The sequence below is a fragment of the Atractosteus spatula genome, chromosome 1, assembly GCF_055471065.1.
Source record: "Atractosteus spatula isolate fAtrSpa1 chromosome 1, fAtrSpa1.hap1, whole genome shotgun sequence".
In the NCBI taxonomy this organism is placed as follows: domain Eukaryota; kingdom Metazoa; phylum Chordata; class Actinopteri; order Semionotiformes; family Lepisosteidae; genus Atractosteus; species Atractosteus spatula.
This window is the reverse complement of record NC_142706.1, coordinates 3037684-3168734: the sequence shown is the minus strand read 5'-3', so window position 1 is coordinate 3168734 and position 131051 is coordinate 3037684. Positions and strand designations below refer to the sequence as shown.

At 40.1% G+C, this 131051-nt stretch overlaps 2 protein-coding genes and 1 long non-coding RNA gene across 4 annotated transcripts; 2 read left to right on the top strand and 1 right to left on the bottom strand.

The window, feature by feature from the left end:
- The first annotated feature begins 8408 nt into the window (after window positions 1-8408).
- tlr3 (toll-like receptor 3) lies at window positions 8409-15069 on the top strand. Its single transcript, XM_088921707.1, has 5 exons — window positions 8409-8473; window positions 9691-10158; window positions 10451-10642; window positions 11445-13285; window positions 14368-15069. Exons 2-5 carry the CDS (start codon window positions 9724-9726, stop codon window positions 14594-14596), a joined length of 2697 nt encoding a protein of 898 aa, XP_088777833.1. The 5' UTR covers window positions 8409-8473; window positions 9691-9723; the 3' UTR covers window positions 14597-15069.
- Window positions 15070-42425: 27356 nt separating this feature from the next.
- Window positions 42426-56277, top strand: cyp4v2a (cytochrome P450, family 4, subfamily V, member 2a). Of its 2 annotated transcripts, XM_088909001.1 has the most exons (11): window positions 42426-43079; window positions 43949-44061; window positions 46489-46574; window positions 47909-48099; window positions 48385-48454; window positions 49306-49432; window positions 49823-50014; window positions 51747-51849; window positions 51978-52112; window positions 53069-53248; window positions 55076-56277. In XM_088909001.1, the coding sequence occupies exons 1-11, from the start codon at window positions 42896-42898 to the stop codon at window positions 55234-55236; spliced, it is 1542 nt and encodes a 513-aa protein (XP_088765127.1). In that variant the 5' UTR covers window positions 42426-42895; the 3' UTR covers window positions 55237-56277. The 2 variants fall into 2 exon arrangements, with proteins under 2 accessions (XP_088765127.1, XP_088765193.1); XM_088909067.1 differs by lacking the exon at window positions 43949-44061 and having other exon boundaries at window positions 42989-43079.
- Window positions 56278-69658: 13381 nt separating this feature from the next.
- LOC148840402 (uncharacterized) lies at window positions 69659-129318 on the bottom strand. The gene is made up of 4 exons (XR_016090939.1): window positions 129195-129318; window positions 128789-128885; window positions 98691-101636; window positions 69659-70294 (listed from the first exon to the last, which is right to left on the bottom strand). It is a non-coding gene; the product is annotated as an uncharacterized LOC148840402 (long non-coding RNA).
- Between the last annotated feature and the right edge of the window lie 1733 nt (window positions 129319-131051).

Here is a 131051-nt window from a genome sequence, read left to right as displayed (position 1 = left end):
GCACATGCAGTCAGGCCAACCGTAAACTATGGCTGCTGCCTTTCTCAATTCTAATCACATCATATTGGTTTTGTATGAAGCAGGATAACAAGCATTAATTTATTAATTAATTACAGGTATGTTTGCACTGACAGGAAAATTACCATCTCCTGTCATTTGCAATTTCATGAGGTCTGGAGTCTTGCTCAAGGAACAGGCCTCCTTGAGAGGATGCAAATACTTCTAAAAGAGGCCTTAAATTTACTTTGATGCAAAGCTTAACGAACACCTCTTCCCATGAGGTCTGCCTAAATTCACATTTCCACCCTACTGGTTTGATATTTGCATCACTCAGTCTCCTGGAAGAATCAGTTAATAAAAAAAAAACAAACACAAAAAGAAGTTCCACAAATACTCCCAGACATATTTCTCCCCAACAGGGAAGGGATATCGATCTTTTGCTTTCTTGTTTAGTTTATTATTGGCTTATTAACCGTGATTATTTGATTTCTTTTTCTCCAGATCACGTTTAATATTGGAATAGACCGATCAAAATCGCTGGGTGCTGTGAGCTGGTGCTGTGAGATTAGTTATTGGCGTGGTGTCACATGTTCAATTGCGTTACTGACCTTTGACCTTGTCTTTGTATCAACCCAGTCCCCCATGTGGCACGTTCTACCCGATTAACAGCCGACATCGCTGGGGAGGGGCAGGAACAGTACTCAGCTTGCTTATCTTGATATGTCTGCTGGTTCTCTTCCATCGGTCCAACAGTCAGCGAAGGCAGTCCTTGTTCTAGCAAAGGAAGAAGGGAAGAAGGCAGGAGACGTGTACAGCAAGTGTCCTGTCAAATCATGAAATGTCCCCGCCTTCTATCCCTGCACAGAATCTGCACAGGGGAGAAGGTAGAACTTTCTCTCAGAAAGGTGCAATAAAAAAAAGACAAACAAGATGGTGGGGTGTATAGATAAACACATTGAAAATAAATGGAAGGGTGTCATACTGAAATTCTCTAATCCACTGGTAACACCTTATTTACTGTAGAATACTGTGTGCAATTGTGGTCACCCCGTTATTAAAAAATACCACCACTCTGGAATCAGCTCGGTGAAGAGCCGTCAGATGCAGTCTAAGGGAATGTCTAACCCTGATAGGCTCAAGGAACGGTATCTCTTCCTGCGTTTCATGTTCATGAATTCGACAACGGCTTGGACAATGTCCAGCCCCTGGACATCATCTTCAGAATCACCAGCGAGAGAGGACACATGTGGAAACCACGGAGAAGTGGACTTAAGGACATAAGAAAGATCTCAAACGAGAGGAGGATCACAGCAATTCTTCACCGTAAAGAGAGGTGGGATTATGGCCCAAGCCACCCGGCCATCTTGCCGAAGCTGATACCCAGGCTCGTTTCAATCGACAGCTGGACGAGAGCCTCACGTCAATTAGCTGCCAGCAGCCAGACTAGCCGCATGGGCTGCGTGGCCTCCTCTCGTCTGGAGCCTTCCTGCTTTTCGTACCGTTGTGCGCGCGCCACGGGCTCGGAGGCGCCTGGAGACCCACAAGGGCTGTTCTCGTGCCGCGGGCCGAGGAGAACCCCCGAACGGATCCCGGCTCACCAGAAGCTGTTACGGTAGCAGCTGGTCCTAACTAACCCCTCAATACCCAGTTTCCCCTCACACACCCCTTCCTTCACTCTTTAAACCCTCAGCTCACCCGGTAACATCGCTCGGTATTAGGAATCCATCCGCCACCTGAGCTGGCAACGTCCTCGACCCTCTGGCTACCGAAATACAGACCTTTCTAGCCTTGGACCTCGACAACCCTTTCGTCTCGCCCCTTTTTGGGATTGTTTGCCTCGCGGCTTTCTCCAGCCGGACTGCGACCTCTAGCCTGGAGCTACCGAGCGCTCTGCTGCCTCGCTCCTCTTGGGCTCGTAGCCATCGGTGTAACGAACAGTTCTTTCCGGACCCTATGCGGACGACACAATCCGGAGAAGTGGGGAAACACCAGGAAAAAGTCATGCAGGAATACGGGGCTGAAAACAGGGGGGGGGGGCGTGTCCAAAGTGCGCTGGTGCACGGGGGAGGTGTGGCCGAGGCAAACAATCCAAAAGTAATCCATAGAGAGAATCCAAAAACGCAAGAAAGTCCATAGCCAGGAGATCCATCCAAACAAGGAATTAAAAACACGAACCGGGTCGGAACCGGCGGACAGGGAACGGGACCAGGCGCTTCCAGGTCCCGGACTCGCACGGTGCGGAAACCAGATGCAGAGCCCGGATGAACGTCAGCGCCTGGCTTTTAAGGTGGGCTGGGAAAAGGGGTCAGGTGCACAGAATTAAGTCTGAAGTGAAAGGGCTGGAGCACCCTTAAGGAGGAGGGACTATGCTCGTGACAATCGGACTCTCTCAGCAACCTGCACACGGTTCAGACCTACTCGTTCGCTTACAGAAGCCCGATGGTGCAGGACTTGGACAGTAGCGCACTGGCCCCTGGGGAGCCCCTGGCATGGCTGGCACAAACCCAGGGGCTGCAGACAATGGCGCCCAGCCTGCCCTCTGGATGAAACCGCCGGGGAGCCCCTCCTGGTCCACATCAAACTGAGAGTCTCTTCTCCTACTGTCGCTGAACCAGGACCTATAAATTGTTGTATTTTGAAACCAGGGCACAGAGGAGTTTCCCGAACTTTGTGTTCTTCTCTTTCTCATGGACTCTGTGAGCTGGAAGTCTGTCTGGGGGGGAAGAGTTCTCTTCAGAGGATTTCGTGAGATTACAGGCACTTTTTTAGTGGTTATTTAATTTCCTATTTTGTAATTCCAACTCAGTAGTCAGTTTTTTTTTCAGTATATATTATAGTAGTTTTTCAGAGTGCAGAAAAGGCCATCTACAGTATAATGATATCCATAACAACGATGTTTAAATACACATTCAGTATAGAAGAGAGAAAAACAGAGATTGTGGCACGCTTGGATATCATATTGCATCTTGGTACATGAAACACCGCCGTGTATGTTTTCCCAACCGTTTCCGGTAAACCGAAAGCCTACTTAGTTCGCAACTACGGATATTGGAGAGATTAATCCCATCAAAACTAAAAAAAAAATGCTAGGTACTTTTACACAATACTTGATGTCCAAAATGTCGTATTAGAAACATAAATTGTGTCTCAGGGGGTGGTTTATTTTAGAATTTGAAAAAAAACTCAACATTATTATACCATATACCATATTATACCAAATTTATCTAGGTTTTGGATTATTTTATACCTTTTCACTTCAGGTTTTGAATTGTTTTATTAATAGGACTCGGGCTCCATCTGCTGGGGCTACTTGTGCACTACAGGTAGTAGACAATATTCCATTTAGTTTTCCTTTTTGTATTGCGCAGTATTTACTCCTCTGAATGAAAACCAGCAGTTTGTTCATTTTACATATCTCTTACGGGAAGTGATCTCATTGCGTACACTGTAATGGAGTCGAATAAACATTGTGAAGTGTACGACTTTAACAAATAGCCGCTGACACACAGTGCAAATCCCACTTTGTCCGAGAAGCCCTGCTGCAATAGCGCCACCTGCCGGTAAGGAAAATCTCCCAGCCTGCACCGCAGCTTCCAAAGCACGCTCACGCGAGAACTTGTCATAGGGCGATAAGACGCAAAAAAGGCACGAGACCTTCCATTCTCACAATAAACATGACACAAATGTTTGTGTAAGCATCTTTTTGCAAAAAATAAACAAAGGCACTCAATTCTTGATTTTTAGAAAAAAAAGGTGTTTGCAGTCAATAGGTGTACAACGGACTTCTACTGTATCTTCATGTTCTGCTTGAGCATCGTAAAATTTTTAATTCATGAGAATATTTTCTTTGTGGAAAAAAGTCAAAACTCCTGCTCATTTTGATTGTTATGAGTAGACACTATTATGTACAGTAGTTCAGGTGGGGAGCTGCGTCAGCATGCGTAGGCTGCAAAGGAACAAGTAATAACAAGTAATTGCTCACACCTGAAGAAGGCTCCACGGCCGAAACGTTGTGTTTTCTTTCTTCTTCTTTTTTTCAGCATGGAATAAACCTATTGTTCCTTTGACACTATTATGTGTGCATTTAAAAACGCTGATATTCCCATACAATCTGCTCTTTACACTGACGCTGCAGGAGGTTCTGTGGGATTTGACAGTACGATTGTTTCCCGTGTCATGACATGCACATGCACAGACACAATTTCCTTTAGGGATATATGTGATACTGTGTGAGTTGGATAGTTCCAAATGAGCAGCATTTTAAGCTAATCTGTTATTCATCGCGGGGCTCTTTTAAATCGTTCCCCGGACATTCACAGATAACCTTAAATTAATTCATGTTCACATTCAAAGAGCTTCCTGTTAGTTTAAAAATGCCAGTGTACCAGTGAAGGTAGCAGCCAAGAAACTCAAGGCCAGGCATTCCTGAATCTGAAAGGACAATCTCACAAAATTCCAGAAGAAAGGACACAATCCAATGTTCTTTAGTGGATGACTCAACAGGAAGATTTATACATTAAAAATTAGGGCACCTCATCTAACATTTCCATAAAACGCCACTTGCAAACAGAAAGGTCTTTTTTCTCTCTAAGGCCCCTGTCCTATTGTCTGACAGCCCGGAGATTTTTCTAGAAATCTAGACATGTGGTCAATCAGTAAAGAGGAGCAGCCTGTCTCAACAATGGAAGTGTTTATATTGAACACTCACCCTGGGATTCAAAGAGGATGCGGAAGCACGTTTTTCTGCAGTTTCTACTTGCATTTAAAAATACCACTCGCTCTCACTCGACCAAGAAATGAAACTTTTCAAGTACAGATGGGTGAAGAATGTAGAAGTAAAACTTCTGTTGTGCTGTAGAAATTTCCTCAAGTCCACCCTTGAAAAAACAATTGATGGATACAGTGCAGTAAGACAGGTAACCTTTTTGATTCTGACTACACATCCCTACAGAGACTACTGCGAGCAGTACCCTGCAGTAATGTACCAGCTGCTGCTACATGTACTGCAAGTGGGCACTTTCAGCTGACTCAGCTTACACACATTTTTACACATCTGTCACATATTTCTGAGTTAAGAGGATCAGAGCTTAGTAGTGGAGCTGAACAAATTTTTGATTCATTTTGCATTTAGCATAAGGAAACTACTGATAACCCAGTAATAATGATATAATTAATTTGACATACTGTATATTACAGTGGGCTTACTCCAAAGTACTCCATGCATTCCAAATTTGTGACACACCCTCTTTCCTGTGCAATTTGCATTATGCACATCTGAGAGATGCCTCTGTACCCCAGGCTGAAACAGTAATAGATCTAGGAAATTGTTTATCCCCCTCTGTAATTTCACTTTTGAGCAATGTAAAATAATTATCTCTTTTATTATAGGTGTCATAGGGTGTGCTCCAGAAATTGTATTTGCCCTGACCTCTTTGTTGGTGATGGTTGTTGTGTTGTATGGTTGCTGCAAAACAGACTTCCCCTGCGGGGTGATGATAAAGTTTGAATTTGCAATTTGCAATTAAAGTCTTATTAAGTCACTGGAGACCACTTGTTTATTCTGACGTTTACACTGGAATGAGTAGAGATACAGTATAGATACTGATGGAAAAAAGAAGCGCAACACCTCCTCCTCCACACTCTGGCCCCCCCGTCTGCGTGGAACAGGCTGAAGAGAGACTCATCCACGAAGAGGACCTGATGCCACTGCTGACGAGTCCATCGCAGCCTCTGTCTGACCATAGCCAGTCGCGTGTGACGTCTAGGAGCTGTGAGCAGAGGGCCTCTGACAGGTCGCCCTGCTCTAAGGCCAGCAGCATGGAGCCTCACTGTCCTGTCACTGATGCGAGCATTGTGTCTGCCGGCAGGTTCAGCAGCAGTACGGGTGGCAGATCTGAAACGATCTCTCAGATGGACCAGTCTGATGTGTCGGTCCTGCTCTGGTGTGGTCACTCGAGGGCAACCAGATCTTGGACGGTCATCTGTCCTGCTGGTCTGCTGAAACCTTCTCTGCAGTCGGGACACAGTGGAGCAGCTTACTCCATAGTGTCCGGCAACACTGGCACATGACAGGCCTGCCTGCAGCATGCCAATGGCCCTCTCCCTTGCTTCTGGTGACATTCGAAGCATTATGGAATGCACAGAAAACTGACTAAGTGAGGCCTTTTTCTTGCAGTGACCTAAGCTTTGAATTAAGGCCTTTTTAAAGGTGACCTGATCAGGCATTGTTCCACCTGGACCTCGTGGGGTAAAAGTGCACCGAACGAGCTTTCCCGTGATTGGCAAATTGCCATGCCTCACTGCACAAACTGTATTGCTAGTCAGAGGGCTAAAAACAACTTGACAACTTTTTGTGAAAGTACTTAAGCTACAACTACAGCCTTCTCATTCCAGAAAATGTTGCGTTTCTTTTTTTCCATCAGTATACAGTACATAGTTTGTGTTGCCACTATTTGCTTTAGACACAAACGCCGTCGTGCTGACCCTGATCGTGGAAATTGTCTTGCTGTGGCGAGATGAGTGCAGCTCTCCCCCTGCTCCTGCCGGGCTCCCAGCATGCACAGAGCCACTCTCTAGACAGCGCCAGCGCCAGCGCGTACTGTAACTCCTGTCACACCCACAGAGCCTATGAAAATACGTACTTTATATATCCGACTAAAGCGCTGATTCCGCTTTCACTTTTACAGCGGCGGGCTTAGATATGGCAAATGTTCAGTTCCTGTGCAGACAGTCAGGATCTTCTTGGTCACTGACCCTCTTTCATCCCACATCGGATCAGCAGGGATCTGGCACTACTAACGATCCTGTGATCATTATTAATAACAGCTTTGCGTGTTTTATATCCGCATGCACTGGACAGTGAGAACTTTGAGCTCTACTCCTGTAAGAGCAGTTCTTCTTATCTCGGGTCCCCTTTGTCATATCATTGTGTGCCAGAATGAGGAACTGTGGCTTGCTTGCTGGTGAGATCAGAGGTTGGCCCTAGTTCCTGCTGGCCCTGGTTATTTGCGACGCCGGACTCGGCTTGGCTTGGCTGGAGAGTTTCCCGAGTGGGAGTGGGTTAAAAGGAAGCTTAATGTACTGTACACTGATAAGCAACACATACGATGGAGATAACGAGCCTTAACAACATCCTCAGAACACTAACATATCGACAACACCTGTGGTTCTGAAAACGTTTGATGGTTTATCGCGGTTTTTAGCACTAAGCGGAAAAAAATAAAGCTTAGTTGAGAAGACAAGGATACAGTAAATGACAGTTATTTCGCTCGCCATATTTTGTTAGCCCTTGAAATCCCCAGAAAAAGGTGAAGGCGGAATCAGCAGACAGGACTGGAGACACGACTAATGCCGGCCTACGGCCCTTACAGTATAACAAGGGCAAAGGGAATGTCACGAATTTTAGATGGATGCGTTAGAAGGTGTTGATGTGCTTATGGTTACGAGAATTTAACTTCTGAACAATTGCAGATGCGGCTTGATCTCGCCTTTACTGAAGCCCGTGCGGTTCCGCAAAACGGACGTAGAAAGGGGAAATTTAAAAAAACGCACGGGACAATTGGGATTAGACTGTTTTCTAATGTACAGCTAAAATGTTTAATCATGTCTCTTAACTTTTATCCTAAGGTTGGGTATCGGGGTTCTTCAGCACTGCCATTTAATTAGAATTTTAATTAGACTGTATTTTGGTTTTCAAAAAAGAGGACGGGGGGGATAATCGTCACTCGACACATGCCTCCAAAGTAATGAATCTTTATTACTTTTTCTAATAAAAAATCAATTAAAATTGCTATTTCTCTTCCATAACGGCAAACAAGGAAAAAACCAAGAATATAGCCCTATGTTAAACTTGTTTTTTTTCATTTTAACACAACAAAAGTATTAACATCTGAGGAAACAATGAAGCCATCATAGCTTAGGAGAAGTCCTCATTGCTTGCAAAAATTAACAATTTTAAATAAACATTCTGAAATATAATGAAACAAGTTAAACATTGTTATTTCTCATGGCCATAAAAACGGCCACACACACACACAGTTTTCAAGCTACTGTACTCTGTGTGTAAATTCTGAGTAACGAGCAAAACAAAATCCAGGACAATTTTATGAATTTTATAAATCCCGGTCGGACCGATATTTTTGGTCCCAAAAAGAGTACATGTGCGGGGGAAAAGAGGACGTCTGGTTCATCTTGTTTAATACAATATTTTAGACAATTTGTAGCGAAGCCACGGTACTCCGGTACTTCACAGGACCTGCGTAACTGGAAGCGCATCCGAGATCGGGTACGACTACAGCAACGCCGTGAAGTTTTTTAACTTTGGATATTTTATACTACATCATAGAAGCAGGGATCTCTGGTGCCCAAAAGTGCCAAGTCCGGCTCCGCCCGCTTTCTAAATACTGAGTCACAGGCGGTTGAAAGCTTGAAGCTAATGCCACTCGCAGGAGAAGCGTGATTCTCGTTTCCAGAGGTAAGTGCAGAGCCTCCTGTTTATTGCTTTGGCATTCCAGAACAAGAGCCGAAAAACGTGGAGGCGATGGGTCGTGTTTGTTTTAATAGGAAAATTGTTTTAGGCCTCGACTGGGATAATGAAAACGAATGTTTGTCGGCATACAGTAGCCTGCTCAGTTTGCATTTGTTACCCCAGACTAACAAGTTTCAGTGCGCCGCAGCTAAAGATATTAAAATGAGAGTTGTTTTTTTTTACTTTCTCAGAATGGGGTGGGGACGCTTAAAAATGTCAAAAGAACCTATTTCGATTGCATTTGTTTTCAATAAAAAACGAAAATACTCAGCTTCGTAGGGTCATTTTGAACCGAGCTGAACTAGTTGTGTTGCTGTCGTTTTTTTTGTGTGCAGTAGTACTGTATTAATACTGATTTTAGACGTTTTGTGTTGATGGGGGATTAACGATGTCTATTTTATTGTTTCTTTAAAACCCCAGACATTACGGCGCTGCGTCTGTTACAAAGTGTTTGGTCTGTTGCTTGCCGGGCAACAGAAAAATATTATGATGAAAACAAAAGCGTCCGGAAGCAATATTAGTGCTTTTGGATTCCGATGACGTACAGTATAATGAAGAATTGTTAAAAGCAGTCCTTTCTTGTACTAATTATTGTAAAGATTTACAGGAGGTTATTTATGCCCTGGTGTCATTAACGTTGACTATATTCGTAAAGTTTTTATTTTATATCATTGATTAGGTGCTACTCTGAAAATTACGAAACTTAACAGCAGCTGTACACAGCGGTTAGCTCTGCTGCCACCTCACAGCTCCTGAGTTCTGCGTTTGACTGTGGTTTAGGAAACCTTGGGTTGAGCTCGCATGTTCTCTCGTGTACAGTATGTGTGAGTCTGGTTTCTTCCCTCCTCTCAAAGGCAGGTGGTGTTTCTAAAGTGTGCTTTGCAAAACACCGCTGTCACAATCCTGGCAGCAGTCCTGCCTTGCACTATAGGCTTCTGGGATAGAGTCTGGGACCCCGCAACTCTGACCAGGAAGATACTGCATTCTGATCATAGGTGGACGCAAAGCAGATGAGCATCCCCTAACTTTGTAGCACCTGAAGTGGAACGACTGTCAATTTAAAAATGACTCTTGTGCGCGGTATCCTGCACAGCATTACGTTTTTTACCGCTACTAGTTCATTTGAGATGCATAATATTCGTGCTCTTACTGATATCTTTCAGGGTGAGCCTTTCGGAGATCACGGGAGAAGGAAGATGATTCTGTTTCTCGTGATTGTTGAGGTGGCGTTTTTCACACCAAAGGTTTGCCACGCAGACCAGAAAAAGACCCACTGCGAGATTAAAAATCGAAAGGCTGACTGCACTCATCTGAAACTTCAGAACGTCCCCTCTTATCTACCAGAGAACATCACGGCTCTCGACCTCTCTCACAACCAGCTGAAAACACTGCCCTCTTCGGCCCTGTCCCGGTACCACCAGTTGTATTATCTCGATGCCGGTTTTAACAGTATCCAGGCAATCGATCCCCAGCTGTGCCTTACACTTCCTCAACTGCAGGTCCTGAAGTTGTACCACAATGAAGTGCACGTCCTGACGGAGGCCATGCTGCAGAACTGCACCCACCTCACTGAACTGCACTTGGCGAGCAACAGGTTAAAACCGAAAGGCGAACCTTTTAAAAGTCTCCAGGTAGGAGACTCCATTATGGTTTTTTTTTGCTTGGCAAGAATTAAAACAGTACATTGTTTTTCCCAAAAGGAGGGACCTAAGAAATTCTGATTCTCTGAACATATTTTTAATATCCACAGTTTCACAAATCCAGGTTCACAAACATTTCTTAAGCAAAACAGGTCACTTAAGTTTCATAATGGATTAAAAAGAATTGTTGTATTGAAAGTAACAAATATTGCCAAGGTAAAATCATACCCAAATTCACCAGCTGCATTTCACACTGTGTATTGTGATTCTCTTCTTCTGTTAGAATTTGAAAAGGCTTGACGTGTCTCGCAATGACCTGACCTCTGCAAAGCTTGGCACACATCCTCAGCTCCTGAACCTTGAAGAGCTCATACTGTCTGGGAACAAAATCTCCATTCTCAAGGCCGATGACTTCTCTTACCTCAGCAACGCCTCACTGAAGATCCTGAAATTATCTGATCTCCCTCTTAAAAAGGTAGTGCTTTCTATCCTGTTGTGGGGTTAATATTTAAGAAGATTGCAGTTAAGGTAGCTGTAAAAAGTAGAATTTTTTGTGAAAGTGAGGGTTTTATGCAGTAATTGTGTTTGTGCATGTTCTGAATATGCATTGTATTACAGCAACAGTGTATAGAGATAGCCTGCAAGAAATAAGTTGCAACTTTTTACAGTATATTAATTTTATTTGGCTTAGTATACCAGCCTGCAGCCTTTCAAATGCACTATAGTGGATACTGATGCACCACACCTCTCTTGCATGGCCAGACAACTTTGTAGAACTGAAGGCTTCTCTGGGTTAGAATATACAGTACATGTAAACATTAACAGATTATTCAAGAAAAAGCAAGTGGAATTTTACCAGGCAGGTATTTAAATGTACCTTCAATGTGATGTGCTGTTACCACTCATCTCCGGCAAGTGTTTTAAGTCAATTTTATCCATTCAGGTCAAACTCACTCTTCTTAGCCACTTCAAGGCATTTACCTTCAAAGGTCAAAAAGATTATGAACAGGTTAGATTTTAAGAGTCAAGCAGGTGCTAATCCATTGCTAATCAGCTGGTCTCATGAACACCCTCATGAACACAAGTGAATATAATCATAAAATAATTTGTAGAGTACAGTATGTGCAAATGCAATGGAACCCAAGTCTGGTTTGGTCAGACGATTCTATGACGTTTATCATGCAGGACGGACTGCGTACGTGTTCCTTATTAGATATAATATCCCTTGTCGGATTAAGATCATTGTTTTTCTAACTACCGTGTTCTTCTTTTCTCAGTTTGAGCCGGGCTGCTTCAAGTGCATTGGAAGAATCAGTGTCCTTGTTATGGATGGCAGTAAACTGGGTCATCCCCTGACGGCCAAGCTGTGCTCTGAATTGTCGGAAACCAAGATTCGTAGCCTTTCGCTGCAGGACACCTCGCTATTGACCTTGCTGAACACCACATTTAAAGGACTGCAGTCTACTAACCTTACGTCTATGGACCTCTCTAAAAACGAAATACCTGCAGTGCAGCGTTCTTCTTTTCAGTGGCTTCACAGTCTAGAAAATCTATCCCTTGCAGAGAATAACTTTAAATGTTTTACTAAGGACATGTTTATTGGTTTGGGTAGCCTAAAATTTTTAAATCTCACCAAGTCCCTTAAAAAGCACAAGTCGTCTTCTTATCCGGTGATTGATGACTTTGCTTTTCAGAATCTGTTGAACCTGGAGTTTCTAGCTATGGAAAGCAATGCATTCAGAGAAATCACAAGTAACACTTTCACAGGGTTAAAAAGCCTAAAGTATCTGAGTTTGAGCCGCAGTTATTTTAACTTGAGAACTGTGACTAATGTGACGTTTTCATCTCTGGCCCAGTCTCCCCTCAAGATCCTTGACCTAACGAAAACAGGAATCTCGTACCTGGATGCTGGAGCTTTCTTTTGGCTTCGAAATTTAAGTAAATTGTACATGGGTCAAAACAAAATTTCACAGGTCTTAGAAGGAAGGGAATTTGAAGGACTTAACAACATAGAAGAAATTTTCTTGTCTTACAACCAAAAAATCACTTTGACCCCTTCGTCTTTCAACTACACCCGCACTCTGAGAACCCTGATGCTTGGAAGCAATCTGATTGACAGTCTGGACCTGCATCCTTGTCCATTTCAGCCTTTAGGGAATCTCACTGTATTGGATCTCAGTAATAACAATTTAGCTAACATAAATGCTGGTCTGTTTAGTGGCCTTCATGATCTAAAGATTCTGAAGTTACAGCATAATAATTTAGCTCGCCTGTGGAAAAAGGCCAATCCTGGGGGACCTGTACTCTTTCTCAAGGACTTGCCTCAGCTTGAAGTACTTCAGCTGGACTCGAATGGATTTGATGAAATCCCCGTTGATGGCTTCAAAGGATTATTTCACCTTCTGGAGCTCGACCTGGGTTTGAATTACCTGAATGTACTTCCGGACAACGTTTTTAATGACCTCACGTCCGTGAGAGTGCTGAAGCTGCAGAAGAATTTCATCACGTCTGTGAAAGAGACCGTGTTTGGGCCAGTCTTCCGCAATCTGAGCGTGCTGCATATAGAGAAGAATCCTTTCGATTGCACTTGCGATAGTGTCCTGTGGTTTGTCAACTGGCTCAATGTGACCAATGCCAGTGTTCCTCAGTTAAGCTCCCAATACGTTTGCAACACACCTCCTAAATACTACAACAGCTCACTTGTCCTGTTTGACACATCGCCCTGTCAGGACCAGGCCCCATTCAAACCCATGTTCGTTACCACCAGTAGCTTTTTGCTCACATTCATGGCAATGGCCATTCTCATCCACTTCCAAGGGTGGAGAATCCAGTTTTTCTGGAATGTCCTGGGTAATCGGATTCTTGGGTACAGGGAAGTTGACTTGGGGGAAAACAGGTTTGAATATGATGCTTATATAGTCCACGCCCAAGAAGACTGGGAATGGGTGGAAAGGAATCTTACTCCCTTAGAAGAAAATCCTTTTACATTTTGCTTTGAGGATCGGGACTTTCTGCCTGGTACACCACACTTAGAAAATATCGTTGAGACAATTCGCCAGTGCAGAAAAATAGTATTTGTTGTAACTGAAGCTCTTTTAAAGGACCCTTTATGCAGAAGGTAAGTGACACCATGAATGTATTACTTCTGATCATTGACCACTGATATATAATTGTAAACAACAGCCTATAGGAGTGGCTCATGCCAATCATCTGAACTACACTAACATCAGTCAGGGTGGCTGACACTAAACATCTGGACCACACTAACATCAGTCAGGGTGGCTGACACTAAACATCAGGACCACACTAACATCAGTCAGGGTGGTTAGTAAAAACTACTTGAACCACTATCACATGAATCAGGATGGTTGACATAAAACATTGATTTGCTGTAAAAACAGGGCTCCACTTGCTGCAGGGTCCCTAGAGGTTCTGCTCCAGTGTAGCAAAGGAACAGAGGTGCTGCTCTCTTGATAAGTGGGGTATATTGGTTCCTTTCTAGGTCTTTCTTGCTTGAATTTCACCAGACTTGACATTTAACAGATCACCTGTTCCCAATGAAATCTCACACAGATGTGGGAACTTTCTGCTTGTTCAATGGTAAAAGCTGCTGGAGTGTATTACAGGCAGTCATGAATAATAATAATAATAATAATAATAATAATAATAATAATAATAATAATAATAATAATAATTGCTTACACTTATATAGCGGTTTTCTGGACACTCCACTCAAAGCGCTTTACAGGTAATGGGGATCCCCTCCACCACCACCAGTGTGTAGCCCCACCTGGATGATGCAACGGCAGCCATAGTGTGCCACACACCAGCTCTCAGTGGGGAGGAGAGCAGAGTAATGAAGCCAGTTCAGAGATGGATAGATGAATAATCAACTCATCAGAATGTCTCGGAAAACATTTTGGCTGTGACTGTTGAAACTGGTGCTACTGTTTTTCTGCTTGATGTTTGTTGACTGTTGGGTATACTTTTTCAATTTAGAAAACATGCTCACAAAGGTGAAGTTTCCAATGGAACCGTAATGAGACTTAAAAACTAAATAATTTAAAGGGCAGCATAAGATGAAGTTACACAGTGAAAAAAGGTAGTCAAAAAGATCATTATGACCCAGATTTGAAGCGTCTCTGTCTCTTAAGAAAACAGCCCTTGTCAGTGACGTCTGCCTGTGGTTTTTCTCCACAGGTTTACGGTTCATCATGCTTTACATCAGGTAGTCGAGGAGAGCCGCGACTCGATTGTTTTGATCTTTCTGGACGACATCCCGGACTACAAATTAAATCAGTGTCTGTATATCCGGCGGGGCATGCTGAAGTCGCGCTGCATTTTAAACTGGCCCCTACAGAGGACACGCATTCCAGCGTTTCACCAGCATCTGAAGGTGGCACTGGGTTTGAGTAACAGAGTGCATTAACCCTTTTGTTTTCTGTGTTGTTGTGCTTCTCTTCATTTGGTCAAGAAGCTGGTGTTCTTGAGTTCACAAAGAGGGAAAGTCAGCACACACCTGCTTTACACAAAGCTTGTACTGTACATGTTGTTCAAGTGCACTTCCGTCTCAAGAACACGCCAAGCGTCAGGCTGCAGCCTGTTACAGAGCAAAGCTGAATAACATGTTTGAGGGTATTCTGCTGTGGCCAGAAAATCATTTCTGGGGAACTGTTTTAAAGTCCTGAACAGAAGTAATAAAGAAATAGAGATCCTTGCACCACGGGGCTGTTCTGCATTAATGGGACTAATAATTATGTCTGAGAGCATTGTTCTAACAGTAACCCTGCTTAGGATTTGCTCCTGTGTCAAGTGGTCGTTTTCCTCAATATAGGACAATACCATTTGTGTTCTCAGTGTCAAAGAGATTGCAGTGCAGAATAAAATATGATGGAATGATAATCTAAGACTGATTTCCTTTTTTTCCCTTCATGGTTCTGTGGCTGAGACCAGTATTGGGACTGGGAAAGGAAGCTGAAACCTCACAGTCACAGCTTTTTGCTGGCATATTGAAGCTGCAGGATCTTGCTTGGAATGTACTGTGTGTGGATAAACCTACAGCAGGATGCTGTACTGTATGGACGTGTGGTTGATGGTTCAAGCAGCTGATACGGCTGTCGCCTCTGGGCAGCTGTGAGGTTCATGCCATTGAGGCTCGAGGTGAAAGCAAATGAAATGCAAGCCTATGGAAGCCCGTTAAAAGGTGATATTGAAGTGCATATGAATTAGAAACACTCTTATACCTGAAAATGAGTCTTTTAACACGACCCCTTGACCTATTAAGTGTGTTCAGCAGTTGGAGCTGCATCATTTGGATGCAAATAAGCTCAGTATTTAAAAACCCTTTCTAAAATGCAGCAGCAGAGAAGAATGCAGCAATCGCTGTGCCATGATCAATCAGCCTGTGATGATAAAATTATGAATAAACTGTATATTTGTGAACAGACTCAACATATTGTAGGTTAGGCTTTCACTGGTATAATTGGTTGTAGCTGTCTGGACGGTTTATTTAAAATGGGAGGTTAAGTTTACAGCTATGCTGATAACTGAAGATGTTAACCTGGTGAAAACATGATCTGTACAGAAAGGCTTGCTTATCGGGTTTCCGGCTCCCTTTGTTTCCAGGTGACAGTTTTCTGTTCTATTTTAATACCAGGAAAGCCGAGACGGGCGACTGTTGCAAACTAGACATCAGTAGAAAAGACTGCAAATTGCAAACAGAGCTATTTAAAGGTCACTGTTCACTCCTATACTGTCTATACTGTATAACACGTGGACAGCTAACGTAATGGGGATATCTGCAGGGGTTACAATTACAGAAGGGAAAATAAAAATCAATATAGATTTAGTTGGACTTACTGTATATTAATCTTTTTCAAAGACTTTGATTTTGTTGCCATTTAACTGCGGACTTTTTCGTGATCCATTTTGTGCCTGCCAGAGGGTTCTGTAATACAAATTGAGCCATTCACGTCATCATCCATTCGAGTACCCGCTATGGTCGGAGACTTCTGCTCTGTGTTTTGACTTAAGGTACGTGAGTAATTCTTGAAATGTGTTTAGAGTTATTATTGTGCTGGAAAACAATTTTCTCAGAAGCAAAAGAAGTCCTTCCTTTTGTAACGTGCTTTCTGTTTTCTCCTACAGTGTCATCTCCTGTTTGCGCACTTGTCAAATAGGCTCACACCTTCCCCTTAGCGGTTCTCCGGTGTTTAATTCTTGATCTTGATAATCTTAAACTTATAGATGCACAGTATATATGATTTAGCTGCGTCAGCATGCGTAGGCTGCAAAGGAACAAGTAAAGGTTTATTCCCTGCTGAAAAGAGAAGAAAAAACAGAACATTTCGGCCGTGGAGCCTTCCTCAGGTGTGCGAGGAGAAGCACGTTAGAAAAGGAAGGACTTCTTTTGCTTCTGAGAAAATTGTTTTCCAGCACAATAGTAAAACACCCGAAGAAGGCTCCACGCCCGAAACGTTGCGTTTCCTTTCTTCTCTTTTCAGCAGGGAATAAACCTATTACTCGTTCCTATATAATGTAAATATTAATACATCACATAGAGTACATTACTGATTTTGTTTACTTACTTTAGACCAATATGCAATACTAACTGTGATGGTTTATATATTACTGATCCATTTTTAGCGGTGTATGAAGTACGGACTCACTATCGCCGGAATATGTCTGTGCTTCCCGACACTTTTTCGCGCGGATGAAGGGAAAAGAGCACTAAGACGCGAGAAGGTCTAATCGGGACTTCAGCTTTTGTTGTGCATAGCAACGGGTCCTGCTCCTGCCACTGGAGTATGATGGCAAGCTCCTGTTCCTTCAAGACAGTTATTGCTTTGCTGTATAGACTGACAGACAGCTACAATTTCCTTATCAGATATAAATCGGTAATAGTATATGAGCGGCAAACCTGGAGCGGTGCGCGCAGTATCAGGTTAACACCTGGATACCCACAAGCTGTGAGGTTTGTAGCTGAAATACAACTACCGGGAGGTTTTTCTTTTTTGAGATGTTCCCTAGACAGAAACAAAAATAAATCGAAAAAGATACGATATTGGTGGGTGCTTAAGGTTATTTTCTACTATTACCACCATCATTTTTTTTTAAATCACCGCTTTGGTTTTCGGTTCAAGTATGAAGATTGCAGTACTGGACCTGGGTACCATATTTGAAAAGATCTTCAAAACTTCACCACCGCCCGGCGCTTCAGAAACACCCAACGCCGCAAGACACTCGGTCCTCTCAGCAGTTTCTAAGGGGATGTCGCTGACTTCTTCGGTGTCCGCCGTGACAGTGAGGACGTCTCCCGTGTCTAGCCCGAGTCACACGTCGGGGGGCAGCCCAGCCGTGTCTGTGAGGAGCCGGGCTCTCCCTCCTGCACAGCCCGGTGGGTCGAGCTCGGGCGCTTTCACGCAGATCCCAGCCCACGTCCACCCACTCCAGAGTCTGAAATCCTTGCATTTCAGTTCAGCCAAACGCAGCTCCGCAGTTTCCAGCGGGACTGTCGGCACAACGAGACCCACACCTACAGGTATCTTACCCGATTCATCGTCCTGGAAAGCTTCTAGCAAATTACAAGCGCTGATACAGCGGGACACCGGAGGACCAGAGCCCGAGGCCAGTCACAGTCAGACGTAAGTTGTTCCTCTTTCAGGTTGTTTTCTGATGCGGCTGCAGCAGTGATAGGAGTAGTAATAGTAATTGTTAAGAGGACAGTTCAAAGTAATTCTCCACGATTTTGCACATCTGTTTCAAATCTTACAATGTCACAGCCATTTAAAAGAAACAAAGCTGATAAAAGCCTACGGATAGCTATTTATAAGCACGTCTTTCTTCAAAAGATACCTTTAATCACCTACGCGTTAAATACTGTAGAAGTCTTACGGTCCAAGCAACTGTGTACGCGCCTGTGCCCGAGGTCAAACGCAAAACCGGGTTTCTACGAAGGACTGTGGTAGAAAAGAAACTGAACATCTAATGAGGTTTGTCTGTGTTTAATGATTGCATGACGCCTGGGCGGGTATTCATCGTAACGCATTTTGATTAAAGAGGATTTTAATAATAAAAAAAGTTGCTCAAAGAACCTCTACGAAACACGTCTTCAAACCTAAGATTCAAGAATGTACAGTACTGATGCCGTGCAGTGAGAGAAGCTATTTTCTGCGGTGTTTTGTAATTTTCTTTTCGTAAGATGGATGGGGGCCGCTGACAGGGACCCGTTTCACATCCCGTTTTCAACAATGGACTCCTGCTTGGGACCACACCACCCTCCCGAAGCGAGGTCCTAGATTTCTTCTGGCTACACAATCAGTACGCCCAACAACATTTGCTCAGGTCTCCAACCTCCTGTATATTTTATATTGTCTGGGCAGTTCCTTCCTTTAACACAGCTGACATTTGTACAGTATGCGAAATGACATTAAATTCTACACAGGCACTCGAGATTTAGCTTACAACTGTACTGTTGGTTTATTCAAATATGTCCTTTACTTGATCTTGGCACTGTGACCGTGGACTTCAATATTTAATTACATAATCCCCACAAAAGCCAGACTCAAGATAACTAATTAATAAAATGCTTATGTCGAAGAATCGGAGTGTATAGTCTTTCCTTGGGTACAAGCAGTATCTAATTGCTCCTTCTACACCTCCAATTTAATTATAACCTTTGTCAATTTTGAGTATTTTTTTTGTTTATTGAACAGGAGCTGTAGTGCAAAACCGTTTTATCTTAATATTTTAACATTTTAAAAGATTTAAGTCACATATATAAGTATTTGGAAAATCCATTTTAAAACCTTCTTAATTCTTGAAAAAATATTGTGGACTAAAATATACTTATTTGACAAAATAGGTTATCGGTTTATTGAACACTCATGACTAGAGTTTACTCGTGTTACGTTTCTGAGGTTGAACATCCACGCCCAAGACAAGATTATCCACTTCGCATGTAAACAATGCTTTCATGTCAGAATAACCCTAGATGTTGCATTTCGACGACTAAAATATTTGAAAGAAATAAAGATTTTTATTGTAAACTAATCACAAAAAAGAAAATGCCATGCATTGACAAATGATAATGAAAATATTATAATTTAATGTGTGTGATTAGATGTTCCTTGTACATTTCTCCTAGTACATTTTCTAAGGTTTTTCGTATTAATCTTTTTTTATTTATAACTTTAGTCTGGCACCTAACATTTGAATATTTCCTCAACACATTCATGTGTATACAGTGTACGCTCTGTACGAACCTCATAACTGAGTTTTTGTATAATTTTAAATTTAGGATGATAGAAACGAAAATAGAGAGACATTATTTAGCTGCTCAAAAACAAGTGAGCGATGTCATGGCACAATTTGCTCACGGTTGAGAGCTGCGCGTTTCAGAGTGGTGCCAGACTGACACCTGGTGGTTGCGTCTGCAGATGACAGGATGCGGGCATTTGTCCTTTCTCAAAGATCCTCTTTCTTTTGCCTTTCCCTCCCGGAGATCAGTACCCCATTCTTAACAAAGTCATCATATACCCAACTGTAAGACAAAATGCCACGCAGGTGGGTGTGCTGGGACATGTTGTCAGAATTGTCTTTTTATTTGCATTTAGCTTGTACTGTATTTTGACCAGACGGAGGTAATTGTCTCAAAGAAGCAGGTTGGTTTGGACCACCTAGATGCACCTTAAGCTTTGGGAAATGTGCACTCAAACTATTTGTTTTATGGAAGTTTCACCAGCACTGCTCTGCCTTCAAATTAGAGTTCTCTGCAGTTGAGTACGGAAGACAGCCTGTGCTCCAGCAGTCTCAGTGATTTAACAATACCATACCCACATTCAGAGAAGCTATAGTATTTATCTAAATAATGAAACATCATTTACCATGGTTCAGAACCTAAAAGTGTGATATTTCCAGACACACATTCACACGTATACAGCACATTCTATATGGACTTAATCATTGAAAGCAAATAGCATGATTTTTGTTGTACCAAAAGTAGTCTGAAGTTCATTATGTAAATATGTACATTTTGTTGCTGTTGCAAATAAAATAAATGTTAAGGCTGTAATACATGTACTGTATGTCAGGCTACAATGGAGATTAGCTGGCCGCAGCTCCAGACAGAAGTTTCCTCATTGCTCTTTGGATAATAGCAGTCACCTAAATTCCAGGGAGAAGATTTTTAATCTTAAAGTTGTTATCTTTTTATCTCTTTTCCTGCCAAGATGTAGACTGCAAGGCACTTCAGTTGCTTTCCAGGTTCACTGATACACAGCTCAAGCTCTTATTTTAAACATGGGCTTTGCTCATCTTGAACTCAGACCCCAGGATCTCAAGGACTGTGGGTTGTTCTGTCTTATGTCTTATCGGTCTCATTTAAAACCACTAACGTGCGAATACCTATAAAAAAGACACATTTCCAGTCAAGCAAACGTTTCATTCAATTTAGAAGTTACGAGCTTTCTTAAAATAGATGCTTAGAGGCTTGTAGATTATTTCGGTTTAAATGTGTGAAGAATTACTGTAAGTCTGCCACTGTAGTTTCTGACAAGTGTCTGTGCCTCCTACAGCCTGAGTATGTTTTTCGCCATGCTTGTTAGTTGGTCGTTACATTGCGCTGTACCCTAAAAGCTATCCTTACATCTCCATAACACAGGTCCTGTCATGTACACCGGAGCTCAAGGGTATGCTTGACAACATTGCACCCTGTTGGGGCTGTTGCCTAATGAAAGGAACAGAAAACTAGGATGCATGGTGTACAGGAGCCCAAACCATATTTCTGAAGCTAACAAGCACTCTCCCTGTTTTTTTATGATGGCTTTGTTTTGCTTTGACTCAAATGACAAACGCCTCCATCTCCAGCTTCTGATGCTTTGTTTCTAATTGCTTTTCGCAAGGTAATACGAAGGCACAGAGTGGAAAAATGCCAGTCTGTTTTGTATGTCTGTGTTCGTCCAGGCAACGCAATCTAAGCAGCATTTGGTTGCTGAAAAAAATTGGAAGATGGCATAAAGGTAACAAGATTTTGAGGATCATGTAATTAAAGAATGCCAGACATGAAGGAAAAGTTGTGTGTATGCTCATACCGTGAAATCACTGTCCCATTGTTTTCAGCATAAATGCCCATAGAAAAGTAGATCCATTTCAGTAGTGTGGGCCTTTCTTTATCCTTGCTGTCAATATATTTTTTATGAGGCCCTGGATGCAATCCAGCAAATTTATTTGGTGTTCGCTCTTTCAGAGACACATGATCCCCCTTGTGTGCTGGGCTTCCTCATTAACTTCACAGGCCATTGAAACCTTCACTCAGATCCTAATTAGTTTTTTCTTCCTCCTGAAAACCAGTTGATTAAAGCATTTTGCATTCGATCAGGCTTATTCAATATTTAATGCAAAAAAAAGCACTAAAATGTATTTTGTTTATGACCATTTATGCTATGGAAGGCTGTCGTCATGGATATCTGCTGTATGTATTTCATATCTCTCGCTTGGCAGGAGATACTGTATGTTTACTCATACAACACAGTAACCATTTGTTTTGAGTTCAAGTACATAACTGCGATACAAAATCTGTTATATTTGCAAAGCGTGTGTTCATTGATAAAGTAAGATGGTTTTGTTACTCTCAATGCCTGTTTCCTGTTATAGTTTTTTTTCCAGGGCCTTCAATCTGTTTACATGTACTGGATGTTTTCCATGCTTAGTTGCACTTTTATTTTTCCCATTTCTTTTGCTCTTGTGGGGCATGCTCCTAGCACTGCTGTCTCCCAGCGCTGGGGTCCTCGGTTCCGTTCCAGATCTGGGGTACTCTCTGTGTGGAACTCGCTTGTTCTCCCTGTGTTTGTGTGGGTTTCCTCCGGGTGCTCCGGTTTCCACCCACAGTCCAAATACCCTGGCGTGTGTGTCTGTGTGTTGGATAAAGTGGTCAGAAAATGGGTGGATAATGTATGATGGACAGATTTGTCTCATTTATGCCACAACCCTGATTGGGAATCCCCAGCTGTTCGTTCATACTCCTCTCCAAAGCAAGCTCCCCTCAGGCTAGCGTGTGGGGATGAGGGCTGTGCTTCGTGATGTCAGGCTAGAGCCAGGTGCCTTTTCGTTTTGTGCTGTTTAAGACTCTGGCGAAAATGAGAGTTGTATTAGTTTGTGAGTGTGGTGCGGCTCTTGCTGACAGCGCTGCAAGATTGCAGGCACCCAGCAAAACCACGGTGGGGCGCTGTTGAGCTAAAACCACAGACACCATGGCAAAGTCGCGAGAGAAGCAATCTATCAGGTGTTCACCATTCTTCTGAGAATCCTGCTCAAGGTGAGCTTAGGACATGGCCCAGATCACGACAGGCATGGGCTGGACTGAAGGGCTACAAAGGGCCTCTTTTGCTTAAGCCACAAGCTGGGTTTGCTCTGGATTTCATTTCAAATGTAAGTTCAAATCTGACCTCACTGATCGCTGTCACTTTGTCTCTCTTAATGGCTATAGGTCTGAAATTGGACTTGTTAAGTCTGGTGTTCCTCAGGGCTCAATACTGGGCCCCTTGCTCTTCAGCTTTTCTGAGTTCTATGTTAGAAAAGCAAAGAAAAACACTAGCTTTAAGATGCATTAGTCTTCCTATAAAAACAAACATGCAACTAACTTAGAGACAGTGAAGCTTTTTGATATTCATGGTTAGAGATGTACAGAGGTACAAAGATAAAACTGTGCTGGTGTCTATTTTTTAACAGTAATGAAAAGCCTTTTAAAAACAGTGACTTTATGAAGTCATAAAAATCAACTGGCCCACTTGTGGAGACTCGCAGATAACAACTAGCTGGTGACAGATTAACTGGCCCTGAGATATCTTTATACTCTACAGTACTGTATATATTCCCTGGCCGATAGTATAGTTATGTTGTTGTTTTGACATTACCAGTGCTGTGCCTGAGGATGATAAGTAGGTCAGGACAATGAGACTGGAAATGAAAAGCATTAAAATGATTAGAAAATACGGAAATATCATTTGCATCTGTATTGATATAGAATGTCATCTGTGCTAGACTTTTGTGGTTTTAATTGATTGTGTGACTTTTTCATCATTGCTTTAAATCATAATATCACAGTGATTAGATGAGGTACAATTTGCATCCTTTGTCAATGATTACTGACCACTAGTTTTGATATGTTATATTCTAACCAATATAACTCCGTTTTATTTTTTATTATAAATTTCAACTTTATTTTAAATGTTGAAGAAGCTGTTCATTTTCACCGTTGTTCGGGGGCTATTTTATTGTTATATTGCGGAGATATTCAAACAGATCTTTTGCTCTGTCAAAGGTAGTTTACTGTCCTTACAGAGCAAAGTCATAATGATCAGAGAAAATGTTTTTAATTCTCTATGCTGCTATTAAGTGCCTTGAAAAGCTTAGCAGATCTGTGAAACTCATTATATGGGCTTTGGAGAAGGGACGAGTTGTCAATTCGCCTGGCTCAGTAGCCTCTAATCGTGATATTCTCAGTTGGTAGCCACTCAGTAGCTTCTTTTCTATAGGGCTGATATATAGATATAAAGAGAAAAACAAGGTATTGACCCCCAGTGGATTTCTGTTCCCTTGAGACTGACATCATTCCTACGGCAGAGAGACGATCTTTCTCAGCTTCCCTGGACTAGATTATATGCAAACATTGTTTATAAATATAGAGGGCTATTACAGTTCTTATTTGGTTGTTAAAAAAGGAAAAATAAAAGGAATGCTCAAAAAATGTGCATTTAAATAGGCGTACACATTTTGATGTAGTTTAATTAACTACATGAACACCATTTGTTTTTAATATTTATATTTTATTGACATCTAAAAGAGCAAGGGTTTTGAATAATATATTCTACTCATTGCAGGAAAATTAACTTGTAAATCAATATCTTTTACAATCGTGACCCGAGAGAGAGGAAACGCTTCACATAGATGCTGTAGGAAAAACACTGGAAGCACCACACACACACAGGTGCACAGTGTTGTGAGTACTGCCACACAGACACTCCTGATGCACAGATGCCCACAGGAGACGTCCACTCACGAGGGAGAAAAGGAGATACAGCAATTGGTACAAGCCCACAATTGCAAACAGCAACCAGAACTCCAAAATCCTCACAATCGTATTTTCCTTTTCAGCTGTTCACTGCATGTAATGAGCAGAGCCTGAGGCTGAATTCGAGTCCAGTGTTTCCCTACGGGCATCCAAAGAGCCGTCTGCAATATAATTACTGTAGCGAAAAACAACACTCCTTGCTGCCCTTTGATTGTTACCTGAGGAGAAAAGCAGATCAAACATGGACATAAGCTAATTGGATCTTACACCGAGAGAAGGGTTGTTTTTTCATGCTTTTTCAGTTCAACCTGTAATTGCTTCCTGATCTGTGGCGCTGAGAGTCCCTTCCTGCTTCTGCTGTTCAGCATTCCGCTTTCACAGATGAGCAGGTCAGAGCAGCTTCTGCCAGCTCAGCTGTTGCTTTGGTGTGGACATTTTAGGTTGGTGGGTGGAGACAGGCTCCCAGGATGGTAATGAAACCCTACCTCATGCGCTGTGGCGTAGTCCAAGCACCAGTCCAGTGAGTCACAGTGGGCTGGTTCCCAGCTGCAGATGCTGGAGCGCAGCGGGGCCGCTCTCAGGAGCTAACGCAGACCACAGTCGCAGGGATCTCCGAAAACTGGAGGTGATGAGCTGTCCGCTGCTGGCTCCCCCCCCCGCAGCCGCTCCGTGTCTTCAGGTCTCTCAGAGGGAATCCACAAGCCAATCCTGCAGGGACTCTGCTCAGGACAGCTGGTTGCTGGCGAGTGTGGAATGGCAGTGGTGTGTAGGGCGCTGCGGTGCCAGGCAGCGGGGGGAATGACAGAGAGGGGCCCCTAGCCTCTCCTGGACAGGCCGCCTGTGCCCTCTGCCCCGATGCGTCTCGCTGCCACCAGCCTGGTGTCCTGCCTCGGTCCTCAGGTCCGGCTGCCTCACAGCGACGGTACCGGGGCAGGGGAGGGGCACACGGACCTTGGGCTCGTTGTCATCGGGTAAGTGGCTTTGATTCTGGGACAGCAGGACTGGCTCCTTGTACCGCAGACTTACATGACTGAAGATCGTATTCGTCTCTTTCTTCCCAGTTAATATTATTTGCTCTGAGGTTCTCTGTGGAAGATTTTTCTTGAATTTTAAACGTATCACGCAAGTATTACTCCTTTGACTTTTAATCACCTTAATGTGGCATCTGTTGCACATTCATCAATGTGATTATTGACAGTAGGCTTTTACTTACTGAAGCTTTTATTCAAGGGATCTTATATCTGTACCTATTTATACAGGTGGGCATTTTACTGGACCAGTTCGAGATAATTTCTCCACTCAGAGGTGAATGAATTGCACTTTGAGTTTCTTTTCAACAAGTCTTTGTAGTTTATCCCTGGTTATTTCTTTTAAAGTTATTTTTTTTAACATTTTTAAAAAATATTTTAAAAAATGATCTGAAAACTCCTAACGTATTCTTACCAGGCTGTGATTAATTTTCAAATACTTTATGTATGCATTGGCTGACAAATAGGCGCCGTCCTTCGGATGAGACGTAAAACCGAGGTCCTGACTCTCTGTGGTCATTAAAAATCCCAGGGCGGTTCTTGAAAAGAGTAGGGGTGTTACCCCAGCATCCTGGCCAAATTTTCCATTGGCCCTTACCAATCATGGCCTCCTAATAAACCCCATCTATGAACTGGCTTCATTACTCTGCTCTCCTCCCCACTGAGAGCTGATGTGTGGGGAGCGTTCTGGCGCACTATGGCTGCCGTCGCATCATCCAGGTGGGGCTGCACACTGGTGGTGGTGGAGGGGATCCCCATTACCTGTAAAGTGCTTTGAATGAAGTGTCCAGAAAAGCGCTATATAAGTGTAAGCAATTATTATTATTATAATTATCATTATTATCTAAATGCCCAAAAATAGGTGCATAGGTCCAGAAAACACTGGCTGCTTCCCAGAACTTTTCAACAGTCGCAGGTGTTGTGATTTACATTATTCATCATCTGCACTTAATTGTGCTCCTGCCTTGTAATGTTTGAATTATTCATGGCGTAAGAGCCAGGCGGAGCATTTTCATTGAGCGAGTGAAAATCGACATTTGGCAGGAATAACAGTTTGTGCGCTTAGGCAGTTCATTGTGTAAATTTCCAGTTAAATATCACGTTTTGCTTAAAGAGCATTTAGCCTGTAGAGGGGTAATGGGAGCCTGGCTAAATGAGCAGCACAGCGTTCTGCTGGTGTTAATCTCAGCAGTTCCCTTTAGCTTCTGTTGTTAGATAAACAAACACATTGCCAGGTTTAACAGAAAGTCCTACACTGACAGACTTCAGAAGGGGAACATTTTAGTCTTCAGTCTTTAACCTTTCAGTGATCAGAGAAGACTGAAAGGAGACCTGCTTGACGTTTTCAAAGGCACTGATGAAGTCCACCCAGATTCAACAGTGAAACGCCGGAACCAGAGGACACAGCTGGAAATGATGGAGGATTTAAGACGGAGAGCAGGGGCCACTTTTTTACCCACAAGTGGTAGAAATATGGAAGCTGCCCAGTCATGTTGTTGAACCTGATACCCAGGCTTCTTTCAGAAACAAAGCTTTATACTTTCAAAGCAAATGGGCTGAATTGTTTGCAGTCTTTATTATGTTGTGCCTAAGATGAATTTCTGTCCCTCAGGCACTATTGCTGTTTGGGATTTGCTATTATTTTTGTGTTTCTATACCAGTAGCACTATAATTGTGTCACACAAGATATTTGTAAAACAGTATTAACAGAGATAAAAAGGGTGTGTTCATACAGTATTACAGAATGTTTTCGTTTAACTAGAAGAAGAATCCTTGTCTGAAGCACCTTGACAGACAAACACAGCAACACAGGAGATCATCCCAATTTTAACCTCTTCATTTTTTTCAGCCTTGTAAGAACTTCATGGTACTTTCACTTTTGGGAAAGAATCTTTCGAGCCTAAAAAAAGTTAACTCGTATTAACACACATTTCACTATCCAATTTTATTAGAATGTAATGTCCAGCTTTAAAAATCTGAATTTTAATCATGACCATAATTTCTATTGCATGTGGTTTTTTAAAACCCTAATACCACCTGTATGTTGCTTTCACAGCATTTTACCCGAGCGTGAAATGTACTGCTGGTTTCTATAACTAAATATAAAAGTTTAAAGGCACAAATGTAGCAAGAGAGCAAGGGATAACATAGCAGTGGAAAGGTACAAAAGTGCATGCCTTTTATTAATGTAAAAAAGCTTGCAACATGCTGATATACACCATACTGTATGTACATGTTTCTGTGTAATCTTTTTTTAATCTGTAGTTGAATCAGTGTGACGTTTCATCAGTCATCGATCTGAGATTTGTAGGATGTAATTGAATGTAAATGAATAGTGTAAATGGCAAATGAAGAACTGAAAAGGACTACACAAGTGGGTTAGGCTGTTTGAATTGATGTGCAGCCTTTTTCAGGAAAGATAAACACAGCTGTGTTTCACAGGGTTAACCAGCTATTGAAATCCAAGCTACACTGTTTACTTTGCTCCTTTCTGAGACTTCAACCACTTGCAAACCTTTACTTACAGCATTTTCTGAAGTGCAGTAGTTAGTATTTCAGAATAGGTTAGGTATATTAAACACTGTACAATGAGCAATCTTTAGACAAGTATTTATATATACTGCAGCTCCACACATGAGGTCCATGATTTTAAGAAAGAGGTTTTTAATGGTTGTGAGTGAGTGTGTGTTTGTGCTCTGTTGTGGACTGGCGTCCTGTCCAGGGTGTATCCTGCCTTGCACCCGTTCTTGCTGGGATAAGCTCTGGCTTCCCCACAACCCTGTATGTGGATAGAAGTGGTTAGGAGACTGAGGGGTTTTCATTGGTGTGCCATTCATGCGATGGGTAAACAAAGACTACAGTACAGTACATTGCATGCAAGTACAGTGCAAAAAAGATTAATTAGATAAAAAAGGTACAATAAAGCAACTGAAAGTGCAACCTTCTCGCATGAGGTATTTGAAAAAGGTTTTTGAAGAATTTAATACCAGTATATTTGTATGCCTGTTTGCTTCAACACAAATTCCTTGCATTTATATAGCACATTTCACCACAAAGGATTCCAGAGTCCTTTATACTGCATACAGGAAGGGTCCCACATCACCAGTTGAATTAAGGTGGAAATTTACATGATTAGAATGGTGTCATTAGGCTCGTATGACATTTCAGCCCAACCCATTTCAGTGCTGAGGCTTGTACAATAGCCTATCCTGATCAAAAGCTGAGACTCGTATGATAACCAATCCCTATCGAATACCGAGGCTTGAAAGGTGGACTAGCCTGACCTATTGCTGAGATTTGTACAATGAGTTATCCCACCTGAATGCTGAGGCTTGTACAATAGTCTGTTCCGACTGAACTCTGAGGCTTGTACGATGGCCTATCCTGACCAAACACTGAGGCTTGTACGATAGTCTATCCGAAATGAATGCTGAGGCTTGTACCTGATGGAACACTGGAATCACTACACCTCTTAACACTGAGAATTAAATCTGAAAAAAAAAAACCTAGTCTAACAAATCTTGTGTCTCTGCTATTTGTATTCTTATTTCAGAAAAAAACTGTCAAAGGAAGTTCCTGGGCCAAGTTATCCTGAGAAGAACATTAGCTGTCTCCCCGTTCACATCACCAAGAGTGTCGTCGGAGCAATCGAGAGTCACCACAGGTATTCACGCCTACTTTGGCAAATCTCTTAAGATGTGGTGGTAATAAAAATGCTGCATAAGAATGTTTAGTTTTAAGTGTAGAAAAACATGCAGTGCAAAGAGGTCAAGAGTGAACAAATGTTTCAGAGGGATAATGACAACCGATTCATGTTCACCCTTGCAATTATACATCATAAGTCTTCCTGATGTTATTTCTTGACAACTATATATATAACATACATAAACCTCTCTCTTCACGTTCATCTTATGGGTGGACCCTGTTCCCAGCAATTTTATTCTTACCTGCTTTTTACTGCTGCTGAGCCACAGCTCCTGACTCATCACTTCCACTGCTGCCCTTTCTGTTCTCGGAGACTAGCTAAACCGCAACGGACTCTTCGCAAGCAACGGAATAAATGAACAGGTTTGCAGAAATGTACGTAGATCACTTAACCTTGGGCTGAAGGAGGAGCTCAAAACAAAACATTTAACACCCTAGTTGAAGCACTCTGCTGGATCCTTTTAAATAATTCTGAACCCCTCTTTCTCCTTCATCTTCCTGAGGATTTGCCCAGCACACCCCCCCGAGAGCATCGCTCACTTTGATCTCCGTTTTCAAAGCCTGGGTGGTGCTTCTTGCCACGGTCAAGGCACCCGTCGTCACTACATTCCTCGGGATTATTCTCAGTTCCGAAGATTTTTCTGAATCCTTGCCTCGTGATGATCGGTTACCTTTTCTGCCTTCCAGGTTCGCGGCCAAGCACTCGTCGTTGCCCGATTACCTCAGCTATGCTAATATGAATCATCCCACAAGGTCGGGCATTCGTCTCAGGTCTTATCTTACCTCGGCTGATCAGTCTACTCCTTCCATTACCGTGTGACCCTCACTGCATGGCAGATCCTCGGCTGGGGCTGCCCCCTCTGTTATGATGAGTTCCTGTCGTCTCCCAAAAGCCTTCAGCCATTGTAGGCACAGACCCTCCCACTGGCTTTGGAGGCTGTTATCATGTTATCAAGGTCATTGGCTCGTAGCACTCTGGCATTCCTCTGTCTCATCTTCTGAGTATTGCTCAACATATTCAAATTCTACACAACTGCCATGGCTCTCTTTGGGGCTACAATTGGCAACAAATATCCATTCCCATTTATTCAGACAGCTCTGCGGACATCCATATCACCAAACAAGGTACAGTATTGTTCTCCAAAATCCGCATTCTCCGCACAACAATTCTCTGGCCAGTCATTTAGGATCGACGAAGCAACTTTGTTTCGGGTCATCGGTGGCATTAATGTGTACTGTACATCAGAACCAATTCCGATAGCCTAAAATGAGAATTGACTTTCTATCTAACCCTCCACAGGAGTACAACCAGTCAGACCATGTAACCCAAGGCCATAAGGTTTCCTCATCTTTCCATTTCTGAATTGATGAATTTGGCGTCCTGCTTGGTTCGTTTGCGAATCCTGGCTTCCCTGTCGTATGGACTGATGCTCAGCCACATCTCACTATACCTATTAATTAAGCCAAATCTCACTATACATAAGCACTCAAATCAACATCCCCCAGTGCATCTAATTCTTGGGTGTTGTTATTCTTCATGCAGTAAGGATAGTCAAGTGTGTGTGAAATTGTGAAATCACGTTATTTAATCATGTCCAGGAAGCTAGAGGTAGATGTGTTAAAATCTGAAGTGTGAGTTACTTAATGTTAGGTAATTTGAATGCAAATGACTTTGTTCATATCATGAGAAGACATTAGCTAGGACATCTGTTCTTTAAATAAATTTCTCCTGTGCTTGTTCTGTCAGTATCCGTACTTTGTCCCAGTCATCCAGTGGTCAGACAACACCGACGAATCCCCATAACTCGTGGTCAGGGATCCAGAGCTATGCAACAGGACTCTCTACAGAACAGAGCTCGGTCTTCTCTTGGAGAGATGATGTATGTGCAGCGAGCGAACAATTCAAACAGTCTTGTTTACACCGATGCTCTCCTCGGCTCGGCTTTTACTGGAGCTCGTGTCTTCCAGGAGTTTGACAGAGTCAACACCCAGCGGGTCTGTCAGCTGTTCTGGGACATTGATGAGATGCTGTACGAAGGCAAGGTCAACGCCAGAACGCGGGGCTTGCGAGCCGAGTGCGAGGAGTGGAACCAAAACTCACCCCATCTTAGGTACGGTGTGAAACCCGTTCAGGGACTCCTGTGGCTGCTTGTTCTTGCGTGGTGTGTGCTGTCAGGCCTGGGATTTGAAACGTGGTCCCTCGCAAGCAGCGGGCAAGTCCGCAACACCAAACTCTTGGCCCTCATGGCCCCCCATCCTGTGTGTATCGAAACTGAACTTCTTAACACTGTCATGTATAGTCAATGACATTTTTAGCAGAACACAATTAACTGAAAAATCAAGATTAAATTAAAAACTAACGAGTTTGGTCAACCATTGCGTATTTAGTACTGTGATACTTTCATAAGAACAGCGTTTTATTTCATTCGACAGTCTTTAAGAACTTTGATAACACTTCCAAGTCCATCTAAAGTCCATTTTTTTTATTTCTAGGGACTTATTGACATGCAGAGTGTCAGTCTGTCTCATGCTGTAACTCAGAAACATACAACAGAAGAGCAATTTGTTTTTAACACCTTGCTTTCATGCCTCTTTTTGCTGGCTGCATACAGGATATTGGGAAGTCAGATAGCAGAGCCCAAAGATGAAGGATTTCGGCTCTTTCAGAGAAGAGCTTCTATTCCTGACAGTGCACTCTTGCACCCTTGCCAGGACACCATGGCAGAAAACAAAGAGTAAGGCCCTGTGTTTTGTTACCGTTGCTGAAAATGCATTTGATGCTTATTCACAGATCGCTTAAAGTAAAAGAAAGTAGTGTTTCTTGCCTTATTGAAGTCAATTGTTTTACTCGGCTGCACTGTTTTATCCTGCAGTCTAAGCGTCCTTCTCGCCTCTATATGCACTGGTTACACGTATGCGGAGAGGTAGCAGAGCGGTTCTGTCAGAGGAAGATCCAGGGCGAGTGCTGGGGTCAGCGAGAGGTTAAAAACCACCAGGCCTTTCCTTGGGGAACTGCAAGGGCGATGGCTTACGATAATTTACAAAGAGGCCTTATATTTTTAAAGGCTTCATGTGTTGTGAACAGATTGCTTCTATAGTATGTCCTGCTGCTGGAGTTGTGTTACAAAATATCAAATTTCATATTATTCATATGATATAATATTATGTAGTATGGTGTGTATGCTGCTGGCTTTTATGGAGGATGTGAGAGATAAAGTTATACAATATTTATCAGTATTACCTTGCCTATAAATAACGTTGAAATATTCATACAGTATCATCTCTAACAATTAGTATTGAATATAGTGTTTGCTTGAGCTGAGCTGGCTGAAGGCTCAGTGCCTGTTCTGTAGCAGAACTAGGGACCGATTTGCTAGAGTGGACAGGAAGAGTCCTGCGGCAAACCCACTGCTACAGTTCCTAGTGATCCCATGACTATATCCCAGTTTTTTTCCAGTAACTCAGATATGTTTAGGAAATACACTTGCTCAGGAGAAAATCCTCTTTTCTGTCTTTTCTCCCTAGTATGTCTGTTGTGGGGAGGAAGCTGGTTCCTGTTACTTCACCCCTACATGGTACACTGGGCTGCAGACGGAGTCCTTCAGAGCCTTCTCCTTACACCTTCCTTGAGGAAGAGACTTATGAAGCAGAAGGACAAATAGAGGAGTTCTTCGCCTATGACTTGAAAGAAGTGTAAGATAGTTGTTTGTAGCTTCATACTCATGGATTTCCCATTAGGCACTGTAGGCACAGTCCCTAGGGCCTAGAGAAATTTTTAGGGCCTATGAAGGAGGAAAACGCTAATGACTAACAAAAAACAAGCTGAAACAACATGCTTGCGATCGACTCTAGGTGCTCCAAATCAATAATCATGCGCTATCTAGCGGCTGTTCTAGAAACTAGAAGTATCGAAGTGATGGTTGCTCGACTCGCTCCACCAATCACGTGCTTTAGCAACTGAATAGTTTAAATTGCATCATGTCCATCGCCGTCATTCAATTGGCGTTTCCCCCTCTTTTTGCACATTTCGGAATAAAAGTGCCTAGGGCCTACGAACACCAAAATCCGGCCCTGATGAAGTCACAAAAAACAGTGGGTGCGGACTTGTGCAGTGGGGAACCTCTCACTTGGTTCACTTGCACCGTGCAAGTTTGCGTATATACGGCAGGAATCAGAAGTGGTGCCGACGATGATGTATCTAACCCAACCAGCTAATTGTGCCCTGGCTCTTGGGGATCCTGGTGACCAATGGCTAATGACCAGCTTAGTCTGGTGCTTTCTGGACCATAGAGCTAATCTTGTGCTTTGTGCATGTTTATTAGTCAAACCACACTGGGAGCATCTTACATCACATTTTCCCCAAGTATTGTGTTACAATTAATTTTGCATTCCGCAATGCACAGGCACATACTGTACACACATACTCTATATATGTACAATATCATACTAAATATGTTTGCAATATCAGTCACTATTGTATTTACAGCACTATGAACTGTTTTCCCATCTTGCTATGAACCATTAGAAACATATGCGATTTTGACCAGATACCATCAAATTGCTCTTTACTTCTAGGGAAGAAGATGGTTGGGAATTCAGGAAAGCTTTGAAGATTAACAGTGGTGTCCCTCCAGTTTCTCCCCATGCTTGCATTAAGGATGGAGTGATTGGAGAGTTGTTTGATGAAGTCTGGAAAGATGTTGTGCACTTTGTAATGGAGCTCATACAGAAACATTGGGAGAGTGATCTCACAGGTATTTATCTGGACATAGACTTACAGCTTAAAGAATGATTAATGGAATTTTAGGATGTAGTTTCCTGTATGTCTGATAAATTATGTATACAGTAATACATAAGGAAGAGGACAAGTTAAGAAATATGTGTAATACAAATAATAGCAAGGCATGCTTTACAAGAGCATCCAGTTTTGATTAATCTACTTTCATGGCCAACCTATATGAATATACGAACAATAGGTTTATTCCATGCTGAAAAAAAGAAGAAAGAGAACACAACGTTTCGGCCGTGGAGCCTTCTTCAGGTGTGAGACCTCCATGCCATCCTGTTCAGGTGCTATTATCCTGTATGGTTACGGCTTTTCTACCTTCTCCTCATTTCCACTGTACAGCCCTTGCAGGGAAGGTCATGGAGACAGCCAGCTCGCAGCACTGTGGCAGAGACTTCTCTGAGTCTGTGTCCCACACTCCGGTGAAGGCTTTCAGTGTTTCTCCCTCCAGAGGCTCAGAGACAAGGAGTATGCACACCTGCTCAGCGCAGGTAAGGATTCTTAAAAAGAAGAACCTAAAGAAATAGCTAAACAACTGAAACAATATACAGTAAGAGTCTTTTAGCTTATTCTTTGTCACAACTGATCTAAAAAAACGCCTGCTTTGCTGCAGTCTCACCAGCCTTTAACATCAATATCCCTCTTTTATTTTGAAGAAACCTCTTTCATCTTTGCTCTGTTTCTGCTCTTATAGGCCCCTCGCATCCCAAGTGCCTTAAAAAGGAATTTGAATGGAGTCATGACCATTCAAGCCAAACCTCTCCAACACAGGCACTGTGGATTGGTGGAGAAGACACAGTAAGTTGGGTCACTAGAAAATAACAATTTAACAGTATGATCCTTTTAGAGTATGAAGATTTTGCAGTAGAAAAACATTTCCATTGTTGGTGGCTCTTCAGATCAATGCACAATCCAAAAAGTAAAAATAGAAAAAATTATAGTATGTATAAAAATAAAATACCTCGCCTGCTGCCACTTCCTTCTTTAATTAACAGGTACTTAAATCAATACCCCCTTCCGGTAGCTAATCTGTCCAACTCTACGGGCTCTGAGGCAAAACTGGAAATACAATAAAATACTGTAGTAAAGATTATCACAATTAAATTATAAAGATAATGTCAATTCCACTCTTCAGCAAGTAGCATCCCAGAGTTACAGAGTTACAACTAAAAAGGTAAAAATGATTGCAAAAGTGTAATAAATGATAGTGATAATAATAGTTATGTGGCTGCATACTCTAACACTGGTATACAGAAACAAGACAATGATGGTGGCAGAGGAATTATGCTGTCAGAGAAAGTCAAAGGAACCGATCTTTATCAAGCAGCACGGCCCCTCACGAACTGTGCGTCTCGGCAGGTGTGAGCACCGTGACCAAGCCAGCACAGGCCAGGCAGGAGCGACCGGGCACGCCATCCCCTCCCCCTCCAGAGCGCCGTGCGTGGGCTCGCGGAGGCCGGCAGCCCAGCGCAGACTGCCTAGACCCCCGCCAGACACGGTGGGCTTCCGCAGGAGCGCGGTCCTCAAGGGCACTAAGCTGTAAGCAGGTTCTTCAACAAACCCCTCACAGTCCTCGCACCCTTTTCACTTCTTCCCAGAATTTTGCTTAGTGCACGTCTTGAGCTGCTCCAGAAACCGCCCGTGACAGGACTAATAAGTGTTCCTGATCTCGACCTCACCGTTCCAGGTGCACCCTCCCGGAGGGGTTGTCCTTGTCACCCGAATGTGCCAGGCGGAACAGGAAATTTCCACCCATTCATTCCGAAGTGCCAGAGCAGAGTCCTTCAGTGCCTGCTTCCAGACACCTGCAGGTTGGACTAATAAATGTGTGTGTATGTAGATACTGTATGCACACTGCTGTACAGTGTATGTACACGTGGCTGTGTGTAAAAACAAAGCTTTTCTTCACTGACACGAGATTAAGAGTAATCCTGAAGATACCGGTACCTGTTCCTGCTCCAGCTGGAGCGCTAATCTTGTCTTGTCCACTCTAGAGGAGAGGGAGGGACCTGTCCAGCAGGGTGTCCAGTGCAGTGCAGGGAGACTCAGGCCCTCGTGCTCCCAGGGGGCAGGCCCTGCCTCTCGAACCCCTCTCCAGACCCAGAACGAGCTACACATTCAGGGTAGGCACGTGCAGTCTGCGCTGCAGACAAACATGTTCCTTCAATGAGACTTCCCTTTTACTGAGTCAATATCGGTCAATTTTGTTAAGTCAAATTGATTGCATTAACAATAACGTTTAATGAGAAAGTGCCTTTCCAAACCCAAGGATGCTGTGCATAGTGATAACAAAAAAGAAAAAAATGTACAAAATAAAAATATACAAGAGCATAGAGGTTTATATAGATGGAATGCATGGCAATCTGACATAGACGCTGGCAAAAACAAAAGTTTGAAGTTTGAAGTTTGCCTTAGAGAGAGAGAAAAGCATCTTAGAGCTGATAGCTAGTACAGTACTGGGCCAGATGAACAGAACTGGCAGACATGAAGGAGGGTGAGAAATGGGGAAGTTGTCACTTGCATGAAACCTGAGTATTAAGGTTTTACAATGCCTAAATATGTATTTTAGGGTCTTTCTGTTTTCTGGCATACAGCATGTGTTATGTCGAACACTGCGCACACGATGTAATGGTGAATAAACCATATCATCATAAAAACAAATGTCTCTCTTTCCCTTACAGTCAGACGCATCCTTTAAAAGACTGTTTACTCCTGTGGATTTTGTTTGTCAAACTCGGATTGGAAGAGGACCTTTTGCAGGTGACAGTTAAATTCACATTCCCTATCGGCTGTGAACTGTAGAAATGATCATTTAGTAGGTCTGAAAAAAAGAAGCAATTTGGAGTGAGTCTTCTCAGATTGCTTTATAATTGACCTCTCCTTACCCCTTTTGGAATTTGTACATTTCTGTCAATAGATGTAAAGTATATAAATCTCTTAAAGATATGAAAAGCAAAGTATTCTTCATTTAGAATTAAAAAATGTTTAAGTTGTTTAGGGTACAATTGGTATCAGTCTCCTTTATGGAGTGACTGTATTAAAATCAGAAACTGAATATTAATTTTACAGATTGCACAGTGAACAGTGAACTTTCCAAGAGGTGTGCCCAAAGTTTGCGGCTGTGTTTATAGTGGTCTCTTTGCCATCGCATGGGATAAGCGGTACCTGTCATAAATTTGCCAAACTGTGTGATCAGGAAATCAGTCTTGATCAAAATTTGCACATCCCTTCAGGGCAGTATCTTTTGCAGCTCTGACATACTCTGATACCACAGGACTTTGCATTGTAAAAACACCAGTGTGAGAGTATAAATTAACACAGTTATAAGCAGCAATCTTCAGTGTAACCTGTTTAACCTTAAATATTGTTTACAAACCGTTCATATATTTCTCCCTTTGAGCTGATTTTCCTGCTGGCAACTGCCTCACTTCTCCTATCTGAAATCTTAACGGGAATTAAAAGGTCAAAGTTTCCTAGTGTGAGTTCACACTCCCCCCCCCCCCAACCCACACCCCTTCACCAGAAAAAGGGCAAAACATCCTCCACACGACCAAAGGGCAGTCGCCTGTGGTGTGCTTCCCACAATTCACGACTCGATCAGCCGATTAAGGGGCATCGTCGAAGGTCGTTTCTTAGAGCGATCGCGTTTTTTTTTTTGTTTTGGACTACGGTACAAATGAAAGGTGTGTTGCAAGACGTCACCTCTACACGCTTAGCATGACAGACACATCAAGCATCAGAGTCAGGGACCGTCACAGATACATGACGAGGGACTGCCCTCTGCCCCTGTGTACAGTACAGTACAAAATGCGATAACATGCTGTGTATGCTGTAGCTCTGGGACGTTTTCTAAGCCATTGTCCTCTGCTTCTTACTGTACGTGCCCCCGCCGGCCCTGCTTGTGAACCTGCAGCAGGGGGCTCCCGCATTGGCGTGACTGGGGTCAGCGTGGGCATCTCCTGCTCCACGGCCAGCAGCCTCTCCGACTGCGCCGCCCCCCACAAGGGGCACTGCAGCCACCCCCCCGGTGAGGGAGCGGCAGAGGAGTGCCAGCCGTCCTGGGGTAATCACCTTTACAATCTCCGCGCTCCTATCACAGGGGTCGCTCCCAAACAGCCTCTTTACAAGTCCAAGTCCCGCACAGCCAATCTGCTGCAACTTCAATAACCTGCCGCTTTCTGATGCAAGGTGGGCGAAAAACAAACTGCGCCACTGTCACCTGTGACTTCATCGGAAAGGCTGTACGGAAACCATTCCGCGCGAAGGGTTGTGGCCACATTTTAAATGGTAAATTTGCTGAATTGTAGCTCTGTAGCGACTGTCCATGAAAAACGTTCTCGCTGTCTCAGTGGATGTGGGTCATTCGTCCAAAAACAGCAAATAAAAAAAACATCAATATAGAAATCATAAAAATCGCCTTCTAAGAGTCCTTTATAAAATTTTAAAAGCTGTGATGTGCATTAAAAGTTACAGTTTCCAAAACAAATGCAGGGCCTGTGACTCTCTTACAGGCTTTATTATGATATTTATCAGTATTGGTTAGTTACACCATCTGATGGACTGCCTTATTCTGCTGCTTGAATTATGTCTGACTGTGCCACTGTGCAGACCTTGCTTGTTGAGTCATTAAGAGCTTTTCACACTCCCCTGTCAATGGAACAGAAACCCTGCTGAGGGTTTTAACTTTGTATTGTATAGTTCAGGTTTGCTGGCCACATGGACTTTGCTGGGAACAGGCAAAGTAGTTTAGGGTCATTACCCTCTGAAACATCCACCCCTGCATGCAGAGCCTCTTATCTAATGCTGTAAAATATGCAATAGGAGCCCAACACAAGTAGAAATGTTCAATGCCATTAATAAAAGGATTGATCTTTAGTAGAATTGCAACCCCATAGCAAAATGTGAAATGTCTTAAATGTTCATGCGGCACAGTATTCGTTTCCAGCTTTCACCTTATAGGTAGTTCCATTATCGAAATTAAATAATGTTTATTGCATTGCTAGGGACCTAGTTTACACATGTATTGACCACAGTGTCACATGCTTCAGGCCCGTTGTTCAGTACATAGGAACTGAAGAACAGGTACAAGCAAGAGGAGGCCCTTCAGCCCCTGTAACCAGTTCGCCAAGTAGTAAGTAATTGATGTGAGCATCCCAGGGTCAGGGCTTCACTTACAGTACATGACTGAGCAGCTTGTTCCAGACTCCCACGACCCTCTGGGTAACGAACGAGGGAGAAGAGGAGCCCTCCAGTTCTTGGTTTTAAATACACTTCCATGGCGTTTCCACCTGTGTCCTGTGCTTCACGTCACACTGCTCATTCTGAGGAAATCCACTGGGTTTACTTTGTCCCTGCCTCTGAGGATTGTGAATGCTTGTATCAGGTGCCCTTGCCATCCCAAGTGTCCGAGACTCAAGAGATTCAGTTCTTTCAGCCCATCAGCGTCGGGCATTCTCTGAAAGTCCCAGAACGCATCTGGTGGCTCTTCTCTGAACTGATTCCACAGCAGCAACATCTTCTCTGTAACAGTGACCAAATCTGTACACAATATGTACAGATGAGGCCTTCCTCAACAGTCTCTTAAACAACTGCTATAAAGTAGTGTGGTAACTGTAATTCGGATCATCTTGTTGTGTTTTTCAAGTCTATTGTGTCACTCATGGTTTGGGGTCTGACATGTCTTTAAAATCCTTAAAGGATTTACAGCAGCACGAAGCACGCTAAAACGTTTTTACAGGGGACTACGGTTTCAAAGCAGAGAAGCAGTCCTCCAGATCCGTTATAATTACAACTTTAGAAAAAAAAATCCAAGTTATGATGGCGACAGTATATTTTTACCGTAGTGATACTTTTTTTCCCCTTCCAGGTCCTCATCTTCAGCCTAGAGCTTTCAGTAGGAAACCAGCGACCAACAGAAAGAAATTCCAGATGGGATCCTCATAAGAAATATTCATCTTAGGACACAGTAAGCAAGATGAACACTATTGCGGAGCACAGGGTTTGAGAAACACCGGATCATTGTAGGGAAACCCCTCAGCTGTGCTGGTGATTACAAGGCAGGACTAACTTTTCAGTTACAGCTGTGTCAGAAGGTCTTGAAAAATTTAATTCCAAATATGACCCCTTCCTGTTGGTTGTTTTTTTTCTCTGATGGACACTTCCTGCAAATCCTCGAGAACCAGGATTCATCCACCTGGTGGTGGAGGGGATCCCCATTACCTGTAAAGCACTTTGAGTGGAGTGTCCAGAAAAGGGCTGTATAAGTGTAAGCAGCTAATTAATTATAATTATTATTATTATTATTAACGTCTGGAATCAGACGTTAGTCAGATCAGCTGTGGTCACCAGGCCTGCGCCAGCCATCGTGCCTCCTGGGCCCTCACTCACAGTGCCACTGCTGTCTTTACCACCCCAGCACGCTGAGAGGAGGCCCAGTCACAGGGCGTACTGTCCAGCGCAGCACTTCGAACAGACTGGGTCACTGCTATGGGACCTACCATTCGCTAATGTTTTGTTAAGAGCAGTGTGTATTTGATAAATCAGTTTGTCTTATACTGTTTGATTGGGTGAAAACTATGCAAGCAATCAAATTTACCTCATAGTTTATGTGCAGCTGGGTAAAAAAAAAATTACAGAGTAAAGTAGAAACATGATGTTTGGAACCTGTGAATGCTACATCCTGTATTAACTACAGGATTTCCTGATATGATATGATTCGTTTGGCAGAATGAGAGTCAGTCACAAACACTGTGTATTTAATATAAACGTGATCAGCATGCGGTGGTTTAATTATGGATTACAGATTTTCTTTGTGAATACTTTGTGTATTTACAGGGAGACAAAAGTGTATCTGTCTGATATATACTTTTGATACACGTACTGGGAGTTTGTACCAGTATTATGATTCACATCAGCTCAGATATTTGTTCCTTGAGGGTTTTTATTAATTGGAATGGCTGCTTAGCATAAAATCTGCCTAATTAGTTGCACAACAATGGATAAGGGTTTGTCTAATTGGTTGAGAGCAAAAGTGTGAAAAGATTAACAAGAGTGCAGTTCAACCAGACCACTTTTTGTTTAGGTACTGGGGCACCTGATTGATTTTTTTACAGTGCGCTCAGTAATACACAAGGGAACAAGGACAGAGGCCTTTCGAAAAGAGAAGTGTGTGGGACTGGACATACTGTACGTTTTGCTTTACACAACGAGTGGTGGGTGTCTGATCAGGCTAGTGAATCTGGAGCACCAGGATCGTTCCACATAAGTTTGGCCTCTTTAAATACTTTTGCTGTGTGAGCCAATCTAATTAAAACCTAGACACCTGCAGCATGGTGTCAGGGTACCTTAATGTAAAGTCCATCTTTGATTGGACCTGAAGCAGTATGGAATAGCCACACTAATCTATCAGTTTATCTCGTCAGTTTCAATTTAGCAATTTTTTTAAATGTTGAAGTTCAAGACGTCTTTATACTCTGTTATCATGGATTTCTCAAATTCTTAATCTTGCATGTTTTGTTTTTGGTGAAATTTCCCATCCAACCAGTGCTGTGCAGAATCACACAGGGCTGTGTTTCAGGAAACCAGCAGTTGTCCAAAATTCCCAACCAAACTTGAGCCTGAAGCAATTTTATCAAACTGGAGTACTGAGGTAAATAAGTTGATTCACTCTCCTGAAATGGTTAGATTTACAATGACCTGGTGAAATCTCTGAGATTCGTTGTTCTTTTCCTCAGTGAAGAAACAGAACTGCCCAAAAGAGAATACTGCTTTGAAGCCTTTGTAGTGTCTATGCATTTATAAACTGATGTGTGCTGTAATGCCTTTCTTGTAATTATTACTGGGGGACTGTTTTAGCTGTGACTTTAGTGGATGAAGTGAGGTGTAATTGTTAAGTATGATGACCTACTATTGGGAAAACGACAGTTATACAGTAGCACTCCTTTGTTTTTACAAAATGAGAGTAATTTAGTTCCATGTGAATTGCCAAATGTCTTTTGTATTACATGTATGATCGGCATTTCTTATGTTCAAATATTTTGTATGTTTTGTATTTATCATAAGCCATAAAAGCAGTTTTGTATTATAATAATAAATAAAAGTCTGTTGAATATACAGTATTTAATCCACATAACACTATTTACCTGGATGATGTACTACTTTCGTTGCTGTTTATTAACACCACTACAGACAATATCAGCCTAATATCATTCACAGCACACGTCTCTTGAGGGATCTGACGGTGCTGTAAACGTGTAAATCAGAAATTACACTGAAGTATACAAATATTAATATATGTGCTAATGACAGTAATTATATTCTGAACTGTTTGTGATAGCTGATTGATACGTGGATCGAATAACTATCAAAATATCCTGTAAAACATTAGAAATTCAAACCACTGTAGCTCCAGTAGGGAAGGCTGATTGTAGATTCGCTATTGAGCAGCCCACCAAATCCCAACTAACGTGGAATTGGTTTTAAACGACAGGTGTTTTCGTATTACTAAAGACACGCATGTATTAAGAACACGGTACACGTGGGTTGCTACAGTATAATAAACCCAGAGGGTATGAAAGTGCGCCGCAACAGAAAAGATATATATCCCTGAATCATTGCTCCGACCAGCGCGTCTGGTTCACAAGTCCAAAACCCACCCTCTTCGCTTGGGAGCACAGACGCCCCGGCGCTTCGGGTGCGCTTTCGCACATGGCACAGGCGAGAGCTCGGAAACTTGGCCAGCCCACACAGGGCAGAGCTGCGAGCAGCCAATCGGATACAGCTCTGGCTCTTGTGGCTGGGGGCACCGGTGCCCCCTGCACAACAACTCGGGTTTCGAAAAGAAACCCAAAACGGGGCTTCTAAGCTGATACGGTCGGCGGCAAGCTTTGCGCAGGGTAAACCGCTTTAGCCGAGTGCGCTGACGGATTCGATTGCAGCGTAGCTGTACCGTAGCTCTGCCCCCGGCGTCGTACACAAAAAAGGGGCTAAGAACACGCAGATAAATGTCCGCATAGCTTCCTTACCCACGAAACAGTTACTGTATAAAGCCCAGAGATTTCGGTCGTGGCCTCTCCCACATTTGCGTCGTGTGCAGAAACAGTTCCTGTAACTGTTCGTGGGGCGTCCAGCACCAGAACGGAGATGGCCGTCGAGATCAGCGGGCTGCTGCTCGGCTCCGCAGTGGTTACCCTCTTCCTAACCCTTTTAACTTATAAGTTACTCGGCAGCTACGTGAGAAAATGGAGGCAGATGAAACCCATTCCTGGGTTTAGCCCTACTTACCCCATCGTAGGCAACGCACTTCATTTAAAAAGAAACGGAGGAGGTAAGGGTACTGTAATTATACTAATTTTATTACTGGACAATACGAGCATCGCGTGATACGAAACAAATGTTCAGGAAAAACGTGCTTTTTATTGGTTTGCTACATTAGCTTCTTGAGGTCATGGACGAATGTGCATAGATCGTTAAAAGGCTAGCGTCTCTTTACTCGGTGTACGTTTATTTTCTTAGACTTTATTGGCAAACTATTTTATCATCACACTATTCTCGTACTGCAACCAAACAGTCTCCAAGACAACTCTGATGTAATTTAATTTCAGTCACATTACAATAGGTTCACTTTTTTTTCACAGCTGTTTAGGGAATTGCTTGATTTGGAGTCTTATACTTGAACTTCACAACAGAAGCAGAGTCCCAACAAAGATACTGCATTTTTAAAAGTTTTCTTTTTTATCTGAGGAAAAAAGACCACTGGGCATGCATGCGTCTTGTTAATAATCACATCATGAACACAGTCTTTCAGAGCATCATGCTTCAGTGAAACCTGTCTGATCCTTTGAACCTTTGTTCTTCAACGGAGGAGACGTGCAAATATTCAAAATTCTCAAAAATTGAACATTTTTTGCAGAAACTGTTCGTAGAAAGTGTTGAACTGGAGGCACTTCTTTACACAAAGCGTTGTGGGAGTGTGGAACAAGCTGCCTGGCCATGCTGTAAAAACAGCTGGATAAGATTCTGGGATCAATTAGTTACTAACAGACAGACAGACTAGATGGGGTGAAAGGTTTCCTCTCATATATACTGTACAGTAACATTTCTTACAGTGTGTTATTTAACAAAGTTGTTTATGAAATGCTTAAATGTTCACCACTAAGTTGCCATTAAATTTGAGCAATTCTTATTGTTCTTTAGATTTCTTTAGCCAGCTGATTGAATTTACAGCTGAACGCAGAAATGAACCCTTGCTGAAACTATGGATTGGGCCAGTACCTTTTGTCATTCTGTACCACGCAGAAAATATAGAGGTACTGTAACAACTGTTTCCTTACAAATTGTTATGCAGAAGAACTGATTGCTATTTGACTTACAGTAAATTTTTATTTTCTGGATTTATTCTTCGCTAATAGAAAATAATCTGTACTGAAGTGCAATAAAAGCACAGTTGCCTGAGTTTGTACTCCAGATTGCCGTGACTTGTTATGACCCAGTGAAGGTTCGCATGGCTAGTTCATTGCTTGGTTCAGTTTATGAATGTAATAATCAGAGAAACCACAGCTCCTACTGTATGGACGGGCTGTTGCTGCCTAGTATCGGGTGTGACCTGACGCATACTGTACTGTACATAAAATCAATGAGGCATTGAGTGACAGACCTCTCATATGTGTTTTTTGAAAAACCTTTTAATAGTTCTGCAACAGTTCGGGGTGCGTCTGTAGTGGATGATATTGCTGTCAAACAAAATACATTAAAAAATCAACAAAACTGATCAATAATTGCATGATGTCCCTTAAGATGTTATCATTGCATTTTTATTGCCTCTCAGTATGCTGTACAATGATTTATAGACTGTGTTAAACTTCAGTGTAATTATTAATAGACTGTAAAAAGCTTTAATGTGCTAAATAGTTTCCAGATTATGGAAGACTGAATTGTCACTAAGTGTGGTAAAAACAGATCAAAGATGACCCACTTTCAGGGTGAACCTTTACGCTTAGGAGGAGATGAAAATATGATATCCAATGAAGATAAGAGTATAATGATAATTATGTTTACAAGGGGCAAATTATGAACAGCTAATTACATACAAAGGGCGATACATGTGGTTTTTATCCAGTAATAAGAACAAAAAAGCATCTATTCGTTAAGTCTTTTCAATGTGAACCTGTGTTTCTGCTGCTGGTGCATGAAAAAAACATATCAGTGGTTAGCACCGGTGCCTTGCAGCACTGGCACACTGAGTTCAATTACTGGGGTGCTGTTGGTGTGGAGTTTATATGATCACACCATGTTTGTGTGGGTTTCCTCCCGCAGTCCAAAGATTAACTGGATTCAGGGAAAATAAGCTCTGGTGTGTGTGTCTGTGTGTGTGCGTGCCCTGCAATGGACTGGCATTCCCTCCAGGGTGCCTGTTGGGTTAGGCTCTGGTGTGCCCTGCACCGTGGATGAAGTGGTTGAGAAAATTGATGGGTGGATAGTACAGTATGTTTTGGATAATGATATAAACCCTCATTGCAACTCAGCAAGCAATCAAGTGCATCACTTCCGCTGGAGAGCCCGAGTCAAGAAGGTTCTGAAGTTCAGCATTAAATCATCGGTTTCTCTGCATTATAGTTGGAAGCAATTGCAGATGTGTGCTTTAAATCATTGAGATATCATATGGAAAACAAAATCATCAGGCCTTAAGAACCACAGCTGCCTCAATTAGAAAAAAAAAATGTTTGGGCAATTGATTGTCAAGTTACAAACATTACTAATCTTCTGAAACAGCTCACTTATGGTGACCATTCAGAGGGAAATAAAGTACAGGTGTGCAGTGAAGTGACATTAAAAAAGAAATCCATTACTGATACAATTTACTTGCACGAGGGATTGCTTTCTGAAACTAAGAAAAGGTTGAGGGAGAATTATTTTAAAAAGTCAAAAGCCCTCCCCACACTGAGAGTTTTGATTTCAAAACTGGCCAGAAACTGCTGGGATTTGGAAGCAATTGGCTAGCGAACCTTCAGGTTTCTAGGGAAACCCTTCGCAGGTGAGAGTGTTTTTAGAGGGGAGCGTTGTCTCTCCGCCGGAGCTCTGCCAGAATTGCTCCAGGATGCTGAACCTCCGCCAAGAGCAGGCAAAATTAAAATATACGCAGCAGCAGCAAAAACAATAATACTACATACTGTTTCAACTGACTTTTAAGTTACTCCATTGTTCAAAATATCATGTTTTCCTAGGCCACAATGGGTTGCTTACTAAAGAACAGTTTACAGGTTTCACACTTAATTGGCATTCCAATTCATTTAACCATCCAATCTGAGTCTGTCTGCCTGCTGAGGAGTGTGGAGTTGTGGTCAGGGATCAACAGCTTTTCCTGACCATACTGACACGTCATTACCAGACATGACACGGCACCGGCAAGCAAAAGGTTATGTTGTTTGATAAAGAGTGACGTTTAATTTTCATTCAAGTAGACAAGTACACCTCGCTTTGAAGAGTCCAATTCCATTTAAATAAAACAAGTAGGTTTCTTTTTTACTGAAATCGAGAATAACAAATTATTGTAACGTTGTACACCTGATTATTAAAAGATATTCTTATTGAAATAAAATTACCCAGTTGATTTAATAAAGAGCTAGTTGCCCTGCCCCGGTGTATAGTGTACCTCTGTCCTGATGAGCCTTATTTCTAAGTCAGGAACAGTTTGTGTCTGTACTTACTTTTAGTCCCTTCTCTGCTTCTCTTTTCAGATGATACTGAGCAGTTCAAGGCACATAGATAAAGCCTATGCTTACAAATTTTTACACCCCTGGCTTGGTACAGGCTTGTTAACGAGGTAAGTTGACAAAAACGTGATTGCACGTAACAATGAGAGCAGTTGTGTAAAATGTTTGTTTTTATCATAAGTAGAAACTATTTTATCACCTTGGCACCGACAGTACACACATTGTAAGCCACAAAAGAAATACAGTATACAATATATACTATATAATGACTTAGGTCTGGTGCTTCTTCCAGGGATGTGTGCCAGACATATTTTAAGAGTGAGAAATAAAAAATTGAAAGTCGTTCGTGTGCCAGCACCTTCAGTTTATAATGCACGATATGTTTACGAGGGCAGTCAATTCTCTGGAGTCACCTGGACAATCTTGCTGAAGTAATACTGTGTCTGGATAGATCCCAACTAGCGACTGATTTGTGAGTGTGGGAGCTGCCTGAAAAGAAAATGCAACACCGTTCCTGTTTTCCCTCCATCAGCCAGTCTGTTTCCCATCCACTGGTCCTGGTGAGAGTCACAGCTAGTTTTGCTCTCCCTGCTGGGCTCCATTCTTCCTTTTCAGTGTCTCTTAAAGCTCTTGACATAATGGACAGTGAACTACAGTATAAAAGCTGATATCAAGATATCAAGTTCTGTAGACTCAAGGAACAACGAAGCTTTCAGTATTAAAGTAAACAGTAAGGTAAAGGAAAAACCTTTAATGAAATTAATATAACACATACTGCAGGTTGCATAATGAAGCCTTCATACACAATAAGATACAGTAAGAGAACAATGTTAGTCCACTCTCCTGTGCAATAAAGGATGAAGTGTTTGCTTTTGGCTCAGAACAGTTTGAATCTTACTGCTGAAAGGAAGGATAAAGACAACAGGGCTACCAAAGTAGCTGTTCATCTTTGAGGTCATCATTGATGAGGTCATCATTGACCTCGACAGCATTGAACACCTGCAGGATGAGATTTATCTGGCCTCAACACCGCTGAACATCCACGGATGAGATTCATCTGACCTCATTGGTATTGCACACCTGCAGGATGAGATTCATCTGACTTCAACAGCACTGAAGAGGCAGGAAGAGCCAGACTGATCAGTGTTTTAAAAGAGCACATCCAGATACTGTCTAGCAAATTGTTACCACTTAATATAAAACAATGCTTAGAGCTTAACATGTGTGACTAGAATACCTAGAGTGTGCAGGAGAACAACCACAAAACATGTCCTCTGTTGCACTTTCATGGAGAAAGTAAAGTATTTTTCATATAAATTGTTTTAAGTGTTTCCCTTCTTAGTTGTATTCCAGATTGTGCGAGTACTCTCAAAGCTGTAATGCTTATGTCGAAGTATCAATCCACATATCTGTCAGTAGATGTTTATCTGCACTCTGTTTATAGCACTGGAGATAAATGGCGTTCAAGGAGAAAGTTGTTAACTCCAACATTTCACTTCTCAATCTTGACGGAGTTTCTAGAAGTGATGAATGAGCAGTCAGTTGTGTTGGTTAAGAAACTGGAGAAGCATGCTGGCCAGGGATATTTTAACTGCTTTAATCACATCACTCTCTGTGCATTGGATATTATATGTGGTAAGTTATAAATTATTTATGCTTTTTTCTTTAATCCAGCCTGACCTGCACAGGTCAGAGATACCTTTATTTTTTTTACCTTTTGAAATATTTTAACATAAACATTATTACCCATTTATTTAGCGGGGTTTGCTTGAGCAATCTGGGTATTCAGTTGTGTCCATTCACCACATTGCTTCTTTTCAAACCTCACTGATATAAAATGCCAAAAGCTATTGTGCAAGCTACTGTAAAACTAGCTCCCTATTCATTGTGTTTCTTTGAATTCATATTGGTTTCTTTCAGAAACTGCAATGGGCAAGACAGTCTGTGCACAGAGTAACTCTGACTCTGAGTACGTCCGAAGTGTTTACAAGTAAGTGCGATTAATGCTTAACGGAATAAAAGTTGATCAGATTTTTCAGGTTTATCGGACAGGAATGGTGTGCTGAGGACATTGATCGTGTTTACAGGTTCATGCTTTGGCTTTTTCATGCAGGCACGTTGAGTAAATAAGAGTACTGTAGCTATCAATGTATGTTTAGTGAGCTGGAATCGTGTTTACTTTCAAAGTCCCCGCATTTATTTATTAAGACTGAAGATTTTTAGTTTTTCAATTTTAGTCTTTCAGTTTTAGTTTTTCAAAAATTTAGTCTATCAAACTGGATTTATTTTGATGATTTATATTATACAGTGTACAGTAAGTCATGCTGCAGCAGTATGATGCATTTTCTTTTTTAAATGTTTTTTTTTAATTCCGAGTTGTGGTAGTTCTTGTTGTGCGCTCATGCTTTCTGATGAGCTCCAAGATTAATGTGGGAGCAGTATCTTGATTTGTTGGGTAAGCTCAGATGTATTAGGCAGTGTTCAGAGTCCAGATTCCATCTAAAAGCAAGAGAAAGCCTTAAAAATCGAGATAAATAAAAGCAGACGTCGCACATAACCATTTAAATCACCGTCACACGGTTAACTCATGTCAAAACAAAGCTTTGTTTTCTTCCACAACACTTTTTCAAGTTATTTAGTTGTTGGTCACTTTTTTTTATTTGCTAAACAGCGCAGGATGAGCAGCTGCTCCCTTAATGTACTGTAACATTGACATTCAATTTTTACAGTATTAACAGTGTGTTTCACGTACAAATGATTCGAATGCGTGCATGTTTTTGTAAAGCCTCAGCTTCTGTTTGGCACGTCAGGAACTAACCCAAGGACACTCTGTTCGCGCAGGATGAGCGACATCATCCACCGCAGACAGAAGATGCCATGGTTATGGTTAGATTTCGTCTATTACATGTTTGGTGAAGGAAAGGAGCATGACAGGAATCTGGAAATTTTACATTCCTTCACAAATAGTGTAAGTGAAAGCCTTCTAATGCCTTAATTCGGGGAGTTTATCATGCATCACACTGCTTTGCATGCACTCTCTATTATTACCCTTAACCATAAGATAGAACAGTTTCATTTTACATGTATTCAAGACCTGCCCCTATGTACAGTGTGATGCACACCTCCTAGGTACTGTGCATGCTTTTTTGTGGACAGTTATTTAATGTTTAATTTTTTGTACAGGTGTACTTAGATTATTTTCCAACATATTTTAAAATGCATAGTTGCCCTAGCCCATTGTATGCAGGGTAACATTGTTAAACCAAGGGGAATTGCCAAGCAGCAGGCAAACGTGCACCAACCTATTAGAGTGCTGCAATGAATGCATGTCAGCACTTTTGGATTGTTCACTCTACAGGTGATTGCAGAGAGGGTACGCAGCTTAGAAAACCCTGAGGAGGAACCAAAAAACTGTGACAGCAAGCGTGGTCAGAAATCAGGAAGGAAAAGGAGAGCTTTCCTAGACCTGCTCCTGAGCACCACTGATGAGCATGGAAAGAAGCTGAGCCATGAGGATATCCAAGAGGAAGTCGACACTTTCATGTTTGAGGTTAGAAGTCATATAGCAATATAGCTTCGCTACAGCAGGTGTCCCTCTGATTCAAAGACCATGAAGTGCTGCAAAATCCCATCCTGGTGCAGTGTGCACACACGAGTCTGTATAGTGATGTCGACTGTACATCTTGAGGAGCACTGAGAGAGAAGCCAATCCCTAAAAACAAGTCATAGTTGCAGACGAAAACATTTGTGCAGTTAGCAATACTGAATGTGTGACTGCTGCACATGTCCAAGCACAAAATGTGCAGACCTAAACACAATGACTTGTAACCTGGGCTTGTACAGTACATAATGCATTAACCTCAATAATGTGGTTCGAGGGACACTCCACTTAAAGCGCTTTACAGGTAATGGGGACTCTCCTCCACCACCACCAGTGTGCAGCATCCACCTGGATGATGCGACGGCAGCCATAGTGCACCAGTGCACTCACCACACCACACAGCTTTTTCAGTGGGGAGGAGAACAGAGTGATGAAGCCAATTCATAGATGGGGATTATTAGGAGGCCATGATTTGTAAAGGCCAATGGGAAATTTGGCCAGGACACTGGGGTTACACCCCTACTCTTTACAAGAAACATCCTGGGATTTTTAATGACCACAGAGTCAGGACCTCGGTTTTACGTCTCAGCCGAAGGATGGTGCCTTTTTATAGTAGAGCGTCCCTGTCGCTATACTGGGGCATTAGGACCCACACAGACTGCAGGGTGAGCGCCACTATCACCTCTTCCAGCAGCAACCTTAATTTTTCCCAGAAGTCTCCCCTTCAGGTACTGACCAGGCTCACACCTGCTGAGCTTCAGTTGGCTGCCAGATGTGAATTGCAGGGTGACATGGCTGCTGGCTTGAAAGAGTACAGTGAAAGGAGACTTTATTTTGGAAAAATTGTCTCTGAAACACAAAGACTTGCTGTTCAAAAACAGCCATTATCACCATACAAGTCTTTTTTATAGAAAACCAAATATAAACTGCGCTGTTGTGAGCATTATTACTTAATTAATCTCCAGTGTGACTATTTTCAAGTGATTAAAGGCAATTAACAGCCTTTATTGGTAGGTAGGCTGAGTTTTGAGTCATTTCCTGACCCATCCTGTTATAGCAAAATAACGTAAAAAAAGCAGTAACACATTTAATTAAAAGTCAACGCTATTAAAAACAATTATATTTAAGTTTCAGCTGTATTTTTCCTTTGTTTAATACAAACTAGTCGGTATACAGAGCTCTGTACATTTTTGTTCTGTAAATTCTGCTATATTTTTATGATATGTAAAAAGGGACTAATATTAAAATCTGCCCTTGTCCCTTGTTTCATTCTTATACATCTACGAAGTGTTATACTGTAGAGGCTTTGTTATTTTTCAGATGTGAACATGTTCTTCAGTAAAGGGTCAAGAATATGGCTGAATAAGAATATTGTGAAGGCAATCGTTCATTAGCCCACGGCTGTAAGAGGCAAAAAGCTCACTACATGTGCTGTAATGTTAGTTGCCAGGGTTACAAATGTGCTGGTAATAGCGAGCTCTTGCATGGTTTAATCTACCCTAAGTTTCTTGGAGTTGTGAATATCACTACTCGGTCGGTTGCTGCATATATTGTATTTGTTCTAAAAAAGATATATTCAAAGTCAAATGAAGCAGCCACTTTTGTCTTAACCTCTGTGCCACGAGTCATACTGCATGTGTATGAGCCGTCTTTTAGCACCATCACTCTCCTCTGGCCTCAGGGTCACGACACAACGGCAGCTGCCATGAACTGGGTCCTGTACTTGCTGGGCTGTCATCCAGAGGAGCAGAAGAAGGTCCAGGAGGAGCTGGATGAGGTTTTTGGTGCGTTGCCGGCGTCCGTGCCCGTGATCCGCCCACGGAGAGACCGTTTTAAGAGAGACCGAGTTTCACCTCGTGATGGTGCAGCTCATTATATTTCTCTGTGTTCTCTCACGACCTGCTTGCCTTAGGAGCCTCTGACCGCCCCGTCACAGCGGATGACCTGAAGAAGCTGCGGTACCTTGAGTGTGCCATAAAAGAGTCCCTGCGCTTGTTCCCCTCTGTTCCTTTCTTCGCCCGCAGCATTTGTGAAGACTGTCACATCAGTAGGTACCAGCACTGCGATCTGGTGGCGGTACTGTATTTCCACAGGCTGCCGTACAACCTCCTGCACAGACACTGGGCTGCTGCCGCAGTGAAGGAAGAAGGGGGGGATTTTTTAATGTCGCAAAGGAGCGGTGGTGCTGTGGCTCAGGATCTGCGCCTGTGGCTGGAAGGTTGCCGGTTCAAATCCCACAGCCGGCAGAGGAATCCTACTCCGTTGGGCCCCTGAGCAAGGCCCTTAACCCCAGCTGCTCCAGGGGTGTTGTATAAATGGCCGACCCTGCGCTCTGAGCCCAGGCTTCTCTCCCTGTCTGTGTGTCTCATGGAGAGCAAGCTGGGGTCTGTGAAAAGACAAATTCCTAATACAAGAAATTGTATTGGGCCAATAAAGTGATGTTATGTTATGTCATATGAAGACCGTTTTCTGTGCTTTACAGGGGGGTCTTTCATTTGAACAATGTTCTCGATTTTGCACAGTCCTTGTAGATCAGGGGAGCTAAAAGTGATCAAAACAGTTAAGTAAAAGGGAACAAAGGAAAAAAGCAAGGTGATATGCAATAAAGTCAGACGGAGTCAGTTTATTGTTAAATGCATATTTGAGTTGAAAATGTTTGAAATTACTTTGCAATGTGAAGTTCACAAGGCTTAGTGACTGAACTGGCCTTTGAGATGTTCTTAATTTTGCAAGTCAACAACACATTTACATTACATCCACTAATGTAAGGATACAGATTAAAACTAAAGCTATTTAATTTGGAAACTGCAAAGTCTGTTAATTTCTGCATTAAGGATGTGCAGTGCTATCCTTATGTGAATTCGAAAAACCAGTGTTTCATAAATGAAGTAATTCCAGGTACAGTAGCAGAATTCTTAGCTATTGCTTTCTGTGTGTTGTGAGGTGCTGATTGGATCGTTTTAATTCCCTTTATTTTGTAACTTGAATTTCTGTTCTGGACAGATGGCTTTAAAGTGCCCAAAGGAGCCAATGCTGTGATCATCCCATTTTCTCTCCACCGTGATCCTCGCTACTTCCCAGATCCTGAAGAATTCCACCCAGAGAGGTTTCTCCCGGAGAATTCTTCCAACAGGCATCCCTATGCGTTTATCCCATTCTCTGCAGGACTGAGGAACTGCATCGGTATGTACAAATGTCCCTAAGGAATAATGTGTACCTGTTTTTGAAAGCCATTCTCCTGCTGTTTGGTTATCGTGTTGTCTATTGCCTCTGTTGATGTGTTGCTGCTGACCACAGCTCTTGTCACAATGATTAAGGGCCGTCTCATGATCTGTCGGATACTTTCTGTACGTGCCCTAATTTAAAAATCACATGCCCAGTAAGACATTTGGTTATTTAAGGCTACAAGGAAAGGCAGACTATAGGCTATAGGGATGTACAGTTATGCTAACATGGTTCTGCTCAGCAAGGGGAAAGTCAGGGAGTCGTCTGAACACGTAAGGTAAAAAGTGACCAATCTCAAGAAATCTAGGAGTGGTTACACAAAATACGTCAGGTATCCTAGTTCAACTGTGATGTCCATTACTAAGTGTCCGTTACTAATAGGATGTTTGATATCCTACGAGGAGGAGGACTTAAGAAAGTGATGAGCAGTCCGTCAGGTTTGGGAGGTCGACTCGAAAACAAGGACAACAACTGAGAAACTCGAAAACACTGGCATCTTCATGATGCAGGGCCTCAGTGATTATCATTCGAGATTGATTTCGGGAATCTGGCGACAGTGGCAGAGTTCCCTGGGGAACAGAAAAAGGAATGATGAAATAGCTTAATAATAACTTATTGACTCCCACGTCCAATAGGACCACATGATTGATTAGATGAAGCACAAATTGAGTTTTTCATGGTGTGCGACAGCCTCACCAGGAGTGTGCTTAACACAGACAGCCGCAGCTCATTTTGAGAAAGGATGTGAAGAACAGAAACGGGTTTGTTCTGCTTCAGGGTTGGTTTGTATCCTCTGGTCCTGGTGGCCTAATTATAACAGAGGAAAAGACAGATTCTAGAGTTAACAAGAAATGATTGTCATAAACTGGTGCCTTGGTGTAATACATGATAATACAAAATCTGCATCGATTTCAATGACCACAAAATTAAAAAAATTATAATCTTGATTTCTTGGTCGGTCATCACAGCCTCTAAAAGAGCTGAGGATCACAAGTGTAGATGGCCCAGCTGGGAGGAGCTGGGGAGGGTCTTCATGGAGGAGTGATGGAACGTCCCGTTTCACTAGTTTAAGACACTAAATGGCTACAGGAAGCTTCTCCCTCAGCCAGAGAAACAAAACACAAGCCCCAGGGATTAAAAAAGTTGAACACAATGCATTTAAAACAATAAATTGTAAATTGTTATCGACAGATTGGTCTGTTTAACACCCATGAGCTTAATTCAGAAGTTAGTCAGAAGAAATTAAACATGATCTCTTGACCAGGTGTTTGCTTAGTCTTTGAAGTTCCCTTCCAGAAGAATGGAGGCACTTTTTTTATCCTACAACTTTATTAAGATCACTGCATCTCAGAAAAACATTTGAAATCCTGATTTATTTTTAAACGGTATGTTTGTTTATCTATAGCAACCAATCAGAACATTGTCAGACTATTATATTTCATGTATTACCAAAGTATTAACAAGAAGACCCTGAATACATTTATTACACATAAAAGACTGACTAATTCAACCCTATAATTTATAGTTATCATACATAGATATATTAAAGGCATTAATATCACCAGAAACTCTACTGTTCCCCTCTTTATAATTACACTTTGCCCATGTAAGTACCTGCTTGTAGTTATTATCAAGGTCCTGTGGATATCTTGATGATTTCCTGTGGCGATTTTCACTGCCATTTGGAAATACTGCATCCTACTGGATTTCTCAAATTGTAGAAACACAAGAATCAAAAAGCAGGCAAAAAAAAAAAACCCAACCTGTGTGTGTCTCTGGGCGCAGGTCAGCGCTTTGCCTTGATGGAGGAGAAGGTTGTCCTCTCTGCTGTGCTACGCCGTTTCCAGATCGAGTCCTCCCAGAAACGAGAGGAACTGCAACTTCTGGGAGAGCTCATCCTTCGTCCGGAGAAGGGAATTTGGATTAAGCTTCAAAAGAGAAGATAGGAACTGTACGATGATGGTTGGGGAATGAAACTAAATTCCTCCTAGTATATAAACCTCGTCAGTGCTCTTTATTTCTTTTACTAAAACAATGTTCTATTTCTGCGTGGTGATAAAAAAAAATGAGGATAGTGTTTTTCGAGAGATGTAAAATGGTCTGAAGTAGAGAAATGCCACATTTTTAGAGTGCACTAAGGCTAATTAAAAAAATAATGAACATTAACAGATTGATCGGTTACTATTATTTAATTTTTTAATGTAAAAAACGTTAAAAAGTTAAAGGCAGAAATCTACCGAGAGACAATGTGTGTATGTTAAAAGACAAATACAGTGATGACTTCAGCAGCGATTTGGAGTGTTCGCTGGATGTTATTTTGAAACAAAAAAAAGAGGTGCGCGTTATTTTTTTTCCAAGCCAGTTTGCTCTAAATTGATCCTGCAAATTAGATAAATAACTCTGAGGAAAGTGGCGATGAATCATACATTTTCTTTACATTTCAGCGTGTTCACAGCTGTAGGTGGAGTACGCCTAGTCATGGGCTGCACGTTGTGGTTTGTGCTTCCCAGGGAGTCTGGTTGCTCCACCCCCTCCTGCTGGTGAGGTCTGATTGGCTGTTCTTGATTGACTCACTACACACAGGTGTCTCGTCCGAGAGGAGGGCAGTCCCAGGGTACAGCATCGTTCTGATGACGGGTGAACATCTACAGTAGCTTCAGAAGCTCGGCATTGCTGCTTTTTAATTCTAGTCATTTCACAGATTGTGAACTAGACATATTAAAAGTAAACGGGGAAAAAATCCACCCTCTTTCAATCAAACAGTATCTACTTGTAATTTTGCAAAAACATATTATTTACGCACAGTATACTTTGTTATACCAACAAATATACTATACAAACAGTATATTTTGTAAAAACTGTATTGACTGGTAATTTTGTTCTTTTATCATGGAGTTATTAATGCGTTCAGATTGATCTGTGCTGGTAATAGCTACTAACAGTATATTGACATAATACAGCACTGTATAAATAAAATCCTTTTAACATATTCTCTGTGATCTTCTTGCATATCTTTCCAGTAGTGGAAAAATACATTTGGAGTAGATAAAACAGGAGGTGCAATTAATATTTTAATAACTGAAAAAAAACTGATGCTTTAAATAGGATTCATTTATTTGTTCTTTCCAATTGCCTGTAACCTTAGGTTCAGGATTAAAATAATATGTTCTCCCTGTTCATCTGCAGATATGTGGCCATGACAGATTAACTCAAAGCTATGTTCCGTTGCACAAAAGAGAAAGAAAAGATCCACAGAAGTGAAGCGGAGGTACTGAGGAATTCAGCTTGAGATAATACTGTCCTGTAAACTCTCAGGAAAGCTTGTAGCATCACAGAGCTGCCACTCTCTCTTTCTTACGTTGTACAGTACGTGTCTGAGGGGTGCTGTCTGAATTGCCCGGCACTGCCCCTTCATGTCATTATTAATAGAACTTCATGCCTGCCATGAAGAGATGATGGAATTTCAACAGCGGTTTAAGATCAGCAGCTCCAGGTATTTCTTTCCCTTACTTGTGACACAAGACACCCCTCCACCCTTTTTCGAACCCCTGCGTCCAGCTCAGGGTAGTCGGGGAACGGGAGCCTAATGACTCCCTGGACCGCAGTGGAAAGTAAGAAATTTTGGCAACGGGGGAAAAAAAAAGTCCGGAAGGAATAGGTCTTGAACACGGGCATCCAGACATGTACGCATTCCTGAATCGGGTAAGAACAGAAGAAAAGTCACAACAACATGAGGTCATTCACCCCATCATGCCTGTTTGCTTGCTACTAGCTGATTGAGGATGGTGATGTTATCCATAATGTAGCTGGGCAGTAGTCTCGGTCTCTCAGGAACCTTGGGTAACGAAGAGGCGCCTGTTCTCGGTTCTCAAGGCACTTTGGCACAGTTTCATTGGTGCCCTCTGGTTAGGGTTTCTACAGTAGTTATCTGGGTTGACTTTTATGCTCTTGAGGATATGGGATACTTGTATCAGTACCCCTCCTTAATCTTCTCTGTCCAAAACTAATATGTATAGTTCTTTTATATTAAAAACAAACAGTAGGCCCCTTTTCTGGCAACAGATCTATTTTTTTTAGGTAGCCTGTAACCTCTGCCTATAACTGCAGTTCACTTTGTTCTCCCAGTAGTGCCGAAAGGCAATAACAGGTATCGATATGTGAAAGGAACAGAATGAGTAACTGCACCACGATTCCAGAAGCAGAAGCTGTTGGGTGAACGTCTTCCTACCAATAGCTGCTATTCCACACACAAGAGTGAGGAGTACTGCATAACCTTCAATACGTATTACATTCAGTTACCTGGACAACCGATGAATACAAACAAGGAGGCATCAGGCAGACTGCACCAGGTTTCTTCATCTTTGAGATTACATTTTGGGGTTTAGGTTTCATTTATTTGTAGTACTTGACCGGCTCTTCTGTATGTTTAAGACTAGAGGGCCGGTTTTCGAGCGTGGAAGTGTGTGGAGGGAATTTCGGCAGCCCCCCTAGGGTGTCGTAACAAGTGACAGCCACAAGAGGCCACCCAAGGGTAACCTTGGAAAGCTGGTTTGCAGTGAAACACTACAGCCTCAAGTGAGCTGTGATGCCAGCAGGCACTGAGGGGGTACAGGAAACAGCTGACGGGGGTTGCTGGGCTCGTATAACTAATTATCTAAGCAGGGAGGAATCTCCTCTTCTATAAGCTCAGGGGTTCTAGAAGGACAAAGCTGAGCTGGATTACTGTAGGGGTATTTGGCAAACAGAAGGAGGTATCCATAACCAGGCGTACAGGGGTAAACAGGGTGATGACTGCACATCCAATACTGGGATCTTTCACAGTGTGAAAGGGAGAGCTTGTTGAAGCATCCTTAATAATAATCCAGACCTGTTATGAAGCATTTCAGAATCATTAGCTAATAGTATCAGTTCTTAACCACAATGGGGCACCCTCGTACTGTACTTACATCTCAGTATGAGAATGTCTGAACAAAATAAAATTAGTGACAATCTGTATCAGTTTCATGGTTCGCATATCAGTAGGAACACTTGTAGCGTGCGATCAGGTTCCACTCTTGATAGCTCAGTGTTAACTCCAGCCACCATGCATGAGAACAGCAAATACACCTGGTAGTATATACAAGAACTGTCATGTGTGTCTGAAAAGAAGGCACTGACAAAAAGAGGTTGTTCCATATAATGCAGACAAACACTCAAATGGGCTAGAAAGGACAAGACAAGGTTTATGTACATTATTCCATGCAATAATATTAAAGTCTCCTTCAATTAAATTAAAATTGCAGCATAAAGGGCAAATTATATGACATTGCCTTGTCTTCATTAGAAGTAATGTACAGAACAGAAATGTGCCATTTGTTTTCCTTGAGAATCTGTCTTTCACCAGTCTGAGCAGACCACTAGGTGACCTTTCTGTAAATTGCTGTAATTGCTGAAGGAGCAAAAGTGAAATAATATTCATCATTCATTCAGAAAATAATTACATAAAGAACTCCAATTTTACAAGTGCAAAAAAAAAAATCGAAGCATCAACTGGTCCCTGTTTGAATTCCTCTATTTTATTTCCCTGTGGTCCTTGTTGATATGTTTCCCCCAGAAGCAGGGACCGGGTGAAAAGAAGCTCACAGTGGGCTTGGATACACAGATACTGGATGGGGAAGCATTTTCCAATCTCAGTTTCAAGCTGATACAGCAGAGGAAAAAAAAACCCCAGAAAACTGTGAACTACAGTATAAGAATTTCAACATTTCCAGAAATGATAGCTTTAAAGCAGGGATACGGCTCTCCCAAGGAGAGGGGACAGAGCCTGGGGGGTCTTGTTCACGGCGGCGGTGACGTGAGACCAGGCCGTCGATCTGGGCGACACCAGCAGTGTCCACCAGCAGTTCTCGGATCAGGCTCTTGGTATACCGGTCGATCCTCCTGTGGTCGTGAGCGCTGAGCAACAAGCATAAGGCAAACCTGGCCCGTACGAATGGAGGAACTGAGGTTGCTTTGCAGGTGACAGGGTGAAGGGGCTGTCCTGCAGAACCCCGGAGTCTTTTGTCTAGCACAAGAATTTATAATAATAATAATAATAATTCCTGACACTTATAGAGCGCTTTTCTGGACACTCCACTCAGAGGGCTTTTCAGGTAATGGAGATCCCCTCCACCACCACCAGTGTGCAGCCCCACCTGGATGATGCAACAGCCATAGTGCTCTAGTACACCCCCCACACACCAGCTCTCAGTGGGGTGGAGAACAGGTTGATGAAGCCAGTTCTGAGATGGGGATTATTAGGAGGCCATGATGGGTAAAGTCCAGGGGGAAATTGGCCAGGACACCGCCGGGTTACGGGTTACACCCCTACTCTTTTCGAGAAACGCCCTGGGATTTTTAATGACCACAGAGGCAGGACCTCAGTTTTCGAAGAAGCACTTTTCATCTGCCCGTCTCTTGCACTGAAACGTGCAATGCGATTCTCTGTTTCTGGTTTCATTTAGACTGAGAGCTGCCAAGGCTATGGAGATTAGGAACATCCCCTTTTCTGCGTTTAATGTGTTGCTGTCGTGCAGTGCCCAGGAGAAACCTATTTACCACCCTATAATGGCGCTGCTGACAGTATCAGGGCGCAACAGGCAGTCCCTCAAGGGGCTATGTGAGATCATATAGAAAAAAAAAACATTTCATCACATCTGTCACGTTTTCCCTTGATAGGCTGTGAAATTTACACTTCACTTTAGGGTCAGTGAACACTGCCTATGAAGAAAATAAAGAATATTTAACACACAAATCAGTGAGCACTCCAGGGTAAGCAAGCTGCACTGGTTTGTAATTGTGTGAAGGCTACTGCTTTGTTTTTATTCTGTAAACACCTGTACAAATGTGCAAAATAAAATGAGTAAAACCAGATGAACCATCTCCACCAGCCATGTAAATGACACTATATCTCTCACGAGTCTTTGTCAGATGAGATTTCAGAGATGCCTGTTTGTTATGCTGGGTAGCGACACAAATGTGCACATCTGCACCTTGCTGTCCAACCTTGCTGTCCAACCCTCCAGAATACTAACAGGGAATTGTGCCTGCTGCTCAGTTGTGCCAGTTACAGTCATCACACACGATGGTTAGGTATTGCATACCACAATACTGTATATAATAAAGCTATGCATGCACCACCCGGACTAAGCAGTTCTGACAGACATTTGAAGCATGCAGTCTCTGTAAAAAGGGGACCTAGATTAGCATTTGTTACATATGCTGATTTCATGCTTTAACCAATGGAGTCTCAGGCTCCTTGATGATCAAAGCAAGCAGAGGGGCTCAGAGGACAAAGCTGCTTTGAGATCGTTGACTCTTTCTCCAAGGGGAAACTCTTTTTTGGGGTGGAATGGGCTATAAAGTCAATTTGCCTTTGGAAAAAGATAGATATATATATATAGAGAGAGAGGCAGGAGATCGCCCTTCATGTCAAACCTATTTTGTGGCTTGCTGCTAAAAAAGCAAATTAGACCTTTAAACGCAAAGACTTCACCAAACCAAGGATGTCAAGTAACGCTGACATGCCAGAGAGGGCACCTCACACGATCCACGCGGTCCGTGCAGGGCCTGGAGTGATGTTATACTCGGAAGTTCAAGCGTAATCCAGGCACTGCTGGAATTTGATTCTAGTCAGTCATTACAGCTTGGCAGGATTAGGAGAGATTACCCAGGGTTTTAAGTGTCCTATTCTTCAAAGCACACACTTCATCAAACACTCCTTCTTTACCTGTAGCTTCAGGATAGAAGGATCAATTGTATCCGGAAGATAAAGAATTCGGTTTAATCCTCCCTTCCTAAAATAAGCACATGGATTGCAAATCAAGTGAGGTCTGAGGTGCAGTTTTTCTGAAGTACAGAAAGAAGTACTGTACGGACATGAGTTGTTTCAAAGCTAAACTGTTCAGCTGGCACACTCTTTGGGGGGGTTCAGTTGTTTGTATTAGAATACTTTACTCTTTAAAGTTCTTTAATTTGCAAATAAGTTCATAGGGACAAATGAGCTTTCCATCCATCATTGTCAGAAATTAATATTCTCCAGCCTGTCGGGAGTAATGAATTTGTGATAAAGGGCCCGTGAACCCAGAAAAGTTAATATTTTAAGAAAAAGGCCATTTTACGTTCATTCAGGTGGGTATGTTTTTCACAGATAGTTGTGATTTTCTTCAATAAGAAAACCATCTTGCAAGCAGGTTAAAAAAGGAGAAATAATTATGAGAGACTCGAGTGTTGCCAGAAAGAAACTCAGTTCAGTCACCCTGCAGAAAAGAGAAGCAATGAGCATATACAGTTCTGTACATTACATGATTACATTACTGTACATGCTTAAGTTTATGATGGACAAACGTATACTCAACATACAAACAATTAGTTGATTTTATTTTCTTATATTTTTGTATGGTTCTTTTTAAAAATCACCATCACTATGGAACTTTAAGATATTGGGGGGATTTCAGGTGCTGAAAAGTATGGCGTGACATACACCAGTATCCAGTATTTTGCTTTTGTTTGGGGGGTACACTGCTACTGAGTGAGTGACGCTATTGCGCATCGATGCTTTGTGATGTCCATACTGTGGGCTTTGACTCATCCGACTGAAGCCCTGATCAGCTTGCTTAGTTTGATACAGGATCCATATCTTTAAAAAACTGCAGAATCGAAAACTAAAATAAAAGATCAGTATTGCTTTTGATGGTATGAAATATCAGGGTGTGGGGAAAAAAGATGTTATTTTTATTTCTGCGATTCTGGAGTGCTGGAAACAAATATAGCCAAATGGAAAGCATAGTTATCTGTGAGCTTGTGTCTCTAGCAGAAGTAATGATGACCCGCATATGAAATGCCTGATTTGCTTCAAAAGCACTTCCAACCTAAAATATTTATGTTGACTGCATTTAAGAAATACAAACTATTATTCGTGTGGTGCAACTGTAGTTTTAACACTAATCACTTTCATTAGATTGAGGTCAGCCTAACTTCAGTTTCCGAAAACATAAAGAATCCTTAATGTTTCACAAAATGCGATTTATCAAAAATAGATCAAGTACTGAAACAGATTTTCATGTGCCTATAAAAGGGGATATATTAGACGTCTCATGAACCAATGGAGTTTGCCATTTAATTTAATGAATCATAGAACATACAGTATGAAAAGCTACAAACAAAATGAGCCAAATAAGCCCATCTAGCCCATTCGGACGTCAGTCGCTAATTCATCCAGGGATCTCATCTAGCCTTTTCAGTTGGGTCGACAGCATTCAATAACTCTGAGCCGGTTTGGAATACTTGGTGAGATACGTCTGGCTTAACCCCCTTGGTTAATGGGCCGGCTCCTGGCCACAGGACGAGCAGGCTCGAACCCCAGTCACACTGAGTGAACCAAGGGGCAGCTATAGGGTAGAGATGGGGAGGAGGAGGAGGAGGGATGCTGGAGACGAATGCGAAGGGAGGTGTTTGTGGCTGATACTGTATATACAGCTGATTTTCGTAATGTCGCTGACGAGGAACATCTCTACGAGACTGGCTTGTCGTTGTTATCCCTGAACTTCCATTTCTTGAAAGAAGCCAAGGTTGTTGGCTTCAACAGCCTGGCTGGGCAGCTTGTTCCAGACTCCCACAGGCCTCTGGGTAAAGACTTGCCCCCTGTTCGCAGTTCTAAGCTTATCAATCGACTTTTACGTAGGTGAAAGTTTCAGTTTTCGTAACCTGTCAGGATAGGGTGATCCTTAAAGCCCCAGAATGTATCAGGTCGCTGATTGCAAAACAGCAATAAATGTTCTATAAAGAGGCAACCAAAACCGTACACAATATTCGAAACGAGGCTGTGCTAGTGAATTAGATAATTGTAACACAACATCTCTTCATTTCAACTGTACATGTATCGCTACAGTATATATATCCGAACATTTTTTGCCTATTAATTGCTTTCCCATTTTAAGAATTTATTCTTAAGATTTAAAGAATCTTAATTCTTTAAAAAGGAATAATAAACACGATCAGTTGTATATGTTTATAGAATCATTTTTTAAATTGCTTTTATTACTGTGCTGGAGCTTTTTATGTTACGGGAGAATGCCGCTACATGTCCCTTGTTCTTACTGGCAGGCATGACAGTGACTCTCCTGGCCCCTTGGGTTGTTATTACTTTGGCAGCCTGAATTTCAATTCTTATTATCATAATTGGCTGCCTCTGTCATTTAAAGTTGTTTTTAAGATGTTGATTTCAGCACAGAACATTTTATTCTAAAAAACTCAATATTAATATTGCTATAGTTTTCCACAGAGGTTTGCCACAGAGGTACAAACGTACATTAACAGAGGATTAACCTAATGGAGCCTTGCCAAGCAATGCTTTAATCATGGCCACTTATTAAAGCCACACTGGATTTAAACGGGCCCCTTTCGACAATTTCCAAAACTGTACTGTGTGATTATGCGATTCCTTCAGTTTTCAGCTTTTCCCCCCACTCGTGTTTCTACAGCATTCAGAAAATATCTCAGGTTTTGCTCTCAGCCATTAGCAGGTATATCAGAGCCATCCAAGGGGCAGTTAAGTATAACATCTCTGCTGCTGGACAGCACCACCAGCATCACTGTGCTCCCGGTCGCCATACTGGAGCGCAGGGTGGGAATTTCTGATCCAAGTTCTGGCAATCTCCTGGTCCACCAACATCAGTTACAGTAGTAATCTGGCTTTCCATGGAGGTCTCCCATCCCAGTCCTGACCAGACCCATCTGTACTGACCTTCTGAGAGGTGACGAAAATCAGGCTACAGGGGGTAACACTGCTGTCTCCCGGTGTTTCTTAATCATGACAGAAGAGGTGAGATGTGCTTTGCCTTCTTTATTTCGTTATTTATTTGGTGTTTGGCATAGTCCCTCCTCCGCACATGCCTGATGTAGGTGGTTCATGTTCATAATCTTCACACTCATCTTGAAGTTTGCAGTTTCTACTATAGAGGTGCAGAGCAGTGGCTGTTGCACCTGTCTTCCTTCCTGGTTCAGAAGAGCCTCAGTCCAATTAGACTCACAGGTCTTACAGGCCAGGCTCAAATACTGTAACTATTTCTTGAAGTTTTGGAACACTTGGGAAATTACAGTAAGCAATGTTTTCAAGTAAGGGATCTCTGGCACCCTTGGGCTGAAGAGTCTTCAGAGCTGCGTTACACATTACTTCATTAAACAGCTCGCTCTAGTTGATTACGTTGAAGTTGTTCCAGGTCTTTTTTTACTGTTCAAAAACGCACTGCTGTCACAGAGATGGGCAATGTCTGCATATTACAGATTGTAGTATTTCCAGTGCTTACTTTGTGCTTACTCGAGCTTTCTGTTATAAGGCCCTGAACAGTTTTTGGTGATGGGAAGAAAGATTGCAATTATAACAGTGGTGACGTTCATATGTCCATGCTATAAGGCTGTACTGATTGCCTGAAGAAGTCAAATCTGTCACACTTGTGCTGATCCGTTAGTGTCTGCAAGACTCAGTGCGCACAGATATGCAGTTGCTTTATGTGTGATTTCCTCAACCGAGTGTGTGCTAATCTCTTGACCATGTGCAGCACTCCTTAGCATGGAATTTTCTGTGAATGCACTCAAAGTAGTATTCAGCCTTTCTGGCTTTGAAGCATCCAGCCGCATTCTTCTACAATTTTAACCCCTTCACTCAGCCACAAACTCTGATCCAGCCATGCGCTCACACTTGAGTGAATCTTCCATCTTTCTATGGATGCTCTTTGCTGTCTCTCCCTTTTTCATGAGGGGGGAAAAACCATGTACAGTACCATTTGGTATGCATTGACTGGTTTTCAAAGATACTTTCATGAATACGCCTCTGGATACCTTCCAAATCTCCCTTGCACAGTGAAAAATAAATGGAAATTATTAACTGAAGCTGAGAGGGATAACAATCTCACACAGCTGCACTAATCACTCTCATTACCAGACTACTGTATCTACATAAACTGAACTGAAGCCCCTTCCTTCACATTCTTCTCAATCATCCCTTCTTCTCCCCATCTCCCCATCAGTTCACTCAGTCTGACTGGGGTTCGAGTCTCCTTGTCCTGTGGCCAGGAGGCTGCACTTTAACCAAGGGGGTTAAGCCAAACTTTTCTGACTAGGTCTTCCAAACCTTCACAAAGCATTCAATCCTTGGATGCTGTTGGCCCTAGTGGGCTCACTTTTAAATGCATTGGGTTAAAGAGAAAACTGAAAAATGAATAGACTAAGTTTTGCATTTTTCATTTCCACTGGTGCGAAATGCCTCCATCTTGAGATCATGGCTGCTCGGTTTTGGCAGTCTGGCACAGAAGAGTATGTTATTAGAGGAAGCTCGCTGATGACTCTGCTCCCTGTTGTGTCATGAAAGCAGAGGATAAATTCAGAATCACTGCAAGCGTCCTGAACTAAATTAGACAGCCATATGCCTAGAGCCTAGGTACCTAATTCCCCGAAGTTGTAGAGGCACATTATCTAAAGCCTTTGCAGAATTTCACTACCATTTTTTATAGACAACTAAGGTAACTTGAGGTTGTGTTAATCAGAGTCTGAAAAAGATGCATTAAGGTTCCCTCCGGTGTTATTGCGTTTTAAATGTCATCATATAATTTGCGCTAAATGATTGCTGAATGAAGTGTGCTGGGACACTGTGCACTTGTAGAGATGTTTAGATCTCTTACAGTCTTCTTACTTTTCTAAATAATTTAAATAATAAATAAAGTTCTATGTTTAAAGAGCATCTGAACAGCATACACACATTTGTAATTTCTAAATGTACTACATATGTGTGATTTTACATTTGTCAACAAAAATGCCTTTATACTTCCATCTTAAAGTTTTTGGTTGACGCAGTTGTACCGTTAACAGAATGTGTTGGCATATCAGCCTTTGCACATACTTACTGTATGATATGTAAGAAACATACAATAAGTACATTTGTAAATGATTAAAAGCCATCTCTAGTTCATTTGGTTGCTGGAAGGTAACTAATCCTAGAATCTCATTCTACAGTTTCTTGAGAAAAGCCAGTGTATCAGCTTCAATACAGTTGGGTAGCTTGTTTTACACTCCCACTATCGCTTGTGTAAAAAATCAGATTTTTTTCTCAATTCTAAATGCACTCCCCAATAGTTCGTACTTTTGGCCTTTGGTTCATGTTTCACCATTAAAGCTAAAGACATCCTCTAGTGCTTTTGAGGATTTTGAATGCTTAAATCAGGTCCAATTACAACATTCTCTGTTCAAGATTAAAGAGTTAGAGAACAAAACTATTTCTTGCCTGTGTGAGTAGGATCAGTCTTACTAACTCAGTTGTGTTGAGTCACTTTTTGTTGAAATGGGTCTCTGTCTCTGTTTTCAGAGATGGACAAGTTCTTTGCATCTGAAACCGAACTACCTGTTATGCCTGAGTTACACCTACAGTAAGTAATGTTTTATTTAACAGAAGAGAACCAAACCGTGAGAAATTAGTTGCTACAGTATATGCCAGTGATGTTACTAGCTTCTGAAATAGCTCACTGAGGTAAATGTGTAAATTTAAATTCTCAGTTTTCTGATACTCTTCAAATCCTGTCCCACACCCTTCTTGTACTGCCTGGAGTAACTCATGATTCTCTTGATAGCAAGTTTCACTCAGTTTCGAGAGTTCATGTCACTACAAATTTATATTTCTCCTCTTCAACACTAGCAAAATGCTACAATATATTGGTTCCTCAAAAAATCCTTGAAATAGAAGCATCATTGCTCAGGTATAGGGACATGTCCGGAAATGCCACAAAGTTGTTTTTCAGGAAACGCATCAGAGCAGGATGGAGAAATCTTCGATTATCACTCCTCTGCTATATTCCCTCACAAATGTCTGTGACCAGGATTATGATACACTATTGCTGATTATTCTCACCTTGTAAAGAGCTCAGCTGGGATGTCGTATGCAGTAGCTGGGAGTTGTCACATTAGGCTTTATTGTAAATTATGGAATCACTTCTCAGTTTTTTTCCTTCTGAGAACCATTTGTCTTTTCCAAATCTGAAAGTAACTGTTTCTTGGATCTTGCATTCATAACCATTTTTTAAACTTCAAACATTTCTTAAAGATGATCTGCATGTTGATGTAATGTATAAGATAAATGTTTCATTAATACTGTAGTTTTAAACACGCACTACTGCAAAAACACATTTGTAAACAGCTTCCAGTCTGAAGAGAACTGTCATTGGTAAGGGTGACAGAAATAGTATAATTAATAGCGTATTCTGATACTGCTGCATGTTCTTTGAGTAAATACTGTATAAAAAATTTGCTCACACCGCATCACACACATGTCAGAAACCAAGCATGAGAATCTGTATTTGAGTTTTATTGCACTTCACAGCCCAAATTGTGATTTTCAACTCAGGAACCATAGGAATTGAGATTAACCTTAAGATGACTATTTTTAGAAATATAATGCTTGACATACAGTACAATAGAAAAACGGTTTGAAAAAAAGACCACGAAAGTATATTTATAAATGTGGTAAAACTGGTAAAACCATAATTTACTCACAATATCTCACTGTCTGATTTTGTTTTTATGTTGTTCGCAATTACATCTCCAAACATGATTTTGTAATTGTGAAAAGTTCTGAAAGATTCCAATGTATGAATCAGCCATTAAATACAGTACATGCAAATTGTGTGTCTAGCTGGAAAAGTTTGCTTCTGCGATTAAAACTAAGCGCACAATGACGCATGGTCTTGTTATTTGTTACTTACACTAAGCAATTTTAAACAACTTGACATGCCAGCAAATAAGAAGCAAATTAAATGTTTTTAAAGGTTATTCCACTGTCCTTTTGCCTTTGACAGAGAGGTGTGTTCAGAATTGATGTTAGCAATTCCATGTTCTTAAATTGCTCTCGGGCTAATGCGCAAGAATAAATGTTTTCAGAATGTATCCAGAGGCTGCTGAGTGGTGAAATTTCTCTCGCATGTTCGGCAGACTTCTGACCATGTCTGCTCAGTGTCACGGTCTTCAGTGGATTATTGGAAATAAACGATTATAGCGCAAGTGCAATCTGGGATATGAAGGGTATTGAGGTGACATTGCTGAATAGAACATTCTGTGTTTCTTGGGACTAAATTCTGAAGGTGCTCGCCCCATCAGTTAACATGGCATCTAGATTCCTATTGTGCAATTAATAACTGTAAAAAACAGACAAGCCAAAGAACAGTGATGCCTCATTTGTTGTTGTTGGGGAACTTCGGTGAGGGAAAGTGGTTTGTGTTTTGATGGTCTTGTAACACCTTGTCCCATCACACCTTCACTGCTTGTTAGCTTTTAATGAGAAGTTATAAACCTTAAAATGAAGTGCTGTTTCCTGTTTGTCCACCAGATCTCAATCCACGTACAGATGTTGTCTTGGGTTTCTTCGTCTTCTTTCTTTTTCTTTTCAGTTAAATTAATAATATGTCGTTTCTGGCTCTGGCTCCTGGACGCTGAATTGGAAGAAGTGGTTTGAAAATGAATGGACAGATATGTGAGTTTTGAAAATACTAAATGTCTAATTGCTGCATGCTACAGAAGTGGAAACTACAGTAAGTAACAATGCCAACTTAGCAAGACATTAAGAAGTAATGTACTTTATGCATTTATTTACAGTAGGTGCTATGTCCATAATGTCTCTAAATATCCATCTGGGACTAGCTGGACAACCTATCCAAATCTAAAATATATTTTAAAATGGATTATATTAAATAATATATAAATATGAACTCATATTGAATAGCTTGGTCACTTTTACCAAGAATATAAAAAACAGTCAAAAATGCAGGCGGCCAGCACTAATCAAAATACATTTATTCTTCTGCAGTCTAGACACTGATCTTATAAGAGCCACAGAAAAAAAAAACATTTTTGTAAAAAAACAAATGAAAAACATGTTTAAACGTCTTTGAAATAGGGCAGAATGTGAGCTTTACACACATTAAAAAGTCACTTCTCAGACAGAAAATCTTCCTTCACCCCCATAACTGAACAGGACCAGATGTGAAAACCCAGGTTTCAAGGGTATGTGTGTGGTCATTTAGCGTGTACATTTTCTGTGTAATCTGTCAGCTTCTGAAATAATGAAATTAAAAACTATTGCTAACGTTGTAAAAAAAAACAACGTATTGGTCTTTGTTCTCCAGTTCCAGAATTTCCATCATTAATACACAAAACAAGAGCAAACTAGTCATGATGAAGACAATCCAGACATCCCAGAATGCATGACAAAAGAAGATTAAATGTTATCTGAGCATTAGCTGTAAATCCAGAGCTGTTCTTTGTGCTCTGACACCTACAATTGTGTAATTTATAATTAAACATGCACCAACATTTCATAAAGATAAATCTAAGTTTTATTTTTACATATCACAATAAAGCAAAAATGATTGATTCACAATGCTTAAAATTACATCATGAATATGATTTGCTCTCATGCATTTATAGCTAAGATCATGTTTATAGAGCTTGGTTTGACCCATAATACTGTATAAATAATCTCAAAGATATTAAATAACCAGCAAGATAGTACAGTACACCTGCAAAGTTTAAATACTAAAACAATTAAACAATACCTTTGTTCTTCTTTTTAGAAGCCCTATTTCATTCTTTCTTTCATTTATTTTTTAGTTTGACAAAAAATTGTTCTAGTAGAATAAGATTGGCTTTGCATGTATTAGAGAAATAAAAATAAACAATCGTACTATAATTCCTAATTGTTTCACTGACAAAAGGCAGAAACAGAGACAGTATATCATCACTTGAATTAAATACTGTGAGGCATTAGGAATATATATTTCTATCCTCTATGACAGAAGCTCAATCCTAGCAGGATAGGAGCTCTAAGCATTCAGCAAAGTCTACAACAGAAATCCACACAAAAGGACGATTACAGGTATGGATTAGACATTTCAATCCCCAACTGAATCCCACATGAATCCGATCGGAGCGGTGTGGATTTCTTGAAGTCTGCGGTGCCAAAAAAGGAAACGAAAGTCAGAACTCGAACTCCAAGATGTGTGTGCTGAAAAAAAGACTAAACATTCCACAGGAAATTATACCAGAGAGTAGTTTTAATGGAAAGTAAGCTGTAATGTAAATAAAGAACAGCAGCAGCAACAACAACAACAACAAAAATCATCTAAATAGTTTCGTTGTGTTCGTGATACGGTGGAAGTTACTCTGCATGTTATTTTGTAGAGGAACAAGGAAAGCTTAATTCCACTTTCTACTGAAGAGTAGAAAGAAGAAACACTCCCGAGGAGCTAGCTGAAGAAGATTCAAAGGACACACTCAAGCTGGCCAGACCAGTACTGTGGTGCTGTCAAGTCAAGAGTGAAGTCATCCTCATCATCATAATACTCACAGGAAGGTCAAGAGGCTTGTTTTTAGATTTGAAGTTGCATGATTATTGTGCTCTGTACTCCTGGGGGTGGGGGGGTGGGGGATATGTCTAAAATAGGGAAAAGATTTAACAAAGTCAAGATGACACAGGCAATATACTGTATTTATGAATACCCCTCTATTGGAAAAAGGGATTTAATGCTTTTCTACAAATCCACTGAAGTGTCTCCCAGTTGTTATTGAAAATCAAGTACACCTTTGAAATTGCTTTCAAACTGGTCACAGAAATGAAGACGTATACTGAGTTTTTGAGCACATTCATTATGAGGAACATGAGTAGTTTAAAGTCAATTAGGTTTCCTTTTAGTGATCTCAATAAATACACCCTGTTGGTAAAAGGACATCTACTGCATTTTCTGAGTACACCACACATTTATTTGCATGGATTCTAATATAGAATTTTTTTATCTTGAAATGAAGATATAAGGGCCTACTTTAATGTAGTAGATAGACAATGGTGTATCATTACTGAAATCATACAGTAATTATACAGTATATGCTCATTCAGATAGAAAGATGTGGAATCAATAGGCATATAAGTTGTGTTTGCTGATTTTCTAAACACTTTAGAATATGAGAGTATTGCTGTGACTTTCAGAGCAAGAAAAACATTTTGTTGCAGAAATACAAACAGGTGATTTTGATATGTACTGTGCTATTTCTAATGTTGCCTCTGGTCACAGAAAGCAGTATTTTATTTGTGTTATGGAGATAACCAGTCTCCAGTAGGTGGCACTCTTCGGAGCAGAAGAGTTTCTAAACCGGTGTTGGAGTATGGAGCGGAGACAGAGAGCACAGACTGTGCTGTAGGAGGGGTCAGCCTCCAAATAAGACATAAGAGGTTCCGACTACTTGATCATTAAACATCCCATGGAACCTTCGTAAGAATTGTTTATGTTATTCTCAGTTTCTTGATTTAATTCCATGCTGTGATTTTACAGTCTGGCCTTCCTAATGTTAGTTTCTCTGAGGATGACGTTTGCAATGCAATTTGAGCAGCCTCACTAAATTGAATTCTCAGATTAAAAAAAAATCTGAAACTCTTACACATTTATTTAAACAATTCAAGTCAAAAGCCGTGTCACCTGATAGCCATTGGTGTCCGGGTTAAATAAAATTAATCATAATTAAGTTTTCTGCATGAGTAACTGTCCGTCCTGGAATCCTCGATGATAATGAAATCTAGAAGCAATAAACTGCCTCATGTCAGTAAATTCAATCAAAGACAGAAGATCACTTGCTCATTGGGGGAACAATTAGCTTTGGAAACCAACAAAAATGTCTGTAAAAGTAGTGCCATCTCATTTGCATCTACAGTATAGGTATAATGAATATTCCATATGGAATGTACTCAGTTGGCTCTCAGTTGTCCCATGGTGATAATTTATTGTAACCAAATGATACGGTCTTATAAAAAGATACTATTGCAATCTTACAATAAGAATGTATAATTTGAATTACTGCTATGTACTGTAATTCAGCTGTCTGTAAAATGACTAGAAAAAGTAAAATTACTATCACTTATGAAGTGAGAGCAACACTGTTTTGAAAGGGATACTAATTACAATATACTGTTCAACATACAATATAGTTATATTAATAGATCGTTAAATTATCTTTGTAAAAAACATTCAAATGTAAATTTGGAATATATCGCCAATGGTTGACAGAAATTAGAGCAGCAAAAAAGAGAAAAGAAGCTGCCGAAATAATACAGCAATATAAAAATCTGACGTTTTTGCAGTGCATTGCTACAGTAGTGCTGAAGGGCTATAATGCAAATCTTGGACTTCAAAAGCCTTGGAAGAGGAAAAACCCTTGGTCTGGGTTTTAACGTCATCAGGGAAACAGCACATTTAAAGGACAAAGAGCTCTAGAGGACCAGAGAACAGCGAGTGAAACTGATTTCTCGCTCAGGCACACTTATACCAGTGCCTGTCTCCTCTTTCACTGAGCCAGTTTCCAGAAATACACCCATGCAGCACTTAAAAAAATACTTTTTAACTCATGTGCTACATACAAAAATGAAATGGCCTCGCAGGCAACACAAGGCAGACAAACTCACAACTAGACAAAACTCATTACTTGAACATGGATAAGAATAAGACGATGCATGTCATATTGCAGTTCACAATAGAGGAGATGGATGCCTAAAATTAGCAACACTTTTCTGCGATATGCATGAAGACTAAAAGAAAAGGAGTGATTTAAAGCTGTCATGGTTATTTTCAGTGATTAATTATCATGACACCCTACTTTCACTAGACCTTAAAAAGCTACAGATTTTGTAGTTTAAACTACATTATGTTCAGACCTCAACAGCTGAAGCCCTGACTAGGGTACATGCAAGTTATCATGTCACTCCTGTCCTGGGGTCCTTGCACTGACTTCCTGTCAGATTTCAACTTAAAAGTCCTTCTGCATATTTTCAAGGCATGACTCTCTCATTTCTAATTGATATGTAATCCGTGTATTACCTTCCACATAACCTTGGCTCTACCAGTTTTGGTTTACTAAGTTCGTCTACACTCTGTGGGTGACAGGGTCTCGTATTGTAACTCCTTTCATGGAATTACACAAGAGTACTTCAGTTACATTTCACGAATTGTGCTCCAATGCTCTGGAACAGCATCTGGGAAGTATCTAGCCACATTGGTAGCTCTTATTTCTGCAAACCACTTTGGGATTCTCTGAAAAGCATTGTATGCATTTTACATGTTATTACTTTTCAGAAAGACTTCAGTGATAGTTTCCTCTTCTATGTCTGCTTCACTTTCTTTGCTTTGCAGTTTTTTACGCATGTACAGTACATTGTAGCACATCTTGCAAAAGAGGGGCTGCACACAGGTGGTGGTGGAGTGGAGTGTCCAGAAAAGTGCTATATAGGTGTAAAGAATTAATTAATTGATGCAAAATTTCTTTTATTCATGCAACAGTATTGCATCAGGCTTCAAATGAAATAATCACCTGTAAGATGCATTATATCCTCTGGCCTATAACCAAACCAACTTACTGACTTAACACCCATGTGAGAAAGTGCAATCTCCACCCTTACCCAATTACTCTCTTATTACATAATTCACCTCTAGTGATCCTGTTTACAAGTGTTGGAGACCATTAATAGCAGGTCACCTGAAGTCTCACTCTGTGAGTGGCTCCATCTGCCATGAGTATCTACAGGTCCTACTCTATGATATACATAAACTCACAATCCCATTTTCATATTGGTGTCACTGTGGTTTATACAGTAGAAATACAAATCTATACTTGCTCCTTTGCAGCCTACGCATGCTGACGCAGCTACCCACCTGATTTACTCAAATCTATATTCTGCTACATTACTCTCTCTGCCTCACACCTGCAGAAGGCTCAACAGCTGAACTATTGTTTCTTCTTCCTGCTTTTAAGAACGGAATTAGTCTTTACTTCTTCTGCTGTAGCCAGCGCTCACTGACACAGCTCCCCACTCAAACCTCTTCAACTTCAACACCAACTGTAGTTTACGTCTTTGTCATGGGTAGTTTCTTCCAGCTCAGCTTTTCCCTTTTTATTGATTATTTCTACTCTTGCTTGTTGCAGCAGTTGACGTTCAACATCTGCCAAGTGCTTGCCCATCTTAAATTTTATCTAATTTTTTTTCAATTTAATTAATCACTTCTGTTTTTTGATCTGCAAATTAGACTGGTTTATTAACTATGCCAGAATCTAGATCACTGTTCTAAATTAGGAAGAACACCACTTATCCTTGTGGTACTCCACTAATTACATAATGCCAATTAAACATCTGCACAACATTAATGAGTCGGCTCAAAGTATAATTTCAGGTGTTGCTTTACAGTGAACAGCTGATCAGTATTTCATGTATTTCAGCTGAAGTGCACATTTAAATCAGTATCCTGCTTCAAAATAGCTGGGTGAGCACACAAAGTCACTCTGTCACAGTGTTTCCCAGCCCTGGTCAGAAGCATACCTGTGTCTCCTCCTCATTTTAAAAGACTCATCAAGCACTTAAATTGCACTGTTTGCTTGTAGATTAAACCCTTCTCAGTTGTTAAATAGTAAAACAAGGTTAGCATTTAACATGAATGCCTGTTTCAGCTTTCCTGTCCCTCATAGTTTTATCATTTCAATGATATGGTTGGCGTGACCTACTGGATCCATCAGCACCATTATCGGAGTTATTTCATATATATATTATATATCAGTGTTATTTCCACCTGTGTTTGATCATCACAAACGCACATTAACAATTAGAGTTCTTCTGACTACAGAATTTCTTGTAAATGACACAAAGGAGATTTGTGAGACTAACGTAAGTCTTTATCAGAGGAAATAGTAAAAAAAAACAGTCAATTGGTTGAACTGAGGCTTCAATAACATTCACTGATCAAGAGCTCAATTGCAGTGCAAACAAATATATATAGGACACCCTAGGCCCTCCTGGTACACCAGCTTCATTAAAAAGATTTGTGGATTCGTTTTCATTGTGTAGCAGGCCAGATTGTTTTATAACAGTGTATTATGTATTCGGGTCTCTGAATGAAAACTTAATTAAAAAACTAAAAGAAAATGTGTCAAAATAATCAGAGCAAACCGTATTCAAACCCAAAGGCATTTCACATAGATTTCCAAATTACCTGATGTATGTTGAGTGACAATAATTCACTGAGTCAAAAAGCCTGAGTGTGGTTCTGAGGCTCATAAAATTATTCATTAATTATTCCTTGGCCATGTAACAGTCCTGGGGCAACCTCTTGAACTTTTTGGGATATTTTTTAGGATGGTTTGTCCTGAAATGCAGAGTTGTTCAGAGATAAAGCAGGACTGGGGTTAATGGTGCTGAAGTTAATTATTGTCAGAGTGGAGAGACAGATTTCAAGGGATCAGAAATGTTTCTACCCTGGAGGGTTTATAACTAATTGAAAATCATAACCTCCTCTTACACACACCCTGACGAGCATGCTTGTAATTCTCTAGTGCATTCTAGAATGCAAATTTAATTAGGAATGCTTAATCAGTTGTTTCTGCCTTAAAATTTCCATTTCTTTTGGCTTCTAGGTCGCAATTATTCCCCCAAAAAAACACCAGATCTCTCAAACTCCATTTTTCAGTGTAAACTCCATGAAGAAGATTAGAGTATGTGGTTATTGTTTGCATTTTGGAAACAACTGGAGCTTAAACTAAATTTATAAAGTCTACAATCACCTCATTTCATAAACTACTCTTTACATTTGTGCAATTTGTTATTTGGCAGAAAGTGTTCTTGAACAGCCCAAAGTCCACTGTTATCTAACACCGGTTAAGTGCTAGAGGGGCTGTCAATACTATACTCAATGATATCTGCTAGGCATGTACAAATTCCACTTAATTTTTTCTGCTTCTTCAAAAATCTTCTAAGTAGAGTTAGAATGATCCCTGCTGCCTGTTGACTGAGAAGGAAACATCTGTGCCCACTGTTGTGAGGATAACATTACTTCCTTCATTTGTTTTGCAGCTGAGTCCGATACATTAACGTCTCGTGAAATATGAATTATTTGCAGGCATGTCAGTCTCGATCTAATTGTTTTAACCATGGTACTGTAGGTGATGCCCTATCTCATATGAGGCAGGGCAGGGCACAAAATTGCACAGCATTTGCAGTTATATACTGTATTACTTCAGGTATGGCCTGAAATCATGACAAATGAAAAGCATCTGTACACAGCACATTCATTATAAAGCTAATAAATCAGGTCATAAATTAAATTTAAAAAAATGATTGCAATCACTATGGAAATACTTTTACATGCCTTTCATACAGTTCTTGTCTCTCTGTGATCCTGAGTAGTTCAAGAATGTTATTGGTGTGGTGCTACGTTATTCTCTATATAGTTTTGCTTTAGTCACTGATAACCACATTGGGGTATTAGTTCAAAAACTTCTGACACACAGGGATGAGCACCTGCTGGTTCATCAACCCCACTTACAGCAGCAACCTGGCAATGACCAGGCCCACACTTGCTTAGCTTCTAGGATCTGGCCACAAGTAGATAATGTGACAACGTATGATGCTTGCATTAAAAAATGGCAATTTTTATACCTACAGTATAGACAGTTATTGCAATGTTTAACTAGCTTCTCTGCTGAAGATGATGAAAGATGAAAAGTGCAGTAACAATCTTCTTTGAATTAGTGCTGAGGGTATAGGATAATGCTGTATTTCCCACAGAGGTGTTTCCCACTGCTTTCTTTTCTAATAGCAAAGATGACAAATGAACAGAAAAAAACTGTTCTTGAAAGTTCACAACTGTCCTTGCCAAACGTCACAACTGTCTTTTACTTTCACACTGCTGTATTTATGTTGTCATTGCCATAGCTTCTGAAATTGCTGGAGCATGATCAGCTGAATAGGATAGGGACAGAGCCAAAATGCCATCTGTATTAAATGCCTATGACTAACGTGTAGGACTGAGAATGTGACACACAAATTAGATTCTTGAAAGCATGAGGATAAGAGCCGTGGAAATTCTAGCAGTGCTGGAATTCACAGTGGAATCCAATATTCTGGCCTCATCTGTTTCTGTATTTAGAGGGCTTGTGTGACAGACAAATATAAACTAGAGCTATGTAGCCATTCATAATATATTGTATTATATACAGTATATTATACAACATACTGTATATATACTATTGTTTTTATTACACTTTTCCTATAAGCTGTTAGTAATTGTAATATATTACCTGTACTGTATATACAACATGGGTATGTACACCATAGTATAATATTTAGTACATTAATGATAATGCATAATTTAAATGTAGATACAATTTCTGCATATGTGTCATCACAGGACAAAGTGATCTCTGGACTAATGAAGCACAGTTTGTTGTATGCCCATCTCTTATTTGGCCCACTGAGTTACTGTGCAATCTTTTGTTTTATTCTTCCACTCGGAGGAACTGTGGACAGATTTGCTTCTGCTTCATTTAAAATACATTCAGCACAGACAACGCCAGGAGTGACGTAAGGGGAGTGTCAGTCTATACACATTTCTCAATGATCTGTTTCCGTAATGTGAAACATTTGTTCTGGTAATAATATTACTGTATATTGATAACAAGAGCTGATAGGTATGTGTCAAAGTAGTGACACACATCCACCTGTTTTCATTCAGCTTCACCTTTACCTGTCTTTCAGTACTGTCATCTTACTGTATGTCCAACATACTGTACTAGTAACGTTTTTCTAAGGGAAGCCAGCATTTTTAAATTATTTGCAGCACTAATGTTCTATAATCACCTGTACATCAAGTCTCCAGCCTTGATCTTGGAGAGCCCCCTCCAAATAAATAATCAATTTCTAAGTGAGATTAAAAAATTTCACTTTTTCAGTTAAACAAGTAATTTGTTAAAAGTATCTAAAAGATTGGACCTGTGGTAGCTCAGACAGCAAGGGCGTCTAGCTCCTAACCAGAAGGTCCTGGGTTCAATCCCAGGTAGGGGCAAGCAATGCAGCTTTAATTCCTTCCAGACAGCTCCCAGGTCCACTCAGCTTATTTTCCACATGAGTACTGGGGGTTAATCCTTCTGGGGGTAATAGGCCAGCTGGAGTGTGGTGCTGACCACATCACCTCCACCTCCAGCGGATGGTTGAAAAAAATGGTGGCCTTTGCCCCCCATTCCCCAGGGGCCTTGATGGCCTGAAAAGGGGACCTAACCTACAGTACCTACTTATTTAAGAGATCATTTGGACCAAAAATCTGAAGACCCTTCAGCCTTCAAAGAATACAGCTGCTTTTACTGAACAAATTCCTTGCATCATTATTAATCACAAGGAATGTTGTTCCAAATCTATAAAAAAATAGGTGAATTAGGCCTAATTTTGGATGCTCCAAAACACGTGTGGGAGATACTTCATTTACAGTGTGTAGTTAGTAATCACAAATTGCAAGTCATGCACCAACACCACCAATCAATGACAACTAATAACAATCAATTTATCATTACTCTCTGGATTTGGGTCGTCTGTCTTTATTGGCAGTGCACTGTAACTAATGATGGAAGCAATAGAATTAATTTAAGTTTACAGGAACGTTTGATCGCTTACTGTATGTAGAAGAAAGTGCTTTCATACTTATTGGATCATGAAGCATGACAACGATCCAAAGCACACAGCCAAAGCAACCAATGCTGGTCAGAAAAAGTGGGAAATCTTAAACGGCCCAAGCCAACATGTCCAGATTTCAATCCAATGGAACATCCTTTTCACATGCCAAAGAAAACTGAAGACAGAACACCCCAAGAATACAAAAACATTTACTGGGTAAAACTGTCTATATTTCAACTTTATCATAGGGGTTAAATAATAAATATTAATAGTAGATTATACAATATAGGAAGTGCAGAGCATAAAATGCACAAATGGTTCGGGTTACAGCTCTAATTTTACACTAAGCCATAATGGGATTAGAAATGCAATATTGTTCCATTTGTCCTGAGCAAAATTTGCTTCACCCCTGTTGACCAATTATTACAGCTGAGTGAGCTTGAGCCCATTTTTTTCACTCTCATCCTTTAAAAACAGGCAGAAATTGCTTACATCATTTCAAACATTCTGTATTTGGAAAAGCTTTATATGTCACTGATGTTGAATAAATGATAATATATTTTTTGATAAAGTCAAATATATAATTCTAAGTTTAAGGAGTTATTGCTGCCCTATTATTGATCTACATACATTATGTTTATGCATCAAGTTCTTAATGGTATTTTAATGTACCACACTGTGTTTTTCCTTCCAGCACCATGGTAAATAAACCTTTTGACAGGCATCTCTTCAATATGGCCATCTGCCTTTACAGAGAAGTTGGATTTTCTCTGTCTTAAGTTCTTAAAAATTAGCCACACTTTTCTAAATGCTCTTGGCCTCGGTCACAAAAAAATAATGCACATCAGCACAGTCTGGAGCACAGTTTTCGAGGATCAAACTCCAAGTTCTTTCTTTCCAAACACTGAATTATTAAAAAAACATTCTGTCCTGCATGTGCAGCTTTAAAAGGCAGTGAATTACAGGGTGCTTAGTGTTATTATTTGAAGGTGAAAGTACATTACAAACATTTATTGTATCTAGGAAAGGAGAAATTGAATATATTTTGCTAGCATTTTCTCTTCTACCATGAGTTGCTTTCCTCAGGTTGCTGTGTGAACTTAAGGATTGAATGAAGTTGCTCCTTTACAAACGTCTCTACAAGTTTATCTCGTGATGCAGCATTTTAAAGGCTAAGATTGAAAGCACCATGGAGGCTAAAATAAATAGCAATGTCTATTTAGTAGTTTTTAGTACTACAACAGAGAAAGAATGGTTATGGAGGTAAAATGTCTCAGAGATAATATCCCAAGAAGACGAAATGTATTAAGTGGATACTTGACACAAGTGTCTACTAAAGATGATATGATGCAGTTAGGGATCTCTGCCTCATTAAGACTGTCACCTACACATGGGATTTAATTACAGTACCTCTGCCGGGCTGTGGCTCTTCAGGAGGAGGAGCGAGTGTGGGGGGCGGAGGGTAGGTAGGCCAGGTCTGTTCACCCCAAAGTTGAGTAAGACAACTCCATGAGCAATCCTAAGTCATCTTTATAGACCAGGTTCTCTGGATGTCAGCTTAAAGTGTCATCCAAGGGAAGGAACTTTCCTATAGCCCACCGCCCCTGTCAACACACTGGGGCATTAGTTTGATGGTCTGAATAGCAGGAAGGAACAATAATTTGAATTAAATAAATTACTCCAGCGTCTGTTCAGAAAAATGCCAAATCAAGGGCTTACTTGAAGCTGGGAGGATTTCATCTGCTGTGACTGAAGGCAGTGCATTTGGGCACTTTTCATATTGATCAGGATAAACGCAGTTGACTTTTAAAGGGCACTGTACGATGCTTTCTTTGTAATGACAGTTTGCTCAGAAGGCATTAAGTAAAAAGCCACTTGGCAGCATATGATCCACTCAATGATAATTGCCCGGGCGTCTTTTTAGCCAACTGTCATTTAAACTGGTCTGAAACACAAAAAAAAACCCTGGTCCCATATTCTTAACTTATGTGGTTAAATGTAATGGATTTAGAATAGAATAATGAATGCCATAAATATGAAAATCAAGTTGGTTGAAAGACAGTAGATAATTTTTGATGGTTTAAATATAATTTAACACTGTGCTTCTGAATTCTGCTATTTATATACTGCACAGAGCATCTTGGACAGTTTCCATAATGCCCAGGCACTTCACACGCTGGGTTGCTCTGGGCAGATATCAAAACAACTACTGTATCTATTGGGGCAGTCGGTCATTTACCCATACCCACCCAGACAGATGGGGCAGATGAAAGACTTTTAACAGTGCTCACGAAAGAGCTTTAAGAGGAAGCAGAAGTGAGATGGCATGGGTGAGCTGAGAAGAAAATGCTAAATTGTTATCTTTATTCTTATTGCAGTGAGGCAATACAAATCACGGAGCACCCAGAGATAATGAAATCCTGTTAATGTACCGGACAGTGGGGGAAAATAGTCCATTTTCTGAAAGGAGAAGAATAAACAGGAGCAAATTTAACTACAGACAATCAGACACGGCATGCTTTTGAACTCCGATAAGAACATAAGAGGGCCTGTTTAGTAAACAGTAGCTACAGCGATTGATCCAAGGACCCTGAAAGAAACTTCTCTGAGCTTTGCCGAGCTAGAGCTCAAGACCCGAACCCACGAGCCTCTATAACTCTCCACATTTCTAGAACTTAATTAAACGCCTAATAAAGCCTTTGATATTCTGTAGAAAATTTAGAATTTAATTTGGTTTTACTTTTACTCTTCTTTCCCATTTCTGTTTTGTTTTTGACATGTGTGTTATTGTACAGAGCTTCAGGCTTCTTGAGAAGCCTTCAGAAAACAATTATATGTACAGAATATTTGTTTACTTACCTTATATAACTGGTATATACCATAGGCATTTTAAAATAGCATAAAAGTACTGTGTATCTATAGATTAAACATATTTGGCAAATTTTAAGACATGCACTACTTTCACCTTTGAGTTAAAACTCACTTAAATTATTAAATTCCTTCTATATAAAAATTACAGCTTCAGTTCTTACTTTTGTGTCAATCCTGGAGCAGCCTCAATATCCAGCCTTTACCCCAGGCACTAGAAAATGAAAAACTCGTCTCATTCCCTACGGCACTGCTTCACCCTGGTTCTAAGAGTAGAAAAGTAAAAGTGATTCTTTCAGCTGAAAGCAAAATCTTGGGCCTTTGATGTTTCTCAGCCAGACAAGATTCAGATTAACAGCATCAGCCAATTGCATGGTTTGAGTAACATACAGCACAGCAAAATGGTATCTGTGTCTGTGCGCCGGTGGTGGAACAGTATGCTGTATGTGACTGTGACCCTCTTTCATACTGAGATTATTTGCCATGGACCCAAAACATGATTAGCGAAAGAGAGCGGTAATTGTCCACTGAACAAAACATAAATGTATAAAAAAGGGTATGGCAAGCTCATACGTCAGGACACATTTTAATAGAAATCATTTTATTAAGTAAGAATGACTGTATATGTTCTTAAAATAAATCAATATGGGAAAGTGGACAAAATGGAATAGGCTGGATTTTAAAAGTCTCAAAATGAATTTATCCTCAAAGTAAAGAGACTTGTACTGTACATATTGATCATGAAAATTAAATGGAATCATCTACAGTATTTTGGTCCAATGAATACAAAAAGCTCATTATTGCGTTTTTAATCTTCTTGATATTGATTTTTCCTCTCAAAGTTGACAGCAAAAGTACTTAAACTACTGTATACCCCACTAAAAACCTAGATTCAACATTCTACATAAAACTGCTGAAGTTGCACTGTTTTCTCTGCACATCCTAAAGCATCAAACCTCAAGGCTATGACTAGATGTCTTTATGACATAATGTCATCTTATGTGCTTCATCTTGAGAACATTGTTTATGGGCAAGAGCTGGGGGAGTCACACACTATTTCTTCTGTGGCAAATTACTCCCCTGGCCATGTAGTCATACCTCACTATTGATTACTAATCAAAATGCCACACTTCCACTCATGTTTCAAAAGCACCACTTCCATGTACGCTGCACAGATCACCTCAGCTTCATTTCTTCCGTTTCCTTGGTCTTTGTGGTGCTGATGTCTTTTACTCTTCCTTAGTGGAGCTTCCCAGTAAATGGGGAGCATTTTCACTCAGTAATGGAAACAATTAAACGTTTGTGTGTACAGCCTCATCTCCGGAATGGTTCAGCAGTGCATGGTATATTTCAGATCTCTCAGCCAACACTAGGTGGAATGATCCAATGAACACGATCATAAGCACACATGAAGAATGTGTATAAATATAGAACCACATTAGATATTTTAATAGAACATAGTTGTAATTATACTTCACATGAGGCAGCAGGGTGGCACAGTGGTTAGCATTGCTGCCTTGCAGTGCTGGGGCCCTGGGTTCGATTTCTGGCCTAGGGTGCTCTTTGCACAGAGTTTACATGTTTCCCTTTGTTTGTGTGGGTTTCCTCCAAGTCCTTGGCTTCCTCCAACAGCCCATTGAAATGCTAGTGGGTTAATTGGCTTGTGCTTGTGTTTGAGTCTGTGTGTGTCCTGCAGTGGACTGGCGTCCCACCCAGGGTGTACCCTGCCTCGTGCCAGTCACTTGCTCGGTAGGCTCTGGCTCTCGCTCAATCTGAATTGGTGAAGAAGTGGTTAGAAAATGGAGGGATAGATAATTCATAAGAGAAAAATAAAGGCATGAGCTAATTTTAATAGAAATACATTTTTAAATTAATTAATACTTAGTTTGCGACTGTAACACATAAAACAAATTGATTCTTGCAAATGAGAATTGAATGATTTCATCCATATCTGATTAATGGAAAACAACACTTTTTCATAAGTTGTAGAAACTTTCAGAAAGTTCATGAAGGATTTACAGGTTAATGAAATACTCTATAGAACACAGAAAAATCTGTGTTGTGTCATATTTCAGCTTCCTCTCGTAATTATATATATCCCTATTATTAATTTCAGTTCATTTTTTTTCTTTGGCAAATGTGTTTTTAATATATGAAAGTCAGCAGTGAGTTGAATCAATTATATTGTTGGATTGCCTGTGTATTTCCATCTAAGAGCATGCTAGCGTTTTTAGTGCACTTTACATTATTGATGTCATGATTTTGAATTTCTGAATTACACACATCTGAAAGTACAAAAACAGCCAAAATAGAACCAAAGAAATAAATATGTGGTGTCAGTTAAAAAGGCCAAGTCACTAATAAGTCATTCATATAAAATATCTATATAAATAAGTTTCATAAGACAAGTAGTACTTTCAGTTTTACCATAGAGCCAGATAATACAGGTTCAAAAGAAACACAATATTGTATTATATTAACACACTGTGAAAATATTTGCAGGAGGAATTGCATATTTTATGAATTATAGTTGAAACATAGAACTGATGAACAGGATTGTATTACACTGGGAAGAACAAAGTAACATTCAGCAACAGCACGAGGAGTTGTTTAGAAACTATACAGTCTCTTTTCAGTTAAAACATTTTCCGCTAAAATTGCAGCAAGATCACAAAAGCAAAATCTAATTGCTTGCTGCTTAAAACAGGCAACAAAATGTAGCAGATATTCGCATCTAAACTGGAAAAGATGTGAGTTACCTGCCTTTCCCATATAAGGTACTGTTTGTACTGTACTTTACAGACTGGGATGTTTACAGAAGTAAACAAAAATAATTATTAATGTCTTAAGCTTATTCCTGGACGAAACATTTAGGAGCTGTAACTGTTTATATTTTAATTGTGTTTTAACTGTTATTCATAACTGGGCTTTTCATGATGCCCCTTGCTTTATCCAGATCCCAAAGTAGGGGTTGAAGGAACAATTATGAATACTTCCTGCGATTTAGGATTCATGTAGGCTGCATACCACTTTAATGCCAACTGTTCCAAAAGATGTAACAGCTATACCAGTGTTTACTGTATGAAGTGTCATGTTATGGCATACTATGGCTTATTTTACATTTAGAGCTATGGTTAGGTTTATACTAGACTTAAAGAGTTAGGATTAGGGTTTAGGTTATTAGGAAAGGTTATGTTCCTGTTATGTCTTAAAGATGACCCTTTGTTTCACTGTTGTATTAGTGCCCTGATTTATATAGTACGGTTTTCAAACTACAGTAAGATGCCAAGAAGCAAATAAATACAGCATTCCATTTTATATTCTCTCAACTATCTTTGCAATGATCTTCTGTCCTTTCTCCTGGGGGATGTATATTGTTTTCTAGTTGAGGCTAACCAGCAGAAAAATGTATTTTCCTTCTTAGAGTAACTCTATTTCTGTTACAATACCACTGAGTTCAGCAATATCTGCTGCACAGCACAGTCAGGCCAGCACCAATATGAAACTCTGACAGGATACACATGCCCTGGGGAAACATGATAAACATGATTTAAAGTACATTAGGGAAAGGTTGTATCTTTAAAGCAATTATTTTGAGTTCATAAAGGTTCTGACACAATCTCTTAAAAGGATAAAACAGAACTCAACTTATTACTGTTCAAATATTTTAGCATTACTTTTGCATTCTGCTCAATAAAGTCATTCAAGGTTTTGCTGAGGAAAAGCTGTGGAATTTGTACCAGGATAAAACAGAGAAACATACTGTATATGATTCAAGAAATTATCATCTGGCACAACAACACTAGAGTATCAATTTTTGGTTTTTGAGTTATTTTATCAGGTTAACAATATTTTATTTAGTTAATTATTTGAAAGCTATGCATTTTCTTTTTAAAAAGCTATTTAAATCTAGAGTCAAATTAATATATACAGTCACGGAAATAGAGAAATCCATAATCTGCCCATTGCAGAATAGTTGTAATTTGAACTTTTCAATTTAAGTGTCTCATCCCTCTAGCACTGAATATGTACTGTCATTTTTATCTTAAGAGTAACTGCACTAGAGTTATAATTTGTTTAAGTATCAGTCTATCAGTATCTGTCTGATGGTAGAACCCTTGCAAGCAAATTGGGACCTATATGACTTGCCAGGGAGACTTCAGTATGTAATGAAATCACATTATGAAGTATTAGTTCAGGTGGGTAGCTGCGTCAGCATGCATAGGCTGCAAAGGAACAAGTAATAGGTTTATTCCATGCTGAAAAAAAGAAGAAAGGAAACACAACGTTTCGGCCATGGAGCCTTCTTCAGGTGTGAGCAACTTTGGGATCTGGAAGCTCACACCTGAAGAAGGCTCCACAGCCGAAACGTTGTGTTTCGGCCGTGAAAAAATTCTTTTTTTCAGCATGGAATAAACCTACTACTTGTTCCTTATGAAGTATTATGATGGAGTTAAAAATGATACATAATTTTGTGAAGTGGATATTTTAATCACAACTTAAAGCTGCTCAAACTGAACACTTTGATGAGTGAAAGAAGTCAGACATCAGTAAAACTGCAACGAAAAAACACAAATTAAGATATAATATGTTGATTGCAAGTATTCACACCATTGCTATGACAAACCTTTTATTAGTTCAGGTGCAAAACTGTATTGATAACTCACACACAGGGGGAAGGGGGTGAATAATATTTATAGAGCCTGATCTCTATAAAAGGTTTGGTGTGGAGCTTTTGGGCTGTTTAGTTCAGTCATGCATTTGTTTTGTTTAGCCTTCCCTATGTAGTAATTCAAAACTACGGTATGTTATGATCCAGACAAATCACAAGGATGTTTTCACATGCGAAATGAGGGACTGTTCTGTTCTCATACGGTACCTAAACAATAAACTTCTACAATTAAGAGGGAAAATCTAGCACAAAGTGGAATGACATACTGTGCAACGTAAACAGGCAAACCTCTCCCCCAAAAAGCAATCAAACATAGGGAACCGAAATACAGCACTGAACGTAAGAATTGTGTAAGTAGTGTGGAAATGCTAACCCTAACAACAAAGCCATCCAGCAAGCCAAGTCTGAAGCCCTCCAGTCATCAGATTTCAAAAAGTTCCTCAAACCAACAAATATGAGTCTATGAATTAATACCATTGAAAACAGCTATTGGAAAATGACCATCTATAACAATGTGTCTTCTTTGGGAAACTTTATATTCAGCTGAAGAATGCCATAAGAATGGGTGTGCATTTCAGGGCAGTATACGGTTTGGGTTGCTAGAACCATGAAATGTGGTCTCCATATATACATTAGTATCACGTTAAATGACATAATTAAGAGAGTTTACCCTGCAGAACAAGATTTCTCCCAATGTTTGGACTCACTCAGTTTTGGAATACAATCACTGAACGCTGCAATATACAACATACAGTGGGATCCGAAAAAAAAGTTGCAGATAGGAGCAAATTATGACTCGTCCTAAAGTTCGCTTGGGACCCAAAATCCAGCACCGACCTTAAAAATTGTGTAAATAGTGTGGGAATGCTAACCCTAACCCTAGCTTGGGTTTCAACAGAACAGTCCAGCAATCTGAGTCTGAAGCCCTCCAGTCATCAGATTTGACAAATTTCCTCAAACCAAAGAATTTTAGTCTTAGTAAATTAAAACCACAGAGAAAAGCTGTTGGAAAATGACCGTCTTCAATAATGTGTCATCTTTAGGCAAATTTTTCATCCAGCTGAAGACCGCTCAAAAAATAGTATTGAAATGAGCATGCATTTCAGGCCAGCATAGGGTTGGGTTACAAGAACCATAATATGCCCACTCCATATAGACATTTAGTAGTAAGTTAAATGACATACTGTAATTAAGAGAGTTTAACCTGCAGAACTGGATTTCTTCCAATCTTTGGCCTGACTCAGTTTTGGAATCCAATTACTGAACGCTGCAATATACTGTACGACATAGGCAGCCAAACGTCTCAGAATAAAAGTGACTCATGACTATGACTCATCCTATCGTTCCCTTGGGACCCAAAATCCAGCACAATGGTAAAAATGGCATAAGCAGTGTGGGAATGCTGACCCTAACCCTAGCTCAGGTTTCAACAGAACAGTCCAGCAATCTGAGTCTGAAGCCCTCCAGCCATCAGATTTGAAAATGTTCCTCAAACCCAGAAATGTGAGTCTAAGGCAGTTAAAACCATTGAGAAAAGCCGTTTGAAAATGATCATCTTCCAACAATGTGTCTTCTTAAGACACAATTTCAATCGACTGAGGAATGCTTTAAAATTTATATTGAAATGAGCGTACATTTCAGGCCAGAGAACAATTTGTTACAAAAACTATTAAATATTGACTTCAGATATACATCTATTAGCACGTTAAATGACAATTTAGAGAGTTTACCCAGCGGAACAGGATTTCTTCCAACTTTTGATCTGACAGTTCTGGAACACAATTACTAAATGCTGCAATATACAACATGGGCTCCCTATGGGGCCTTATGGGAATTGGCCTTATGTTAATGCTAACCCTAACTCTCGCCGTGGTTTCAAGTGAGCAATTCTACAATCTGTCTCTGAAGCCCTCCAGCCATCAGATATGAAAATATTCCTGAAACCAAAAAATAGGAGTCTAAAACAATGAAAGTGATGGAATAAAAGCTTAGGAAATTGATTCCTTTTTAATAATTAATCTTGTTTAGGCAATTTTTTGGATCACCTAAAAAAACCTCTGTTAAAAATGTATTTAAATGATCATGATTTTCTGGCCATTGTAGGGTTAGGGTTACAAGCACCAGGTCAACTGCAGTCATACTTCTAGTTGCACTTTATGTGACAAAAGTAATAGAGTTTAGCAATTAGAACAGGTTTCCTTTCAACTTTTGATCTTACTTATTTTTGGAGTCCAGTTACTGAACCATGAAATGCACAGCATTTGACTATAATGAGTCTGTTCGGCCTTAATTGGCTCGTACAGCCACAGCAAAGCCTTTTTCATCAAAGAACAATAAACGGAATCAGTTCATTCTCGTGGAATGGTGATTCAAAATACAAATGAGTGTGGCACTGCCACAAAAACAGTCACAGAAAGCCCAAGCCACCTCACCCCCTGGGTGCTAGGTGCTAGAAGCCTTCTCCTTCTGAAGCTTGAGTCCTGTCATGCATCTGTGCCAAACAGATCTGAGCAGCCCCTGGGCCCATTCCTTAGCTGGCAATATGCTACCTTCTTCTGCTTTGGTGGGATACCTCTGCAGAGAGGGAAAAGTGCCTCAAGAAATAATTAGTAACTCCGACTGATAGAGATTATCATTAGTAATGTTGAGGTGACACGGAACACTTAAGTTAAATTAGTGATCTGATCCTGAAAACTGCAAAGCACACTAATGCATAAATGCATAACATGAGTATAATAAAATTCTAAGTAAAAAAAATTAGTGCATTCGGCTAGTTAAGATTCTCAGAACAATCCCAAATGCATCATCTGAAGTGAAATTGTTAAAAAATGTTGAATTTTCATTTTCTTTGTTTCAACTGGTTACTGTGTTCTTTCTGTATTTTCTATTGTTCAATGATATTACATAACATGTGTCATTGCGATGTAGGCAATTAACGCACCAGTGATGAAACACAGATGAAGTGGAGAATTAGATGGACTTGTTTAATGTGCTGTATTCAAGAGATTCTTAAATGTGAATGGATTATTACGTAGCATTGATACTGCTTAATAGAAACCCATGAGATACATACAGCATATATATATACACACATGACAAAATTCATTTTAATCACGACAGATGTGTAGTTGGTTTGGAATTTGTTTAAAGACAAAGCTCTGATTTGTGTTTTATGTACGTGCACAGATTGCAGAACAGCAAGGGACATTTCTTCACTCCTGGGAGTTAACTCTGAACTTCACCCGTGCTCTCACGCATGAGAAAGCGAGTGTGTGTGCTCATGGCGTGATCACAAACGGAGCTTCAGATGTAGGTGTGTTCCAGTTGGTTGCTAATAGTAATCCCTTGCGTGGCTCAGAATAATTAGTACCCAAGGGAGGAAGTCAGTTCAGAACTGGGGAAAGAATCTTGTGTGGAATAACTTAGGACAAGACGAAGGGAATGTATTGTCGTGTGCCTTGACTTACTATTTGTTGCCATTAACTCAACATACCCTTGTAAGTAAAAACGTTGACAGTCAATTCCTGAATTGCCTCTGCAACATTTGACAACTTGAGGAAAATATAGTTACAAATCCTTCTTTGAATTTACATTTACTGTATCTGATTATCATATTATTTGGGATGGAGAGGCAGATTAAAATGTGCTACTGTACCTATTGCATTTCATATCCTTATATAAGGCTATAACATGCCCTAAGTGCTCTAGAAAGCTAATGGGTGACTAGTGGGTTGCAGGTTAGGAATTGGTCTGGGGAGGGAGTGTGATTAAGGAAGTCCATTCCTTCATTGTGCTCCTCTTGCCACTAGGAGGCACTTCTGCCACAATACTGGAGCTCATTCATGCTGAAGTGGATATTACAATGTATTAGTGATGAACTGAGAAGCCAATAAGGTTTTGTTTTAGGTGCAATTAACGTTCACGAGATGCAGTAGCTGCTACGCTCCTAAAACTGGAAGCCACAGCTGCAGATTTTTATGAGACTATCATCCCAGGTCACTGTCTGTCCAAGTAACTGTCCTCAACAGGTTACAATATCATTGACCTTTTCAGGCAGTCCAGGGCAAAAGAAAAGTAGCATTTTAATCCTCCTTTTAGTGGCCTAAGCAGTCCACTTCGGACTCCTTGATACTGAACATAAATATCGTAAAGGTAAAAAGATATATAATTAGTCAACATTATTCTGAGTTGGCCCACAGATATTGGACATACTCTAGTGTCTTCTGATTTTTGTACCTTCAGTTTTTGGCAGCATGTTTTGTTTGGTAGCTGTTTTAACTACTGACGTAACTGTTTTCTCATTTATATACAGTACATACTGTATTGGAATATGAATCATTTGCTTAATTAAAGGTACAATTACTTGCTAGTAAAATACCTGAAAGCCAAACAAAGTATTATAAGAATTAATTTAATGATTAGAGCGACTATATGAATGAGAGATTGGATGGAACACAAACCTAAACACACTGGCTTCACAAGAATGAGTGCATATTTTTTTACTAAAGTCCAAGTTCAAAATCAAGCACAGCTTGCAATGGAGCTTTAAAGAAATGTTGAGGAGGAGGTCAAACCCTAATCTCAACCTCTTCTGCCTGCATGTACTATATATCACACTTCTTGCTGTCTCGTTTGCAAGCTCTTCCTTCATTTAAGAGATGGTATCTTACAAACAAGTTGTCATTCTCCTCAGCTAGTTGAGTTACTGTATCTCAAAAAAGCTGAATTTTTTAATCATGCCTTTCTTCTGCCTTGATTAGGGTTTGTATGAACTACTGAACTGGTTATGGTGGAGAAGCAGTGTTTCAAATACACTAATACACAAAGGAAAGGCATGACTTACATCTTATTTATAGAACCAAATCTTTCAAACAAAAATCTGGACAAAAACATTGATCAAATCATGTTTTGACACTTCACCCACACCACTGGTTTTCCTGTCGGATATCAAAAGCAAATCATTAAATTTGCTTATTGTGGATGAAAAGGTACACAGTAGCTGAAAATAGGGGATAGTGAAAGACTCCTGGAGAAGGAGGCTTTCATCCTACAGTTGTCAAAGACTGATGCTAACTAAGATTAGCCAAAACCCAAGCTGACGATACTGTGATAAACCGTAAGGGGGCAGCAGAAGACTGTATGGCAACATCCGAACTCCAGGAGACTAATAATCACAGAATTAAGGGTTATTAAAGGCATGCATTCCCAAGTGGAATCCAGCTGGTTGCTGGAGAAAAAGGAGGAGCCCACTCAGCAGGTGCTGATTAGTAATGATTCGTTTAAAATGGACCGTACCCAAAGGGAGTGAGTCTTTACCAAGACCTGAACTTGGTACAGATGTTTAGGTATAGACAAAACCGTACAGGACATCATTGAAAATGTTAAAGGTTGCATCTAAATCACATCTACATCATCAATTAAAAAAAATCAGTTAAAACCACACAGTAATTTTCCATGACTAAGAGTATGGCTTGCTCTTTGTCACTCTCCGATCTAGGAGATCTCGTTAGTATGAGCTCTCTGGTGAAAGCCCTGACACAAGACTACTGCCAGTAGTTACAGGCATAGGCACTAGCGATGGGACTGACCATGTGCCACAGTGAATATGCATGTTAACTGTAAAGGCACAGCAGGTAGGACTGACCGTGTGCCACTCTGAATCTTCGCCTCATCTGTAAAGGTAGAACGACTAGGACTGACCGTGTGCCACTCTGAATATTCACCTCATCTGTAAAGGTAGAATGAATAAGACTGACCATGTGCCACTCTGAATATTCACATTAACTGCATTCATGAGGGAAAACATGTCAAGAAACTGGAAATTAGCCACACAGTCTAGTCTGTTCAAGAGTCCTCATAACTACACAAGTGCATTAAGGAATCTTCCACAGTAAATAAATCAGTGTGGGAATTGCTTATCTTTCTGATAATAAACACAATTGCATTACTGAATATTTCAACCGAAAATTATTTTTTCTACATGAAAGGTTAAGTGTCCCTCATTACAGAAAATAAATATACATATTTTTAAATTCTCTTTTTTAAGAATGCAGTAACTGTTTCATTGTTGGCATGCTAAACACCTTTTCCTTATATACCAGGATGAAAATTTGAATTTCCATCTGTATACTGTATATGCTTCGGTATATGCTTCCTCTTATAAAAGGATTTTAAAATGTAAATTAAACATATTTGACAACAGTGAAAAAAGAAAAAAAAGCTTTTTGAGTTTTAGGGAAATGTGGGCTTTATTTTAGGTAGCTTCAATTGGAGTGGCAATATTTACTTATAAATCTCACAGTTTTCATGGGACAGACAGTTAATGTACTGTAGAATTACAGAGCGCAGTATTGAGAATGCCACATGTTTTTGTTATAGAGTCCGTGTCCTCTTTATAACAAACTGGAATCTTTAAAACACACTCGCTTTTCGAAATATAAACTGTAAAATATTCAACTCTAACAAAACACTGACTTTGAAAAGTCCGGCAGCTAATTAAATTAATTTTCTGCGTACGGTTAATAGTCCCACATCCTTAATCTTTTCTATCTTCCTTAAAATCAAAAAGACATTTTGGCCATACAAATATACATGTTATTCAAATGTGGCTCCATTCATTCATTCCAGTGCTCCAATCACATGTCCAGGCTGTAGACACTGCAACTGGGCTCATCTCAAGAGTCCACTCCTCCATTACTGCTGTGTATATCCAGCCATTACAGCTGATCTGTGTATCCTTCAATGGTCAGAGAAGAAGCATTTAAACTGATCTATTTGATTTGTTTGATTGCTATGAGGAAGGGATGCATCTGACCCCTATCTCTTTCTCCCTCCTCACACCTGAAGAAGATTGCGCCATCAAAACATTGTATGTTTTTCTTTTTACTTTTCCTCATGGAAATATCCTCAACTACTGTATATCAGCATCTGTAAATGTTGCAAAAACAGTTTTTGTTATGTGTAACTCACGCACACTTCACCACACTTTCCATGGTCTTTCCAGTCATTCCACCAAACTCCAAGTATTACAGAATACTAAATATTATTTTTACTTGCAATAAAACTCCACATATAAAATATTGGGAAGTATACAGTATACTTATGTTAGTACCTCACACACAATGTTTCAGTGGATGCTTAATATCGTGATACAATGTTTTCCATCTAAACAAATTTTGAAGGCTTGCATGTGCCAAATTTAGAATGTCTTAAACCATTTTAGAGGGGTTATTTTGGGTCTTAAGCCTTTTTAGGGGGTACATTGGTACAGTTCATAATTGTTTAGATCCGACAGAGTAAAAAAGAAACATGCTTTTACCTTAAGCACCTACAGTACGTGTAGTTTATTTCTTCTGGATTTTTACAGAAGGCTGTCTGTGGGATGAAAAAGAAAATGCCGCGTGTATCATAAGAACAAAGAAAATGATATACTGTACTGTAGATAGGTGGGGGAAATTTAGCTCATCTGATTTGTTGATTGCGGGCAGATAAATCTATCCAAGGTTCTCCTTCTGCTGTTTCTTGCAGGACGTGAGACCACCAAAGCCTGTATTCTGTATTCAGTATAGTGTGATATGGACTTATAGCAGTGACATAGCTAAGTGCCTTATAGCATTGACCAGAGGCAATCCTGCCTTGACCCAAGGTATAAAAACACAAGGGTACAAGGTTAGGAATTGTCTGATTAAGGACAAAACTAAAGTGACTCCTAAATGGATCAACCTGGAAATTATCCCCTATCCAATTGCAGTATTGCTCAGGTCGATAAGCAATGTTACTAAGTATCCTGACCACAGACACCCAGCACTACAACCAGGATTGAATCAGTTTATTATTTGTGGCTTACAGGTGAACTGGAGTCTGGATTTAAAACCACTCTGCATTTGTTCTGTATGCTAGCTGTTTTCTTGGATAAGCTCATGTGTAGCTCATCTTTCAAACTTTCTTAGAACAGGTTTTCTCAGAAGGCTCTTGGTCTTATAATTTGCTGAAGGTTCTGCATGATGCACATTCTTACTCCATATTACAAGCCGTACAGTATGTGCACATTTTTATTCTGGGACTTTATGTATTTACATTAACCTAATATTGGAAGAATCTCATAATCATGCGTGTCATGATGGGTAGTTTTAACACACTCCCTTGTGTTTTAGTCTAGTAATTGTGAGACACTCCCTAAAATAAACTAGTCAGTGTGTGAGATCGAAGATGGCTGGCCTAACGACTGTTTAAACGACTGCTTAACGACTGTTCAAGTGAAAAGTTAAGTTAAACGCATTCCTTGTGTTATGTTCAACTGTGTTTAAGATATATATAAATGAAGCTAAAACATGACAATGCATAGATTTGTATTGGCTGTCCAATTCATTTCTTCCTTTTCCCTAAATTATTAAATTCCTAATGGGAAAACATCAATCCTACTATAGAGAAACCAACAATATTTCACTGCGGCCGACAGCATCCAAGGATTGAATGCTTTGCGAATCTTTGAAATACGTGGTCAAAAAAGCTTGACTTAACCCCCTTGGTTAATGGGCTGCCTCCTGGCCACAGGACAAGGAGGCTCGAACCCCAGTCAGAAAAGAGCAAGAGCAATATCTAATGAGAACCGAAAGTGAAGGGAGGTAAAAACGTCCGAGGTGTCCAGACAAGAATCTTGATTAAGAAAAAGACTAGATAAAAGAATAATGGGTGGTGGGAATGGGGCAGCAGACGAGGAACAAAGGGGCTGTGTGATCTGTCAACGGACAGAGTTTTTGAAGCGAGTGCTGCTCGTGAGTGTGGGGGGGATGTGTGAACTCAGTTTAAGCGTGACCTCGGTTTCTGACGTCTCTCTGGGGGGTTTCAATCCTCGTAAAAGCACACAGAGAGGTCAGAGTGCTCACGATCGAAGAACGGCGAACCATTTGGCGTGGAGATGGCTTTGATCCCGATTTCAAATTTTGCCTTGATTTATGTTGTTTCCTGACAATTTCCCCCAACGTTTCAGTTCATTCTGTCTCAGGAGCTATTGGGTCTGGTGCATCTGATGTGGAAAAAAAAAGATGTGTATATGTCAAGATATCTTGTATGTATTGTTTCAACCGTGATACTTTATTACCCTCACATTTCACAGATGATCGTATTTTCCACGCCGATTGTTCTATTGTTAGAAGAAAGGTTAGTGAAAGGAAGGCAACCCTGTTTTCTTGCATGATGCACTGAAATAGGAATGAGAAAAGGCTGTCTGTGGGATGAAAAAGAAAACGCCGTGTGTATCATTAAGAACAAAGAAAATGATATACTGTACTGTAGACAAGTGGGGGAAATGTAGCTCATCTGATTTGTTGATTGCGGGCAGGTAAATCTATCCAAGGTTCTCCTTCTGCTGTTTCTTGCAGGATGGGAGACCACCAAAGCCGTTTCACCCAGAAGGTTGCAGGAGTCTATCTGGCATGACTGGGAGTGTATGACACATGAGCCAGACTCCTACAGCCCTTTGGGTAAAAAAAAAATTGTCCCCTGTTCTCAGGTTTAAAAGCACTTCCCCTTAGTTTGCATAATCACCAGAGGTGGACCAACATGCTAATATTTTGGTAGGGTTTTTTATAAGAGCAAATATATGGATTATATACTGTATATTTAGTCTAAGCGGTATATGCATTATACTGTATATACTGTACATTTACCTCACAGATCTGTAGCAACTTTCAGAATTCTAGCTCCAGTTTATCTGAATTACAATGCTTTGGTTTGACTTGCAAATGTGAAGCACTGTTTTCAGAGAATACCAGACACACAGGGGATCACGTGCATATTACCAATGTCAGCAAATTCTAATTAACAGAGGGCTTGGTAAGAATATGATAAGAATGAGCACACACAGTGAACTGGCTACAACTGTTTTTTCAACAGGCAATGATAAGCCTTCTTATACATTGTATCTTTTTAAGTAATTGATTTTTTAAAATGTATTTGTTAACCTGACTAACAGGAAACATTTTGAAAAGTTAATATAAAGCTTTTGAAAAGTTATGAGTTATGAGTTATGAGACATTTGTAAAACATGTTTGATTAACTGAAATTCCCAGAGGGAGTCATTAATGCGTTTCTGGGCTAGGGGAAGCTGTATTGTTTTCAAAAGTCCAGTTTAATATTAATTAATTCTGATTCTAGCTATTATATTATCTGGTTTACTGCAATTATTTATCAATGGACACATCTAGAGGTGAAATTATTTTTGTTTTTAAAGTTGTGTCAATTTACTTGAATAAAAATTCTAGAAGTATGCATATTTATCAGGTTGTAAAAAACACCTGTAATTAGATACCAGCTTGAACATGATAATTATCATTCAATCAGGGGAAAATACTAGGGTGACATTGAAAACCATCATAACAGTGGAACTATTATTCTTCTTGGAATTTAGAATTGCACAGAGAAAACCCACCCAACACACAGTAATGCAATAAACTGGGATTTTGGTTTAGCACTGGGAATCCGAGCCATCAATTCTATCAAGGCACCAATTTCAATGCAAATCAGAGCAGTAATACAGTACCTCATGAATCAGGACATACTGTTAATCTCACATTGTGATTATGATCATTTCTGCTCATGTAAACTTTTAATATAATTGAAAATAATATGTACTACATCGCCTCAATTATTTATTTTTAACATAACATTTTCAGACAGTTTTTTTTTTTGGAGTTTTTAAAATGACTTAGGAACTGTATGCGCCCTGGTTTGCCAGAATTCCTATGTGTTACATACTGTAGGTGTGTCTGCAAGGCCCCTTGTAGGAAATATTAGTGCTTAATAACTAGCCACGCCATGTGGCCTTGAATTAACCTTCCCAAGCTGAGTCTTTCCTACAGTAAATATTTTTGTCATGGAGCACACTGTGAAAATAAAGTGTATGGTTAGCTTATTAAATTTATTGAAACTAAAAAGGGCCTATGGCAATTTTAATACCATATTTATATTTAGTTCTCTGTAGGTTTTCATTGACTTTACTACATATTAGCTTCAATTTAAATACTTTTAGCCTCAAGATGGGTGAAATAGCCCCTAAAATATTTAGCAATTTTGATTTATTTTATTTTAACTGATGCTGATTTACATGTGGCATCAACAGGTCAGAGTTACAATTTCTCTGCATTCACCTTGTAATCCCCCCTCTGCCCCAACATGCTCAGAGAATGCAGCATTGCTACTGTACCTTGAAATAAATGCATCTTTTCATATCTTCAAGGACATCAAATGCTTTTTGAATTATTGTGAGCCAATAATTAAACACATTCAACTAATTAAGAGCCTGTGATGATTTGAAAGCCACAAGGATCAGGGACCATTCAATATTTCCTCAATACTGAGGAAACTCACACATAGGAGTATGGAAGAAGATATTCCCACTTGATTGTAAACTTTTTAAAGGAATATATTTATGGAATTAGATCAAGATTATAACATCACCAGCTACCACTTCTGCAAATAAACACCCCAGGCTTCTCTCTCCCTATCTGTGTGTCTCATGGAGAGCAAGCTGGGGGAATGCGAAAAGACAAATTCATAATGCAAGAAACTGAACAGGGCTAATAAAGGGATCTGAATAGTAGAGTGAGCTCAAACCAGCTAATCCTATCTCTGCCCTTGATAGTGCTGCCCCAAGCATGGTTACGACCAATGACAGAGATCTACAGTATACTGGTTGATCTGCCATGTATTGTGCACATTATGTCACACAGGAGTGAAAATAAAAGAAAACCAATCATGCTATGAGGGTAACTGCAGGTTTTTTCGTGATGCATTAGATCGCCACTGTCCATACCGTACATCACATAGTAACTTAATAAGATAAGATAAGATCACTTTATTGGCCATACGCAATTTCTTGCATCAGGAATTCATCTTTTCGCACACCCCAGCTTGCTCTCCATGAGACACACAGACAGGGAAAGAAGTTTGGTTTAAGGGCCTTGCTCAGGAGCCCAACGGAGTAGGATTCCTCTGCTGGCCACGGGATTTGAACCGGCAACCTTCCAGCCACAGGCACAGATCCTGAGCCACAGAGCCACCGCTCCGCCCCAGTGCCTAATTTGACAATGTCCTTTTTCAAAACTTCTTGAATTTTATTATTAACTTAAGCTTTCCCTTTCAGTTATAAATAGAGTGATACAACATTTAAATATAGCTAGATCTATTTAATTTTTTTTTCAGTAAAGTGACAAAACTGTACAGTATGTAGGCTACATTACTATATTTAATTCATCGCTTCTTTAAAAGTTTCCTGCAGTTATTTTCAAACTCAAAGCATGCCATCTTTACGAATGTCCTCTGAAGCAAATTCTTACCTCAGAATTCCTTTGATGCCCTTTCAGCTTTTGCAGACTCAATCTTTTCTGTGACATTCAAAAAAGCTGCTTGCACAAACAGAAGGGGGAAAGGTTTTTGAGACTGACGCACATGCGAGCCATGAAGCTGTGTGAACAGTTGGCCTCAAGGAGCTGCAACATGAAATGAGAGTTAACCAAAGGAAAATGTTGCAGTGCTTACTGTACATACTATCAAGACCCTATAGCCATTTATTGCCTTACTAGTCTAATAGTTGCTGTATAATTCCAACTATTTGTTCTAGTAAATAGACACGAAGTTTTTACCTTTCTGAATCTATCCTATTTCTGACACAAATGTTAAGAGGAATGTACTGTAGGCAAGAAGTGGCTAAAAAAGGATGTCCTATCAACCTTGGGTGTCCGTGTCATGGCCTGTGAGCTATCACTTCCACAGCTGGGTTATAACTGTTCGACAGGCCTATATGAATAACAGGATAAAAAAAGAACTTACAGCATCCAAATGAGCCAAATTTCCAACACAAGGGCACTTCTCTTCCACGACCTAACCTGAGCAGGACTTAAGCGGCGAGGTCACTGCAATGTCTAGGAGAAGGAGGGTTGATGGAGAATGTCTCCTTTTTCCAGGGAAGTGGATGAGAAACCTGCAAGCCTGACGCGCGTGTGCCAAGTACAGCAGTTGCCCCATAACAGTACACTGCTGAGAGATGCTACAGTATGGATCTAACCATGGAGCTAAGAGTGACACACACTAGACGGAGAAGCTACACAAGGATGAATTAGCTGTGTTATGGGCCCTCTGAAGAGACAGAAGACAATCTTTACCACAAAACTGAGTGAAGGAAATTCCATTTGTATTCCACAGAGGAGAACATGATCTTTGTCATCTTAAAAGAATCTCTCAATCAATATGTGTGCTCCAGGTACAAAATTAAGTTGCCATGCGGATACTACTGTGTAAGGCTTTAAGATGATTTATTCACTATCTTCCACCTCTGATATGCTTTAGACCACTGAGTTCCTGATAAGAAACATAAAAGGAAAATTAATCCTGGAAAATTAAGGGTTGTTCATGTACACAGGCTCAGCAGTGAGATGTTAATCAACATTTGAAAGGAATCGAAGGTTTTCATTGAATCTCTTTCAATGAAATTGATTGCTAGCTCCAGACACTTGAGCTGTTGATCACGCAATAGTGAGCAGCACAAAGCAGAAAAACAACACACATTAATCCCAGATAAATTTCCAGTGTTCCTCAGACAGCACCTAAAGCCCTTTCTTTCCTTAAAAACGTTTTCACAAAAAAACACACCGTGTTAACATAAAATGTTACTGTTAACATAAAACGCTAAAATCCAGAACTACTACATTTGAAAATGTTTAAAGCTTCTTGGATTTAAGTCCCATTTTTTTCCCAAATAACTTACAATGGTCACCCCCTGAGATAATGGCAACTATTTGCCTCACAACCACATGTGAGGAAACAATTCATTCATCCATTATCAGAATGTAGCTGTGGTGAGGCAAGGGGGAACCTGGAGCCTACAGTATATACTGTAGGAAGAATAGCAGCACACAAGCAGAAATTCACCCTAGACTAAATCGCAGATCCTTGCAGGGCAAATGAACTGTGTATAACTGTGTGTTTCTGGGAAGCAGTAGGACAATGAAGTAACTGAAGACAACCCATGAGAACCCAGCAAGAACATGCATTCGTCACTGAGAGGGTGCTCCTGCCTGAAATCACACACCAGGCCTGGCTGCTGCGAGTCAGCAGCACTAACTGCTGTGCCATCGTGCCTCCCTCTCAAAAAACACTATTTTGTTTTTCCTTTCAAAATGTCGTCTAACGCGCGTCTTTAAATGAAGAACTTTTGTAAAGGTGCATTAAATATTTCCTAGTACGTCCTTTTCTTGTTTGCAGCTATGTTCTCAATCATCCTATCACACGTCGACGCGTGCAAATGATTGGCAGAATGTGAAGGGTGGTCTGAAACTGCCTTTTAGTACCTGCCAGCTGAATTCAGTCTATTCGGAGAACCGTCTCTTCAAGAGGTCCGAGATAACATTGATGATAACACAACTAAGCAGATGACAGAGCGAATAAAAACGTGACAGTGCCAAGAGAAAAGGATTAAGAATGTCCCCTTAAGCATGGCTCCCACAGACTTAATCTTTTTCATGAATTTCCAGTTCTTTCATGTCTTTGAATGCTTGCTAGACTGAAAGAAATATTCAACTTTATTCTCTGGCATTTTTTTGCCCTGGAGATGTACTGGACTGTCGCCCAAACACATTCCATGCTTTAACCAAGAACCTGCTATATAAGGCTTTTTTCTTCTCCCAGACGCGACAGTAATTGAACCAGACAGTTAGTACAAACCTGTGTACTCTTTATTTTAAACCGATTAAGTAGTATTTTTATAATGGTGTCTTACGAATGCAAATTGTACTGTATAGGAACCTTAAGTACTTCTAGCAATTTTCCCAGCAATAATAAAAATAGCTTTTGACCCCAGTAATATCAGTTGTGTGTTTGCTATGAATATTTCACTGTGCTGAAATCTTGTTGCAGATCTGTGAACAGGTAAGCTCACAGAATCCAGTGATTCAGTCACGTTTACTGAGGGTAGTACATGAAGCAAAGGTAAACATTAGATGTTTTTATGGCTTTTCACAAAACACAGTAGCCAACTACTCAGATGTCTGTTTTGACACAGAATACACAAAACAAAATCCTAGTAAGGCAAGAGATTAGTTCACAGAGCTGTACGTGTACAGCATATATATTTCTAAACAATGTTCCATATTGTTTAACAGAAAATAAATCTTAAAAAAAAAAAACTCCCCACTTTATTGCGGGCTGCTTGCAAAGTCCTGCTCCCCATCAGCTGTTTCCTTCTAGAAATGTAATCCGGGTCATCTCGTTTTTCCTCAGCCTGGGATCTAGGAGTTGATACGGAGGCATATTAGTCTCTTAAAGAAGCATTTTACAGCAATTTAGATCTTTACATGGTTCCAAATGTAGAACCATGAACATGGGCAACTGATTGGCTGAGCTGAATGTCACCTCGATTTTTAACATTCAGCAATCGGCAATGCGAGCCACATGTCACACGAGTCATGCATCAGTCTGGATGTGGTAGAAGTGGTAGAAGCTGCAGCTTGTACTGCCTGGGCATGATACAGTACCTTGGATATCCTTCCTGGGTCGTTACGTGCACATCATATATCTCCTTAAAAAAACAGCAAATACGTTTTGAAGGGACGTGTACTCAGAGCATTACAAAGAAACATCTTTGCAGAAACAAAACAGTCCCCATCATAAGCAACGCTACTGAGAGCAGAGCTTTAGAAGACGGTAGCACATAAGAAGAGGTGGACTTAATCTGAACAAAGTAACATTGCTGACATTATTGAATGAAGGTTTGACAAAACAACGCTGTAGTTCTAAGTGCAGTAGTAATGTGGTATTATGTTATGTGGTCCTTACCATATGGAATATAACCTCAAGGTACAAAAGAGACTAAACACTATATTCAATTTCTTAGACCTCTGTTGTTTTTATTTTCTGAATAAATTTATTATTTATGACAAGAGGGTCAACTTCTTTTGCAATGTGTAACTGGGGTCATACTGTTTGAGTTAAAATTATTTGTAGCCGTTTCAAAAATAGATATACTGTACCCCCAAGCATTTCGAGTTGAAATAACTTTTAGTTTGACTTCCCCTCCAACCCCACTTCCTAGACACACACCAAACTAAATATTTCTTTAAAAGGTCAATTCTATGTATAATACAGGAGACTCTCAAGCAAACCTGCTGTTGTTTCTGCAGCAGCTTCAAAGATATTGGATAAATCCATAAAATATTATTTTTCTTTAGTGTATAAAAATTTTGGATAACTGAATAAATAAAACATAAAATACATCAACCAGTAAACACAATACTATTTGCATTGATCCAGTTAAGGTATCCCACAAACAATTAAATGGACAAATTATCCTAAATTAACACTAATAAGAGATACAGTTTCTTACAGTCAAGAGAATTATGTTTATTTTGGGGATTTCTGTAAAACAATAACCATAAACTGACAATGCAATACCAACAAGAAATCTCACAGAGCCAGTAATTATTGTGTGCAATTCCTATGATTAATAATAAATAGAATGTCATTTGTTTCATCATTTAAATTGAGTGACATTCTGTTCGAATTGGTGCGAACACGAAAATAAAGACACAATCCAGTGTTTAAAGAACTTCAATCACACATAAATGGACAGTACAAAAGTCTAAGAGATTACTCTCTCTTATACTGCAATCAAGGTCAAAGTAAATAATAAAAGTTGTTTCACATTACAAAGGGGAAAGAAAAGAAAAGGACTAAAGTCTAAGAGTTAATAATGGGTATGTTTTAGACAATGCAAGGGAAATGGCTGATGTATAAATTAATAATTCAGTCAGGTGTTCACCAAAGACAAAAACAACAACATGCCACAGGCCAGGGAGAGACAATGTTCCATATTAAACATTTTTAGCATGGAAGAGGCAGAGGTGTTTCAGACACAATAAGGTAAGATAAACAAAAATCCAGGTCCTAATGGTATTCTAATGAAACCAGAGATGTTAGCCATAGACCGTAAGAAACCTCTGCCAACAGCAAATTAGGAGACAATACCCATTGTCTGCAAAAGATAACCCCTTCCTACAAAGGGTAATAAAACCAAACCATATAATTACAGACCAAGACCTCTTTTTCCCCATCATTTTTAGGGATATGGAAACTTTAATAAGAACAAAACTAGAGGGTTATCTTATACTAGTATGATTATAGGGCAAAAATAACAGATTGAGAATAGGCAGGCTTTGCTTAGGTATATTCTTTAAACAAGCAACAGCAGCAACTGATACACAGCTTGAGATATGGTATATTAATTTTTTCAGAAGACCTATAAATTCTCAAATTGCTGGCTGTAGGCTTTAAAGGAAATGCATGTCTTCGAATTCAAAAGTGTTTAATGGAAAGAAAACAAATAGTACAGGTGCATGCTCAAGTTGGGGGTTGTGTAGGTACTGTAGTACCACAGGGGTCTGTATTAGGACCAAGCTAAGGTTCTTCCACTAAGGATTGGCTCAGGGATTTGAATAAGAAGGCAATCAACATGTTTGAGATTTGCTTTTTCCTTTGTAGTTTTTAATACCATTAACTTCTTTTACCCATTAAAGTGTTGTGCCTGGGCATTCAATTTTGTAATAAACATTTTCACTTTTGGGGTGCATTGTGGAGACGTGCTTAGCATTTCTGCCTCGCAGTGCTGAAGCCCTGGGTTCTTTCCTGATCTGCTAGTTGCATGGAATCTATATGCTCTGCCCGTGTTCACGTGTGTTTCCTCTAGGTGCTCCCAATTCCTCCCACATTTCAAAAACATACTGGCATGTTAAGTGGCTTCTGGGATAATTTGGCATGTGTGTTTGTGTCTGTGTGTGTCCTGCGATGGACTGGTGTCCTGTCCAGGGTGTATCCAGCCCTGTGCCCATTGCTTGCTGGAATAGACTGGGATAGTATTGGATTAAGGACTTAGAAAATGGATGGGTGGACAGATGGATGGAAATAATCACTTTTAAAAAATGTGTGTGCATGACTCATATTTCAACAAAATGGAACATCATTGAAAAAGGGTGAATACTTTTGCAAGGCACTGCATACAGTCTGTGCTGTCTCAGTTCATCAATGTCTCCCTGTAGCCATAGTTTTATGCCAGTGAGGTTTTCCACAAATGCTGGGAGACTGCCTTGACGGACATATTACTGAACATTGTCACGGTGTTGAAGGAGATGCCAGGCGCACAGAACCACAAAGCTTGAATTTGTGTGCTGCTGTAAACATGGAGCACGACTCAGGACTCCTGTGGCATAGAGACCAGAGGGTTTCTGTATTTGAAAGACCAGCCTCCTGGGGGAGAGAACAAGACCATTGAAATGGAAAACCACATTTCAGCCTTTCCGCCTTACACAGATCTAATCTTGAATGGAATTTTAACATTTCCTCAAACATAAATACACTCAAAAATCATAAATCATTTTTGGTTCATTTAAGGCTTTTTTGGGCTGGATACTAGGCTCAAAGATACAGCCCTGAAAACACAAACTTAAATACTACTGAAATAAAGAAAATGAATGAAGAAAAAAACATGGAAAAATTCTGGGAAAGAAGTTTGGAGGTATTACTTCCATTACCTTAAGAATACATCATTTAAATCTGTATGTTCCGTGTTATGAAAAAGCAAAATTCACCTTGATCTGGAGACTAAGTATAGATTACCCATTGAAGAAAAACATTAGAAAAGAATGAATGAGTTTTAGTCAGAAATAACAGTATTATTTTTAGAAACATCGCATTCATTCATACATTTACTGATTTATATGAATCAGTTCATTTCTTGCCTTCAGCACCTCCGAATTTCCCTGGCTTATAAAAAGCAAAAGGCGGGTCGAACGGCTTTGCGTTTTCCCTCTGCTGAAATACAATCAAGTGTGGCAGGTTAAGGACACGTGAGCGGGAAGCAAGCAGGGAGCTGTTAGAGATTAGCCTGTAGGGTGTTTCAGAACCACGAAACAAAACGTGACCAAGACTGGGCCTCGGTATGAAAGACAGTAAAGACTGTCATGCACGAAACACTATATAAAGCCTGCTTACAGACTTTCCGCAGATAGGTAGTTTTCCCTCTTTCCTCCTGTGCTGCAAATTGAAAAGGAGTTATGACAATGAAAGTCGAAAGCGGGATTGCAGTTTTCCGATTCCATACTGTATCACCATATCTATTGTTCAGCCCTACACAACATAACAGCTCTGTTCCCTTATTTTGATATTTACTGTAGGACAAGCTGCACAAGGCCCTTGGTTCAATTAACTTGGGCTCAATGGCCTCTTTTCTATGTCATTTCTTGAGAAATTTGATTTGCCACCACAGTGTCATTAAGATAATTTAGATAAGATGTGCTTAATAAAATGAAAAACAATAATCATTTGTGTCAAGTAAGTTTTTACGTTGTCCAATTGGTCCGTCTTGAAGAATATAAGCACGTGTAAATTTTGAAGACATAACATCACTGTAATACTAATCCTGAACGTCTTTCCAAAATTTTTTTTACAGAAGGTGGACCTGTTTTTCCCTGTGTAGATTGTTTTGTATATTTCATGCTATTTTTAACACCTCTTCTTTCCAGGTATTGAGTGGAAATGAACATGTGACGTTAACATATTAGTACCGAAAATGTTCTAACCAGATACGTGCGTGTTGAGTGCATTCACTGTGTGTAAGGCTCTAGTAATCATAAGAGATGGCATACCAATGCCTCTTTTTATTACAGGTTTTCTGTAAGCGCAGTGAATCATGGCTTACGGCATGCTGTGTTCACCCATGCAAAGTGATTGAGCCAGCTTTCTGGCTTCCTGCTGACATCCGGCCTCAAGGGTTCGAGAGAAATAAAAAAAAGGACATTTAGCCTTCACACAATCATCTGAAACTGCAACATTTTCAGCTTTGTCACCCTAATCTACTGAAGGCAGATCCCTGCATTTTAGATGTAATATTGTATGTATGCATCTTTCTTTACAGTTCTGCAAAGCAAACTGACTTTCAGCGCCACATAGGGAGAAAAAGCCATGGATTTTACATTCACTACATTTGCACTCATTTATACTGCTGGTTGTTTCAATGGAAAAATCTACATGAATGACCCTTTGCTCAAGGGTACAACTGCTCTATGCCACCCGGGATTTGAACCCATGACCCTCAGGTTATAAGTATAATTTTGGGTGTTTGAGCATTGGCATGAAAACACAGAGTTCTGACTTGCTCCTCCCTGGTCAGTATCTGTATTCATTGCTCGCCCTAAACATCATGGCACACTGGAGTCTCAGTTGGCTGTGGACCCAATGCGAGATTCTTTTAACTACAGTGTTTCAAGCACTTGCCTTAAAAAGTATTGAACTATGCAAAGCGTATTTTCATTGCTGGACTGGCTCCTGCTTCATGCCGTGTGAATAAGCAGGAGAGCCGCTGAGTCACACTCTGGAGGAGGTCAGCAATGACACGTGCACCTTAAGACGAAGGGCTGTTACTGCAGAAGATTAATCCGCCACCACAAAGCCAAGGGAATGGCAGATCAAAATGTGTTTTGATGTTCTCTCAGCAGTAAGCAATAATGAAACAGCTCAACAGATGCAGAGATCAGTTTGATCACCTTATAGCATGCTATCTTATGCAGATAATGCACAGCCATTACAGAAGATGAAAATAGGTGCCTTCTCATGATACTCATTGTATACTCATACAATAAATATACAACATACTTGTATACTCATACACTGTAGAATAGCATATCCATTTCAGAAGCCTGCTTTGACAATCCTGAGAACATTACAGGTTATACCTGAACAGCAGTCCATCACTGTTACTGTCTGGAGCAAACTCATTGGCATTGCTTGACAGTCATGAACAAAGTAATGACTAATGGGCTCTCAGCATAGTTTGTTTTAGAATACAGAATACAAAGAGGGATTACAAACAGAAGGAAGCCATTGAGTCCATTCATTTGATTGCTAGCAACTCACTGATCCAAAGATCTCACTCCCACATTTCTTGTAGTGTGTTGTGGACTCTCCTACAGTAACATGGCTGTTTAATTCGGACACCTGTGACCATTTGTGAAAAACATGCCTTGATTTTTTTTAAATACCAACACACACCCTCTTAAAGACCACTTTTTTAATCTTGCTGTTGCCGTCCACCGTAGGAGTTTGCTGAGTGTACCTTGTTCATACGTTTCAAAATTTGAAACAATTTTATGTCTCCTTGAAGTCTTTTGTTGTTCATTACATAGAGGAAACACTACTAGGGTGCACAGTTCAAGTCTCCTGTTGTTCAAGACTAAGAAAATTGGATTTAACCCCTTTATGGATGACACTCCTTTAAAAGAAAGGGGTTAACCTAGTCGCTCTTCTTTGAAACGATTCTAGAGCAGCAAAACCCTTTTTCATCCCCAACTTTCATTTTATTTTAGTTACACAAATTTCCCCCCTAACTGCTGACAGCTTTGTACTGAATTCTGTATCAAAATGCATCACCCTTGCTCCAGGTATAGTCATCCACACCAGTTAAAGTAAAAAAAAAAAAGGTGAAAGTGTTCTTTCCATCATGATATGACTGATCATGACATCAATCTGTCTGCAAAGATCAATCTAACCAAATTATTATATACTGTATATACAGTATATAGAACATTTAAAACAACATGTATATCTAAGAAAGTACAAAATACAGAACCAAAACTTTTTTCTCTTTAACCTCTCTCTCATACAAATAAAAGAAAACACACAAACTTCCACAACATGACAATTTTCTCTTTTTTTGCGAACTAAACAGTTCTATACACATATAATACCGGTGTGGCTCTGTTACTGATTTTTTTTTATTTATTTTCATTTTTTTAAGTTATACAGAAAATACAGTTAGTAAAAAACCCTCCATGTTTTTACTTGGATACTGAATTCACAACATTTTTCTATACTGTCCAGCTACTTTCTACTATTGGTTCATTTGAGGCTCTGTCGAATACTACCTCAGGAAGAACAGGTTGCCACAGGTCTCAGCTTTAAAATCAGTTAGATATAGGTCTATATCTTACCTGTCTTGGAGATACGATTGTTATTGATTCAGATGTCCTTAAGATCACTTATATTCCCAAATTTCCTTCTTACATTTATATTAGGATAAACTCATCAAGCCTGTCTAAATTCCAGTTTTCATCTTTGTCTAGTCTAAAGATTGTTTGTTCTTCTTTTCATCTGAAGACACTACCTGTCAGGTGTTTACCAATTCAATCATTTTTATGTGCTGAAGGGTTTCAAAAAATTGAAAAATAAGCCAGTGGTAGACCCAAAAATCAAGCTGAAGCAAAACAGGCCCAAAAGACAGGCTTCGAATTAGGAAATATGGTCATTTTGGCTTATGATTGTATGAAATGAGTAACAGACAGCAAATGCAAATTCATGTATATACAATGAAAGATTTGCAGATTTTAAGACCTGGCCTTAATATGGAATAAATAACTGGAACAGTAAAAGTAAAGAATTCATTACAAATTTCTAGAGCTTAGATTATAGAATAATTTCACTAGACTGTCTGAAATAATTCCAAGCAGGAAACTGTTAAATACTTCACTATCATGTGATACTAATTAGCAGATCTTTTAAATCCATCCATCAAGTCTCTTCAAAGTATCAAAAAGCAGAAAAGTAATGCTAAAAAATGTATGAGGCAGTCAAAGACACCAACAACTTTACTATCAAAATTCAATTTGCACACAAAGGCGGGTACTGTATGTTGCAGTGTGACTAAGGAACAATTCCAATATTGCATATTTTATTTTTATTTTTTTAATTTACAATTTTACTTTAAAGTGGATAAGAACAGAGGTTGCAGAGCTAACAATAACCAAGAGGAGATGAGATATAAATAGGATTTACCTACACTGAGATAGCGATCGAGAGCTTGTTTAAAGCTTGTTGTTCAAAGATCTTGGTAGCCCTTTACATTAAAAATAAATCAAATCAATGCAGATACAGGCATGCACCAGTAACCCTACAAACACTATTCTTTAAAATTGATTAAATGTACAATCTATACAGCACACAGATAACAATAAAAAATATTCTGACATATGCACCTTTTTTCTTTCGGAAAAATATTAAATATCATCAACACAGGATAGCTGTAAATACAAAAACACTACTATTCAACCTGTTCAGGAAGAGTCAGAAGAAAAGGAAACTGAATAGCCAGTATTATCCTCCATCTGAAGCTCCATATGGGGTAGCCTAGTCTCAGCAGCAATGTGACCAGTGATGAGGCATGCATTCAGTAAGCTGCCACAGGTCAACCCTTGAATACTTTTATAAAACCAACAGATATCACTTCGAGAAGCAATACTTGAATATAATGTGCAAAATTGCTAGATAAAAAATTGCTCCACTCTTGCTTTAGTGGTTAGAGAATGTGGTATTGTTGTTAGTGTACATGCTATTTGAAGTCCTTTTTCAGTGCTTTGGGTGAATTGTTGAAGTTCAAAGTTCCCGTTTTTGTAACGACTACGTTGGAATTCTTAATCGCGCTTGTTCTCTCAGTGTACAGATAAGTGAAGACAACAATAAATAAAAATTGTAAGCGAGTAACATTCACATTCTATTAATTCACATGATAATTGCCTGTCATGTTTTATGGTTTTCAACTTGCTAGCATAATGTAGCAGGAATGTGAATAATTTGTATTACTTCCTCCTCCAGCTGAGAGCAAGGGACAGGAGACAGCATGGTGTTAGGTCAGCCAGTCCAGCTGTTAACAATTGTTGTTATAGGACCACAGTGCTGTATATTCTCCATTTCTGGCATACTTCACATATGACACATACTGCACATAACTCATTTGCTGTTATATGTGGATCACGTTGCCTCCATTGACATCCACACTTACAATAGAACAAGCTATTCTATTCATGTCGAAGATCTATATTCCGCATTTTCCAAAAATGCATTTTTGTGCATTTTCAGTCAAATTTCACAAAATTAGCCAGCCTTTTGCTGAAACCAATTATTCCATAATTAACTAGGCAATTAACTAATTTGTTAAGCAATTCAAGCATAACTGACCAGTGTCATCTCTTCTCACAGAGTGTGATATATTTCAAGTTATAAGAAGTGTTCACAAGTTGAGAAGCTGACTTATATTAGTATAATATGTCTAATGAAACAAGTAGTTACACATCTTTCTGGAGATCCTTTGAAAAGGGAGTGCTCACGGTTCCATTCTTGTGTGGATGGAAACAAGCCAGTAGCCTGGTTTCTTCACAGAGCCAGCTGGGTGGGATCTTTCGAAAATTTCGCTACAAACTATCAACGGAGCTAGATGGGCCGAAAGGCCTCCTCTGTTGTGTAACTGTTCTTCATATCATTGTTTAATGTGCCTTAAACTCTAGGAAGAAAAGTATTTACATATGATTCTATCACTACTGAGTAGCTACAACTGGTAAAGGGAACATTTTAAAAGGCAGTACTGTTAGAAATGGAAAGGGGTTGTCACAGATCAGATCTAAGATCGAATTAAAAAAAAAATCACCAGTCCAGGGTTGCACTACATATAAACAACTGGTACGTCTGATACTGTATTTCTGTGCAATTTCATCATTTTAATTTATGTGATACAATATGTCAGATGCAATGCCACACCTGTCAAATGTCTATTTATCTGAATCAGTGCTAGAGTTAAAAGGGAATTCTTGCAAAAAAAAAACAACAACATGTTGAACAAGTTCCTCATTGTTTTCATTCATATCCGACATGTTACATTGTCTTAGTACAATCAGAAGTCCCCTTAAATGAGTGTTAGTGCTGCCTAATGAGCTGCACTGTGTTATCTCCCGCCACATGACCATCTGCCACACGCACATAGAAACACGCCTCATCAGAAAAACACAGCGTTCTGTCACGGGCTGTTCTGCCTGCAGTGGTGGAGCTCCACCCACTGCTTCTGGGCCACTCATGTTGGGTTCAAAGTGTGGCAGCACAGGGATGACAAAAACTCAACGTGACACTTGGAAACCAGACCTGCTGAAGTCGGCACCGTACAGTGTCAGTAAACACTGCTCTCTGGTGTGTCCCTGCAGCATGTCAGGCAGAAGACTATTACAACTCTGAATGGGGACAATACACTTTCAATTCAAGCTTTATTATCCTCTGGGGGAAATCTGAGTTTTACGGCACTGCCAAATACAACAAGATTGACAAAAGTTTCCAAAAGAGAAGACGGTACAATAGTGTTCCAGGAGATAAGAGTTATTTTATGTTATTTGAGAGAATCACGTTGTTGATAAGAGACTGTTACTGTTACACCCGGCAACCCAGAGGCTTCTCCCAGATGGGAGGAGTGTAAAATCACAATAGACGGGGTCTTATCCTTCTTCACAATGCTCTGTTTGGACAGGATATTTAAGTCGGTTTGATTTGTCCCAATTATTTTGCTACTTATTTTCATTAATTTTTCCAACCTATTACAAGTAATGGTACTGATGTTGCTAAACCAATCATTGAGACTGTACATTAACACATGTGCAATACATGAATTATAGAAATGTATTAAAATAGATCTACCTTAAAATACCTGAGTTTCCAAAGCAACAAGTTTCTGTTGGTGTCACTACATTTGTTCCATCTCAAGTTATTGCATTATTGCAGTCATTGACAATTCCTACAGTGTGTTAATTACAGTAGGTTGGAGGGGTGTTGCATTATGCAATGGTATAATCTTGTAAGTATGACATTTTGATAACGACTTCTGGTCCCTGTAACATTTTTCTGTTGTGGTGACGTACTGTATCAGTCAAAAAAACTGGGAAAGACGAATTCCCAAACCTCCAGCTAAGTGCAGCGGATTCATCCCTACTTCTATTCTCCCCAAAGTGCAAGCTTCTGAATAGCCACTGAGATGATGAGGCTTGGCATATCTGCCCTAAAAACATGAGCAGACTGTCATGAGAGCTGGTTCTGAATGCTTCAAATGCAGATGATTTGCCATAACATGCATGTGAATTTATTTCCAAATCTAGGACATGCAAGCAGTATTTGATCATGTCATTTTGGCAAATACATGCGTTATTTACATATGACATGTGCATAGCGCATGTTGATGAACTGACATGCTGACTTGTGATGAATAAATTATTATTACAGTATATTATTAAACAATGCAAGTAGTATGCATTCATGTAGTATAATTATTTTTGAATTTACTTTTATGGACACATGAACAGTCTCAAAATAGAAACTGAGACACAGTTAAATTTTTAACAGATAATCCAGTGGATTTCCTTGATTCACAAAACTTTGCATGCTATGATCAAAACTGGTCACAAAGCACAGAGCTTAAGTGCTTAAAGCACAAACACCCTGAATTGCATGTGCACACCCAGTTTCTTATCCAGAACTTGTGTAGTAAATGTGGCATTAAGGAGATACATGGAGAAAACATCAGTCAAACAAAATGATCCTTTACCATACATGGTACTGCTATGATTCAAGCTGCAGTGTCCCAACAAGAAGCTGTAAACTGCTGCAGATGAAATACAGTAGATAAATCATCAGTGCACAGTGCCATCGATAGGGCACTTCAGAAAGGCAATGTGTGATAAGCCAAGAGATGATCAGGATAGGTCCCGTCAGAGGAAGGCAAGTTCAGACATGATGGAAGCTCTTGTCTGAACTACATTTTCTGTGAAGCAGTGGGGTCAGTCACCTGTCCATTTGGGAGAAGACAGTTGTTCAGATGAGGATCTAAAAAGCCAGGAAGCTGAAGCCTGCAGGTTGTCCTATATCCTATATCTGCTGACAGAGGGCAGAGCCGTTGTGTGGCAGGGCAGCGATGGGAGAAGTGAGTGAATGGCCGAGGATGGACCTGAGAGTGTGATACTTTGTGAGAAGTGAGTTTATTTTTTGTGTTAAGGAGGCTCGGTGAGAGATATCAGGCTTTGGGAAGTGTATTGGAGAGAGACTAAACTTCAGAAGCATGTGGTCGTTGAGGTCTCAGCTGCCTGGCGTGTGTGGTGAGGGAACAGAACAAGTCTAGTTAGTATCTCAACGGAGACCTTAAGCTTCTGTTTTGTGATTTTTGTATTCCTCTTGCACTCTAAATAAGGAGGACTGGTTTTGTATCTTAAAGCTGACTTTGTGTGTTTTACCTAGACCCGTCTATTTAAAAGATTGCTATTTAAAACAGCATTTCACCCCTGGGTGTGTCGCACTCCTAACTAAGCGTGGCAGCTATAAAATCCAACTTGTGATGGCAGCTCCTGTGTCCAACTGTGAGTTAGTGTTATACACTAAATATCATAAAACCCACTTCCGATGTGTGTATAAATTTTACATATATAGAGCTTGGAGATGAAACAGCAGTGAATTACTGCACAGTAACTCAGCTTTGTCTGACCTTTGTTAATTCATACAACACCATCTAATTGCTAACACTGGAGCAAGGGGATGTTCATGATGCCTACACTGTGCCAATGGGTAAATAACAGCAGCTACATTTACCGTCACTGCCTTCCCTATGGCTTACGAAAATCCATGTGCTGATGTGAGCTGTTCAACTGGAAAGCACCACCAAATTAAATTTGCTCAGATTTTAACCCTATACCCTTTCTAAAAAACCAGAGCAAAACGGCATATGTACAATGATTAATGACAACTACATTACTGTGTAATCTTTTGACACAGAATCCCCCCCAAGTTGTCAAATAGAGACAAAATGGATTCAGAGTTTAAGCAGGTGACCAAATCCAGGACACGTATTCTCTCTTCCATTCAGTCTTATCTCCTCTACTGTATGTCACACCAGCTATCACATTACAATTTCTGTTACAATTTGAAGAAAAAGATAAACCTATGCCATCTAAATAACCATTAACTTTTATTAATTCTCAACCACTCATTACCAGACAGCCTTCTTTATATACTCTAGATGAATTTTCGCAAGCAACACATGCAGAGAGGTAGGGGGGAAAGTACTTTACACTCTTCAGATTCTTTTAGATTCCTGAAATACTGTCCTGTCTTTCTAATATACAGCTGGCATTAATGTTTAAATGCGAATGTCAACTCAATTTAATGTGTCTTCCTTTTGTGAGGAAATGCATACGACTATCTATATACAGTGTGTATTCATACATACAAACTGTGTGTATGCAAAATGTGTATACATCCAAAAGTGTGTTAATAAGGTTAAAATAAAAAACTCCTTATAACTGAAATAAGGTATCCCACCACGTCTGAATGGGTACTCTGGTCTGCTTTGTCATAGTTTCCATTTGACAAAACGACTGATTTTGATTTTGCAGGTTCTTCTTTAATTATGTCAACATAAAACCAAAATCAGAAATTAAAATGTTCTGAACCTGACATATTACAAACAGCACCCTGCAAGTTTTAGGAATTGTGTGCCCATTCCAATTCGGATTGTCAAAAGACCTTTAAGCTGTTTCTTGAGCATAATTATGTGAAATTAATTTGACTTTGGCATTACTAGTTTTAATCAATGGGACTTAAATGAAAACCTAACTCGCAGCTATGTGTAATTCTTCACACCAATTTTATTCCATTCCAATGTGGAAAATTACTGCACAGAAATTTAGGTTGACAGTGAGAAAAGAAAACTCAGTCTGTCCCTATCCTTCAAGCCCAGGGTGTTTAAAATTACATCATGGGTGGTGAATTTCCAACATTTTGAGTGAACTTTCTTGTAAACTGATTCACGGACTGACAGCACAAATGGGAATTTAGTGTCGTCCACAAACGGAGAGCCAGCATTCCGCTTCAATTTAAAACCTGTGCTGTGGCTTGAGTCCAGCATTTCTCTGTTTAGTAAGTCTCATACTTTCACAGATTTTAGACAGATTGAAGAAACGAATTTGGTCAAATTAAGAGAAAAGTTAGCTCAATTGCACAAATCAGAACTTAGCTGCAACAAAAAACTACAAGGGGACCCTCTGACCCGGAGAGTTTAGCGACAACTGTAATCTGGCTTCCCAGCTCCAAAGTTTCTTTTTGTAACTTCCAACAGTTTTATTATTCTTATGACATGTTTTTTACTTAAGTAAAAGCATGAACTAATCACAGTTTTCTAAAGCCGATAACAATAATGCACAATGCACATAATATTGTGACAAAATCGCTTGGAATAGTTTCACTTTAATCAGCCTGATTGTATGAAGCCAGAAAGAGTGACAAATGACATCTTTGGAATATATTTTGTATCTTTGTTTTCTTATGATCTGTGTTTAACAATAGGGACCTCTGGGCCTCGGATTCATTAAGATCTCACCTAGGTTCTCTGATTTAGTAATGGGAGACTAACTCATTAGACTTCTGCATCTCCTGAATGACAGGACCCTGCACTTAAGTTACAGTGCCGCCCATGTCTTTAATGCTATGACAGCTTGGACTCCCCGTCAACAGCTGTGTCTTGGACTTTACTGACGTTAGTAATGAATTCGCACCCATTATGAAACGTTAGCATGCCTGCAGTTTGTGCCGAGCTGCTGCTTCAGAATGTCACTTCAATGCTGTCCAAGGTGCTGAACCCAGACTGCCTGCTAAGTGGACTTCAGATCGCTGCTCTCGCTGAGAAGTGTGAAACCCATTCACAACCCCCCCCCCCCTCCAAAACCCCACTGAATTCATTTCCCACTGCCCGTGCTTTATTACCAGAGTCTACGTTGTCTTTAATTACATTTGACCATGGTGCTGTATCCTACGAACCAGGGTTAAAAACATGAAGAGCATGAATAAAACAAAACTCTCAGCAAGAGTAAACCCATGGTGCTTGGCAGCTAATGATATGTTGGGGAAACTTAGATCTAGCTTCTTGCACTTGGCTTTGAAAGCAGTTTACGTATCATTATGTGTTTTTTTTTCTGCAAATTTCTATTTTGAATAGTGTGTTCTAAAAATGCATTAGCATCATGTAATGGATAATCGTCATGTAATGAATCTTTACTTGCAAAAAAAAACATGGAATAGAGACTGTGGCATGCCCTGGGCAATTCCATGACACATGGATGTGCATGTCTGTTGTAGTAGCAGAAGGAGGATGTCTCCGAGCACACCGGGGGTGGTGAGTGACAGTGGACACCATTCATGTGCTTTAAGGGAATTCTGTTAAAATCAAGCCTCCTAAGTGGGTGGTATTAGAGACTGATACCACCATGATGCTTGGGTTAGCCAGGGCAGAGATTAGTTATAGAGCTTACTATGAACCATGCAGCAGGTGAGCTAATGGGGAAATATAATTTCTGAAGTTAATTACTTGGTCCAGACAAACTGCCCGAGTTAAGGATTCTTCTTCAAAGTAGGAAACTGCTGATTAATTAAAAAGATGATTCTTTAAAATATAAACAAGCAAAGCAAAGGTCTATTAACATTAGAGAGAATTATAACATTGAATTCATTGCAGTCATTAAGCATGTCTGAAAAATTAGACATCATAAGCGCCATGTACTATTGATGACAGTATTAACGTCATACAGTACCTTTGAAATATAAGGTTCTATTAGTTGATGAGATAATGATAAATGTATCTGTCTCTTTGCAATTAGTCTTTTAAAACAACAAAATTAGGTATAAACTTCAGAAGATTGTATCTTTTTGCATCCTTTTGATTTAACACTGGAAATCCATTCCAAATCACAGCCTTTCCTAGCTACAGCTTCATGAAAACAGAAAAGATGCTTTTGTGATATTTTTGGAAAAAATCTATTGTTCCAGATTTGCACATATTGCACATGAATAAACATCGATGGGAAAAATGTTCTATACTGCAGCATTTCTTATTTTCTGTCTTTCTTGGGAAAACATAGATTTCAGCAGTAATTAGTATCACAGGCATAAGAGTCTGCATGACCTTGAGGATAATACAGAGAATATACTAACATAAATAAAAAACCTTGTCAGAAGATGCATACAAACCCAGTACAAAACACTAGAAGTCACACGATTACAAAGGAAGGCTTTTATAACAGGCAATAAAATGTATAAAAATTGAGATTTCTTACTTGTAATAGGAAAAGCAAGAAAGTTTCTAATTGCGTTGCTGTTCATTAAAGTAAATGCATTTCAAACCAATATTATTCATAGATTGACAATTGCAGCCCCATTGTACTTAAACAATCATGTTACTTGTATTTTTGTATTTAAGAACTAGGCAATTTAAGAAAGGTTTTGTACATCAAAGAAAGATGATCTTCTTCTGTATCATGTATTACAGTGAAAGATGCTTCAAAAATATTATTTTAATTTAAATATCTGTGTAACAGCATAGCATTAGTTTGCTAGAAACATTATGCTGTCATGCATGTGCTTCTGAATGCAAGAGAACACAAGCTGCAGATTTGTTTTGAATAGTGGACTGATTGCTCCAGGATATGCAAACCGGGATAGTGACTGTGGTATTTCCTGGGTGATTCTACGACACACATGAATGTGCATGTCTGTTGTAGTGTCTGACCGAGGAAGTGTTTACACGTTATGGAGGTGGTGACTGACAATGGACACCTTTCAGGTTCTTTAATGGGATTTGGATAAAATCCTACCTCCTACGTGGGTGTTATTAGAGACTGATTTCACAAGGATGTGAAATTATTTCCTAATGATAAATAACAAGTGGACATAAACTGTTCCAGTCCGGCTATCATTATAATGAAGGTCAGTGGGATTTTTTTAAAAAATATGAATTGCATTTGTACAGTAATAAATTTAAACAGCACTATTACTAGAAAAGGCAGCGATGTATGGCAATTGTACATCTTATCATTAAAAGTAAAGTCCAGACGTGAGCCACAGCAGTTCATTGGGCCAATGCCCAATTTTATTGAAAGAAGCCAGAGTACTGGCTTTAACAACTTCATATTTCTTGCACGGGGTGTATTTTGCAGACTTGACAGATTCAAAGAAGTGGCTAGGGACAATAGTCTTAAATCACATAATGATAAACACCACATAAACTGCAAAGGCAAGACCAACAAAAAAGTGATGAGTCATATGTTCAAGTTCCAATCTGATCGACCCCCTAAGCCTACAGCACATATTAGAGAAGGCATTTCTTAAGAAGTGAACATCTCTTATAGCTCTGTCTTTATCACTTCCATCACTGCATTGGTGATTGAAATAAATAACCACCCAATGTCTTCCCAGACACGACGATTGTGTGTCAAAGTCTGAATCACTACAGATTCCACTCCTGTCCATTCTTTTACAGTGTGTTGACAGCCCATCACTCTTTCCTGCCTGTTCTTCAGCCCCTCTCCTGTGCTTCCTGGGAGGAGGAGGAAGAGGAGGAGGGTGATCTTGGACAGGTCAGCCGGTCTTGTTCCTGGACAGTTTCAGCTCGCTCTTCTTCATGTCTAGCGGGGGGTCTTCAGGTGACCCAGATCATTGGGTCATGATGTTGCGGACGTCTTCATCAGCGAGGTGGGAACTTCTCGGTTGGGGCCCCACCAGTAGTATACTTAGTGCTCAGTATCTGGATCTGGTGCAGAAGCAGTCGACTTGTTCATATGAACATCCTGAGGCGGGTGTGCCTCGGGCGCACGTCTTAACTAGAGAACGCATCCCACACCAGCCAGCTTTCTTTCAGCTGCAGGGGAGGCAGTGTGACATTCTGCCCCCAAAGCCAATGTGTTTTAGCTTTACCATTGCCTTAAAGTTGTAACTTTTCCATTTGCTGATGAAGAACTTATCAGTTTCAAGCTATGAACTTTCAAATCTGAGGAGCACAAACATACAGTTAATACAATCAAGACTGCTGATTAACAGATGCTGCTAGTGCAGAATATGAAGACTAAATGTGCAATGGAATATTAAAGAATGTTTTCTTTAAAACAGAACTCATGACCAATTAAAATCAGTCACCTTCATTGATGACATGCCCTACTTAGTGTAAAACAGTTTTGCATGAACATTCAGCTTACAGGCTTTAAAGGCTGATAAGATTGTTTTGCTAGTGTTCCCAGTTAATATACTGTAGAACTTACAGACAGAAAGGGAATGTTTTAATAAGCAAAAGCTTAATCTTTCAGACCAAACTCACAGGAACAGCTAATATGTAGTTTATCTACTCCAATTCTCACTGGATAGACAGATTTTGAGCAGACAGCACAGCAGTGTCATCCCGGTATGAAAAAATAAGCAATGTATGTCAAATCTCTTCTCAATCCCCACAGATCCCAGGAATGGCAAGATGCTCATTTCACATTCACCCCTCACATTACAATAAATCCTGTTTAACTACAATCCTGTAGTAAGAGAGCTGATGAATGTCATTTTTGATTACTTTTCTACCATAACTAATCAAATGCGGATCCACTGTGACATTGCTGTTGTCACCAGCATCTCGTTTAGCCACCCATGTGAGCAGCAGTGCTGACTTCTGGGTGAACACTACCTGAGGAGATGGAGCAAAACACGCCCCGGATAACGGCCATGACACACATCTGTGATTCACTAACGCATGTGACCCCAGCTGTCAGAGAGACACAATCATTTCTGGAGGAATTCAAAACAGTTTTAAAAAATTGTGGCAGAAGCAAGGACTGAAATCACATATCTTCCAAATCACCAAAACAACAGAGGACAAACAAGAAGTATAAACAAGTCAAATGTAAAACTGCATGATAGGAATCTTGATATTCACTGCCACCTTAAAGAAATAAGGCAGTGTCTGGATTACCGTCTTGAATGTTACATCTCCACAAACTTTTTTTTTAAAAGCACATAATTGTCTTGTCTCTTGCTTGTGAAAAATTATTTCCCTTAGTTTCAATTTATTTTGAGTCTTACCATTTATTGTTTTTGCTCAGCAGGCAACCTTATTTAGGGTTATATATTATAAATGTGAATTTAACATTTGTCGTAACTACAAGGATGCAATGTAAGTACAAGCAGATAAATGAATACATTGACCAAGAGAAATCAATGTGGTAATGCACCACCTGAGCTTTAAATGGAATAGTGAAATTTAGGACAGAATTCAGACAGTGAGAATGCAAAGCAGGAATGAAAGCAGCCTAATGAATAAGAGCAATACACAAAACACACAGCCAATCTGAGAATTAAAAAAATACTACTGCAATATTGCTGCAGAAATATTATGCAATAGTGACAAGGGATTGAAGAACACAGCTGAGAGCTCCGAGATCACAGGTGCTGTCTAAACAGTGCCTTAAGCAGGGCACTGAGGAGGAGCTCAGGGACTGGGCAGCTCTGTGGATCGCTCGTTCCACCACTGAGGTGCCACAGTAGAGAATGAATGGGCTCAGGAAGTGGGAGAATGGAGAGGGGGTATGGAAAGTCTGGCAGAAGAGGAGAGGAGGAGGGAGACCGGATGAGAAAAGACTGAAGGTCAGGGTCACTGACACAGTGGTGGGCAAGAACTAAGGTTTTAGCACCAGTGTTGACAGACAGAGAGGACAGCCTCAGAGTTATAGTAGTTTAGGTGGGACAGTAACAGGCCTGGCCTAGGTGCTTGTGTAGAAGTATTTAGTTAGGGAACAGGAGAGTAGGTGGTCAGGAGTGAAGAGGGTCTTGGCAGAGAAGGAAGGGGGAGAAGGTGGTGGAGTTGAGAGAAACAGAGAGAGAGGTCCACAAGGCGGGAAGCAGGAGAAAGGGAAGGAAAGGTGATCTGAAGTGAGAGCACGTCAGTGTCCACACAGAAAAGCGAAGACCTCACAAATCTCCACGTGTTGGAAGGTTTTCCGAGAGACAGGGAACAAAGGAAGACTTTTTTTTTAAAGAGGTTTGAAAGAGATTTTTTTTGTTCAAGAGAGGTGCGATGCAGTTGGACTTAAAAATAAAAAAATACTGAGACTGGAAATAGAGGGAAGGAAGTCAGGGGCAGTAAACTGGAAGGGTTTAGCGTGGATTTTAATTTATAGAAATATCTGCCGGTCTCCTTTCCCGTTTCCCCGATGTTTCGTCTCTCTGGCATTCCTGCAGACTGTGCCTTTTCCGAACTCTGGGACAGCTGTTTTAGATGATGCCACAGCCATCGATCTGGAAGATGCCCAAGCGTGTTGACTAGGAAAGCTGTACAATTAGGAAGGGCGAGTGTGCCGTTAGTAAAATCGATCCCATGGACCCAAGGGGCTGCTGCATGTCAGTGCTGCAGATGTGGGGTGAAATGGATGTAAAGCACTGCACAGATGCAAGGGACTATCCTTATGACCTGCTCATTCTCTCCCACCGTTGCTCTGTGCATAGTGTTGTCAACCTTTTGAATGGCAGCATGCTCTTTCCATGTAATTTGTCTATATAAATACATGTATGTCCTTGCCGACACTAAATTTAAATAAATAGAAAAACTTTTAAAAATGGGTTGCTCCTTCCTATACATTTTAAGCACAATACTTGTTGCTGAAAAGGAAGCAGTGCTATTACTAGATATTCCATGGAAAGTATAAATGAATGAATTTTAAAATTACAGCATTCTTGACGTATCCTTTTGTTTTCTTAAAAGAGTGCAGGTTAGGACTTCAAGACTGACCATTTATTGAACTCTGAACTTAAAATTAAAATGAGTAATGATTAAAAAAACTCTGCAAATCCGTACGAACTGACTTCAGAATAAAACTCCCACACATTTATTGGATGTGGGTTTGGGGGGCGGGTCGTTATCTCTTCTTTGCAAATTTAAGCAGCAGCATGCGGGACTCACGGGTCAAGCTTTACTGGATTGAGTCTAAAACCCGACATCCTAACTACTTCATAAAGCCTGCATAACACAACAGAACAACTTGCACAACCAGTCGCACAAATTACATGGCAATAATTCGTAACCGATCATGGTGAGAAACGTACTGTACAGTACTGATTCAGCATAACCGTTAGCGTTGCAATACGGCACGTACAGTATACTGCACATTGAATACAAGGGCATGGGGAAAAAAGGGGATTAATGTATAAAGCAAGTAGGGCACAGAAAGCCAGTTACTGTATCATTTACTGGACCATGTTGCTTCCCTACTGTACATCGACTCACGTCTGTAGAAACCATCAGAGCAGACGATCTGTGAGCTGTATAAAGCCTAGCTACAATGCACACTGGATCTCATGTTTTTGATTTCTATTTAATTTTTTTTCAGTCCAGGACATCACTCAATTTGCAACTAATTTGTTGGAACGGGAGCTGCTTCCTCACTGGGAATGAAGTAACTCGTACAGAAATTACTGATTTTTTTTTACTGAATAAAAACAAAGATAAAAATGCGAAACAAAGATAATGTAGAAAAATATTTTTTTATATCTAAATTAAAATCTTTCAGGATGTTAATTAGTTCATAACCACATTTAATAATTAATTTAAAAATGTGTGCTTTAATCAACCCATCAATGAATTCATGGTGAGCAATCTTTGGCTTGGTTTTGCTAATCGCAAAATATCCCATTTCAGACGTTTTTGCTGCAGAAGCCAAATAACCCCCAAGCAAATACTTTTAATCATTTTTCCTCTATTTAAAAAATACAAAAGGATTCTTACCTACCTTGCCTTGTCTAATTTCATTATCTTTTAAGACCCTCTAAAGCATATGTGAATGGATTTTTATACGAACCTTTCTGCATAATAAAAGAGCAAATGGGAATTTACTTTAAAGGAACACCAAATTACAGATATTGCTTATATTTTTAGTTCAAACCAGTGATTCATAATTGTCAGTAGTACAATATAGTGGCGGTGCTTTCCTGCAGCACAGGCACTATATACTGCTAATACATTCCTGAAAGGACATTTAGTTTCAAGGATTATCTTGGGACAACAAAATACCTAAATTAAATTAAGTGAAAATGATTTTAAAGTGCTGTAACTATATATAAATACACACGCGTTTACACATTTTTGGTTGTTTCTTTTCCTTTGTCAATTGGCTTTGGAACATGTGTCCCAGAAATCTGCCTGCTTTGTAGAAAAGTTTCAAGTAATATTCCTGCCTTTTCAGTGTTTACATCATGTAAAAAAAATTACGCAATACTAATTTTAGGCGATTTAAAATATATTTGTGATAAAATGCAGGAAAAAGAGGCTTTGGGGGTAATTGTTTCTAGGGGAGGAGAGTTTGAAAAAGAGTTGACTCCATTTATCAGAACCTTTGATTAAACATTCAATTCATATAAATTAATCAAGAACTAAAGGAAATCTTTTAAATAGAAAAAGCATCACAGACTCACAGATCACAAGGGCATCTAAAGTTCCAGTATTTCTGCCTCTGAGATGCAGAATATTTTCATGGAAGACTCACTGTAGTTATACTCAACGTAATCATGTCTGTGGTCAACCTTGTTAATTACCTTTAAAATGATGAAAACCTGCATCCGACCTCTTCTACGTTATTGGTCACAGGGAGATTATATTTCTAATCTTTTGCCATATATGCGATGACTTGCAGTTTGTCACTAGACATTTATTAGGCTCTTGTCTCCTTACATGAGGTGGGGACCAAAACTGAGAGAGCTGTTCCCCTAACATGGACCAACTACAGTAAGTGTTACAACTCGGGGGGGGGGTTTATCTTCATGCTCTTTTTCACATTTTCTGCCTGAAGACAATGATCCATTTACTACAATTTCTTCTGCATGCTATGTAATTCTTTGCCATTTCGTGTGCACTTCATACCATATTTTTTAAATTTGATAGCAGAAAATTAATTTCTGATCTCCATACCTTTGCCCCAATGCAGAGTCTTCTGCAAATGATTTTGTACCATCACAGCTGCATACTGGTCGCTGGTTATTAACTTTACTTCAGATGTGTATAACACTGAGATTCATCCAGTCATCCGATCTGTTCAATATTGGGAAGATCAAGTCCTCCAGCACGGAACCTTGTGGGCCTCTAGGAAGACAAGCTGGAAGCCAGTTTTGGATCCGCCTACAGTACATGTTCACCCATATTATCTGACAACTTTAAGTTTATTAAGATATCAATCACTTGGAAAATCACAGGGCTAAAAAACAAATTACAGTTCTTTGCTGCAGACTTGGTTATTACCAGCTATACTGCTAATGAATGAAGGCTTTAGCAACTTTGGTGTCAAATTTATCCTTAAAATACACAGTAGCCTTACACATAGTGTACATATTGGTAGACATATACAGTAGTGTACATTTCCCCATGTACTGTTGGTATTTTTACTTAATTTTATTTCTTTGGTAAGTTTCATATGAGATAATGCAATAAAATAACTGTGTACTGTAAACTTTATTCAGAGCAAATGCTGCACAAGGCACTGGGCTTGTGATATTACTGCTGCTTCAGTGTCAAGATTGCTAACAGTTTGGTGGTAGCAGTTGAAGCATGAACTGAATCTGTCGGGCAGAATTAGAGAAATGTGGTAAAATGATTCTTGTGTTCAACTGTTAAGACTTTTTGAATCACTTGAAGCAAGTGTTAGAGAACAAATTCAGCCAGGTGTGGGTATTCAAACATAGCGTTGTTAACATAACATTTCTGTCAATGAGAGAATGAAGCTTCTCATATCCAGAAACATAGATTAACGATCAGATTTTAAAATAGCATTTTGTAATATGCTGGTTTGGACAATTTCACTCAAAACAAGAATCGATTTGTCAAATTAAAAAGAATTGTGCTTGAAGTACATTACCGTGTGAACAGCAACTTGCAATGTGTCATAGGGACATAGCTGTATAGTTACTACAACTGTATGCAATACTACATTCCATGCATATGGATATACTGCAAGAAACAGGAGTCACTCTGTCTTGATCTTGTAGAAACCAAGAGATTCGAGCCTAAAGTGTCTGTTTGTCAAGCCAAGTTTTATTGTATGCATACAAGGAACCAAAATAGTTACAGTATTTATAGTAGTTCAAAGGGGATATGGCTCTACACAGCTTATATACACACACACACACACACTACTCTACACCCTCACCCTCCTGTCTTTGAGGTAGCTTTCTCAAGAAACTCCAGGACTCAGAAAGCACTTAAAACATCCCTTTCATATCAGGAGTTTGTATAAACACTCCCCATCAGGGAGTTTAGCACAGAAGATGGGAGTTTAGTACAGGGAGGGAGAAGCATCTGTGCTACAGCAAGCGTGAAGGCTAGAGTTTAGCATGTGAATTCAGCAGCAGTTCACAGCTCCTACCACTATATGGGTACAGAGTAACATACAGATTGTGCTAGCAGGCTCCATCAATCTGAAGTTGCACGATTACCACTAATAACTGACTTACTATGCTGCTGCTGTTGTTGCTTGGACATTGATGTTACAGTACATATCTAGCAATAATGTGTCTCAGCTGAGGCCTATTAATAGTTTCAGCATTAAAAAAACTAAATAAACTCAATTTTTGTATTTGCAAGATGAACTGAATGACTTTCTATTGATTGTAACATCTTACCAAATCATTCCAAATATTCTGTTAGAGGAAGATCGTCTACACTGTATACAAATTAGGCACCAAAGTCAAAGTCTTGCGAGCCACAGCTTACAGTTCATGGGAAACTAAACCGCATCATCTCTGTGCGCAATTAGGAAATGTACAGTATGTGACAACACTGCACACATTAAAACACAAATTCAGTGAAATTACTCTGTTGAAGCATATTCAAATACTCAGTTATGAAGGGTCACAGACAGGAACAGTGAAAGAACAGCGACCCAATGTAAAAAAACAGCACACAGATGAAAATGCAGAGAATGCACATCATGTACAGTTTGTGTACGATTATTGCAACTTTGTGTTTGTAAGGACTTCACAGGCAGCTAAGGAGGATGGACTGAACAATAATGTAAAAGAGGAAAAGAGAATCTCATTCTGAATCGCATGAATCTGTTACAAATAGCATGTATGTTATTTAACTCCAGCTACAGCATATAAACATTGCATCCAGTAATCTCTAGGTATTTAAATAACTTGCACATTAATTCTAAGGTGAATGAAGAAGCTTACATGCAATTATCAAATTGTACACACTAACATTGTGTAAACTGCGAATTATTATATTTAAAACATAATGAGTCGTCAAGGCAACATCCAAATGCAGTTACCCATCAAGTGTCGGATACTGTAAAAACAGGTGACAAATGCAGCCCTTTATTATAAGCAGTTCGCTTGATCTGTATTACCTTGTGCATCCGGCCAGTTCAGTCAGCTTTATAAGCATCTCGCCTACTTTAAAATTCACAAAGAAGGTCTATACAGTATTTATTTTTTTAGAAATGCATTTCACACTTTCAGTGATCTTGAAATCAACATGTGGGCTTAAATGCATACAGTAGAATGTTATTCCTCCTTTCAAAAATGCATTCAATGGTTTAGATGCAAATGCAAGGCCTGTCAATGGCCACACCATTGTAATTTTGCAGGAAGATGCATCAATATATACTGTATGTTCTTTGACACTCAACCTAAAAATATATCTAGAGCTGAAAAGAGAAGACAGGCGTGTTTACCTTTTCTGTGCAGTTTCAGAATTGTATATACTGAGGAGTTATGAAGATGCATATTTACATGATGTGAGCTGACCTAAATAAACACGATTAAAAGTTAAATAACAGTAATTCAGAAAATGTGGAAAAAGATTTTGTGGTTCTCCAAATGCTACAAATATGGTAAAAGGAGATTTAAAATTCATGAGCCAAAAAATACAAGTTGATGTCTTTAATAAAAACAAACTGCATTTTGTTTCAATATGTACTTCTATAAACAAGTACTTAAAGACAGACCCCAAAAAATATGATGTGCATTGTTTAACTCTGATCTGGCTATTTTTAAAAACAATTATATTGATTTGGAGTGACAGAATTTATTTTGGACCTGGTGGATTTGTAGTATTTCTTTTGAAAACCTGAGTGTAGAAGAGATACATTTCTGGATCATTTCTGGGATATTATCATGACTGTGACATTTACACAGGTCTTTGAAATGAATGAGGCTAATCCTTCCCTTTGAATAATTGTCATTTACACTCCACAGAATGTTTTGAGATGTGCACCTCAAACACTACCTATTGTTCCAAGAGCTCTTGTTGCTTATTTTTCCCCCACTTATCTGAATTCAACACTTCTGATATATTCATAGGCATTTTGCTGGTATTTTCTAAGCACCCGCTGTGTGTTCTTTTTATAAAAAAAAGAGTCATATCCTGCTTTATCATCCATTGTGTTGCACTTTGAACAAATAATTCAGGCACAGAGTGTCGAACCCTACAGTATGTCTACGGAATATCCTCTACTGCTAAATCACCAATTTTCCAATTATTAACAATGAATTATATCCCCCCCTCCACCCAATTTCAATCTCTTTTTTTAATAAAAGTAAAGTGCCGTTAATAAATCAATACTTTATGCAGTGAACTTGTCAGGTATGGCAAACAGGTGACATCACAGCACTGAGGTGCTGAAACATCAAACCGCTTAAATATTCTGCCCCTGTGGTACTACTTGCCGAGTGAAAAGATTTAATTGATGCAAGAGCGATTATGAATGTACACATAATTAATCACACGTAATCTCCAAATCCTTCCAGCATAATGACAGAACCAATTCCTTATTTCTCCACTTTCAATTTAAAAGTTAAATTTAAGTTGGATTCTAACAAAATGATCTATATTCAAGTAACTTCTAGCACCTGAGGTGTACAGTATATCCAGCAGATATATTGGTTTAGTGTCAAATTTAGATGTCAAATAAACACTGCTTTGCTATATACTGTAACTTAAACTGCATCTGCAAAACTCATTCAGACATTTTTATTCAAACATGAGGGGGAATGACATGGGGCTGTACTCTCCAGGTGTGGCTTAATTCTGGGAAGGGCTACAGGTGACATCAGTAAACAAGGGAGCAGTGTGATGCACCCGATAGAGCTCAGGACCTGGAACAGGTTCATATCCTAGGAGGAACACAGCCAATGTATCACTTGAGTCTAATAAAAATGCCCAGTGGTACTAGGAATAACAGATGTAGGTTCATTTAAATTACAAATGCCAGACAGCTAAAATGAGTTATAGCAAGGGGTCTTTTGTTATACAGTACATTTACTGTTTACCATGCTAATCCACTGTTAAATGTTTTAATATGACTTAAAATCATCTCTCATTTTATCATCCCAGTAGGTGGTAGATTATCAGCCTAATACATTATTCATTTTTTAACATTTACTGTCAAATTCAACCCCCCACCGGCAAAACCAAAAAACTCTTTGTGTTTTATTGCTATGCTTTGTTGCTAAGCTATGCCTGGTAGTATCAGTCTCAGGACAATCAAGATTTAAAACTGTATCTGTTACTCTGGATTTCCATTGTAACAAACCACTAAATCTATTTTCACTCTCAATTTGATTACACCACAGTATTCTACAGTTATTCCTGGTAGGCTTTGACTCTAAATACTTGCTCCTATTTAGATCTTGGAGTGCTTTCTCTAACTTCCTTAAATCAAGCTGAAAAAAAATGACTTGCTGTGGACACACAAACCTGCAACACTTTAACTTCGGTCTCCGACTTCACGTTATGGTGGACTTGCCTGTTTGCACGCTTGACATCGTATCTCTCAAGTGTCACTGTGGCTTGGCTATAGAGCAAAAAAAAAAAAGAAAAAAAAAGCACCGGCAAATTAAAAGACTTACTGTACTGTACAAGGTGTGGCAGGCCAGCTGTAGTTATAACTAACCTACCACAAGTCCTCTATCGTCCGTGCAGAGTCTCACAAGGCATGCGTTGTTAATTAGTTAACTAGTGACCATGGAGAGTCAGGACCTTGGGTTTACGTCTCATCTAAAGGACAGCACCGTTTAACAGGATAGTGTCCATATCTCTATACCGGGGTATTAGGATCAAAACAGATTACAAGGCGAGCACCCTCTACGAGCCCCCTTAATACCTCTTCCAGCAGCAACCTTAGTTTTTCCCCAGGAGGTCTCCCATCCATGTACTGACGCGGCTCACACCTGCTGAGCAGCAGTGACTTCCCAGCTAGTGAGTCGCAGGACGACACGCTCCTCCTATACTGATCCTCTTCCGGGAGGGGGGGGACTTATTTTGTGGCTGAAGCTCCACCTTCTGGAAGGTTCCATTAAAAAGCAAAAAAGGAGTTATAAAGAATAACTATCAGAATCCCGATATAACTATTTCTCCCAGAAACACACCGTTAACGATTCACATGTTACTGACAGAAAACAAAACAAAATATCTTTGATCATTCCATGCAATCACTTGCATTCATTTCATCATTACCCCCCCCCCCACGTAATGGTATTTTCTGACACAGAGAGCCGCGCATGCGCAGTCCTGGGACAGGCAGTACTTAGGCCGCCCCGTTGGGACGCTTTGGGTCCTTTAGCATTTCGCTCAATGCTTATCCGCCGTTTCGAATATCCTGATTTACCTCTTTATTGTTGCGCTAATGTGGTTTAGCGTGCACCAGTACCGCACACTTAAGTACAAAGAGGGGCTATTTTTATTTCATACAAACGACTCATTTGTTTTTGTTGAAGTTGAGTCCTGTTGGCCTTGATACTTGAGCAAAGTCCAAGTACTTTTCATTTTCTGTTGGTGCAACTATCTTAACAGTGGAGCCGTTTACATCATTGAGAGAGATATTTGCATTATATGTACTGCGGCAGTGTATAAAAGTGTTTTTTGAATTGATACAGCATATCCCTCTGAACCAAACAAAAGATACAGTGCATATGAACTATTTCCCCATTTTACTGAAATTATTATGGTATAGTTTAGATCACGGAAGAGCAACTCCAATCTTGGAGAGCTACAGGAGTGTATGGTTTTCAATTTCACCTCTGTGCTTAATTATGTAACTAATTATGCAGATACAAAGTCAGTTTGGCCGTTTTTTTGGTGTCTTAAACAGTTCCTTGAGAATAAATGCTTATTTTACTTCATGTTTCATGTTTTCATCATGTTTCATTATTGTGTATGGTAGCTTTTAAGATTGAATAACATACTTTTTACTTGTATATTTAATGTACTGTCTAAATATCTATAGCTTTACATTTCTGTACATTTTACAGGCAATTCCTGTGCTCCTGTTTTTAACCTGCTGCATTTACCAAAGACACGTGTATTGGACGTTATTTTCAGTGACAACATGCAGGATTTTAGTTTGAGTTTGATTTTGTAACTCTCCCGGGGTTCGGCGACAGAGAGGAACAGGCCGGAGGCTCTGGCGCAAGTTGACAGGACATTTATTCAAGATGCTGGGGGGGGGTAATACACACAGGGACAGGGCAGATACAGCACTGCGCCACACCTAAACAGACACAAGAGGGAAGAGGGCGTCTCCAGCCCTTGTCCTACTATATACAGGTGGGTAGACCCTCCAGGCTGCACCGCAAGCAGGCTACTCCGTGGCCTCTGCTGGGCCTCTGTCTGCTGGGCCTCTGTCCGCGCACCGGGCCTCTGTCTGCTGGGCCTCTGTCCGCGCACCGGACTTTCACCTGGTGCCCCTGGGTCTCCATCCCACTTCTGACACCAGTGTAACTCTCCCGGTGTTCAGCAACGGTAAGGAACAGGCCGGAGGCTCTGGCGCGGGTTGGCAGGACATTTATTAAAGACGCTGAGGGGCGTTACACACGCGGGGACAGGGGAGATACAGCACTGGACCACACCTACACAGACACAAGAGAGGGAAGAGGGCGTCTCCAGCCCTCGTCCCACTATATTCGGGTGGGTAGTTCCGCTCCTCAGCCGCCGTTTCCAGCCTGCGTGCGCAAGGCTACAG

Coding starts and splice junctions, on each gene's coding strand:
- tlr3 (XM_088921707.1), top strand. CDS start 9,724: ATGATTCTGTTTCTCGTGATTGTTGAGGTGGCGTTTTTCACACCAAAG. Junction 10,159..10,450: donor AACCTTTTAAAAGTCTCCAG/GTAGGAGACTCC, acceptor TTCTTCTGTTAG/AATTTGAAAAGGCTTGACGT. Junction 13,286..14,367: donor AAGGACCCTTTATGCAGAAG/GTAAGTGACACC, acceptor TTTTCTCCACAG/GTTTACGGTTCATCATGCTT.
- cyp4v2a (XM_088909001.1), top strand. CDS start 42,896: ATGGCCGTCGAGATCAGCGGGCTGCTGCTCGGCTCCGCAGTGGTTACC. Junction 49,433..49,822: donor TACATTCCTTCACAAATAGT/GTAAGTGAAAGC, acceptor TTCACTCTACAG/GTGATTGCAGAGAGGGTACG. Junction 52,113..53,068: donor TTGTGAAGACTGTCACATCA/GTAGGTACCAGC, acceptor TGTTCTGGACAG/ATGGCTTTAAAGTGCCCAAA.